This window comes from Acipenser ruthenus, chromosome 22 (assembly GCF_902713425.1).
Source record: "Acipenser ruthenus chromosome 22, fAciRut3.2 maternal haplotype, whole genome shotgun sequence".
Classification (NCBI taxonomy): Eukaryota; Metazoa; Chordata; class Actinopteri; order Acipenseriformes; family Acipenseridae; genus Acipenser; species Acipenser ruthenus.
The window spans coordinates 4732294-4843804 of NC_081210.1; the positions used below are offsets into that span (position 1 = coordinate 4732294).

At 41.8% G+C, this 111511-nt stretch overlaps 7 protein-coding genes across 8 annotated transcripts; 1 reads left to right on the forward strand and 6 right to left on the reverse strand.

Moving 5' to 3' along the window:
- Positions 1-13634: 13634 nt before the first annotated feature.
- On the reverse strand, positions 13635-17295 carry LOC117431386 (small ribosomal subunit protein uS8). The gene is made up of 5 exons (XM_034052256.3): positions 17201-17295; positions 15851-15988; positions 14999-15078; positions 14224-14309; positions 13635-13769 (listed from the first exon to the last, which is right to left on the reverse strand). The coding sequence occupies exons 2-5, from the start codon at positions 15981-15983 to the stop codon at positions 13676-13678; spliced, it is 393 nt and encodes a 130-aa protein (XP_033908147.1). The 5' UTR covers positions 15984-15988; positions 17201-17295; the 3' UTR covers positions 13635-13675.
- A 1877-nt stretch (positions 17296-19172) lies between these two features.
- On the reverse strand, positions 19173-24789 carry LOC117431196 (ADP-ribosylation factor-like protein 6-interacting protein 1). Its single transcript, XM_034051908.3, has 6 exons — positions 24602-24789; positions 23254-23387; positions 22463-22582; positions 21445-21562; positions 20720-20804; positions 19173-20250 (listed from the first exon to the last, which is right to left on the reverse strand). The coding sequence occupies exons 1-6, from the start codon at positions 24635-24637 to the stop codon at positions 20132-20134; spliced, it is 612 nt and encodes a 203-aa protein (XP_033907799.1). The 5' UTR covers positions 24638-24789; the 3' UTR covers positions 19173-20131.
- A 1200-nt stretch (positions 24790-25989) lies between these two features.
- Positions 25990-56531, reverse strand: LOC117431505 (serine/threonine-protein kinase SMG1-like). The gene is made up of 62 exons (XM_034052473.3): positions 56082-56531; positions 54485-54642; positions 52845-52997; positions 52482-52618; positions 52218-52276; positions 51587-51800; positions 50603-50728; positions 50442-50514; positions 50259-50356; positions 49843-50016; positions 49482-49706; positions 49279-49380; positions 48888-49157; positions 48589-48719; positions 48331-48492; positions 48100-48218; positions 47712-47799; positions 47414-47515; positions 47187-47327; positions 46881-47080; positions 46535-46731; positions 46134-46295; positions 44380-44534; positions 44140-44285; positions 43762-43963; positions 43133-43233; positions 42886-43027; positions 42431-42590; positions 41998-42118; positions 41648-41899; positions 41128-41397; positions 40777-40921; positions 40217-40355; positions 39694-39918; positions 39242-39422; positions 38983-39144; positions 38561-38769; positions 37869-38023; positions 37354-37576; positions 36140-36386; positions 35598-35827; positions 35149-35397; positions 34853-34991; positions 34653-34762; positions 34275-34493; positions 33894-34087; positions 33572-33744; positions 32972-33251; positions 32448-32720; positions 31884-32118; positions 31432-31658; positions 30985-31141; positions 30584-30773; positions 30009-30487; positions 29756-29893; positions 29235-29567; positions 28817-29044; positions 28519-28730; positions 28201-28304; positions 27838-28014; positions 27613-27719; positions 25990-27461 (listed from the first exon to the last, which is right to left on the reverse strand). The coding sequence occupies exons 1-62, from the start codon at positions 56156-56158 to the stop codon at positions 27384-27386; spliced, it is 10935 nt and encodes a 3644-aa protein (XP_033908364.3). The 5' UTR covers positions 56159-56531; the 3' UTR covers positions 25990-27383.
- Positions 56532-63947: 7416 nt separating this feature from the next.
- LOC117431074 (C-type lectin domain family 19 member A-like) lies at positions 63948-68863 on the forward strand. The gene is made up of 6 exons (XM_034051682.3): positions 63948-64180; positions 64282-64559; positions 66439-66616; positions 66919-67012; positions 67472-67604; positions 68044-68863. Exons 2-6 carry the CDS (start codon positions 64472-64474, stop codon positions 68118-68120), a joined length of 570 nt encoding a protein of 189 aa, XP_033907573.1. The 5' UTR covers positions 63948-64180; positions 64282-64471; the 3' UTR covers positions 68121-68863.
- A 29-nt stretch (positions 68864-68892) lies between these two features.
- LOC117431249 (synaptotagmin-17-like) lies at positions 68893-87468 on the reverse strand. 2 transcript variants are annotated; one of them, XM_034052006.3, is made up of 8 exons: positions 87297-87468; positions 84218-84235; positions 82632-82780; positions 80898-81061; positions 80067-80689; positions 78534-78654; positions 77758-77913; positions 68893-73387 (listed from the first exon to the last, which is right to left on the reverse strand). In XM_034052006.3, exons 1-8 carry the CDS (start codon positions 87309-87311, stop codon positions 73191-73193), a joined length of 1443 nt encoding a protein of 480 aa, XP_033907897.1. In that variant the 5' UTR covers positions 87312-87468; the 3' UTR covers positions 68893-73190. The 2 variants fall into 2 exon arrangements, with proteins under 2 accessions (XP_033907897.1, XP_058851829.1); XM_058995846.1 differs by having other exon boundaries at positions 84218-84240.
- A 2876-nt stretch (positions 87469-90344) lies between these two features.
- LOC117431106 (inositol 1,4,5-trisphosphate receptor-interacting protein-like 2) lies at positions 90345-96061 on the reverse strand. Its single transcript, XM_034051743.3, has one exon. The coding sequence runs from the start codon at positions 95683-95685 to the stop codon at positions 94189-94191; it is 1497 nt and encodes a 498-aa protein (XP_033907634.2). The 5' UTR covers positions 95686-96061; the 3' UTR covers positions 90345-94188.
- A 3777-nt stretch (positions 96062-99838) lies between these two features.
- LOC117431092 (carboxylesterase notum2-like) lies at positions 99839-107052 on the reverse strand. Its single transcript, XM_034051722.3, has 12 exons — positions 106919-107052; positions 106009-106318; positions 105759-105811; positions 105273-105368; positions 105011-105071; positions 104442-104512; positions 104102-104204; positions 103493-103681; positions 103144-103244; positions 102773-102920; positions 102516-102563; positions 99839-101925 (listed from the first exon to the last, which is right to left on the reverse strand). Exons 2-12 carry the CDS (start codon positions 106299-106301, stop codon positions 101619-101621), a joined length of 1470 nt encoding a protein of 489 aa, XP_033907613.3. The 5' UTR covers positions 106302-106318; positions 106919-107052; the 3' UTR covers positions 99839-101618.
- Positions 107053-111511: the final 4459 nt, after the last annotated feature.

The following is a 111511-nucleotide window of genomic DNA, read 5'->3' on the forward strand; positions in this document are numbered from 1 at the left end:
TTACTTCAATAGCCTTGTCAATTACTGGGAGCCGAGGAAGCCTGGGTCCGATCGATACAGCAAGCAGCGGGCCCACCTCTCCACAGCAGAGTCCTGCGCTCACCACCGGCACGCTGAACACAGCTACAAGCTTGTTACAGCTTGTTGAGAGGTAGCGATCGATGTTAACCTCTGTGATCATCTACCTCCGATAACTCTACCATGTTCTATATACTCCCTATGGCATGTCAAGATATACACACCTAAATAGAGCATCCTCTATACTTCTTCTATCTTCTAGAAGTATCCATCCATGTTCAATCACATCATTCAGCTACCTGGTGTGTGAACTCCTGAACACTAGTATTATTGGGATTTATTGAATTGACTGAAACCTGAAAGAAATATTTCAGAATATTCTGTCATTTTAATCAGAGAACTGACCATACTGAAGTTTGTAAAACATCTTTCCGTCTGTATTTTTGAGCTAACATAAACAGCCCTAAACCAGCATTATTAATATCAAAACAGCAGGAAATGGCTGCAGTTACCACTTAAACAGGAGTTGGAGTCCCCAGGCCCCTGCATGGGAGCTGGCAGGGTGAGGACCAGTCGTGGGCTGCCAGACTCCTGCTGTCAGCTCACTGCCACCAGCGGCACTGAAAAACAGCTCAGATTTTGATGTGATCCAGTCCTCGCACTGTGTGGAAATGTCACAGTGGATAAACTTCAGCGAGAGAGGCCAAACCAATGTAGAGGAGCCAGGCAAGGAGAGCGCCCAAGAGGATTGTGGTTGCTGTAGTTCTAGAATTCAGCAATTAACATAGCAGTGTGATTACCAGCAACCAAACTGATCAGCACATTCGACCACTGGGATTGCGTGTTGCTACGTAATCTGTTTTGATTAACCCTAGCCAGATAAATGGCTAGTTATCAACCTTTCGTTACTAGCACCCAGGGATGTTCCAGTCTCTCTTTTTCCGTCCACTGCATGCGTAATTCAGTGACTACCAAATCAATTTTCTAGTCTGGATAAAGTACAGCGCGTCACGTGGCGGTATTTCTACAATTGGACACTGCATTAAAAGAAGTTCAGTGGTTAGCGTGCTGGGCTGCAGTGTGGAAGGCAGTGGGTTTGAGTAGCTCAGTGGTTGGAATGCTGGGCTGCAGTGTGGAAGGCAGTGGGTTTGAGTAGCTCAGTGGTTGGATTGCTGGGCTGCAGTGTGGACGGCAGTGGGTTTGAGTAGCTCAGTGGCTGGAATGCTGGGCTGCAGTGTGGAAGGCAGTGGGTTTGAGTAGCACAGTGGTTAGAGAGCTGGACTGCAACGTGGAAGGTTTGAGCAGCGAGTGCTTATGTACTGTTAAGAGTCTTTAGACACTCGTTGTTATTCATGTATTCATTGGTTCATGAGTTGTCTTTCTTGATTCAAAGCAAAGTTTTCTCTCTTTGTGTCAGACAGTACTTTGTCTAAAGGAACAGCGGTTCTGCATGGTGTGTCGAATGACATTTTCCGGAGCGCTCTACCAGAATCTCTTTGTTCACATATTTCAGTCACTGTTTGCGTGTCAGCTGCTGTAAAGCTGTCATGTCAGTTTTTATTTATTTATTTATTTATTTTTTTAAATTTAGTCGTTGCCAATTAGTTTGTATTATTTTCTCCCCAATTTGAAATGCCCAATTATTTTTTAGGCTCAGCTCACCGCTACCACCCCTGCGCTGACTCGGGAGCGGCGAAGATGAACACACGATGTCCTCCGAAGCGTGTGCCGTCAGCCGCCCACTTCTTTACACACTGCAAACTCACCGTGCAGCCGCCTCACGCTACAGCGTCGGAGGACAACGCAGCTCTGGGCAGCTTACAGGCAAGCCCGCAGGCGCCCGGCCAGACTACAGGGGTCGCTGGTGCGCGGTGAGCCGAGGACACCCTGGCCGACCTAACCCTCCCTCCCCCCGGACGACGCTCGGCCAATTGAGCGCCGCCCCCTGAAAGCTCCCGTCCACGGTCGGCTGTGGAATAGCCTGGACTCGAACTCGCGACGTCCAGGGTATAGAGCGCATCCTGCACTCTAGCGAGTGCTTTTACTGGATGCGCCACTTGGGAGCCCTTAAAGCTGTCATGTCAGTTGAAAGTTTAAACAAGGCTACAGAGCAGCGCAGTGATCAATCCAGTAAAACACTCCTATAAAACCTGTGCTACAATATGTTACCCTCTGTATCAAAATAACGCCTGTTTAATTGATCTAAACACCAGTGGCATTTACATCATTAAAACAGGACTGTAATAATGCACCGTATCATTGATGTGATAAACTTACTTCCTAATCACCTTGTATATTATACAGTAAATCTTCATACAGTATCTCTACTAGTCAATCAAAATGTTCCACTCAAGGACATTCCAGTACTGTACATTTTATCATATCATAAGTGTCAGCTCATTACTTGTGTATTAGAAAAACCTCATCCTGCCTGTGATGTCATTAGAGACCTGAACAGCAAATACACTGCCCCCTGAAGGAGAGTGTGGAGGGTTTATTATGCTGTTCCTCCCCCTCCCCCTCCCCCTCCCTCTCCCTCTCCCTCTCCCTCTCCCTCTCCCTCTCCCTCTCCCTCTCCCTCTCTCACCCTGTGCCCCACAGCGAGATATAACGGATGGTTTTGAGGCTGCCACTGTCAGCGGGGCCTGTAGTAGCATAACCCTGTCAGGATGAATAAGTGCAGAGGCAGCCCCAGGCCAAGGGCTCCGTTGACGGGCTGGTGGTAATGCACAGCTCATTATGCAAATAGAGGCCAGCTCTAAAAACCTCACTCCGGTGATCAATAAAGGAGGAGAGCGGACAAGGTGACTGGCTCAGCTGAACACAGCCACACTCACACAGAGAGCACGAACACCACACCCCAAAACTCTCTATATTGTGAAGATGGTAAACGCTTACAGCAAGGTGAGCAATCTTTTACAAGTTCTTCTTGTGTAATTTGAGTTGTTTTTCTTCAGTTGGCAAATAAGTTTGGATTCCAAGTGGATACCTTTAGCCTTTATTTTAAGTCAGAGTTGGTTAAAATTGAAAAAATTGATTGAAAAATAAAAATGGCATGTATTTTGATTGTCCAAATTGTCCTTTTTTTGGATTTTGAATCCAGTTTGAACACACTGTTAAATATAGCCACCCTTATGTCCCGTAAAAAATATGCTTGGCTTAAGAATCACACAAAAAATATTAACAACATGTTTCCCCAGCGAGAGGCTAGAACAACACAATGTTCTGTGTAATATCCTGGGGAGTATAGATACAGAAAATGTGCATTTTGTGACATTTAAAATGCTCAATAAATACAGCAACTGTTCTTCATTCCAAGACTCAGAACCATGGCTTTAAACAATGGAGAGCTGCAGCACCTTCACAAGACTATATACTGTACTGTCCAAACACTAACCTGATTCAAACCAGCCAAGGATCCATGCTTATTCATTCTGTCCCCCGCAGAGAACCAAGATCATATAATCCTAGTTCTGCAACATATTTCAATCTCAGATGGACGTTGTTTCTACCAGAAAAAAAATATACAAGATCTTTACAGTATCAACCACGGGCCAACAGAGGGCCTTACACAGGGATGGGGTGTTTGGGGCAATACACAGCCCTGCTCCTGGAGTGCTGTACATATTAATAAGCAGGAGCAGTTTAGGTAAATAGCAGGGTTTTGTTTAGCAGAGATTAAGGCTTTGATTGTTCCAAACTGCTTGTTTTGTTTCCTTGATTTAGTCAGGCCCACATCCTCACACGTATTCATTAGAGAGCAGGGCTGTGAATAAAGCACAGTAAATTAGATTAACTGACATTCTGCTAATAAAGTCATCTCCCTCATGCCTGGCCAGGCTGTCACTGTGACATCTGGGTACATAAGGTCAGAAAACTGCCAGTTTTTTTTTAAAGTTTGTGTGTCATTACGCTGCACTATAAAAACATTGTAAATGGTATTTAAAATCATTTCAGTTTAACTAGAGGGTTATAGCATGCTTTTGTAGAAGTGGAATTCTCACTTCCTCAGCCAAATGCTCCAATTACAGCCAGACCATCGGAGTAAAATTGACCTACAGCACGGGACATGATTGTGGCACCAGAAACCTTTAACCTATAGCGTTGCATATGAAATACCTGCATATCCAGAATTACAAATAAAAAGCAAAGAACCAAAAAATTTCCTACATCACGAAAAGGAAGACTAGGGCAAAGTAAATGGATTCTACAGCCTGGGGGGGTGATTCTAAACGGCTTGCAGACGTGGTACAATGGAGTAATGCTTACTGCGGTTATTTTTGAAAGGCAATTTGATTTTGAATAGCTTGCATTCTCTTGTCTTGTCAAGTGTGCCGTGCCTTGTGATAATCTGAAGCAACGCCTAATATTTTGGGCTTCACTGCTTTGTGATTGAAGTTAATGAGCTTGAATATCGCAATTCTTCACAGCACAGTCTGCGTTCATTCTCTATACCTGTAAGTCCTACTTGAAATTACGGTGAGCAATCAGCAGCAACACCTGTCCTGAGTACTGTAATGTGATTGGTTAAAACTCAGACAGTGGGGTTACACTCTGCCCTTAGTTACACAATGGTTTACTGCTATGCTTTTACTATGATAACCATCTGCCATACATACTGGGAAGCTAGGAGAATATGAGGTCTTCTTAGACTGACACCATTGAGACTCAGGTTTAGCTAAAGGAAGGAGCATTTTAATTTCTAGCTGGATATGAAAATACATGACCACTGTCTGACCTCAAAAGGACAGACCAGGAAATGAACATATTTCTGAAACTGTACCATAGACAGACATATGCGAGGGGTTAATGCCATACATTACTGGAAGCTAGAATAGACCAACAAACAAAGAACTGGCATGGTAGAACCTTGAGAAAACCAAAGCACAGTCTGCACAGTAAAGATGATCGAAATAAATTGTTTATTCATTTCTTCATACTGTCATTTGTTATTGGCTGAAGTTGTACACTGTTGTGTATGGACGTGCACCTGTCTTGAGAATGACATTAAAACCATCTTAACAAATACACTTTCAAAACACATATTTGAAGATGGAACTGTGTATGAATATATTATCTGTTGGCAGTTTTGATTAGTTTCTGCAGTCAGCAGTTTGCTCAGATGATCTTGTTTACTTTGGGCTCTCTAGCTCTTTGCATTGTAAATAAAACCCATTCTCATTATTACAGTTTCATTAACTGCTGTTTTTAACTATACCAGGTGCTGTGTCTGTGTGTTTAATAAACATTCTTCTTACTTTGTCTCTTGTTTGTTTTCAGACCAATGATTAATAATTGATTTTCCATTCTTGCACTGACAGGATTCTCCAGAAAACAGAATGTTTTCCTACATTTTCTGGCAACGCTGAAATAAATGATAAATAACTAATATAAATAAAACATGCTAAAACTTTCTACAATGAAATACCAATATTCACAAACAAAATCCTTTATTTCATTTATATATTTATTAAAGCAGAGAGAGAGTATTTACTGAATCCCTTTTTAATGATCTTCTGGGGATACATTTATGCACTGAAAAGGAGCTGTTTTCTTACCTGCCTCTTTTGAAGGAGCAGAGCAGGTGGGAGGAAGTGATTAGGTTACCCAGTGTGTGAAATTTTAATGAAAAAAGTATGGAGCAGTCACAACATACAATGGATGTCAAGGAACTCAATTAGTGCTATTGTATAAAATATATATACATGACTATTCATTATATACAGTGAAACTTTCTGTGCTTTTTACTGCATTTGATATGGTGGCTAGCTTGTGGCAGCCCACTTTCTAAATTATATATATATAAATATATATATATATATATATATATATATATATATATATATATATATATATATATATATAATAACCGGGTGGTGTTGATGTCTGTGGTAGCCCTGCATCCCTGCCCTCCCTGGGCGTTTTTCTTTATGAAGACAGAAGAGCTGCCCTTGAAGAGACTGCTGTACACTCTAGAGAGGAGAGGAGGGAGATGGATGGTCCCACGCTTTATAAATTCTGTGCTTTTTAGAAAACATAGTTTATCACAGAGTGCTAATTCCCTCCCTGCCTGCTGAGGATAAGGGGAGGGTGGGGTGGTGCAGGAGATCAATCTGTATATAACACCCACCCCCCCCACACACAAATACACACAATCACATATTTACCTGTGTGTGTGGATCAGGTTATACTGTATCTGTATGACAGTCTTGCTCTAGGCATGCAATATAATGTAGCTCACTATAAGTAAATCTGTACTAAATTACTATAGCCAGTTAAAATGCAATGGACATTTAAAAAAGTTATTCTGGTGGCACTTTTCTTAACGACATGTAATCACACTGTGATCACACAGTAATTAGGCAGTTACAATGCAGTTACATGTTCAATTAGAACGTGCTTATTTAGGTGATGTCTTGACATTTCAATGCAAACACTAGGTCATAGAAAAGATTTTAGAGCTGCATGTATCAGCCAAGGGTTCTGCCTGGAGCCGTTCAAAAGCATACCTGCAAAACCAGAAACTCTCAGGTGGAAAGATAATTATGCGGCACTGCTGTACAGCCCCAGACTCCAGTTGATCTCATTTGATGTGTGATGAAGTGAAAAATAAAACCAAGGCTTCCATTCGTCTCTTTAAACAGCTCCAGAAGCATGAGAGATACAGGCTGTGAGGGGCTATGGAGGGAATGTTAGATATTGTGCTTTGGACTTACCAGATAGTGATCGATAACAGTAGGTGTTTTTTTCAATTAAAGAGCTGTCTACGGAAGGCATTCAGCCTCCCCAGCAGTATGGGTGAGAGACTCTGCAGCCCAGCCTCTCTGCTCAATAGGGGGTGGGGGGCTAGCAGGTTTGTTTCAAATCAAAGCTCACGCAGAGACGCCTCCATCATCTCTGTATTATTTCAGTAATCCCTAAACTGGATCCCTGCTGTCACTTCAATGCCTACCTGCAAAATCCTCCTGAGCTCAGATCTAATAAGGTGTAGCCCTGATCTTGCTGGCAAAGGACATTGCTGCCCCCTACCTGGGTACCTGGGTATTACACTAAAAATGGCATGACAAGTTAAAGAAAACAGACCACCTGCACCTAAATAAATGTATTATCCACCAAGATAAAGGGGGTGCATTTGTATGAGGGTAACAGGAATCTTTTGCAGAAAACTGGAATTATTAATTAAATAAAAGACATTTATAATGTATTAAAAAAGGCACTAAAAGAGGCATTACAGACTGGAGTACATAAATTCAATTCCATGCAAATTATGTTTTTAAGTTGTTTTTAACAATTGTCATTATTGGTCTTCTGTGAAAATATATAGTAACTTTCAGTATATACTACTCTCTAACCACTAAAGCACACTGCCTCACAGTCCCTCGGTTCTAACCTCTAGACCACACTGCCTTCCTCCCAGTCCCTCAACTCTAACCACTAGGCCACGATCTTCCTCCCACTCCCTCATCTCTAACCACTAAAGCACACTGCCTCACAGTCCCTCGATTCTAACCTCTAGACCACACTGCCTTCCTCCCTGTTCCTCAGCTCCTCCAGACAGCACTTCCTCAGTAAACAGCAGAAAGGACTTTCTGCCTGTGATGATGACACGTGTTATAAGGCAGTGGGCAGGTTAGGTGGCAGCGCTAATGGTAATGATCTCAGAGGCACTGATAGAGAGGAGACAGTTACCTGCACATTTAGTGCCATTCCACTAATTGAGTGATCTTCCCTGCTCCTGGCTTGGCTGAATTTTTAATTACGGCTAATCCTGTCAATACGGCTCTGATGGGCAGTGTGCAGAGCTTGGTTTTTAACAGTGTTTATGGTCCATTACTTTCCTCAGCCCCTAGCTGCAAACTCCCTGCATCTCTGTCTCTCTCCTGCAGAGCCCAGGCTAGACTGCATTGGGACAGAACTCACAGCTGAGCTACCTTGTGCTAGCATTTCATCTTAGTTTTGCACACATGCTAATAGCAGCTGACAAATCAGTTTGGCAAGACTCCCCCTCTTTGATTCCTGTAAGCAAGGACAAGGTGAATAAGCAAGTGCTTACACAGCACCAGCAACAGCGACAAATGTGATTGCTGTCTTTAGCAGCGAAATGAAGCTGACATTATGTTTTTGTAAAGTAATATGTTATTATAGTAAACCCTGAGGTTAAATGTTCAATATAATATTACCTGCTGTTTAGTTGTATTGCAGGCTCCAGAATTCATCACGCTTTTTTTTTTCAACTCCACCACTGTATTAAACTGTGTATCATACAGGTGGAGGAAAGCAGGTCATTTATTCATGTTTGTGAGTGGCATACATTGGGCTGAACTTGTTTTAAATTAATAGCCTGCACAAAGCTTGTGATCTGTAAACATTTGTACATATTATAATTATAAATGCATATGTTGTCACTTCCCAAATGCAAGCTTTTGCAGCGCCAAATATAAAATGCGGAATTATACAATGCAATACTGATCAAAAAATGACAGCAATTACAGTATATAAGCTGAAGTTTTGTTTAAAATACACTCAAAATGTCCCCCCACAGAACTGTTGAAATGTACTGTTTTTAAAGGCTGCAAAGATCTCATTTAAAACAACTGCATATACTTTTAATATGCATATTGTATACAATTTTTAGGTGTGGTAGGTTAGTGGTGGTTCAGCCTAGATAAGCATGGATATAATTATAGTTTTTTTTCTGGGTCAGCAAATTGCTTTTTTTCTGTATTATTAACAGGGTATGTGTGCTGTTTTCAGCAAACTAGGCAATTTACTAAATTCCTTGCTATTTACAGAATCCCCTCCCAGCAGTTTCTGGTCTCTAAATAACCCCCATTTCTGGGTAATGTTGAAGCCATTGTGTTTCTCCCAGGGCAGATGGCAACACGTCAGTGTAGGCAATATTGTAATTACAGCACAGCTGAGCTTAAACAGCAGCACCTCAAAGAGGTTCCATTGCTCTGTAAACTTTGCAGCTGCATTTCTGTGGGGGGGTGAATCTAATTTGCAAGTCTTGTTTAAATATGGTTCCTCTATCTCTCTCTCTCTCTCTCTCTATATATATATATATATATACTGGCATGATTCATCACTCGTTGCTGACACATTTGGTGTGATTATTCTTATGCCACTGTGTAGCACTCAGCAATCCCTTTCATGACAATCTCTCTGACCTTGTGCCGGAGAAGGAGAGAGCGCTAAACAAACAGGGATGGCTGGCTGTGTTATTGATTCAGTATTAATTCATGCAGTTTATTTGTAAACAGAAGGTCATTTCAGCAGCTGGCAAGCAGACAGCCAGCTACGGGCACAGGACGGAGGAAGAGATGCTCGCTCGCTCATATGACATATGGTGGTGGTTTGTGAACCCCCAGGGAGGGCCCCCTGTTGAAATAACTGTGCAATGCTCTCTGCTCATGTTCTTCCAACAGAAATACACTGCCATGTGACCAGCCATGCAAAATAGTGGGGAGAGTGCACATTAGTTAGGGGGCAACTGGGAGACAAAACAGGCCTGCACAGAAAATATAATAAAACGTTAAGAGTCCTGGGCTGCAGTGTGGAAGGCAGTGAGTTTTAGAGTAGCTCAGTGCATAGGGTGCTGGGCTGCAGTGTGAAAGCAGTGGGTTTGAGTCCTGCGCTGCAGTGTGGAGGGCACTGGGTTTGAGTGCTGGGCTACAGTGTGGAAGGTAGTTGGTTTCAGTGCTGGGCTGCAGTGTGGAGGGCAGTGGGTTTGAGGTATGCCTGTTTATCCAGATTGTCCTTAGTTCACCGCACACCAGCAACCCCCGTGGCTGGCCGACACTGTAAGTTACGGATACGGCTGCATGTCGGGCTTGCAGAGCGAAAAAAAAAGTGTACGGCTGACAGCACTCCTTTTGGAGGACGCAAGTTTGAATAATAATCCAAAATTCCAAAACTGGGAGATAATTAATAAAAATAATTCTTCCAAAAATAATAATAATAAAAAAATTAAAATGTTGATGTTGCAACACGCAACAGTACTCAGAGAAAGGGGCCAGCTGGTTCACAGGAACTACAAATAGCTACTAAATGATGGGGTTTGGGATCACTGACTCATTGTGTGACCCTGAGCAAGTCACTTAACCTCCTTGTGCTCCGTCTTTCGGGTGAGATGTAATTGTAAGTGACTGCAGCTGATGCATAGTTCACACACCCTAGTCTCTATAAGTCGCCTTGGATAAAGGCGTCTGCAAAGTAAACAAATTATTTATCACAAAAAAGTGTACAATAATGCAGAATTGTAGCAATATTCCAATGGAACCACTGCTGTATCTACAGAACCAATTTATAAAACATGAAATTCAACCGCAGCAGAATATACAAGAGATTAGAGATGGGAAATGATGATGATTTATTGAGCCCCTTGAGCCCGTATGAAAGTGGAAATAAATCCACTGATAGAACTACTACGATATGGATTTAGTAAAAATGGTACAAAAGCTATTGAAAGGTTTTTTAAAAGGCAACCGAAAACCCATTTTGCCTGTCCTTTTCCAGTCTGCGTCAGCGAGGTGCTCTAATCTAGTCCACACCTCTCTTTCCTTGCAGCACTCGTTTGGGGGTGCTTGGCCAACTTGTTTAATGCTTTAATTAAAAGCTGAATTTATACCAGCCATAAACATTAATAACGGAGTCACTTCATATTTATTTTCCTGTTAAAATGAAAAATCTTGTTCCTTGTGATGCTGGCAGCATCTGCGAGAAGCAGACACAATTATGCGCAGTTTATTTAGTGGTCTATATTTCAGGTTTATGTTTTGTTGAGAAGATGGATTTCTTAAAAGCATCACTGTATGTGAGCAGGCAAGTTACTACTCCTATGGAGAGCTCAAATCATAGTAAAGGAAAAAGGAGCACCTTTAACGTTCAAAAGATTTGAGCAATGGAAATCTTTTAACATTCTTGGGAGGTATAAACTATGCTATGTAATATTTGTAATTAAACACCCTACTGATAGTCTGAGCCTTTCAAATTGATAGGAATGCTTGTTGGAATGGGATGCTGGATTGGATTAATCTAGTGAGCAGAGAGAGGTTAATACAATGACTCAAGGAGTTGGTAGGATGACAAGGCAGTTCAGCTAAATGTTTTCTTGTAATCATTGACTTTTCATGGTGATTTACAGCAAGAAATAAATGCAGCACTTTATCCTCAGAAATTTGTACCTGGGGCCTGATCAAAGCAACTGGGCCAACCAGAACCCAGCAGGGCCTTGAAAAAAAAAAGTTTTAATGAAAACGGAAAATAAAAGGAACATCTGTAAATCAAAATCAATCGAGTAATGAAACAAATACAAGCACTGCAAGGCAGATGTATGTGTTAATTGCGTATGTGTTTGAGGAGGGTAGAGGCAGTTAACCTGGGTAATGAGTCTCACTATATAACACATTCCAGGGAAAACCAATGCAGGACTGGCAGCCAATTTACCAACGTGAAGAGTCACAGAATAAGAAACTGTGTTTACTTAATACACAGCTTCTTTAAAACTAAAACCTGTTAATAAAACTGTATGCCTATGTTTGTAGTTTTTGCATGTTTTATAGTAATTGCCACAGCTGGACTGAATTTATTACATCACCATAGCAAAAGCATTGGACCAAGAAAGTTAAATCATGTTACAAGCACAGCAAAGCACACTCAAGTAAAAACACAACACTTCTGTGCGAATGCAGTGCAAGATAACCAGGCAAATGTAGTACACCAGCAAATCCCAGAAGCAATAATGCGATTCTAATGTAATTGCTACTGTGGTTTCACATGAAGACACGAACCCGCAGGGATTCTTCAGCCTATAGATGTAAAATAAATGAGAAACTGATTTGTTCCAGTTTGGGACACCAGGATTTCTCTGTTCATTCTCCTCTTCTTCTAACTGGCCTGTAGGGTCAAACCTGAAGCAGGCTTTCTACACCACTAAAGCGAACCATTCAACTAAGTACATTCCAATTACATTTTATATTAAAGCCCCCCTGGGTCCCCCACATTCGTCAGTCCCAAGACCTTAACAGAATTTTGCTTGTAATTTCTGTAGGGGTGTGTGTAATATATATATATTGCAAGTGTGAACTGCAACTTTAATTATAAAGCAGCTGCACGACATAAGCTGTTCCCGGCCAACTTCCAGCACGTAATTATTACAGCGCTTGGGGCACCAGCACAGATGCTTTCATGAACTTGATTTTTCATTAATTTGAAATGCGTTGGCATTTATATTTTAACAACCCAAACTAAAACAAAATTATTCGTTACAAGGAAGCCTCAATCTAAAGTTTGCTGCTCCACCACTGCCTCCGATATGAAAGTCAACTCCTCCACCCACTCCCTAGAGGACAAAGTGCTGTTTATTCCACCTTGACCCTAAAGCCATATTTCTATTGCCCAAATCCTATTCTGGAAACCTGTTTGAAAGATCAAGCTGTTCCAAAGAATAACTGCTAAAGGCATATTTGTTGAGGGCTCAGCAAAGAGAAGGACTAGTACATTTAGGTAGAGAAAGCACGTTTGAACCTTAAACTTCTGGCCCATGAGGACCAATCACAATTTCTCCTTTTGAGCAAGGCTTTCTCTCAATAGACATCTTTGCTCTGACACGCCACCACACTTTTCTTTAAGGTATGTATATTTAGCAATGCAAAGTGTTAAAGTTGGTGAGGCTACTGAACTTACTGTATGGCTACACTATTAAAGCAAAGGGCACCGACGCAAAATCCCCATCCTTCTCACTGGTGGCTAGAACAAGAATTCCAAGCAGGAGTATATAGACCACCACCTAGTAAAGATTTAAGGAAGCAAGAACTAATTTTCAGAATTATCTTCTTAGAAAGCTGTTCAGAGTGCATGTCCAATCTATCAAAACTGGAAATGCCTTAGTACCCAGTGTATATAGGAGATTAGGATCTGCAAACAAATAGTACTGGATAACTAAAAATTAAGTACTTGTTAGCAAAATGCCAACCTAGTAAAATAAACATTTACTATAAGGTGGGGTAAACTCACACAAAAAGTTAAATTATTGATTGAAGCACAGAATCTTGACAGCATGCTCAAAAGGAAACAATTCTGTGTGCATCGGTGAAAGAATAACGACACCCAGTGGGCAAAGTGAAACATGCATCCAAGGGCTGAATTTCCTACATTTTTAGTTGGATGACTATCAGCCACTACCTGTGTCATTTGTTCAATCTGAACAGATGTTTGTGAAGTAAGCTGTGCAAATCAAAAGAATGACTTTGGGCAATTAGCAATCAAATCGTAATGATGCCCTCTCTACAAATCAAAACTCCACCACCAGGAGAAATGACAAGCAAGTCAGGTTAGACAATACTATAGGGCTGGCGCCTGTGGACAGCTGTTGCTCACGTTTCACCACCATGAAAAATAAATAAATAAATGACTGAGAAACTGTACTGCCGTCCTACCAGCAAATTATGGCATTACCACCAAGTAATAAGCAAGTATGGTAAAACCCAATTTCAATTCACCAGTGAAAGGATGTGCTATATGTTGGTTTATACACCAGATAGAACTGTCAGCACTCAAGTGATCTGCACCTCTGTATTACAAGCTTCGGCCAACATAGAAACACAGCACACATGCCCTCTGGAAAGCATTTTATTTGCAGGTGCCTTTACATGTTTTAGAAAAAGAATCCCAGGATTTTGCCTCCTGTGTGTTTTCGCCTGGCTTCTTCATGGTCCATGATGCCAGCTGAGGTGGTCAATACAATGTATCTGCAGGACGGAGGACAGAGGGGCAGGTTACACAGTTGCACATCTACAACAACCTTGCATCTACCAACAAGGCATTTTGTCCACACACATTACTGGGCGTTAAGCAGATCATTTTGTCCAGACATATCACTAGGCGTTTAGCAGATCATTTTGTCCTCACCCTACAACACAGAAAAAATACTCGCGAAAACTACACGTTTAAAAGCAAACAATGGAATCTGCTGTTATTTGATGGAGCAGTCCAACCACCCTCTGCCAGCACTATTATAGATATGAATCCCTGCTAAATGGGGCAGAGCCACACAGGAAATGGCACACCCACCAAGACAAGGATCCCATAGTTCTACCCAAAAAACTATGTAGCAGCCTATAGTGCCATAACAGTTCCCGTCCATATGTCCACAGGAAGTTTGCTGAGCAAGCAAGTGTCTGCATCTTGATTTTGGACACTCACCCAAACTGACGAGAAGGTAGCAGGTTGTTCTGCCACTTCTCCAGATCCTTGATTTGAACGTCGAATCGGGGGCTGATGACGCCACACTAGAAAAGACCAAACAAGATCAATTGGATATAATCCTCATCAAACAGCAAAAACCTGTTAACTCCCAACAGGAATCATTGTTTAGCAAATGTATTTGAGGAGTGATGTAATTGGTTTAATTTAGCTATGGTTACATGGGCCATAAGACTGAGCTCCTGCCTAGTCTACATCCCTGTATTCCAGTATCAAAGCCATTCAAGTCAATCAGGCCTCTCTTCAAAAGGACATTATAATTACAGGTTTGCTAAACTATAAAATGCATTACTTACTGTTGTGGATAAATGTAGCCAGCACTCAGTAGCATGATTTGCAGTTTCAGCTACAGATACAATAGGCTCACCTAAACATGACACAGCACCAGAGTGCATAGCATCATTTTTACATCAAAGTCCTTTTCACAAATATTCCACATCACTATACAATTAGGTATGGAAAACCCATGATCAGTGGTACTCAACACTGGTCCGAAAGGGCTGTTCATTTCATTCACTTTTTTTTGGTAAAGAACAAACACACAAAAAAAAGTTGAGTACCATTTTATTCCAGGAATTGTATATAAAATGCAATTACAATGGTCCATGAAGTTATTAAAATTAAACTGCACATGAAAACAGAAGATCCTTGCAGATTTCATTTTTAGCTGTGCTTTGCCCAACCCTTAAAAAAACAAATCAAAATAAATGCTTACCTTGTTTAGTCTGCCTGTGAGATTAACAACAATTTTCCCAGCTCTATGGTCGTCGATAATCTCGAACTCGCCAATATAGCCTGGAAGAAGCAAAGTAAGCGAGTTGGAATATAAAACAAAAAGGATATTCCCACAAGCAACAAGCACTATGAATACGCTGCACCACGAACGCACTTTGGAGATAGGCAACCAGTGGAGTGTTTGAAACCGAAAGCAAAAAGACCAGTCCTCTGCTTCCGAAAGTCTTTACCCAAGTTTGTTTTAACCAAGTCCTACTAGATTATGGCAGCGATCATCCAGGTTCACACATTATATATACTTCTCTCATTATGAGTGCGCTTTGCGCTGAAAAACAGTGCAGAGTTCTTTTTTTGGCTCTTGCTGAAACAAATTAGGTTGGAAACCATTTTGTCTTAAATATATAAATATCTACAAACATTACAAAAAACACCCTTATAAAATGCTCTCTGCTGTATAACTCATATGGAACATTTTTCTACTAAGCAAGTTTGAAATGCATGGAATCAGAAGGTAGTAAATGGTATATATTATGTTTAACTCATGCACATCATAATGCCTGCAAACCAGATAATGTTTAATTTCTACATGTCACTTAGTTCATTGGTTAATCTGTAGTGTGGAAAGCATTAGTGTGTAAATTGCAGCTATAGCCTTCTGGTAGCTGTGCTGTTGTGTATGTTAGGATTTATTTGTGCATACATGAAATTCCTTTGACCTTGCTGTGCAGCTAGCACAACATTTGATAGTAGTGGGTTATCAGGTCCAAGGACCGGGATTGAAACCACAGCAGTATAACACGATTGTCTCACCACATCTCTCCACTGCACTCACCGTGCTTCATCATGACAGTCAGGAAGCGCACGATGACTTTGGAGCAGGGTCGGATCAGAACCTGCCGTTTCCCACGTTTCTCTGCATTGTTGATGCTTTTCAGCGCATCGGCAAGAACGTTCATGCGCACCATGATGCCTGCAGACCAGTCAAATGAAAAAAGGTTACGTTAAAACACCATCACACAATAATGTAACACAGTTACCAGTTGAATACTCCATAGATCAGTGGTTGAAAATGAAGTCCCTGCCCATGTAGAGATCCTACAAAGTTCAATACTTTAACCATATAACCCATTCCCACACATTAGTAATCTGAGTTTTTGACCTAATGACATTAGGAGTGTGTATACATACATATACATACATACATACATACATATATATATATATATATATATATATATATATATATATATATATATATATATATATATATATGCATGCAACAAAAACAGATACAGCAGTAAAAAAAATGCTAGAAAGAACCTAAAGTGTTTGCAACATGCCCGTTTCATGAATGTTACTCTGGTTTTTCAGCCAATTTCAGTTGTATCGATCTATCATGCCTTAGACCCAATCTGAAAGCCATTTGAAAGCACCAGATTTGACCAGATTAAAATACAACAGACAGTGTCCTGACAGCCTGGGCCTATCCAACACTAACTTCAGTAACAACCACCACCTTGCAAACATCTTTTCAGTTCTACACATTTAGAACAGCATAGGCATATAAAACCTAACAGCAAATGTATTTAGAATTTACAAACGCTCACTTTAAACAGATCAAACACGGGGATTGTATCCCAGGTCTGTATTTCTCGACACTCCAGCGTTACAGAACCACCTACACTTAAACTACAGACGGGACACTACACCCCAAATTTAAATGACAGAGTCGGGAACCCAGGTAAGTGCGTCTTAGGTCTGAAAAAAGACCCCAAAACTAAACAAGATCACCATGTGAAAAACGTTAGACAAGGTCTAGCCAAAACAACGCACTGTTTCAAACGCATACGTTTTTGTTTTGTTTTTTTTAATCACATATTCCACTAGTATGACACAAACCACCACATTTGCTCTGTTTTTCTGTGCTTTTCACGGCCCAGGTATGAGACAGAACCACATGAGAAAATCACAGAGCGCTGGAACCAGAGTGAAGGACTGATACCCCGGCTCCGGGAAACATTTTATTTTTAAATCAAAGAACACTTTCTGACCAAACCAAAACTATAAAAAGAGAGGCCTCGTTTTCCGAGTTTACTCTGACAGTAAAAATAGCCCATTAGATGCCAGGATGACTCCGATATTAAAGGGATTGTGAAGGGATAACAGTATTTGTCAACCTTACCAGTTCTGCAATATGGCGGAAAGAGGAAGGAGAAAGGGTTCGCGGGGTGATTTGGGAAATTATGTAATCTCGCGCGATGAAAAAGTGAGAGACGCGCGAACACACGAGAGTTGGGGACTGTGCGGCGTCATCTGATGAAGGGCGGGGTTTGCTTTGTGTAAAATATTTAAAATAGTATCGTCTTTTGGGACAGATTGGTTGAAGTTATTGAATTAGGAGGGTCTGGTCGTATTTAATCGGATCTTTAAAGGGAAGTGCAGTCCTGACCAACATAAACAAGAATAATATAAATAGGCTGGGTTTTTTATTGAATCGGGAAAAGACACGGGTGTTATTTTATAAGTTAGTTGGTGTATTGTCTCTCCATATGCTTATTTTTCTATTTTATTTTTCCTTCTTATAAGAAACATTTTAAAATGTAATTTAGTATTTTGTTTAATTTCTGGAAGTCGCTTTGAATAAAAGCGTCTTCTAAATAATTAAAACAAAATAATTATATCGCAGGTCTGTACTTCTGTAATTTGCAGTTGTGGCCAATGAGATATACTTTTTTATATCTGGGGTTTCTGTAGTTAATAAACAGTTCAATTTAGATAAACGTTGGGAAATATAGTCTGTCTTCATTGTCTGTATTATTCCACCAGTTTTCTTACCAGCAGTATTTGTATTTGTAAACCAGTGTAAAATCTACTATAGGTCTGCCTATGCTAGGAATATCAGGTCTGTTATGATCTTTCCAAGGGTTGGACCCAGAGCATTTATTACATTGGGGACGTCCTCAGTTTCAGACTTACCAGCAGTTCTATAATACCATGCAACAATACTAACCTCTTTATTAACAGCTGTATAAAATCTGCAGCTGGCATTTACTTTTTAAAGGTAACGATGAACGAGAAATTCCCTTAAAAAATGCAGAGGTATAGGAAAATAAGACTGCTGAGTGTAATTAATTTTACTGTTACCGTAAATTACTGAAACAATATACATCCTTGTGATTATACTGCAGTTGCAATGCATTTGCAGCGTCTAGTTTCCCAGTATATAAAGTCTATCCAGTTTAATGTGTGTTCTGTATGATTCTCTGTTGTTTCTGCTTACATTTACCATTGGTTACTAACTATTCAACAGCAAAAATGGCTTTTAAAAAGATTTCTGAAGGGTGATTGGGAGGGAAAGGGAGCTGGGATGCATATTACCGTTCCACTGTAGGCCTTTTAATTCCACATATACAATGCAACTGAAATGCAGTAAATGTGTGATTTATTTAACAATTACGCTCCGCAGTTACTGTCCCAATTTAATGCACCTTAGACCTTTTTGTAGAACAAGTGTGTGTAGTCATTTTTAACTGGTCTCTGTCTCCAGTATTTCTCTGGGACAAGTTTGGGTGGGCTTCAGTTGCCAGCTGTCCCCAGACAGGCACTTTGTTCCTCTCAGCACTACTCTGATCACCACCTGGGCACCGCCAACACAGGGCCAGTGAAGTCCCACAGCCAGGAAGCTTTTGGGGCCAGTATGCTTTTAATAAATTATTGAGATTATTAATCAACTACTATTATTTAATACATCTGTCTAGTATTCAGATACAGATTCATATCAACATATTTATTTGTGACAGCTTTTAGTTCATCTGAATGTTTGACCAGCATGGTTTATCCATACTGCAAAGGCATTTTTTTTTTTTTTTTTTACAATTGTCCACCAGGTGGCACTGTTCACTCATGCCAATAGCAGGAAACATAGGCATTCTGTAGGAGTCCCAAACTTTCAGCCAAATACAAGAGTAATTACTCTTTTTACAGGCAATTTAACCTTAATTGGAGGTAGGGGTGTAGCAATACATGAATGTCACGATATGACACTTATCAAGATTTGCAAGATGTAGGAGTACTTTGTGTGGATTTTTCATTGGAATCAGCTTTTGAGTCCTCAGTTATACTATTGTATATATTTTTTTAAAATAAAATGTAACTTTCAAAGCAAGCATGTCTTTATATTTTAACTTCTACAGATGGACAAAATGTTTAAATTCTTTACAATATTTTATTTCTTCAGCAAGAAGCCAGGAAAAAAAAAAGAAAGTAGAGATTATAATATTGGCAGTCTACAACAAATATACAAAAATAATACCAGAGGCGTACAAGACAGACATTTACAAATCGAGAAAACCAAACTGAGGCCGAAGCACTCGAAACAGAGAAGGGGATCATGTAGATCAGGTCAGAGATAGATTAGCAGAGTCTAACAGGGTTCAGTAAAATACAGCACTATGTTTAAACACAAGTCAGTCATTCATAAAGTACCAGAGGATTATCTTTGTACTTATGTCCAGTTTCTTTAAAAGTTTCAGTGCAACACTTGGTAAAACAAAACAAATACAGAAATATTACACAAATCACACCATAAAACGGGACTAAGACTTATTTCTAACAGAACTGTTGCACCCCAGATCATAGCAACATAAACAGCGCTTTCAAAACAGTCAAGTTTGGAACAAACACATGGTTTTGCTGGAAAGAATCGGTCTGTGCATAATACAAACAGAAGCCTGGCTTTCTGTGCATTTAAATATTTAAAACAATGGCGCATTCCAGTTGAGAACAAGCATTTTGGTTAAAACAGTCAATTTTCTCCCTTGTTTTGGGGGTGGGGGGGTGGAGAGGCACAAATTAAATTGTATTTGTTTGGGGAAACAACTTAACTAATGAACTTTGACATATTAAAAGAGTAAAAAATAGTGGGAGTGGTATCTAACAAAGAGGTCTCCGTCTGCGTTTTCAAAAAGCTCAGTATGTCAAACTATGTGTGTGTGTGTGTGTGTGTGTGCCTCTCCACCCCACCCTGCCCAGTGAAAGGGTTTCTGATTGGAGGAGATTCCATCAAGGCAGAAGCACCTTGTACGGACGATGGTCGGGTTGTCTTTCCTCTCCATTACTCGTTCTTCTTCTCTTTCTGTTTAAGTAGTTTGTTGATCTCCCTCTTTGCCATCCCAAGGTACTTGCTGATAATGCCCTGCTGGTTCAGTCCAGGCAGCAGCAGCAGGAAGCTCACTGACATAGAGAAAGAGGGGGAGGGGGAGTCAACAAAGTGAATCCTCCTTCCAAGAACTAACCCCAGAACTGACCACTATGATTATTTTCATAGATAAATATCTACATAAATGTATTCTGGGGAAACAAGAAACTACTTGAGTGTATGAAGGAAACCCTGTAACTACCATTCTAAGTTGTTAATACTAGGACTACACAACCCTACAGATGTGTTTGCAGCTTTAGAACAGGAAAACAAAGTACACATTTACATTTATTTATTAATTTTTTTAACAAGGGAAACCCCATTTTTATTACACACTGCTTTTTATACAGATAATGGTTTTGCATGAAATGCAGATCTGATATTTTCACAACTCAAAAGGCACATTAATTGATCTTTTCAATCAACCCACATACTATGTTCCTACATTGCATGGTTCTCTGCAGCTTCAAATGCACGGGTTTGCAGCACAGGTAATCAACTTACCAATCAGGTACGTGAGGAAGAGGTTGTGGACCTGCTGTCCAATCCAGGCCATCGCTAACAGAGAGATGATCGCAGACATGAAGTACTGAGAGAGATACAAGGCAAATCCTGATTAACATCCATACACAGGTATTTGCTATGGTATAACTGATAAACTCCAATATTTTAAGTCAAAAGCCAATTTCTTGATTGCAATAATACTATACTAACGTTTCTCACAATATTTAAGTATTTGAAGCCTGTGGTACATGTGCAACAGACTCGAATCTGGCAACTTTCCTTTTAGCTATATTAAAACAATACAAATCACACCCGTCCACACCCAATCCATGTGCAATTCAGTTTTAAGTGCGTGACATACTTGATAAAGAATCCTATAAACCTATCACATTCTTTGCTGTCTCAATGCATTTTTTTTTTTTTTTTTTTTTTAACATGCAGTTACATGTGAACTAGTTGACAGAATGAAATGTAATAGTACCAATGGAGCCCCAGGGGACAGGTCAGGGTGGGGACCGTAAACTTGAGCAACTCAGTTGAACTTCTCACCAAGCTTATCAGCAGCATGGCAGCAGGCAGCACTACACTTTTCATTGCTGCAGCTACAGCAATATCAAGGGTTCACAGAGCACAGGAAGATCGCTAGAATAGGGAACGCGGGTGTTTTACAGCAGTTTAAGTAGCGAGTAGATGGGCAACAACTGCAAAAGCAGAATATCAAGTACCACTTTGGGTTTCTCTTCCTTCAGGGCGAAGATGCGCCTCCACCAGCCCACAACCCTGCGCTGCGTCTTCACCAGGTTCCCACAGATCTCGTGGAAACGCTGCTGCTGCTCAGTGGTCCTGATGGGAAGAGGAGAACATCTTCAATGAATGGCAGAAAGGGGTCATCTTACCTTTCAAAATAAATACCGCCGAAGCCAATAGGCTCCAAGTCAATTTCAATCTTAACCATGTTTAAACCTTGATGTATGTTTTACATGCTTACTGAAACTGATGTACACACACTATTTGGATTACTTCTATTGCACTATGGTAGTCTGCCATAGCCCAAAGGTTGCTTTGCACCTTCAAAATATGGCATGTATGGACAAACACAAGGTTTCAAGTATTTGTCCAAGTAATTCTGGAAACTAAGCGAAAGAGAAAAATAATTTGATCTGTACTGACTGGGGCCCAGGTTAGTGACAGCTGCTCAGTCGCTGCATGACAGGCAAAGCTACAAGATACCTTCAACATCAACTTCCTAGTGCTACACGATATCTTGGGATTTATATCCTACATGGGGGTGGATCATAATCCTGGAATCAAATCCTAAATGTCAAGTGTAGTCCCCCATAAGTAGCTAAATGCCATCGGATCAGTGAATTAAAAAAATATACAAATTAACAGTTGGACTCTGCCCATATGCATCCAACAGCCTTGTGTGTATTTCATTTCTGACCTTGCAGAGTATAAATGCTTTATTTAAATGGGGGAGGGGGGGGGGGGGGAGCAAACAAAGGCATTACAGTGGTGGTGGTTTATGTCTTAAGAAACATTTTTTCCTATGTATGGAAAAATCTGTACTTCTAACACCTCTTGATTCGTTTATCAAGAGACCTGTGTGAGTGCACAGCAGAGAAAGGATTCTCTGAGAATCCGCCGAGTGTATGCTGAACAGTATGTTTAGTTTTTATTTTTATTTTTTTAATTAAAACAACAAAATAGTGAGGAGACATTTCTTTTGGTTTTCCAGCTCACCATTTGTTGGAGCCGAAGATCCTGGGTGCGAGAGTGGGAACAAGGTAGTCAGCTAGGCAGAGGAGCATGACAGCACAAGAAACCCCGGTCAGCACAGACGGGTCCAGATAGTAAATCATCCTGTTAGAGAGGATAGAGATCAAACAGATCAGAAAGCGCCACAGGGATGTCCAACTCTAGCACACAGTAGAAACATCACAAACTGGGGACAGAACATTTGAAATGCATCATAGGTACACTGAGCAACTAGATCCTGGATATTTCCAGTTAGGAAACATGGGGGTGGGGGGTTGGCTTGTTTGTACCAGGTATAGTTCAAGGACATTGTGTAACAAATATGCAATAGATCTACACCTTTTCTTCCCACAGATCAGGGTTGTGTTTCTGGTACCAAGTCAAGTCTCTACTATGACTCATGATCTCCATGAGACAAAAGGTGACTCAGTCATTACCCTAGCAGGTGCAAGGTCACCTAGAATCTGGAGGGAAAGACCACTCCCTTTTAAAGTATTCAAAGCAAAAATATGATTAGTCAGTAGCTGAGATTCTAGTTGCGTGTGTAATGTACAAGTTTCCAAAATGTACAAGATATACATAGCTCTAACATGAACAAGGAAAGAGCACATTTTGATCATTCCATTAGGTAAGGCTATCGTCTACAGTCCACGGGTCTACAAATGTGGAAATGCAATTAGGTGGTAAATATTTAATATTCCACTAAAGCACAAGATGAATATTTTGAAATGTGTTCAACACTGGTTGGTAATCCCAACGCCTCCGCCCTCACTCACAGGAAGACTGCAGACACAACTCCCATCAAGGCAGCAGGAAACCAGGGCTTCACCCATCGCAGGACCCGATCCCCAGCCAGGATCACCTCTCCCCAGCCTTGCAGCTGCTCCTCCAGCTGAGCAGTCTCCTGTGCCTGGGAGGAAGAAACAGACATGGCAAAATCTGCTGATTTTCTGTTTTCTGCTCCCTTACTTGCATCAAAATGGGTCTTTACAACTAGGTAGAGGACTAAATATACATTACATCAACCTCACATCATTTAACATCCAGTATTTAACGACCTGAAATGGATGGCCCTATTCTATTCACACTAAAAAGTGATACCACTACACTGTAGATTAACTATATATTTTTATTATTTTTAATGTACAAGTGTGCATAATTAACGCGTTACTTAAACCGCCACTGGAGCAGCCGATTAATTCTGCTGGTACAGCAAAACAAAATCTCAACAAGACAAGGACTGTCAGCTCTACCGCAGGGCGGGTATTGAAAGTGCATTCAGCGTTCAGATATTCTGAGCATTTTTTCTCATATAAAATGACTAAGTTCTGCAATGTGTGTGTATCAACACAGGTTTATAGCTGCGTTCTAACGAATATGCAAACACAAAGGCTGCAAAGACTAAAGCAAAAAATGACAAAAAACCAACTACCCAGTTTTATTTCTTGTTTCAATAAAGCGCATTTTTTTTATCGTACATCTTAAGGAATGGTGTAAACGTACGTAATGGATAACCAACACAATACCGTGCATCATAGCATTTACATTGTTTGCAACACTAGAATGGATTACCTACGCCGTGTATTATCAAATCAGCCATTTGTACTGCGGTGTACTGCGTCCATACGCTATCCCTACCGCTGCCTAGTAGAAGTATAGTACACATCCACATATAAGCTACTTTAAATTTTAATTTCGATAAATCACAACCTCACAAGACACCATTTTACCCTCCTATCAATCAGGCGGTGTCGCGATCGTTTTTGCTGCAGCGCCCTGACCCATTTAAAGATGGAAGAACAGGATTTATACATACACACTCCCCGCAGAACTGCGGTACAGCCGTCAGAGTTGTCTACATTCAAACGTAAATAATTCAAAGGTATGATCAAGTATTAGTAATAACGTAAACACAATTTAAAACAAACACACACACCCAAAAAAAAATATTGACCTTGTGTCCTATTATTTTTTGTAAAGCCGCAAAATATCTCATACAAACCTAAATGTATCGCTGAAGGACTAAAAATTATACTAAGTACAAAAACAACTGGGATTACGGTACGCAATAAGCCGCAAACGAAAAAATAATAATAATTTAATGACTGAAATATCACCACTTACCAGAACGTTAGCACTTTTATTGTCTCCCTCTGCCATACCTAAACGTTAGATACGTTTTAAACTTATAATACAAATAAATATATTAACGTATTTCTAACACAACCGTGTTTGTCTCAGCAGTCTTCTCAACAAAAACACACCCTATTATCTCTCCCCAGCACCTGCTACGCGCAAAAAAACAGGCATATCAGTCCTTTATATAGACGCGGGGGGCGTACTTACGCCAAACACATGGCTCGCTGGGAAATGTAGTTCTCTTTCTCACGTACTACTGTCCTTTGCGGAGGTAAATCACGTACCGTAAAGACTACAGTTACCAATAATCCCGTTTTGCACCGCGGGGCGTGTCGGCAATTTTTTTTTTATATTGTTTTTTAGACAACACCAGTCAGTTGAATTTAGGTAGGCGTATGACTGTTTTTTTTTTTTTTCTTAAACTAGATTTTAACCAGTGTAACCAGTACTGGGATTTCCAACAAAATACCTGGCATGCCAAGAAATAAGACACTGAGAAAGGTTAGTTAGAGCACTGATTGCACAAACAGTACCTAACGATCAATCTCAAGGGGACAAACTGAAACAACTGCTTAAGTTGTAGCTGTGATAAATGGGCTACTGTCCATCTCACAATGAATAGGCACCTGGTGGAATCCACACCTAACATGTGACAGGTGTGGTCAGCCAATGTGTTTTCATTGGGGGTAGTTCATCTCCAGTAGGAATACTGCTGCTAGGAACTGTAACCAGACTATTTTCATAGTGTTTTTACACATTTAAGCCCGACTAAACCTAAGAGAGGGCCATGTTTGGAAAGAGGGGGCAGGAAAGCTTTTGAGTGAAGAACATTCCAACTAGACCAGCAATTTTCATAAACAGAAAACACATTCTTAAAACAGTTTTTGAAAGCTTGGAAATCAATGAGAATTTGCCTCATTTATGGAGAGTAAATGATCACATTGTGCAAATTAAGCTGCAGGATCCCAGTGGACAAGCAAGACAGCTTAGAATTGTAAGAAATTGGTCATTTGGCAAGTCTGTTTAAACAAGACTGCCAGTAAAGGCAGAGTGTACTCACAGTTTCTGCTGCGACAGTGTCTGTTACTTCAGCGAATGTGAGCTGGTTGCAGCTTCAGTACCCACCTCACCTCCCCTCCCCTCCCTGCGCAGGTACTCCTTTACCTTACTTAAAACCCAATAATTTCATGTCAATTATATTTCCAGGACCAAATACTCCGTATTAATTTGGATAGCTCTCAAATCCCCAAAATATAGTCTTGAAAATTTGCCGTTAGCTCACTAATCACCAGTACCAACAGCCGGACAACCTTGAAAGGATCAGGCAAAGCTGGAAGAGTGTAAAAAGGGTGTAAAAGTGAACACACCAGCTCTTAAAATCTTTGATTTATTTATGCATTAAACAAAATAATAAAATCTTTGACAAACAACAATTTGCACCTTCACCAAAACATCACTTTATTATTACATTTTCCACAAAGAACGGGATGGATGTAGATTAGTAAAACTAAAGCTAATGGGTTATTATATAGCAGTAATGGTGCATTGCTCCACTGGCACACAGTCGGATGGGTGTTGGAATCCACTTTTTCTACAACAGAATTTCAAAAAATAGGAGGGGAAGGAAAAATAAATATTAAAAAAGTCATAAGTGACTACAAGATACAAAATCAGGAGAAAGGGGCGGGGGGAAAAAAAGAGATTTATGAACTAGTCTTTAGTCCAAAAAATCTTTTAGAATAATCTTTTCAAATTAGCCCAATCTGTTTACAAATAATCCTGTATTTAATTATTTTCCATCTCTAAAAAAAAATAAATAAAAAGCTCCACTAAATTGATGTTCGAGACTTGGCACAGAGGCAAGTCCACAGTGAAATATTGATGTCACAAGTTAGTGGCACATTGTGGCAAATATTTTTTCTATTTAAATTATTACTACGACTACTACTATTACAATTATTAACCTAAAACATATTTTCACCCAAGCTTGGACTGTGAACAAACTAATGGTGTTTGTTTTATTATTATACATTTTTTTTGCCGTTTAAAAAGAAAAAGGTCTCTTCATTTCCAGTAGTGGTGAAAATAAACGAAATGGACGAATGGCATTTTTTTTCTAAAGAAGTCCTCTGTGACATCTGTCTGCAGTCTGCTTGAAGGCTCTCTCAAGCTTCCCAGTCTCCAACATCTCAGTTGGGCTCCAGGTGGCAACCAACCAGCTCTGTTACCAGGCAACGTAGATAATAAAAAAAAAAATCGCTGGACCAGAAGATGTGTAAAGAGGCTCCGAAGAGGTTTGGTTTTCATTTATTTAAATCATTTTTTGTTACAGTATCATTTTCCAGAAGCGTGCACAAGGTCCAATGGATGTTGGGTATCCATATTTCTGCTTTAAGGGTAGAAGGAAACAAAATTGGGGTCGAGAAATCCCCTTTCCTGCAAAATCCCTGCAGTGAATCATTTCTGCATGTTCTTGGAGTCCAGAAGAGATGTTTATTTTTTATTATTGGAGGGGGTGCTCAGGCTGGGCGCCCATCTCCACCCCCACTGTCACCCCCCACATCCTAAGGAGAGGAGTGCAGACCCATTCTTTATGTTAGCTGGATCGCCGGGTGCAGCTGTGCTACGGGATCCGGTGTGGGCCTCAGGGAGGATCACTTGCCCCCCTCCCCCTCCCCACACTGCTCGGCGGCTCATACGCCCCAGACCGAGTGGATTCTGGTAGATTTCTGCCCTGCTGGACCATAGAGATCTGCTGGCTTCACATTCACACCCATGCTGTCCACCCTTCATATAGCTGGGCGAGGTTATCCACATTTGTAGCTTCCTTGATCACATAATCCACCTGTAGGGCAGAGAGAACAGGAAGAAGAGTAAGGTCTAACAAAGAAAGATGCAGCTTGTCTCCCATCTGTAGTTTTACTCCTAGACCTAGAACCAGTGATGTGATTAAACAAAAAAAATAAATAAATAAAATAAATCGGCTAGATTTTTACCTGCTCTGCCACACTCATCCTCCTGTTGGGATCCACATCTCTTCCCTCCAGTTTTGCCTTCACTCGTTTCCACACACTCACAGCATACGAATTCCGCTCCTGCACAGCTACAGAACAGAACAGAACAGATACAGCAGGGAGGTCAGCGACAAGGCAAAAGGTGCTGCTTCTTGCACAAATACAGCAAGCAAAAGGCAGACATGCATTGACAACTGGTTTGCATACCTCTCCCCGTTTTGGGGTCACGCACAGCTCTCTTGGGACTGGGAGCCAGTCCTTTGCTGGTGAGTAGCAGGGTGCTAGGTGGGGTGTCTGCCGGGGTGTCCAGGTTTCTCAGAAGCGGTTTGCGAGCATTCTGAGACATGCTGTCTGGCTGAGTCTTCGGAGCGCTACAGCGCACAGCTGGAGACGGAAGGGTGTGGAGACAGCGTGTGAATTTATATAGACAGAGCACCTGCATCTCAGGGAAGCAGCACATGCTCCACTATATATAGTAGGGTTGACATTAGAAAATGGAAAGAATATTTATTAACTGATTAGTCAGCAGCAGGTCCAAATACCAATGAAGTCTGATTGAAAATGCCCTACCTGCAGCAAAGCTGGTCTGCATCCCAGAAGCCGTGGGGCTGGCACAGTCACTCGCTCGCTCAGTCACCAGAGGCGATGCAAAGCCTACCAGCCCGTTGTAGATCCTGCTTAAAAAAAGAGAAAGTGAGGTGAGCACTGTGAATGGTCCTGCTTCTGAAGAACAAAGTGGGTTTAATTCAGAAAATACGAGCAAGAAAGATCCAGTCAATTCTTAGAAATCTTAAACTTAAAACACAGGGAAACAATATATTTACTATGGCGTTTCCTGAAAAAGGTCTATAGTACATCAGGGTCTAAGACCCTTGTGTCTGTACCCACATCTGGCTCTGCGATTTGAGCTCCTTCAGAGTGGGTGGGATCTCCTGCAGCAGCTCCACCTGCTCCTGGCTGCGCAGCTGCCCTGTGGACTGCACCACAGTGAACAGCACAATCTGGACGTTGTCTTGCCACGCCTTGTACTCCGACAAGAACTGCCGCACACTGCCCTCGTATGTGATCTCTTCACCTTCTGCAAGAGCATTCTCTTCGTCCTGAAAGATGGAGAGCACCACTGTCAGACATCACCCAGTGTCAGAAAGGAGCGAGAGCCACATCAGTGTTTTTAGCGTGTCCTTACCTTGGCCATGGCCCTCAGCAGGTGCTTGACATCACCGAGCTGCCGGTTGTGGCTGGACAGGATGCTCTTGATGGCGTCGACCAGCCCCTGCAGGCTCTCCGAGACGCACTCTATGTGCTGCTCCCGCTCTGCCTGCATCGATCTCCGAGTGGACATCTCCTGGGTCAACTGTTTCTGGGCGCATGCCAGCCAATCAGGGGCACCAATCGGCAGGTCAAGTCCAGGACTCTGCACACCAAAAAAAAAAAAAATCACAAACATTACCTCCTGTGCTTAACAATATAGCAGTGCGGCTACTGAAGTTTACTAAACCTCCACTTGCTACCTTGAGACATTTTGAACAAATGTCTCTATTCAGCACTACTATTGCCAATTTAACTGATTTCATCACCTACTTATGGAGCAAGTTAAGACTTACCAGCCTATTAAGGAGGCGCAGCTCCAGCGGCGAGACAGAGCTGCTAAACTGCACTGCGAAGGAGCAGGTGGCCTGGCATCTCTTGAGCAGTTCGAAGAGCGCCGCGTCCATGCCGAGAGCCTCAGGAGTGCGCGTTCGCAGGCTCTCAAAGTTCAGGATGGTGCTGCACAGGAACGTCACCTGGTTGGTGCGCTGTCCCTCCTTCATGACCAGCGATCGCCGCTCACTAATGGTCGCCTCGAAATCCTGCAGCACGGGAGCCAGTGCAGGGTTTGCTCCCCCTGCCCACTTCAACCGTTGCTCGATACTGCCTTCTAGTGATGCCAACTTCTCCTGCGTCAGGAAAAAGAAATCCCAACTCAAATACTGACACCAAATACAATACAAAACAGTTTGTTTAAACACATTCTACAGTTCATAACAGACAAATGCATAAAAAAAAAAGAAAAAGGCTACAGTACACCAACACAGATCCTTCTCTTAATGTGCACTTTAACAATCAAGTACAGCTGGCTTCTTACCTGCACGTTGGCAATGGAAGCTTCAACCTGACTGAGCGCATGCAGCTTCTTCTTCATGTTGCCAAGGATGGCAGAGCGTGGTGGCGGGCTAACTGTCATTGCTTGGTTCCGAGTTCCTAGGATGTCTTCATGCTGCCACTGTGAATTTGAGAGCAGCAGTTAGTGAGGTACAGTTAACAGACCTAAATGCCCATGTTCCTGAATGGTGTACAGTTTTGCAGCTAGTATTGCATTCTGTGAATGCGTGATTTACCTGGAACATGGCGATGTGGAGCTGTGCTCTCTGCAGGATGACCTTACAGGCTTCGATGTTGGTCTCCAGGCGGCGCACCAGGTCCAGTTTCTTCCAGGCCGCATCGTAGGAGCTGGCCAGGACAGTGGCTCTGTTGAGGAGGAGCTGCGACAGCCGTCCGGCCTGCACTCCCTGCTCCACTGCCTTCTTACACAGGTCATCCAGTGACACCTTGCCCTCTGCCCCAAAATCCTTGGCCTCCACCTGGGCGATGAGGTCCATGCCCAGGGCGCTCAGTGCGCTGCACAGTGCCAGTCCCAGTGCCTGTGTGGGTAGCCCCATCAGCAGCTGTCTGACAAAGTCTGCTGTGAATGACTTGATGGGTCGTACCATCTGGTCCTCATTGACAACGGCAGTGTTGCGATACAGGGGCTTCACCTGGACCAACAACACTGGGCCATTCGGGGCGCCAGGCTCATCTGTAGGGGATGGGCACGCTCCTGAGAGAGGAAGGAAAGAAACATTGAATGTCCTTTTCCTCATTCATGATAGAGTAACTTTATACCGCGTAACCTCCAGAACAGTCTACCACTTACCAGATAGTGTCTGTGCGAAGGATCCGCAGAGCCGGAAGAACTCACGGATGGTCTGCAGCCTCTTCAGGAAGAAGATCTCCTCCAGGACCTGCCGGTGTCGAGCACTGTCGAAGAAGTTCACCTGTGCTGCCCGCGCCTCCCGTATCACATCGATCTTCTGCCAGGCAGGGGGTACTTCCATCTTGTTGAGCTGGGGGTGAAAAACAGGGCTATGGGACACAGCATTGCAACACTAGGACAGTGTTTGAGAGACCCTCAATATTACAAAACGCAGTATGCTAATGTATTAAGCTTTGAATCTACACATGCATCACCGGCATTATGAAAAGTTTCTATTTACAGACTGCCTTTAGTAGCCTGCCAAGTAGCAAATCAAGTCTGACATGCAAATGCAGCATTACCTTTTCAGTCAGGAGTCCAAAGGCTGTTTCCAGCTGAGCAAACATCCCATCAAAGGCCACCAGTAACATCTGGCCTGCACTCATCTTGGGTGTGTCCTGCACCGAGCCCCGCAGGTTGCGAGGCTGGATCAGCTCAGAGTACTGGGCTCGCAGCATCCTGAAACACAGGGCGGCAGTCGAGACTCTTTCCATACCAAAATGTTGCAGACAACTCAGGATGTCTGATCGTGGCAGTGTAAAAATCATTGGTTAGGAAAAAAGTGTTTGTTTGGTAAAGGACTTTGATTGCAATATATGTATTAATTCATATAGTAGCTGTAGTTCATTTAGGGGAACCGCTCATGCCAACAGTTATTAAACGTATGCAGACCTCTAATGGACTCATGGGCACAGCCATTGTGAAATCATTCCAATTCTATCATTTTATTCATATTGTCCACTGTTTACCTGGTGACATCAAGGTAGTGGGAGTCTGCCTCCTCCTCCAATCCCATGGTGGCATTGCGGAGGTGTGTCTGCAGCGCCTCGCCCAGCCCCTGAAGGGAGATCCCGTCTGCGTTCTGCTCAATCAGAGTGTCCAGCTCAGCCAGCATACTCTCCAGGGTGCTCTCTCCCTTCATCATGCAGCGCAGAGCCTCTGGGAAAATGATCTGTCGGAAATTGGTGTTCAGCTCCTGTGGAGAAAAAGAAAAAAAAAAAATTCAAAATCTGAAGCATTGCACCTTCAGCTTGCACCACTAGTATAGAAACCAATTGCTATGTTCTATTTTAGCATATGTACAGACTTGGCGGGGCAGTCTGTGAGCGCACAATCACATCCTTAACTGCACAACTTAGATAGTTCAATCACTAATTACATATTCCACCTGCAAACACCTACTGTCGAGGAAGGCAATTACCTGCAGACAGGTGTATACTCCATTGGCCAGGTAGACAGCCCGGGCGGTCTCAGAAGGGCTGGGAATGTCCAGGTCGTGTGGCAGGAGTTGGCACTGCTGCAGCAGCTGTACCAGACAGGCCACGTTCCCACTCATGCTGCACAGCTCCTCCAGAAACCAGGCTCCATCTCGGGATGTCAGCTCCACCAGCTGCTCCCCCGCACTTGCCGCTGCTCCTTCCATCACCAGGTTACGCCTTCAAGAGACATGTCATGACACCCTTAGAATCTCCCAAGGCAACTGGCTCCATTCAATTTGCTACTCTTATACTCTTACAGATTGGCTCCACCTTCGACAACTTCGTCTTTGCTGGATAAGTAATGCCAAAGTTAAAATGGGAAATAGGTAATCAACATTTATTTTAGTTACACGCAAGGTGCGTCTAAAATATTAAATAGTTTTCTTTAGAAAACATATACATTTCTCCAATTGTCCTTGTACAGTGTATTCCATAAGTATGTGAATGCAAATTACATAGAGTTTTCTATTGTACTAAATATGCTGTAGACTGAGACGATGGCTGACCTGGTGAGTGTGCAGAGTGCGGAGACGAGTATTCCAGCCAGGCTGAGGGAGCCCAGCTCTCCATTCTCATGCAGGAACACAGTGATGCAGCGCTCAATCTCCTGCAGCTGCTCCTCGCACACCAGTACACTGGCACCTTCTGCCTTCAAGCGCTCTGCTTGCCGCAGCAGCCGCGAGTTTGTGTCAGCCGTGTGGTGCTGCAGTGTCATTTCAGTGCTAGATAGGAACTGACAGGTGGAAGGAGGTGGCTGGGCTGTATACTGACTCTCATATCTGCAAGAACAGACACAGATACATTTTTTTTTTTATTACAGGAATGACAATTCAGATTTGCATCTCATTTTTTACACTAGTCCTGGAAAATGACAGCAGCTTCTAAATCATACTCTTACAATGAAGAGTAAAATGGCAAAATAAGCAATGACGATTAATAGAACAGTCACTAATAACACGTTAAAATTACAGTTAATCCTTACACAAAAACAAAGTATATCACCTGTCAAATCCCCTGCAAGCACACTTACTTGCAATAGATGGCCTGGCAGTGGTCTACAGTCATGTCACAGATCAGCTCCTCCATCCACTGCTTCCAGGCGTGAGCACGATGGCGGAGGAAGACAGCACAGGGGTACAGCAGGGCCACAGTGGCGTAGCTGTGCAGGTGCTCAAGGCAGCCACGCAGCAGGGAGCGTCTTTGCTGGAACAGCGCTCCCACCTCCCCTTCCAGCTGCTCACACTGGCCGATAAGGTGTGCCTGGCCAGCATTCTGGAGGAAGGCTGTGGCAGGAACATAACTGGGTGGGCCTGAGAAATAAAAAGACACACACACACAAACTCATTATAACATATTGATTTATGGAGTCAAAACCCCTATTCCAAACTGGGTATGTGGCTAGTTTCAAAATACCCCAATTCTAATTGTGGACTACCTTACCTAAGGTAACAATTGGCAGTTCAAGGTTAGTGCTTAGGGGTCTGTGAAACCAGAGGATTTTGTATTGCAGTACATTTTAGCAAGTGAATTAAGTTTAAACACCTCATCCCAAAACAAGTCACCAATATTACTTCATAGGCAACAGATGGTTCAGATCAGAATCCCAGTTGACACAGGATGGAGCCCTTACCCAGGTCGATGGGGCTGCTTATCTCCTGAAGAAGGCTGGCAAGCTGTGTTGCCTCCATACTAGCAAAGGCAGCCTGGTACTGGGAGATCCACAGATCGAAATCTGAAAGCTTCAATTGGATCGCCTCCTGGACCGCAAGCTCCCGCGACTGCAGTTGAGTGTGCTCAGAGTACCTGGGCAGGGAAACCAGACATTAGCAACACAACATATATCCACTGGATTACACTACTAACACGCCAAAGCACGCTCCGCAACATCCGCAGTTACTCACGAGAGATGGGAATCTGTGAAGATGGAGTTTATTTCAACAAAAATACTGTACCTATGCTCCAGTGTGTGAATGAGGTGGTCAGCCCTATTTTCTGCTCCCTCCAGGAACTCAATCTCCTCCAGAAGCTTGCCCTGCAGTTTCTCCACCTCAGTGAGCTGCTCTTGCAGACTCAGGTATTCTTCCACTCCGCTCTCCAACTGCGGCAGGGCTGACAGCATCTCTTCACGGTTCTTAAACCAGTTCACCTGCAAGGGGGGGGGGGGGGGGCACACCATCATTAAACACACACTCTGGGGTTTAAGGTTAGCACGTTTGCAACTATTAACTAACTGAAGCAGAGTCTCTTCTAAATTAAACTGATATTTGTACTAAAAAAATATGCCCACTGACTTGCTAGGATGGGTTACAGTACTCAAAAGTAGTGCATCTCACCTTGATTTCTGCCACACGGGAGGAGAAGAGACTGCGTGTGATGTCCCTCTCCATCTCCCGCTTGCTCTGTTTGTTCTCAGCCTGCTGGCCTCCCCCTCCGTACACTGCTCCAGCGAAGCCCACCTCACCCCCAGCGGTCCAGTCCACCAGGGGGTCATACACAAAGGCCTCCAGCAGCGTCAGCAGGGTCTCGCGCCCACGCCGCATCATCTGAATCACCTGGGGGGACAGAAGAAAGAGTTGTGCTATACTACATTGCAGTCAATGTGTGTTTGAAACATCTTCTTGTACAAATACATGCAATTGTGGGAGTGTACAGACAGACAAATGCATCACTGCTCATGTTTGTGTGGAGGCATGTGTAGCGCAATGACCCACCTGTTCACAGGACAATCTGAAGATGCCCTCGACCCCAGTGACCCCCAGAGCGGTCTCAATGTTGTGTGTCATGCGAAAGGGAACCTTCTCTGGCACCCGCAGACTCTTTCCTGGAAAACGACGGAGACAGAGATTAGCTTCACCCTCCTAAATCAGACATACGTGCATTGCCGACGGTTAATGGGGACTCTCATTCTCACCTTTCTCAAAGCAGACGTTGTAGTCGATATGAACCACCTCCCCGGTAGTCATGTCAATCAGCACGTTGTCCAGGTGCCGATCACCCAGCCCAATGATGTAACCCACCATAGACATCACTGCAGTGGACCTGGCATAGGACTGCATGGGGAACAAAGAAGACTTATACCAACCAGAGCCAAACTTTTCATTTGCATTTCAAATGTATTGTAAAATAAAGGATGCCTCACTCCCTTCCCTGTTCTTCCTCATCCACACACCCCCTCTCCCAGACCTGTGTCTCAATCCCATGTCTGACCTGAGTGACTCTCCACCACTCGCTGGGGGTGGTGCAGGAACACCACAGCTCTTTGGCCAGCAGGTTGGGTGGTGTGGCTTCCATTAGCTCTTTCAGGACGTCCCTCATGACACTCAGCGGCCAGTCTCGACGTGACACATCCAAACTAAGTCCCATAGCCTTCAGGGCAGGGCTTATCTTGCTGTAGTAGAGCTCACTTGGGCGAGGAACCATGGGCGGGTTCTGGGGCTGCTGGAATGAATCCTGGGCCTGGAATGCACAACAAGAATCATTTAGTCATGCAGAAAAAAAAAACAGTTAAATATGACACACGCCTTCTTTGACGTATGTGTATTTATGATATTATCTGTGTCTGCCGCCTTGGCCACGTCTAACAGAGATTTTAATCTGCATAGTACTTGCTCGATAAATACAGATTAAATAAAAAATGTATGCGAAAGCCAGCATACCTTTTGTGCCTGCAGTACAGCCTCACGCTGCTGCCAACGCTTGTAGAGCCCAAAGAGGGGCGTGGCCCCATCCACCCACTGAATGAGTCCGGATCGTGTCCCCAGGGGTGTGACAGAGTAGTGGCGAGCCTGGAAATGAGGGCTCTCCTGCTGGTTCACCTTAGTGAACATGGTGTTCACAATTGACAGGAACTGCATAATCCGCTCATCAAGGTGCAAGTCTTCCAGCCCTGAGAGAGAGAGAGAGAGAGAGAGAGAGAGAGACAGACACAGGTGTAAAGAGGGGAGCAGGAGGAAGAGAACAGCCACCAGAATGGAAAGTTAGAGAAGCTGCTTAAAAAATTATTACAAGCATAAAAGCCATTAAATATTCCTTATTTCTGTAATCTGGAAGTAAAATGCTAGAACTAAAAGTTTTATTTCATTAAAATAATTTTGCATTAAAAACGGTGTGTTTGCAATGAAAAGGTATGGGACATTTTTACATTCTTACCACTAGTTAACAGGTAGGGAATAGAGCCATAGTTATCAAGATAGTTTACCTTTAAACAGGTAGGGGTAGTTTCTGCCATCAGAGCCGAGGAAATAGAGTTTCTTGGGCTTGGTTTTGGTTGGCAGGATGGTTATGGTGTTGCCCACACTCTGAATGGTGACAGCGTCAGTGGCGGAGACCTGTCCGGGCAGAGCAATCTCCGTGCTCTCCATGGTGGCCAGGCGTGGGCTGATCTCATCCAGCCGCAGCAGGTAACTAGCACGCTTCTGCGCTCTCTGCTGCAAGCTCAGCATGATCTGTTATAAAGCATCACACACATTTAAAAACAGTATTACACATAAGACATGACACACACAATGAAGATCTAGTCTCTCCAGAGCTGTCATTTATACAGTATAAGACCAGGCTGTAAGGTTTTATATAAATTAATATTTTTATGTGCCCCTTTAAATGGTAAAGAATTGAGAAATCATTGAAACTTTCTCTGAACATTCTGTGATTTCCCTGTCTTTAATGTAAGCTCTTAATCAACACAGCTGGTTTACATCAGCAGTTTGCAATCACCAGCCTTGTCGTTCGACCTTGTGATGCGTGGGTATAGCGCTTTGCCATCTTTAAGAATTGAGCAAAAAACAACTCATATCCAGTTAATTACTTTTTGTTGTACTGCCTGGAACTGGAACCTTACAAGATTCAATAGGTCTGAGTCTCCTTAATATAGCAATTCATGATTAACGCTCAAGTGTAACTTCTTGTTATCTAGGTTTCTGCTGACCTTGGTGAAAAGAAGAAGAAAAAGCAGATGTTAACTGTTAATGTGCTTTGTCTCACACCATGCATCACGCTAGGGAAATGAGACTAAATTTGGTCATGGAAATTACGTCAGCTAGCTGTATATCTGAACTGTACAAAGTAATTTCTTGGCTCAGTCATACCATCTGTGTGTCATGAGGGTGCAGAAACACCATCTCTGTCACCATGGCAGCTAATACATCTGTACCAGTACCACCTGCCGAGATCTGTGAGTTTACTTGCAGTCAGCTCTGTTGCTCATATCCCATCTAATGAGACCTGTAAGTTTGTTTGCAGTACTGTTGAGATTGTGTCATGTATTACCTTTGGATATGATTTGTTCCTGAATAAAACTTTCGATTACTACTTACCTGAAGACTGGCAGATTATTTTTAAGAAAACAAACCTTACAAGACCATTCCCCAGTGCTCTATATTCTGTTCTAAGGCACGGCCCTCCTGGAGTACAGACCTGTTTGAATGGGACCCAGCTGCTGGCTGGGTTGGCTGGGTTCGAGGGGTTCCTCAGCCTCTCCAGGGAGTTGTCGATGGCATTTCCAAAGGTCTCCTGGAACCAGGTCTCATGTGGCGTCTCTGCAGGGGCTGCCGTGATGCTGCGGACGTGTTCTAGTGCAAAGACCACTGGCTTCATCAGCGCAGAGTGCTTCTCTCGCATGATTGCAATCTTCTCCTCCCTAAACAGCATGAGCAATTCAAAAACGACCGCTGATTATCAACCCTTAATTTAGTTATTATTATTAATAATATAGTGGATGCTTTTATCCAAAGCAGCAGAGACTTGGGGGTGAACTATGCATCACAACTGCTGCTGAAGTCACTTATAATAGGTCCTCAGTTTTACGTCTCATCTGAAGGTTAGTAAGGAAGAAACAGATCTTGGTAAAAACCAACACATTTAGAACACACAATGACTCAAATGTTTAAAACACATAAATGGAAAGCTCGCTGGAGAGTGGCAGCACCTACTTGCGCAGAGTGCTGTTGTTTTGCACTCTCTTGACCTCGTCCTCTAGCTGCTGGATTCTGCGCAAGACGTGCATATGCTGCTGCTGCAGGACCCCCAACCAGAGCTCGTCCCAGAGCAGGGTGATGCGCCGCAGCTCTCCTACCAACATCTGAACCTGCAGAGCAACACAGTATTTTGTCACACAGGTACAAAGATACAGATACAGTACTATGCACCGACACTACTGGGTGCATTTTAATGTCTATTTATATTTCTCCAGTTTTTAAAGTCTATTCTAAAAGATGCAATACATTTTATTTTCATTGTTTATCCCAAACAAGCTGCTGGTACAGTGTGCTTCACCTAATCATTAATCATTCAGCCAAGCGGTTTCTGGCAGAAGAACCTAGGAGGCTGTGTGGTCCAGTGGTTAAAGAAAAGGGCTTGTAACCAGGCGCTCCCGGGTTCAAATCTCACCTCAACCACTGACTCACTGTGTGACCCTGAGCAAGTCACTTAACCTCCTTGTGCGCCGTCTTTCGGGTGAGATGTAGTTGTAAGTGATTCTGCAGCTGATGCATAGTTCACACACCCTAGTCTCTGTAAGTAGCCTTGGATAAAGGCGTCTGCTAAATAAACTAATAATAATAATAAAAAAGAACCTAGCTCCTGTAGACACCCTGCAAAGAGGGAGATCAGTAGACTGCTGTACCTGGAGCACCATTGCGGGGTTGGCAGAGGACAGCTTGTCCACAATCTTGCTGTAGCAGTCCTGCATCATGGTCTGATCCTCGCTGGAACAAGGCACCAGCTCCTCCTCTTTGTTGCTCTCTTGGGAGGCAGGGGCACTTCCCCCCTCACTCTCCCCACCACACAGCCCTTCTCCCTGGATGTTACTCAGCAGGGTGGGCAGCTTGCTTCCTGCAAAACAGCAGCAAACAGAAATGAATACCCACAGTTTATCTTGCATTACTTTCCCCTACTTCCACAGATCTCTTAAAAATCTACTGTGACCAGTACATTTGTAAGTGCTTTAAAAGACGTGTCATATTTCCAACAGTTATTTTGCATTTATAGCTTTACAAAATGAAACCTCTAAAAGATAGCTGCTGTCCTTGATGTTGCTACCCATACCTGCAGCCTGCGCCTCTCCTCCCAAAGTGATAGACCCCACGATCGCTGGGTGTAAGATGAGATGGGGAGAGTCCTGAGCCACGCGACACAGCAGGCTGCAGATGCTCTGACGGATATAAACCTCTGGGTGGTTCAACCTGGAGAAAAGCTGGGGGATTATACCTGTCAGAAAAAAATGAATAAAAAAAGATCACAAGATAAATTGATTGAGGCTCTATACAGAATGTAACTTCTCACTTCGGCACCACCCCAGCATTACCTCTCCAGGGCGCGGTGGGTGTTGATGCCAGTCCCAGCTCCAGCTCCTCCCTGAGCTCCCCAGCATGCTTCACAAGCAGTCGCAGCAGCCGCAGGGTGGCCATGACAATCACATCATCATTGCTCTGCTTGCCGTCCTCATGACTCAGGAGCAGCTTGGGGTCTTCCTCGTTGATGGGGACCTACAGAACAGCAAGGATTAAAAACAAGCAGCTCCCTAACAGCAACCCACATTACCATCAAACAAATACACAAACCTATGTAGATTTAAAAATAAATAAAAAAATTACACACTACCTCCCAGTCCCTTTACTAAAACAAACTAGGAAATGCCTCTCAAATACTTAAGGACCACACTGTCTTTCAGTTCCTACGTTCTAACCTCAAGGTCACACTGCACCTCAGTTCAAGTCATGCTGCATCCCAGTCTCTAGTATCTCTGAATGTGCTCACCTGGCCAGCATTAAGTTTGAGGAATGTGAAGTAGGCTCGGCAAGAGACCCGGTACAGGCCAAAGATGCGGTCGACCACTCTGCGCCAGACTCTGATGAGCCCCTCGGAGATGCTCTCCTCCACCTCAGACAGCCACGGGCAGGAGCTCAGGAGCTGCCTCCAGATCACATCCACCATGTCATCCTCCTCATCCTCCTCCTCGTTCTGCAGAGCCAGGTCTTCATCCTGAACAAGGGGACGTTTTCATATAACTCTATACCATGTTTACCATTTACTTTTGAAAATTAAGTAAAGACAGTATTTTGGCGTGCACAACCCCTTCACTTGACAAGAGCATTACTTCCCAATCATAATTTTACTGGTACTAAAAGGCGCGTGTGTGTGTGTGTGGGGGGGGGATTCCTATCACATTAGGCAAAAACTTTCAATGTAAGGATGCAGTAGTCTTAAAGATTGTTCTGGACCCAAATAGCTGTGGTTTTGCCTCAAACATTCCTGAGGAGTTATACACTAGAAGACTTGCCTGTATGCCTGCAGGCCGACACATGGCCTGTCCTAGAATGCTGTAGATGGTCTCTTTGTGGTCCTCAGAGGTGCCGCTTGGCAGCAGCTCCTCCACCTCCTCCTTCTCACCAGGCAGTAGGGGGACCCCCTCTCCTTGGCTGAGGGAACAGGGAAAGAACATTTTATTAAACACAGAAATCTCATCCCAGCCAAATTAGATCACACCATTAGAGGCTATCACGGTCAATTAAAAGAATCTGTGCAAACGTCATGACAAAATGGCTCTGCAGCACCTCACAGTTCAATGACATTCCTACAATTGATAATATAGACGTATTATATGCAAACGTCATGAGAAAATGGCTCTGCAGCACCTCACAGTTCAATGACATTCCTACAATTGATAATATAGACGTATTATAAAGAAGCGTTTACAAAAATAAATTACAAAGTGATTTTCAGGTTACATTTTATATTGTAAAAATATTAACGATTACACTTTACTCCTCATACTAATTTACTCTCTCTACACCTATCTTTTCTGCACTGCACACAAATAGAATAGCAAGAGATGCCTACCTGGCGCTGTCTACAACCTTCCGGCCCCACCTGTAAGCCCAGCTGGCCAGAGCTGCCCAAGTCTTGGCGACTTCGGGTGCCTGTGCTGCTGACAGCTGGTAGAGTTGCCCCAGGACAAAATCTGGCTCGCCCACTCCCACACTCACTGCCAGGGAAACAAAGCAACAGCAACTTTTGAATGAGGAATGGAAAAAATGCCTATTTCAATACTACACATATAGCCATAACTTTTTGGATTTAATAAATCTAAAATTACATTAAGAATATGCACCTAGCCAAGATTTCGTAATTATATGTAACCTGGACAGTAAGGGCTGGCTACCACATACAATAAAAGTCATTGTCACGTACCTGTAGCCTCAGCAGTGATGCATGGCAGAGCCTGGTCCTCAGGTTCTAGCTCCAGCAGGGCGCCGATGTTTCTGCTGAGGGGTGGTAGCCCAGTGAAGGAGGGAGGTTTCTTCACCACCTGCTTCAGCTGCCCAGTCAGGTCTTTCCACTCTGCCAGCAGCCACTTACACAGTGTGAGGATGGAGCGGGATGCTGCATGCTCGCACCGCCCTGAGCGGCAGTACAAGAGTGCACAGGAACTCAGCATCTCCATGGCGGAGCCTGACTGACCTGCACACAGGAAGAGGAGGAGGGTTAGACCCAACTACATTCCTTGGTAAACTTGATTCCGCTATCTCGCTACCAGAATTCATGTTTGATCCTTTACATGTTAGGGGCAGCGAAAGCAGACAACACTCATGAAGTGATTTGGGGGACCTCTGCCATTTAGGTTTCATCTATAGTACCAGCTAATGTTGTTCATTGGGGAAAACACAGAGCTTCTCTACCAAGAGAAGTACTCGTGCAACACTGCACTAACCTGCTGTATACAGCAGCTTTGCTTTCTCAATGTCCAGCTCAGGGCCCCACTTCTCCCCTACAGTGCCTTGCAACGACAGACATTTGAAGAGATTCACCAGGTCCTGTCCAGTGGCAGCACCCCCAAGTGGCACCTCACTACTACACTGTGTCAGAAGCCTGGTTGCCAGGGCAATGTTGCCTTGTTTCCGGGCAAACTTCACAGCGGTCAGGCAGAGCTCCATCAGGTGGGAGCCAATGGGAACAGCAGAACCTGAAGGAAGTAAAAAGGAAATGTAAAAAACTGAGAAAACAAGTCCAAGGTTCCGAAGTCCAAGGTATCAAATGAGTGCAACCCTATAGCAAGGTTACCTTTGAGCTTGGCAGAGAGTTGCCTCTGGAAGACTGTGTATCTGAGTGCATGCAGCCAGGGCTGGACATCCTGCTGCTTACATGAGCACAGGGCCTGGCTGTAGAGAGGGATCAGACAGTCCTGCAAAAGAGGGAAAACATGCATTTTGTGGCAGATGACTTACAAAGCTATGACAAGAAAAGTTACAGTGGGCAATACACAATTTGTATGAAAGAACAGAGCGATTAACAATGATGATCGAGTGGAGAGCCACGTTATATCAGTGGCTGAATTTGAACAGGGGGCATAGTAGTCGGGAATCTACTGAATAGCAGGCTCATAACAATCACATCTGCAATATATCAAAGGAATGGCTACTGAGAGGCTGTGTGTGGAATAGAGTGAATGAGGAGAGGATCCTGTCCTGTAGAGGGTGTCAGTCACGTGTCTTACCTCTGAAGCCAGGCGGCTTGTGAGCGTGCTCTCCAGGGTTGTGGCACACTGGAGCTGCAGGGTACTGAGGGTGGGCAGGGATCCTGACAGAGTCAGAGTAGAGAGCCTCAGAGGGCCTAGGGAGATGCGTGCTGTCTGCTTCAGGTACTTAACCAGGTTTCTGTAATAAAAAATTCCCATTAAATAATTTTACATTTCACTGACATTCACCAGTTCCAACAAAGGCACTGTTTGTCTACTTCATGGGGGTCAAAGCTGGCCCTTCCAGTCCTGGTCTTTGAACCAATTTATTACAGGGTAGGAACAACTAAACCTCCATCCAGACCCTGTAAAATAATGAACTCCATCCAGGAGTTCATTATTTTACATGTTAACGTAGAGTGGAATGGTGCTCCAGTACCGTTCCTTTACCTTATCTCTTTAGTATTTAAGCTACGGAATGGTCTGCGACTCACTCTGAAATGGGTTTCTGGTCTTGCTCATTGTGATTGACAATGGAGACCACTCCGACAGCACTTCTCAGCAGCTGCACCTCAATGGCTTTCTGCAGCTCGGTGGGGTCTGGACTGAGTACACATGGCAGCAGCTTCTTTAGGTCTGAGAACAAGCAAGACAAAACCAAATGAGTCACCTTAACAAACAGCCTACTGGAGTGGGCCTTGGTAACCCCAATTTTAGAATCACCCCGCCCTAAACGCTTACCTAGCTTATCCCTGGAAGAAGAACCAATATCCTCTCCAGGCAGAAGCTCTAGCTGTTCACGACACGCAGCAAAATCTCCAGCCTCAAAACTGCTCAGAGCCCTGAAACACATTGAGCAAGTTGTTGGTATGGGAGGACATGTACTTTATTAAACTATACTTTCTTTATTTAAATTATTTAAAACACACATCTTTACAATGCCACGCCATATGATTTCTATACATTTTTTTTTAGGAATAATATATATTTTTTTTTAGGAATAATACTAGTGTGCTTGTCACCCAATATTCAGACTCCTTTTTCATAAACCATTATAATTTGTTTATTTAGCAGACGCCTTTATCCATGGCGACTTACAGAGACTCGGGTGTGTGAACTATGCATCAGCTGCAGAGTCACTTACAATTACGTCTCACCCGAAAGACGGAGCACAAGGAGGTTAAGTGACTTACTCAGGGTCACACAATGAGTCAGTGGCTGAGGTGGGATTTGAACCGGGGACCTCCTGGTTACAAGCCCTTTTCTTTAACCACTGGACCACACAGCCTCCACCCATTACTGAAACACAAATCAACCACCAACCCCCCCGCCATTGTCCACTCCACAGAGATACGGATGCCGCCTCTCACCTGACATAGTTGAAGTCGGTTTTCAGCTGGATGGCAGAACCGCTGGAGCTTTTCTTCATGGTCAGGACGCTGTTCTGCCACTCCTGCACCGATGACCAATCAGAGAGGGCCAAGTAGCATTCGCAAGCCTTGTTGGCCAGGAAGTTCACCACTTCAGGGGAGCAGTCGCTGGGTTTCAGCAGAACCGTTTTCCTGCAGTCTCCTGGCATACACAAAAAAAAAAAACACATTCATTTGACACCATTATGGGAGCACAAGAGTATTAAACACTTGAATATGTGGCCCACTTCACATATCATAAAAGATACAAGCCAGGAATCGCTTCACAGAAGGATGGGCAAGCCATTTCATACTTGGAAATTAGATTTGACAACTCACCATTATTGGTGTGCTTGGGGCTAGCACCATTGCCACTGTTGGCATTAGCCACTTTAAGCAGGGTCCTGTCAAAGCCTTTGATTGAGCAGTCAACCCCTGTGATGGCACACAGCTGTTCCTGGTACTCCACCGCAGCCTTCTCAAACCTGACAACAACATAATGCAGTGTGTTTAGTCCATCTTATTGCCTTGTTGTCCCTTATTGATCAATATTGGTTCTGTTGCAGAAAACACACTTACCTTCCCTCAGCCTGCAAAGCCACAGAGCTGATCCAGGACAAGCTCTTCCCTGCAGTGGCAGAGCTCCAGGCTGCCAGCCCCTGGATAGCCTCAGGGCAGTGCAGCTCACACAGAGCCTCAACCAGCATCATGATGGGAACCTCCATCTCGGGGCCCTGAAGAGAAATAAGGGCGGAGGATTGTGTCAGAAATCCCATAACAAATACACAGCAGATATTGATGCCTTAGTTTCTATTTAAACACGTTATTGGCTTCATTGGGTAACATTTCTACATCGTCAATTCTTAGACCAAGTAATCTGAACTGCTTTCTTTTGGTATTTAATTCTCACAACAGTCACCCTCTTAACCAAAAATGCAGGCAGAAGAGCAGTAGAACAGTAGCCACATTATGGGGGACAACAGTTAGAGAGTAAGTGAGTGAAGAAAGAGAAATAATACTCCCATTATATTCCTGGTTTTACTTTTCAGTTTAACAAGACACACCTGAGCTTGTTATCTATACACTGTGGGTAATCGAGCTTGTAGTAAAAACTGGAATGGGTGAAACTGCTATGGAATAGGAGTCTCAGGGGTGTGCAATTCATAAACATCAAAGCAAAAACATATACAGAGTACACAAATACACATATCCTTTTATTGATGTTGTATACGCATCTTAAGTGCCTGATTAAAAGTGTAGCACGGTGTCTAAATATGCATGTTCTAACTCCAATGTGTTCAAATGTAAATGAAAAGTTTCTAAATTAAATACATAGCATGACAGTAAACAGAGGGAATATAAACTTAACTGCATATCCACCGTGACATCTTTGAGAGGCGTGCCGTAGGTACATTTCTTACTGTTGCCAAACAGGTTTTTTTTAAGCCCAAATAAAAGACCTTTGACAGGTTCGGTTTCTTCTGCCAATTTCCTGTGCCTGAACACTTACTGGTGGCCGCATTGCTATTTTTTCCTAAAAATACTTAGTTTAACATATGAAAAATAAAGAAAATACACTTCAATTTTTCATGTATTTCTATAATAAAGTCAAACTGTTTCTCATTTTAAAACATATAGCAGCTCCTCTCAGCTTCCCAAGCCTTTATATAATAAACTGGAGACAAAAATCTGGTGTTTTGCAAGACTAAAAAAAAAAAAAAGCTCTGGACACCAGGTCAAACGTAATAGGTTAATCAATCATATAACTTAATACAATACCTAAGCTAAAGTACATTGCTAATGTATTTAACTTAAAACGAATACAAAAACTACTTTCACTTTCATGTTCCAATCACATGCTGCACAATTCCCAGCTAAATCTAGCAAAATTAAAGCAATTTCCAATACTATTTATCCTAAAACTATATGTAAAACTGTAATATTCCAGAATAGCTTGTGAAGGCTTTATTTTGCTCCAATGAATTAACTACAAAGCAGAGCAGAGGATGTTAACTTAAATTATACACTTTTTCATGTGTATTTCAGGTAGAAACAGCACAAAAGTAGACATCGCTTTTTTCTTTTTTTTTTTTATCCTAAAAACTGTATCAGTGGTAGCCACATGGTATATACGGAAACCGAAACCTAAGATACTGAAATGCTGGACCTCAATAAAAGGTATCTCTATTGGCCTGGTGCGTGAAGTCTGACGTAGTTTGAATCCTAAAAGTTATAGTCTATTTGTGTGTGTGTTTTGTGGGACAGCTGAGGGAGCAAGTAGATTTTTCTATCATTTTGTCCCTTGGACAAGAATTATTATTTTGCCTGCTTACCTGAGCGTTGCTGTTCTTCATCTCGGTAAGCAAGTCAAACCCGTGCCGCACAGTTACCGCAGGCTGTCCGGAGAGTAGCCCCACTCGCATCAGAGCCATGCGGATCCGGGTCAGCCAGTCCTGGCATGTCTGCCGGTTTGTGTAGAAGAAGGTGCGGATGCCCTGCAAGGCAGAAACAAGTAAATCAGTGCCAACACCAAAGGAGCTTATGTCACTTTCAAACTTTAACAGGGACCTGCTGTTATTGTTCACTAACCAGTACTATAAAAATCACATTTCATACACCAGTTTAAATACTTTAGGTAATGTTGTCTGTGTGAGCGTGACCATGCATCTGTCACGCATTACTGTCTAAGGTGCACTTATCTGAGCGACTGCATCTGGGTAAAAGGAGGACTGACCTTAGGTGGCGCTGTGAGTGCATTTGCACAGCCCTCATAGGCGTTGTACATGAGCTTCTCCAGATTCTCGAGGAACTGCAGCAACAGCGCAAGCCGCAGCTGGTTACCATGGTGACCCTCGTCGCTCTCCCCACCGCTCCACTGGCTCAGGTCTTGCTCAGGGTTCAAACTGTGAGCGGCCAGGCTGCGAATCATCCCTGAAATTCAAGTCAACTCTTTAGGTTTGTACCATGAAAATAACCAAGTGACAGAAAATGTCAACTGCTGTGCTCAGTGCTGCCCCTTGCTACAACAACAACGATTCATAAATAAAATGGCATTTTATATGCTACTCGGCTCCGCTTACCCTCGATTGTCTGGAAAGTGTCTTGCGCTCGTCCCAATGGGGTGCGCAGTTTGGACAAGACAGTAAACTGTGCCGCTTCCCAGACTGCCCACTGCCAGAGCACTGCCTCAGTCTTCAGCAGGGCACGGGGGATGGGTGTTGCATCCCTCTTCTCTAGTCGCTGACAGCTGTGGTACAGCTTTTCCAACCAGGGCTCTTTCCTGAAAGGAAACACAGAAAGAGAGCAAGAACTAAATTACAGGACTGTACAACAACAGTGTGAAAAATATGAATCTCAGGCACATAGTTTCAAGCGGCCATACTTACCCGCCACGGTGAATTGTCCCATACAGAATGAAGCTGATGAGGTCAGAGAAGTCTTGAGGGTGGAAGGTGTTGCTGGGAGCCTTAATCATGTGACCTCGGATGGCCAGTGAGATACTCTGAATCTCTGTGTGTCCACTGTTACTGTGAATTAAACATTACCATCATTTCAGTCAGTGACACTTCTGCACATCATCGGTCTCAAGGAGATGTTTAATAAGACGCCTCACCTCAGTGTCACATCCAGGGGGATTGTCTTCAGCAGCTTCCCGAAAGCCTGTCTAACCCGCACAGCGGAGTGCACCAACTGGACTCGACACACATCCACACACCTGCAAACACAACCCATCTGTATTACCGATCCAATCAAGTCTATTTTATTTTAAAAGCTTTTTTTAGGAACAGTTTTATACTATCTCACAATAGCATTTTGGGTAATAGGTAGGCAAGTTTGAAGAGACGGGGTCAAAGAAAAGCTATGGGAAGAGATGGAGACTCAGTTCATGTTCATTCTGTTTCATATATTACTTTTGCAGCAGCTCAGCAGAGAGGGAGGGTGAGAGGACCTGGAGACTGCTGCAGGTTTGGAGGCAAAGTGAAGGATCTTCATTCAGGGCTGCAACAAAAAATACATCATCACGCAAACCAAAATATATATAACCCCAGCATGTAATTGCTCAAACAGAAGCTGGAATATTTCAACAGGCACAGGTTCTTTAAAACTTCTTTTACTTTGATAGATTAGTGCTAGTTGAGCAGGTCTATATTGCCTCCCCCTTTAAATCTTATATTAACTACATTAGTAATGTGGCAAGAGTTCTCTCTTCCTCTCATAGCAACATTAGAAACATATGCACACAAAATCCACATTTTGCTTGGCCACAAGCACAACAAAAGGTGATCTTTCTGTTCTTACCATTGGCCAGCAGTCCTTTGCAGAACTTGTGGAAGGAGGGAAGGGAGAAGAGGGGAGCGTAAGTCTCAGATTTCTTCATCTCCAAAGACACTTCCAATGCCCACGTCAGGAGCAGCTTCCTGGGATGGGGAAGAAGGAACCACATCAAAGCACATTACAAAAGTAATCCACCGCTCAACTTTTAATAAAATAATCCAGTGCAGCAAGCCAGGTAAGCATGTTGTTGTGTACCTGGTCTCAGGGTACAGATGCTCCTTGTTCAGCAGAACCCCCAGCAGATTAAGAAGGGTGCTGAAGTGTTTCTTTGTCGCCGTAGTGACTGTGCTGATCACAGCTCCGTCAAAAAGAGAAGGAGAGGACGAGCTCAGACTGCTGGAGATGAAGTGGTCGTGCCTGCACAGGGAACAAACACCAAGAATGAATCGAATGACATGGGTTGACGTGTGTATTCCATCCAGAACCTTCAAACAGCATGTTTAAATCTCCTACCTGGTACAATGTGAGTATAGGGTGTAGAGCACTGCGTACTGAACAGCAGGGTGATGCACTGCCAGCGCCCCATTAACAATCGTCAAATTCTGACTTAGCAGAGCGAAGACTGTGGGGGACAGTGCCCACATCTGAAAAACACAAAATAACCCTTAGAAAAAGACCACTGAACTGGACATGCTAACATATTAAATACACGTCTAGGATTGACGGAATTGTCTATTAACAAGCTCAAAAGGGGGTCTGTCAGGTGAAATATTTTATTAAATATAAAAAGTAAGCCAGATTGGACTACCGACCCCAATAAGAGAGTTCTTGATGTTGCCGATGGTAGTGAGGGTGCGGAGGTTGAAGATGAGAATGAACTCTGCCCTCTCCTGGTCAAACTTGGTACCACTGAAGGCTGCATGCTGGATGTTGGGGCAGGCTGGGGGTAGACCCAGGGGTCTCAGCAGGCTGTTTAATGCACAGCCCATCTCTCCCAGCACCAGTTTGTATGCTGCCTCCAGGACCGGGATGTTCTTCAGGCTCAGGACTGCCTGGTATACGTTGTGTGCTGCAGAGATCACCTGTCAGACAAGCACAAGGTTAGAACTGAAGCAAGTTAAACAGACCCAGGGATCCTAAACCCATTAGTGGGAAAATCTATTGCAGTGCAAAAACAAACAGCAGAGGAAATCTAAAGCTTACCTCCTTCTCCCGGTGGAACCGCAGCTCAAGCAATTGTGAATCTGGCGCCAACAGCTTCTCAATGAATGAGGATGGTAGCTTGGTGTTTATCTGATCTACAATCTAGACAGACAGACAAAATGAATTTAGACAGATATTATTGTTCCCCAAACCCCTTTGTCTTAAGCGAAAGACCAGCTATGTCCCCTCCCTTCCTCACTCACCAGCGTCAGCAGGTTGAGAACGGAGATGCTGTATTCCGGTCCACACGCTTGGCAGCTCTCCAGCTGGTTGAAGCCGTACAATATCACCGCATCGGTGAGCTTGCTCACCCCCGTGTCCACGCTCACCAGCAGCACACACACGCACTCATTGGCTGCAGTCAAGACCACCTCTGAAAAGAACACTTGCTTGGCTGTGGTGACGCAGGTCAATACTCGATTCAGCACCTGAAACACAACAAAGGTGGGGTCAGACACACTACGAATCCAAGCACTCAAGCACAAATTTATCTTGCCTTGCTATCTTCAAATCTGTGTATATTTAAAGGTATTAATAAAATATTCGATAGAGGATGAACCTTACATCAGTTACATATGGCTCTGTGATGGGAGGGCCGCGGACCGGGCTGAATCTCTCCCCGATGCAGCGCACCACAGTGCTGAAGACGCGGAGCAGTGCTGCCAGCTTGGGCAGTGACACCGAGGGCGGGGGAATGTCTTCATCCACAGACTCTTCAGACTCCACATGGCTTAGGTCCTGCAACACAACAAGAAAACAGATTTATACATACAGGGACTTGCATCAAGGCTTCCTACAGCATATGTTTTAATTGGTTCAGGGGGAAATAAATTGCAAGAACACAGGTTGAACAACTGGGCAGGGACTGGTACATAATATTGTAGTGATCTCATACAAGTGAGCTTGTTAATAAATTTGAGCAAAGGCTTAACTTCATTTTGAGTAAATTTATAAGCAAACATCACTTAACAGCTCCGTACCTCGGCATATGCCTCCATGTCTTCTAGGAACTGCCCCAGCAGGGTAGTGGAGAAGGCAAGATCTGCCACCCAGAACTGCTCCAGACTTTGTAGCCAGCCTATGGATCCAGACAGAGACACAATCAATGTTTATGGACATCTGATTCTCTAAAACTAAACATTAGAATCCAGGTCATCACTTACCCGACACCTGCATTGTTAGTGAAGGCTTCTGTGTGTGATCAATATGCCACCCAACCAGGATATCCACAGTGTCCTGCACGAGCAGCAATTGGAGTAGGTAAGCATACATGGTATACATAGCGATTTGAGAACCACAGTATTGGGACAGCTACTGAGCTTACCCTAAAGTTGGTGCTGAAGATGTGCGGGTAGCAACGAGCCACCAGCAGAATGCATTTCACACTCTGACAGAGCAGCTCTGGGGTATCCAGGTTCTCAAGGATAGACTGCAGGCTGCTCATCACAAGCTGTGGAGGAGGAACAGGACAATCACTGACCACGCTCATGTAATCAACAAAATAGCTGGGGCGATAGATGTGCAAGCTTTTCCCTCACTGCTCTGACACGGTTCAAACCAATCTGTGCCAACTGTGATTGTGGTTTTATTATTATTATTATTATTTATTTCTTAGCTGACGCCCTTACCCAGGGCGACTTACAATTGTTACAAGATATCACATTATTTTTACATACAATTACCCATTTATACAGTTGGGTTTTTACTGGAGCAATCTAGGTAAAGTACCTTGCTCAAGGGTACAACAGCAGTGTCCCTACCGGGGATTGAACCCAAGACCCTCCGGTCAAGAGTCCAGAGCCCTAACCACTACTCCACACTGCTGCCCTACTCCAACCACATAGAGGATTCTGTCAATCCACGCCACTGTTTGTGAAAACCCCATTCTAGCAATGTTTGGAAGAACAATTGATTATCACTGTATTAAATCTAAAACCTTTTAAATTATCACTGAAAATCATGTTTGACATCTAAAGCCAAGTAGGATAAGCAGTGATGCCATCGACATTTTTATTTTCATCCTTTCCTTTATACAACCTATGTATTTGTAAGTGATAAGAAAGCACTACTTTTATTCAGTTTCCCTTCTAAGTGGTCTTATTTTTCAAAAAAGGCCTCTGCACAAAAAGCAAAGAGGAAGTGATAAATGTGCAAGAGAAAGTGCTAACAAGTGAGAAGTAATTAACGCAAGAAGAACATGGTGATCATTTTTAGCCAATAATCAAAACTGAAAATTTCATCATCATCATCCAATCCTAACTCCAGCCCGCATTTGAAGCCAGTGTCTGATGCTGCTGCTGCCTCTCACCTGCATGACTGGTGAAAACGCCTTCTTCTCCCCTGCAGTCTCCAGTGCTTTGTAGGCAGCCACCAGGTACAGCAGCTTCACTTCGTCCTTTGTAGAGGAGCTGAACTTTGCAAAAATCCACTTGAAGATCCTCTCTGCTTCATAGCTGAGGGAGGTGCAGAGCAGGCCCAGGCAGCATGCGCTCTCCTGTCGCAGCTCCTGGAGAAGCTTACTGCTGCAGGAACCACACAAGGGATGAGACTCGTTAGCAAGGCAAGTATGGCGAGACAAACAGTATGCATATCTCATACAATACACAAGTGAAGAGAAACGACTATACTCAGACTTCTTTCTATAGTGTCTACATCAAAACTACTAAAAAGATAATTAAATCTTGAGGCCAGGCCCAGCGATAAGAAGCTGTGAAAATATGACAAACTCCCATTATTTTCTATTAACCCAATAGCTAAGTCAATTCAGGACACAGAAAATCATTCAATAATAAAAATCACTATTATTCTTCTTTTGTTACTCCTGATTCTTTCATTTTCAGCAGCATAAAATCAAAAGGTACTGGTATAAGTGTGCATGTCCAGAGACAGAACTTCTAGCCAAACAGCACCTCTTGGCTCCAGACTTGTCTTGCTCTTACCTTTCATTTAAAACATCATGTATTGCAGTCAGGATACTGTCTAACTGCTTCACTAAGACCTGGGGGGGGGATGAACAAAAAAATATGTTTTTAAAAACAGCAAATCTTTATTTCCAAACCACACACTAGCTGTGAATCTTTTAGCTTTGCAAAAACACATTTCGAAAACAAGCGGCAGTAGAAACAATAATGTGGAAATAGCACACTTAATATCCTGAAACACTTGAAGACGCACATATCACCATTTACCAAACTCGCACTCACCACTTTGTTTTCAGAATGCTGAATTAACTCTTTCAGCTGCTTCATGGTGGCCAGTCTGCGGTCCCTGTCATCTTCCCGGGACACCCTCCGCAGTAGGTTGGTCAGCCGAGACTCGTCAGAGTAAGGCAATGATCGATCTGAGAAGAGCAGCATGGAGTTGTCAGAATTGCAACATACCAATACATTAACAGTATACAGCTACACAAACTTTGGTCACTGGTTCACCTTGTCATACAATCTCTAGGAATTCAAGTCCAGCAAGAACATAACAAGGATGCTACAATTTATACTTCACCAAGATCATAAGCGACAAGTACAAACTCAATACTCTACCATAAGTAGATGGTTAAAAGCTGCACCTACCCTGTGATTTCCTCATGTCCTTTGTAGCTAAAGCACGGGTTCCATGCTGAAAACTGGTTAAATCCGTCGTCACATTGTTAACCCTCAACTTTTGCCCCAGCGACTTCCGACCAAAAGCATTTTCAACAGGACCTCCATCGACTTCATATCCACCTAGCAGGAGAAAAGGAAGAGGAGGTAAGACAGGGATCCAACAAGCTGCCCAGGACAGACCTTCAGAACAAGAACCAGACTGGGAGTGTGCACTGTGCACACTGCTTCCCAGTCCCTTAGCAACCGCTCTCTACAGTCACTCATCTCTGACACAAGGGTATACACCCTCCCTGTATCCACTGAGCTTCATCTGCCAAGATAATAAAGGGCTACTTTAAGTATTTGTATTTTGTCTGACAAACTCCCCTACCAATCAGAATAGTCTAGATGGAATCCTTAGCAACAAACATGCATCATTCATGGGGCAAAACAGCTAAATTAGCAGAGAAAATTAACTACTGCTGCGTTGAAATAAAGAACTAGCCAGGCTAACCGCTGCACAGTAAAGGGTGAATTACCAATATTACATTTGATTAAAAAAAAACAAAATAATACCTAAAACTACCACAGAAATAATTTCAGTAAATCCACATGAGGCACAATGCACTCTTACCACAAGTAACAGAATCCCAATTGAGTTAGCACCAGCTGCCGACAGCAATTTAACATTACAGAGAAACCCACCAAAAACCTAAAACACCCAAGACACCCGTCAGCCCCACACGAACCACCAGATACAAACAGGAGCGTGCAAATTAAACACCTGGCACTCGAATCTAATAAATACATTTGAAGTATAATTACTATATTTGACTGTGTTGTGTTGTTATCAAAAGTAACAACCAAAATAGCAAAAAGGAAATGTAGGAGTTATTAAAAACTTAAATACTGACCAGCAACATTTCATGCTCCAGGTATAGGTCATCTTATTTTGGTACTTGAGATTTTTAAATTCAATTGATTAGAGAAAGAGATCAGTCTCCATGAAAATGACATGCTCCAATAGGTCACACATTGCAGAATAAATCATTCCGCACTTCTTCAAAAGATTGACTGATTGGTTCTATATTTTCTTTCACTCAGTAAGATGGGGTATAATTATCTGGTAGGTATTTTTCTTAACTGGTCACAGATCTCCAAAGAAAGAAAGAGATTCTGCAATATATCAGAATTGCTTCCTGCATGAATGTGTTGCGGTTAGGGATTTTTTACATTAAAATGTTTGGGGAACTCCATTATTTTATCACCATGATTAGGGTACAAGAAATGCCATGTGTGTCACTGCAGTTGACAGGAATTCAGTAAAACCCCACCCTAATCATAACTCTGTGGTTCACAGCAGTGCCCATTAAGGATAATACTTCTGATTGCAATTTTAGAATTACAGAATAAAAATTCACTAAATGCATGATGGTTTTCTTCAAAGTTTCAACTTCTGTTGTGAAATCAGAACAGAAACAGAAACCTTTTGAAGAGTCCCCTTTTTATTTAACTCAGAGAGCTGTAACAACTAGTGCATAACGTGTGAGCCGGACCCTGGGTGCATTTACAGAGAAGGCTTGCAGCTCCGAATCTCATTTCATTTTGTAAGTAAAGTCCACACCTACCCCCGTCTTCATGACCCTCCGAGACTCTGACAGCTTCATTATGCTGTGGAGGGACGACGGGTGGGTTGGATAGCTGAGTGCTAGAAGATGATGATGGGCTGTGATCTCTCGACACACTGAGCTTTACACCGTCCTGGCTGGCTGATGCACTGTCGCCTCTGAAATACACAAGTTTTGACTACATATAAAAAGGAGAAAAGAAAAATACCAATATCAACAGATTGTACTGTCGATCCCAACTTAAAAGGACTTTGGGTGGAGTATGCAAAGTGCATGTTTGATATAGCAGAATGCTTTGCTTTTTACCTGGTCCAAGTCCATTGGTATCTGTCCTTTACATCAGAAATAATTGTTCTTCCATTCTACAGCAACACTGCCATTGTTTGATAAAACAAGAGAAATATTTTCTAAAACCAACCGAAGACATAATGGGTTCAAAACTGTGACATTGCAGGACGATGGTGTATGTAATTGAATGAATTAAGCAAACTTGTATTATGCTCGATTTTTTTTTTTTTTTTTGCATAGCAACCATTCCTACACAGTTCAGCACGGCATAGCAACTGCACACTGATTAACAGTGAAGTGCATCCCATGAAAACCCTTTCCTATTGTGTAAAAATATAACCAGAATGTAGATCAAATGGTATGTATATATTAAATTAAGTAGGGGTGTGTGTGTGTGTGCGCAAAAGTAGAAGAGAGATTTTTCGCATACAAAAAGCATACATATACTGTGTCTACTAGCTACTAGTACTATTGTAAATGCATCTGTAGCGAGAATACGGTTGCCTCAAATGATACTGCCAATAGAACAAGCTCTAAAGACTGCTGCCAGCAGCAGGGCTGAAGAAATACATTGTATTGATTTTAAGTTTCGTTTAGAGAAAGCAACATGGGTATGAAGAATGTGTTTTGTGTATCTACTGGCAGCACAAGAATCAGCTGCCTTAGTCCCAGTAAAAACCTTACTGTTACAGTAACATCTGCCAACACAAAAAATACAAAAGCGAGACCGAGAAGAGAGTTTGCTGATCTGCCAGCAGTGACTTGCACTCAGTGCCTCTACCCGGTCCAACAAACGACGGTCGGCTGCATGGTTACTGTACGACTACTTTTTAAGTACTGGTATAGTTAGCCTTTAGATGCATATACTGTTGATACAGATTATACCGTTTCAAAAGCAAAATACTAAACATGGTTCCCTCCCCTCTTCACAAAAAAACAAAACGTGTTTATTTTACAACACGCGGGCTTGCAGCTTCACAAAAATGCAAGAGACACACACAATGAGATGTTTGCAATAAAACAACATGTTTAAAGGTGACATGTTTTATTTAAGATGCCAGAAAGCTTGCCCCGAAAAGAAATGTTTATTTTAAAAGCTTCCTCCGGTTAATATTCAAACATTAGTACAACAGCCGAACCGCTTGTACTCAAATACATTATATAGACTAGTTCAACAAAATCTTATCAGCTTTCCACTGCTATGGCTACTGCCTTAATACATTTCTCCTCAAAAATGTGTGGAATTGGGTAGGCCGTGCGAAGCCCCGATCTATCTATGTCTGACTGACTGAGTAGCGCGATTACTAACCTGGGCTGCCAGTCATTCCAGCTCCACTGCAGTTTGTGGGCGCTGCTCAGCCGAGACCCGAGGGATCTGCGGCTCATTACCTTTGAGAGAACAGCATGGCCCAGGTTAGACGGGGACGATTCTGCGTACAACTGTATATTTTGCGTTTTTATTTAATGCCAATGAATGAAACACAAAGCATCTAACTCGGTTACAGTCACTGCAAATGTGGCCCTCAGTTCCGGTCGTCCTTCATTCAGTCCTTCCTTCCTTCTTTCTTTCTTTCTTTTTTTTCTTTCCTTCCTTTCTTTCTTTCTTTCTTTATTTCTCCATCTCCTCTGTTGCTTGCTGCTCGGAGAGGTTTCGTTTGCGAAAGCAGCGCCACCTGCAGGCTACCTCTGTGGTGCGAGGTATCCTGTCATTTTTCAAAACAAAAGCAAACAGCTCCCGGTGACCCTTCCTTGGACATGGTGGGTTTTGCGCGGGCCGCGGGTCTTAAAAATACATGAAGGTGAAGTTAGACATTCGGCCAACACTTTTGATTTTTTTTTTAATTATTGATGACATTTCCTGCTAACATTGTCAGCTCACTGATCCTTTAGTCGCACGTCTAAAACGATAACAGAATTGGGTGACATTTTGTTGGTGGGTATTTAGCAAGACCAACCTGTGCGTCGGGAAGTGTGAGAGGATCCTATGGCAAGCCAAATTATCATTTAGAGATATCTCAAATTGCACTTTAAGATACCTTGAAATATTTAGAGAGATGCCTGTAAATCAGCTGTAGATATCTTTAAATTAACATGAGACATCTGTAAATAAGCCATTTTGAAGATGTCTTAATTTCATTTTGAGATAGAGTGCGTTGTTAAATTCACCCCTGCATGCATCGATGTAAAGCGGATTCACCAAACCGTTGTTAAATTCACCAGGATTTGCTCAACTAACTGTTGTTAAATTCACCGGTGCGTCGCCGTGAAGCAGCGGATACACCGGGGTTGAGAGTCGGTGAACTGCAGCAAAACCGAAATGGCCGCTACCACTGTGGAAGTTTTGTCTTGTACGGAGATACTGTTATCAATGTAACTGTAGATTCAGAGACACCAAATCTTTTGAAAATGGATATGGAGTTGTGTATTTTTAATAAAAATATAATAACGCTAATAAACATATTGATAAACAATATCACATGTGCCAACTTCTCCAGAGTAGCCGACTGAGCTGGTGACGTACAATAATTCGATATGAGAGAGAGAACAGGTTATTATTATTATTATTATTATTATTATTATTATTATTATTATTATTATTATTTATCGTGTATGTTATTTGTCCTTTTATACTGCAAACAAATATGTTACAAAGTTGCGAAAAGTGGGCGAACTGTATTTGAAAGTGTATCCATTAATATGTTTATATTTATAAATATTTACAGCAGCAGGCTAGCTGCTTTCTACATTTTAATGTAACAACAAGCTAGCTCCTAATTAGTCGGATTAAGACATCCTTCGTCCCAACAAGCTTTCAGCTCACACCTTTCTATCATTATTATCAGCTATGTTGATTTACCAAACTTGTTAAATGTCACTTCAGACTCAGCGATGCAGAGCCACCGATCAATTTAACAACACACCCATATCTAAAAAATGAAACAAAGATATCGCCAAATGACTTCCTGTGAAAATGCTCTTTGTTCTGAATGGACTTCATGTCTATTTAGAGATACCGGTATCTCAAAATGAACAGGAAGTTATTTCGAGATATCGCTAAATGAACGGACGCTATTTCGAGATATCTTAAAATGATTTAGATATATCTTAAAATATTTAGAGGTATCTTAAAATTCTTTAGAGATATCTTAAAATATTTAGAGATATCTATAAATTAATTTGAGTTATCTCCAAATGATCATTTGGCTTGCCATAAGGATCCCAGGGAAGCCAGATCGTTAGCACAATATTAACCCTGATCTGAATCTTCGAGAAATTATGTCCAACAATATCACCCCACGGGCTGACTTCTTCACACATCTGCTATTTAAATAATAATACAACAATTAAGCAGCAACGCTGTCAAGTCTCTTTTATTTTGTCGTTTTATTTTAAAATCTCTGTTTTCAAAAGGTATAACAGTAATTAAACACAAATAACAAAAAGGAAATTAATTCATAAATCTTATTTAAAATGCTGTGCTGTTCTAGTGGTATTAAATTCACTAGTTTCATATGACATAGATAGAGGCTTTGCCCCCGGCCCCTATGAATTATGGGAAACACATTATCACACAGCTCAAAGAAGACTGGAAGACCCTTTAAACAGAAAGGGAAATTACTGATAATTAGAAATTATCAAGTATCTGTTTATCTCTCCTTCTCAATCTGTTTCAAACCTCATCCCTGGCTTTCTCTCTGGTTTCTCAGTAGTTCAGTTACCTAGCAACCAGATGTGCAGAGTAGGAGAGGGCAGACTGTGTATCAGGTCTGTTTGATTACATAGAGAGAAGATGTGAGGTATAAGGGCGACCAGCAAGCCCTGCCAGCACTAGGGACTGCATTAAGGATTGGAAGCTTACACACCCACATTGAAAATATCAGCAGCCGTGCAGGCATTTCCTGAGCCATTCTAAAGCTTGAATACGCCATTTAAAAATGCACTGTGGAGCATTGCAGCTTGAATCATTAAAATCGTCTTTAAACCAAGCACATTCTACAGGTACCCTTCCCTCTACCTGTAATACCATGTCTGCTATTTGCTGAGATGCTGCAACTCATGGAAATACTTCACTTAACTGCCCTATGCAGTACAGCAACATTTGAATGTGTTGTATACTTCCAGCTAGTATCACAAACGAATAATGTCCCAGTGTACCTCTTAACCCTCTCAATCAGTGATTACTGTAAATGACATAAACAAGGCCAGCAACTCATTCCTCAGACCAAGTATAAAAAGCAGCCACAGGCTTTCAATCAGAACTGCTTCTGCAAGTGCCCCTTTTTTGTCTAAACAAAGACTGAACAAAGCTCTGTCCGACAGATGGGTCTGAATTAACAGTCCCAGTGTGGACAGGTTTAGTAAGAAGAATGCCTCAATACCTCCACCAGAGGGCAGAAGAGAACTGGAGACAGTGAGTTTGGTTGGCAGAGGGAAGTATTTTGAAACAGTGCTTCCTATCTACCACACAGCCTGATCTTCTGGCTGTCAGCGATTCCCACTTCTGCTATTTGAAGCTCCTTATCTTTCTGAGCCGGGCTATTCTGAGCTGTTTTCTGAGGCTTGCATTTGATTAGTCAACAAGACCACATTTTCTGTATTGCTGTGTACTTTTCCTAACTTAGGTTGTAGAATGCTATAAAAAAATAGTAAAGTACCATCCACAAACAATATAGTTTCCAATAATATACCATAGTATGTACCACAGTTTATGGTATTGTAGTATTTTTTTGTAATGTATGGACTATAAGAACTAGAAGAAACTAAAGCAGACCCTCAAGTAAAATCTACAAGCAACAGTACTAAAAATTATAATTATTATACCCTTCTCTCTCTTATACTCAAAGCACAGATAAGGTTGATTCCAGATAAGCAGAGGCAACTGTAAATATTGCTCACATCTCAATCTGGCAAGGTTTGAGCTTAGACTCAGGCAAAAATGATAAGATGTTAAAGGCAAAAGGGTTTAAATGCAGCTCGTCCTTCTACTTGAAAAAAAAAAAAACCTAATGAATTCCCAGGAAAGCCTTGCAGATTGTTTCCAAAATGACCCTTGATTGACCAGAGGATGCAGCAATGCAGAAATGTCATTAAATACACCAGGGACCAAAACAGACACACTCAGACACTGAGCACACAGACAAACACACACACACACACACATGTGCAATATGCTATTAATTACTGCGGTCCCTCACATACACCCACATTACTGTTGTTTTTGTTGTAGTCTGACTGCCTCCCTCCATATAGTAGTACATCAGTGCTGTCATTAACACTGCTTCTAATGCATTCGATTACTACAGTCAGGAAATAAACGGCTTTCCCATTACCTCAGTGGCAAGGCCATCGATCTGTATTTACATCATACTCGCTGCCTGTGAGGCCTGCCTGGCCTTTGCTCCTGCTCGCCTACTCACAACTGCTCAACTGCAGCCCGGCACTATGACATCACCGCCATCGCTTGGCAACGCTCAGCCACAATAAACAAAAGAGCAGGCAAGTGCTTCTCAGACAGGCTAGGGATGTCGTTGGTTCAAGATGACTTTAGAGCCAATGCTCCTTCTATCTTTACACACAAAGCATTTTGTAATGGAAAAAAAGACAAAAATCATTGTTCAGTCAAAACCTAATAAATGCAAATAAATGCTGTAATGTTCTTTCTTAGGACTGACAAAGAAGAACTGACAAGAAAGAGAATGCGTTATGAATACAGCAACATTCATATTTGGTGCGTCAAACTGTTGCAGAGAAAGGCAGAGCAAGGCTTGGGTTTTAATTAAGAGGGATTGATTGGGGGCATGAGCTGGGAGTAATTAACAGATCATTCAAGTTGCTGTTATGAAAAGGTTTGGAAAGTCAAAGGAACACCAATTAGCATTAATTAAAAAACAAACAATTCAGTTATTACGTACCGTAATTCTACCTTTTCAAGGAAATTCTCATCAAATGCTAATTGGTACGCATCACTTGACATTAAACCCACAATAACAACAGTGCATGCCGCTGTTTAATTAGCACAGTGCAATAGCATGGATGTGCATTCAGTAACAAGCCTTGTCTACAGAACCTCATGATTACAGGACCACATAAAGCAGGACCACTACACTGTAAACTGCATTTTCAGATCATTATACAAAAGTTACCTGCGGTAATACACAAAGTTCTGATCCCTGTCAGAAGTTACAGTATTCAGTCCCCCGGTGACATTGAGTGCAGTGCAAAAATTTTAAAATGTGTTCCAAGTGAGTTCAGGCCAGCACTCACCGCCATCGCCAACGCCCATTGAGAGCATGTCTACTGCTTGGGGCGTCAGCTTTATATTTAGACTGGGAGATATGAGTTATCTTGTCTACTTGACAGATGTTTGTTGACATACCACAGCATGGAATACAAAGGCTATTCACTCATTTAGTGACGTGTAATACAATCGTGATACATTGCAACAATGTGGTTTAACCACAAATCAAGGATTCTATTTGAATCATGTTGCACACAACTTTAAACCAGGTTTTATATCTAATCCTTGTTTAAAATGAATCCAAGGTTAAACATTTCTTAATCCAAGATTAAAACACAATCCCAGATGAATTAATCCTAGTTAAGCACTAAACAGAGTTTGTTTTTAAATACAGCCTGGTTCAACCAACTCTCAGTGTTTTACCCTGAAGAAAACCACTAGCAGACCACAGCATCACCAAAACCATTGCCCAAGCATTGCCATTGAAGAATATTGGATAACAGCACAGATAATGTCAGGAGTGTATTTTCCTCTGCTGCCTGCACCGAAATTGTTTGCCAAAGGATATAAGCAATGGCCCCAATCTCAAACTTATCTTCCCATATGAAGCATAGTATTAAATCATTGTTATTATAACTACCTTCAGTGTAGCAAGCAGGGGGCACATGGACTCCCTGCAAAGTGTGATTGCAGGAGCCAGTGTCAGAGGTCTCTTTGCCCTCTCCTACAGGACCAGTCCAATGCTGTAACTCGCTAAACTGCTCAAACGCCAGCAAATTCATTACCTCCGGTCCACTGAACGCCCTTTACTGTCATTAAATACCACCCCCCAGGGCCCATTGCCATTTATGGCTTGATTTTACTAGCGGTTGCTTTCATCAATAGTACCCACCCTGCTCTGGGCCACAAGACATGTGAACCATAGGCACAGTGCATAACAGGCGCTCCAACATCTGGCCAACATCTGGGACCTGGTGAGCTCATGGCTCCCCTCAGGCTGCTCCGTGGAGCCAGCATGTTGATAGAAAGCCTCCACCCTGTACTGGAAGTCAGTCCAGCAGCACAGACCCCTCACTGGCTGGGGCTGCATGCACACAGAGGGAGCTGTTGCAGCTCTGAGGCACTTTACGGGTTAATACCTCACTGATGCACATTCACTGTCTGTCACTCAGCACCAAAGTGCCAATTCCCTCGCCTGTGTTGTTTGTTCTCCAGGTGTTTTTGCTACGGCTGTTCGTGGTCCACAGTCATTGGTCCTGACTGTTTTTTCCAAGTCCATGTTTGCTTCTGTCTTTAAAACTAAGCCTCCTTCTATGTGTAGCTGTGGCAAAGTGGTTTGCAGTGAGCAGGTGTAGGGGTGATGCAGTGCTCAAGACAATGACAAACAACAAAGTACTGGTGAAATTATGATTTATTTATAATCCAAAGTCTGATGACAAAAGTAAAGAATAATGAGCACCAGCAATACACAACGATGTGTATTGCTCAGTTAAATCCATGGGTTCAGTCCCGAAACAATAAACACGGTATTTAAACACACACAGTTAACACAAACACGGTCACAAGTCCAAAGTGAGTGCTGTAGTGCTTGTGGTGAAAATACAATTTATCGTGAACAAGTGCAGTGTTGTCCGGTTTGATGCTGGCCTTTAGCGACAGCTCCGGATCGTGTTAGCAATCTAATAACAACAAACAAGTAGATTTTAGACAAGACAAGACAAAACAAACAAAACACTCACGATAACACTTACGTTCTCCTTCCGGTTCAAAGGAACAGATCACCTTGCTACGTCCCCTTATGTACCGTCAGTCACGCCCCCTTGGTTAACGATTGCAATCCACGGCTGCCATATCGTTTCCCTTCCGAGTTAATGACTTGGTGTACCATAGCTCCGCCCCCTTTCTAGATGGCCGACTTCCACCTAACCCTGGGAATGAATTGTCTGGCCATCCAGTCCAGGGCACTCTGTTCCTTTTACACAGCGCTCTCAAAGGCCAGGAGGGAGATTTATCACCAAGAATCATTCTGTCTCTGTCACAGTAGCCTACACCCCAGAACTCTGGCGATGCCATTTGTAAATTATGCACACTGACAGACAGAGCAGCTCTGTGGATAATTACAAGACAGTTATGTCATTTCAGCAACAGTCCATTAATAATGGAAATTGGCATCTTGGTCTCTGTTGTAAAAGTCTGTCCAGCAGCTTGAAAAAAATAAACAGAGAAGAGAGACAGTGAGAAGGCAGTGAGACAGAGGCTATGATCACTGAAGAACTGAGCCTACCATCACTCACTGCTGGTACAGTTTAAACATACTTTTTAAGACTTCAATGGTGAAAAAGGATCTGGAATGGGTTGCAGCTCTGCTGCCTTCCTCCTAAGAGGCGGCTTGGAGTTTATTGTGTTGCTTGGGAGCGTGAGGAAAGACAGCTTAGCAGGCTCCCATTCTTCAGAACAAGAGGCAGTGTGGCATAATGGTTAGAGCAGAGGGACTGGGAGGCAATGTGCTCTAGTGGTTACAGCAGGGGGACTGGGAGGCAGTGTGGCATAGTGGTTACAGCAGAGGGACTGGGAGGCAGTGTGGCATAGTGGTTAGAGCTGAAGGACTGGGATGCAGTGTAGCAGTTGTTTCAACCAATTTACTGCAGGGAAACAGCTGCCAGTGGGATTGATGCTGGGGGTGCTGTGACAGTATTGTGCCACAGAGGGCACCAAAGATCCTAACTCCTAGGTTTCTTCAAACTGTGTATACTTCTCTCTAATTAGATATTGGCAGCTTCGCAGGCATGGTTTGAATTAATGACGATGACATCACCCGACTCTGGCGTGCTCTGCTTGTTTATGTAGGTCCCTGGGGTCCCAGCGCACCTCAACAGAAAGGAGAGTTTCCGGAATATAAAACTTTGTTGAAGTGTGTTATTTGGAGATTATCTTTCAGGCAGTGCTGGCTTGGTGGCTGGGTACAGGGTGGTTGAAAAAGTCACTTGACCTTGACACAGTGGAATGGAACCACATCTCTTCAGTCTACTGCTTTTCTCTACAGCGCACCCCTCACACATTAGAAGCACCTCGCTACAGTCAGCTTGAAAAGCAGGTTATAATATCTGCTTGGATCATTGGATCGGGTGAGGGTCCCTCAACATCAAAATCCCACTGAGGTCTGAGAGCAGGTAAAACAGTGACACCTCCAACCCACATACCTGCCTCAATCCCTCTCCACCTCTTTCCTTCTTTAACTCCCCCTTCTCTCCCTCCTTTCCTCCCCCTCCAGTGATGCTGCAGGGTGGGTGTGTGGGTAGCTGGCTGTGGAGATCGAATCCCTGAGTTGACCGGGAGGGACGAGTTGAGAACTAGCCTGCAGTGGAGCAGAGAGAAGAAACGGAGCAGACTGATACACACTCACTCAGAAGCTGTGTTCACTGGCTCACAGTCCATCTACAGCACAACACCCCATTCTCACCATGCTAGGCTGGGACATCTGGGCAATTCTTTCCTTTACTGCTGTTCTCTCTGAGGCATTCCCTCTGACCAACATCAAGATCACACAAGGTGAGTGAGCAATTCAGACCTTGAAAGTAAGTGCTATAGTTATCTATAATTATATATTTCTTTACCTTATGGTCATTTAGCTGCTAGATATATTTTATCAAATTCCTGTGTCACTTTAATATGTTTTTTTTTTGAGTTGGAAAATTACATACTAAGTTCCTAACAGTAACAAGTAGGCCATTTATTATCAGTTATACAGGAGAGAATTAGTAATCAAGCAGAAACCATGTAACTGCATGAGCTGGCAAATGAAAGCCGTTGACAAAGATGCATTGGAGTTAAACACAAAATTGTGCATCAATTTAAAAGGTTAATACAGAGAAAATAGTCCATGAGGCAATTTCATTGTGTAATTACCTCATTAAAAATAATTCAAAGGAACCTGGAAAAAGGCCAGACAATGACTTCAATACATGTCCAAAACTTGCATCTTCCAAGTACAGAAGCCAGATTTATTCAGAGCCAGGGACTCCATCTGTATTACAGTGATAGAACAGGACTGACAGTGCCCAAAGCTACGGATAAATACAACATTTAAATGTTTTACAATTGAATTACAAAGCTTTCCAGTCATAATTATTGACCATTGGGGTTTGCGACATTTCCGAGGTGTTCATAAAGGGTTTAGAGAGGGCGGTTTCAGCATTATCTCTGCAGTTCCAGTGTGGCTGCACTGTCACTGTCAGTCCCTCGGCTGTGTAACACTGCACATAGATCTAGGATGCCACTTGTACAGACTGTTAGTGCTGTCTGCATGAGATACACAGACTTGTAGAAACAGATTTATAGTATGTGCTTATTTCTTAGCAAGGTGTCCCCTAGGACTGTGTGGTCTGGTGGTTAAAGAAAAGGTCTTGTAACCAGGAGGTCTCCAGTTTAAATCTTGGCTCACTCACAGACTCACTGTGTGACCCTGAGCAAGTCACTTATCCTTGTGCTCTGTCTTTCGAGTGAGAAGTTGTTATAAGTGAGGCTGATGCATAGTTCACACACCCTAGTCTCTGTAAGTAGCCTTGGATAAAGGCATCTGCCGAATAAACAAATAATAATAGGACAGAATGGATTTTGCTGTCCATAGTATACTGCCACCATCTCTCTACTAAAATAAGCACACCTTAAAATATACAGTACACTATGGTTAATGGTTTTCCACTGGTAATTACCAAAAGCATGCTTAGTTTTACTAAAGAACAGAGACAGTTTGTGATGAAATACAAATTAAATGTTTATCACTGCAAGCTTGTTACAGTTCTATGCATTGGCTGGTCTGTTACTGCTTTGAGAACACTGTGGTCCATTCCTAGTGAAAGGACCTACCAGTACTGCAGAACCTAATGCTACCATTTAGCAATGTGAACTCTGCCACAGCTACAGTAATTCTGTAGTTTGCCTTGGTTAAACGATGAATAGACTGTGCTTCATCGTATTTTTAACAGTGCTCTGTGATTTATGTATGCTTTCACTACCATATGCTGTTACAATGTCTACACTTTGTTATGCTTTTACACTGCATTAACTGGACTGGATTCACCATGGCCACAGTGAACAGCTATTAGCACAGTATAGAGATAGATATTACAGAGCCAGAGGCTTTAGGTGACCCCCAGCTTATACCCCACTGACCTTGAAGTCCGATTACTATTTTTTCTGATACTCTGATCGTAGTATTAATCCCTTTCTAAAATCTTTCTTCCACTTTTAGTTTTAAATTTGATTGTTTAGTCATTTAGTAACGTGTAGACAGAACTGAAAATGAAGGTACAGGGTGACAGTGCTGGAGAGCTGTGATTGGAGTGGTTTATTTTCATGTTTTACTAGCCAGCTACATACTAATTAAAGTGTCTAGCCACGCCAGTAACCCTAGCCCCTCCACCTTCAGCTCTGCCACTGCAGCTGGCGGACTCTAGCCAGCCAGCCCTCTGCCCTCTCTTCTGGACGGAGTTTGAAGGTCATTGTTACCGTTTCTTCCCGCTGAACCGAACCTGGGCTGAGGCTGACCTCTACTGCGCTGAGTTCTCCAACGGCCACAAGTCAGCCAAGCTCCCATCCATACACAGGTAGCATGGATATTTTATTCATATACAGCTACACACACCGTACACATGTTTCTGTAATTGTCATGAGGAAACTCCAAGCATTAATACCATGTATTTAACAGCTAGGACCATTGAGATACCTGCATTGTTGGAATGTGTATAGATCATTTTCTGTTTTAAAACAACAAGTTAAATGTGTCTGCCAAAATAGCTATACGTGTTGCTATTATTACCTGTGATGTCGTTTCCTGTTGAGTTGGTTCCTGTGCAGAGAGCTAGGTGGGTGATGCTACTGACATGCTTTATCCCCCTCTCTCTCTTAGCTGGGAAGAGAATGTTTTTGTCTATGATCTGGTGAACAGTCGCATCCCTGGCATCCCCACAGACATCTGGATCGGACTCCATGACCGGAGACAGGTGGTTATTTCATTAGTATAAGTCACATCCCAATATAGAACCTATTAGCAGCAAGTACACTTATAATGTGTAGATCTCACAGTCATAATGTCACTGACAATACATTTGAAACATTTAAACAAACAGATTCCCTGTGTGTAATCTGTTTTTTATTTAGAGTTAATGACTTATATGTATATACATCGGTGGCTACCTCCATATGAGAGTATATTTTCTCTTGCACGCTTTATATGACAGACACAGTAAAGAGTCAGCAAGAAATACACGTTCAACCTGATTAGAGGTAGCTGCCGAACACTTAGTAACATACATTGTAGAGATTATCCAGAAAGGATTAAGCAGTGCCTTCCCCACTGCAACTGGAACCAAGTCCTCTTCTTTAAAGAAAGTAGCACAATGAAGATAAGGATGATGAATAAAGCCTGACCCTATTGTCGTCCCTCTCCTTTCGCCTCCCAGGAAGGCACTCTGGAGTGGACGGATGGCTCCCCCTATGAGTACAGTTACTGGGATGGGAACCAGCCGGACGATGGCATCCATCGCATCCCAGAGGAGGAGGACTGTGTGGAGATCTGGTACCGACAGAGCAGTGGTGAGTGACCATAGAGTTCTGGTACATGCCGTGCAGAGTAATCCAGAACTGATGAGTAGTAACCATAGAGATACAGAACTACTGAGAGATATATAATTATCCTCAGTGCAGCTTTGAACTGTGAAGATCAATGTCAATGACAAAGCATTCTAAATGTTAAACCACAACAGGTTCTATATAAATAGATGAAGTATGTTAATATCAGGGTTTTTATTTAGATTTAATGACTTCTAATCAAGGTGAAAGTGTACTTTCTCTTGCACTGTCTGTATAACAGACCCTGACACAGCAAGGAGGGCAAGAGAAATACACTCTCAACTTGATTAGAGGTAGGGACCGAACATTTGCTAAACATATATTAGAAACAGGTCATAGCATAGTAAAAGCAGTTGTAGAAGTTAAACTAACTGAAGCTGAAATGCGGTTACCATTCTGACAGCTCTGAGATCCTGGAATGATAACAGCTGTGACAAAGCCTTTCCCTTCGTCTGTAAAATCCCCACACTGGAGAATTAGCCCCCCCCCCCCCAGCTTGTGTCCGTTCCTGAAGAGAACTCCTTCCCTTGGCCCCCCACACCTCCACCTCTCCAGCACTGGCATCCAGTTCTGACCCTGTGAGACATTGCTTGCAATCGGCCAGTGAAACCCAGCCAGGCCCTTACACTCTCTGGAGCCTGCACACATCTGATCCTCGTTTGAAGCACAACAATTTATTGCTTGTACTCAGGTCTCTGAAGGGACTCTAATTGTTTATGATTTTATTTGGAAAGGTTTATGACTTTTAATAAACATGCAGCTGTTCTCATGGTCAGAATGTTGCTCAGTTGGGTGTGCCTGGAGTGAAGGGCAGGGGGTCATTGATAGAGATGTCATTCCTCATACACTTTCTAAATGCACATAAGACTGCAAAGAATATTCTGGGATACCATTCCTTAAGAGCCCAAAGAGGTTTCCTGCCTGCCTGGGATACACAAACTTAATAATTCAAAATGTCACTTTGTCTTCTCTTAGCATCACTGTTTCTAAATCAGTATTACTGTAATATAAAATGTAAAGGAAATTTGTTACCAGACAATTATATTTATAAGACGCAGCATGTGTTTTTGCAATCTGCTGCACTTTCTTTTTAATTGAAACATAATTAAGAAACCTGTTACTGTTAAATGAGTATTTTTTTTTCTATCTATCTTCTCACATTCCTGTCCATTTACTATAGTGGGTGGAGCTATGTAATGCTAATAAAACTGTTTACTACCCTGTATTTATCGTAATCATTTTCATACCCCTAGTGTATATAATACTAGTTGTTATTTTTTGAATGCCTCTGTAAGTCTGCACAGAGATTCAGAAACAACAAAAGCCATGCTAGGGACTTTTACTGAAAAGGAGTTATATACTGTGTATTAAAATAATCCCATAAACCATATGATTGTGCACTTTCAGTTGCTATGCAAAGTCTCACATGTGCAGGTTTATTTTCCGTTTGTATGCCTTACGTTCAGGTATTCTGTTATACTTGTTTCCTAGGTCACCTGAAATTCTTTCTCCACTACTTCAATGCCTAATTTCCAGTCAATAAGCACCCAGCTGCCTCCCCTAATGACTGACATGCTTTGCAACTTAGTGACATGCTTTGACCCCGAAGGCAATTGCTGAGATGAATTGACCTGAGAATCACAAGTAACAGAAGCACAATTTTATTTAGTTTGTTTTAATTAAGAACCGCGAGAAACGAGACCAAGAAGACAAACATGTTGGCTAATGTCTTCTTCAGTGTAACGACACAGGTTAAAAGTAATTGAAAGCTAATAGAGTATAAGGCACTACATTTATTTAGCTCTTCCTCAGGGAGATAAACAGGCTTGCTCACTCCAGCTTTCAATACTTCCTGTTCACTACAGGGGGCTAAGGGCGTGGGGGGAGCAGAAGAGTAGCATCTGGGGGGCTCACATGCTCTCATTCAGTCCCAGCTTCAAAGGGGCAGGGGTTCAGTCCTCGACCTGTCCATTCATTTTAAGGGACAGGCTTGGTTTTGGAGCTATTTTAACATCAATTACACAAATTATCATTACTTACTTATGAAAACACTTTCTTAGAAAAATGTTTTGGTATATAAAGTGTGAGCTTCATGTCTAATATGGCGGGTGAAAGAGGCGATTCATCCTATTGGATCCACAGCTGAAAGAAGGCAAGACTTCAGACAAAGAGACAAGACTGCTGTGCTTGTCCTCAGCAGAGCGGTATGCATGGAACCAATATATAATCTTTATTATCAATAAATATACACTTTATACCAGACAATATGCTGTGAGAACGTACAGAAGCTTCTGACCTAGAGACACAGAAGACAGTAAACTAGCCTGCTTGCCTGAATAAGGAGAACGAGCTGGAGGGCAGCAGGGAATTGTCCTGATTCGATACTTTTAGACCCAGGGCCAGGCCCCGGCACTCACACCACTGTGGCTTCAAAGCCCATCAATCACGAGGCAACTGTCAGACAGCTCCTTCTGACAACTTGCTATTCAACTGCTCCTAGGTAACTTTCTTAAGCAATTTTCACTAAGTAGCTCAAATAAGGACTGTTCCGATATTGTGAGTTGACTGAAAGTTGTCTCGTATTTCAATGGCTTTAGACACTGGGTTGATTTCACAGCAACCAGTTGCTTACAATAGCTTGATTGTGAGGCTCTAATCCCAGTAACTAGTTTAAACCCTAGGGGTCTGCAGTATCCAAAACAGCCACACTTCGCAGAGATCAGCACCTCTTGGCTACCCAATCAACAGCCAAGGTGCACTCAGGCAAATGGCTGATTTGAGATACACCACCAGTGGCCTGCAACCCATTGAAAGTAATTAACTGCTGTGAAGTCACCATGGGTAAAGAGGCCTTTCAGTATTATTCTGTATCCTATCACCGTGGAAACACGAAACAAAGGTTCTGACAGCACGTTTTCTCAATTCAGTAGCGATGGTCACACAGACACCAGGTAACAGTTCAAAAGGTCATAGTTTGGCAAAACTGGAATAACAGCCTCTTACAACAGTATGATAGAAAGTTATGACACACAATAACAATATTGATACTAATAGTATCACAGGGTCAAATCTATCAAGTCAAGCATCATAGGGTGCTAGGTGGTGGGTTAGAGCACCTTTTTGACAAAATGTCCTAATTGCACCTGAAGTAAAAATGTGATGGCTTTGGGGTCCCAGTTTGAACATACAGCCTTCCCTATGATGCGAAAATGTTGATAACCCCTGTATATTACTGGATTTTGAAAGGGGGTTCAGAGAAAACAATGAAGCTAGTGTTCAGCACCCCATTCCAATTAAACATTCTCTGCTGTTTTACTGGTAGGAAAAGCTTCTTTTTTCACTTAACTATGTTACTGTGATTGAGAAGTGATATAACATGAAGATACATAAATACAATCTCATTGTGGCTAAAGACATGGGAGTACTCAGGACCAAGGTCACACTGTATTAGACTCAAACAGGCATACTGTGACAGCCATGGTGTGCTGTACATTAAAACAAACAACAGTGAGAAATCCCTGTACACCAGTAGAGGGACACAGCACACTGGCTCCCTGACTTCCTTTAAACCCTAGTGGGATCTTTTGGAATCTCTTCCACTCCTGCTGTGCAACTGCAGTGAAAGTACACGCTGTGAATAGATTGCATTATCCTGTTGCAGCATTTAGTAGGGAGCTGAGGACAGTCAAACCCAAAGACGAGAACATCTGCAAAAGGAAGGAGGAGGACACACTGACACTGAAGCAGCGCTTGAGAGATTTCATCGCTATTCCTTTGACGGGAAGAAGCTCAGCCATCTCTGACCTGTATTGCTATGAGAAAGCCTCAAGTGCACACCTTGTTTAGGTAAGCCAAGCTAGAGCCACAAGACATGTTTTGCGAGTGTAAAACGTTAATCTCTTTAACATATTCTGCTGGAAGAAAAACATGACCTATTGCCATAGCATGGTTATAGGTGACCACGACAGTCCTCAATAGGACACAAGAGAGAATGATGACACAAACCATTAACCAGATAATCAATGACAGGGTTAGAACCTGTACATGGTAAAGCATGTCACCTTTCAAGCCTAATGAAAATTACACTGTGGATACATTTTTTAAAGGGATTCTCCTTCCTCTGCCACCTTTGAAGGCAACAAACTTTCTCCACTGCAGAAAGGCACTGTGGAAGCTGTAGTTTTTTTTCTAAATTAAACTACATTTCCCACCATCCTCCATTTAAGGTGATCACAAAAGATAAAATACAAGCACATTATTTACAGGACAAAAATGAGGTTGAGCAGTAGCAGCATGTGAGAACTGTTAAGGAGTTGATGGTCTTATTGAAGGTTTCTTACTGTTTCTATGTCTATGTACCTGGGCTGCTCTGTGTCTTAGTGAGTGAGTCTTCGTGATAAAATGTGTGTGTGTGTGTGCGCAGTTTGGTGTATATGCTAACAAGTGTATATATATATGTTTGTGGATATGTGTGTGTTTATGTAGCAGGGCGGTGTGGGGGTTTGGGGTTGTGATGAAATCTCGGTGTGAACAAAACACAGTATAGAAACACACATCCACGCTACATACAAACTCTGTACATCACTAACAACGTTTCAGTCGCACACCAACACTGATTTCTACCCGGCGACAGGCTTGTCCCGCGGGTTCTGATTGGTGTTTGTTTTTTAATCCCATTGAGTTTACATGGAGAGAAGGATCTGCCACACAGACAGACGCACAGACACATGACATGCACAAGGCTGTCCAGTGAGGTATGCAGGTATGCAGCTTGTTTTATTGAGCGGGTGGGGGAGAGATGGGAGGTGGGGTTGTAGCTGCAGTTACAGTCTCACTCTCTCTCCCTATTTCACTCTCTCACACTCTTCCACTCCACACGTTCATTCTCTCTGGGTTGAATTCACTAAGCTTTGGCTCCAGATAGATATGAGCTGACCTGATATTAACAGTATGCTAGTGCAGATCATTTCACTCTCATCTGTGTGAGGCTCTTTAAATCTGCATAGCTTACCTCCCATCCATCCAGAACTAACCATGCTGGTCAACAGGTTAAACTTGTGAAGCAGGTGGAGCCATCAATGGACAACAATAGTCTACATATCATGGAGTGTGATGTAGCTGATGTCTGTTTTTAAATTAACTGCTTAACATTCGTCTTAAGGAGAGAAAATTAAAAACAGACTCTCACAGTACTGTCATGACGGGTAGCTGGTTAAGCTTTGATGTTGTGATTCCGCAACAGCATTTCAAAATGGCCAACTGACTTCACCCTGCACAGTATATCCACCAACTCCACCTGCTGGACATTTAATGAATTACACCTTACTGAAATGAATGAAAAAAACACCCAAAGAGAATGCAGATTTAGCACAATAGATAATTTTGTCTATCCAAGGGTAGCTCACATAGGTGAGCACATCTCTATCTCCAACTGTAGAACAGTGGCAGACCATACACCCCACTCTCTCTCTCTCTCTCTCTCTCTCTCTCTCTCTCTCTCTCTCTCTCTCTCTCTCTCTCTCTCTCCCTCTCCCTGGAGCCCCCCAGTGATCACGTGACCTCAAGCGAAGCCGGGGACACGCGGTCACACTCTGCCCGGGACCGCAGACTGTGCCACTGCTCCACGGGAGTGCGGTGTGATGTCAGCAGGTGGCGCCAGTGGCTGGACTCAGGGGGGCCCGTCGAGTACTGGCCAATCACAATGCGCCCCACAAAGTCATTGCTGCTCTTCATGTTGTGGCCGTAAACTGTGAAGAGTGAAGATAAAAAAAAAACATTATGGCTATGTAATCATTTTACTATTCCCTTGGGTATTTCAGTTCAGTTTTCCCTCTCCATGTAACTGCTTAGTTCCTTGCTTTACTCCAATCCAATTTAGTTAATGCAGTATAAGATAAGCATGGGGCTCGGCTAATTCCATCAGACTGTCTGTAAATAAGATCAATGGCTATGTACAGGAGAGCCAAACTTCCCATTCCGTTATTGGCTCCAGAATCAGTCCAGCGAAATGGCACACAGGGACCGAGCACTGGGATTCAAAAGAAGGAAATAATTTTCCAGACTGGATATTCCAGCTTGATCTGCGCAAGTAAGCTGAACTGCATCACCATGTCGGAAACTGTTCTGATTACCAGCACAGAGAGCATAGACTCGTAGTATAAATTGGGTTAAAGTGAGGCAGACTGAGGGCTCAAACTGTACCTACATTCAACTTTACCCTTGTAAAAGCATAGCAAAATGTATTGAAGCATAATGAAAGCATGAGAGAGTATAGATAAACATTGTAAAGAATAGTGAGGTATGGTAAAGCTTATTAATAAACATGGCAAGCCAGGGTAAACTATGGTAAATGCTTAATATAACCATAGGAAAAGCATGGGTAGACTGCATAAATACTGTGCAAAAGTACCACTTTTATAAGGGTAGATAACAGCTTTAAGGAAATGTCTTGAAAGACAGTAACAGAATACACCTGTATGGACCTTCAGGTGCTTCGGAGGTGAATGTCATTCAAGGAATTAAAGGTCAATAGTCATACATTTGTACATGTATAACTTTGGATCGATACAACATATTAATTCTAGTTATGAATTAAAAACAAATACAAAAAATGTGTTTTGATACCCTTATTTTATTTCTAATGGAGACAGCAATTCTTTCAAGGCACTCCCCAATGTCTGATTAAAATGAAAAGCCACCTACCCACTGTACTGAGGCCAAGAAGGAGACATTGAAACAGATTGGTCACTAATAGTGCTTACTTATACACCTCACTCATTCTCTCTCCCCTCTACCTGTCAGCTTCTCCAAATGTAGCTCTCTTTCTCTGTGCCTCTCCCTTCTTGTTAATATTTAATGTAATTTAATGTCAGATTTGGATAGTCAGGGGGAGTGAAAGAATGTTAACAGATGTGCAGATTGCTCATATGTTGAATGCGGGGTATCATTTATCCTAGTTGTGAAAAAACATGACAAACTACGGTGAATGCATTCTACAAGAGACAGAAAAGAGAACATAAATGGGCAAGTCACATCACAGCTATAAACATCACCTCTGGCCTGCAGCGCATACAGACTGTTCAATAAAGTGAACACTGATGACATCACACACTGGTGCATTCTGCCATTACTAACCAGTACAGTGGAATAGCCTTCATTCTGGGATAAGGCTTTTTTGAACAAAAAGAGTAAAAAATAATATGGTATGGTATGAAAGAAGATGTAGAGAAAATGGAGGCTGCACAGTAGAGAACACATGTAATTAAGAGGTAGCATCATAAATAATGAATGCCTCGAAACAATTACAATGTTTACATACAGGATGTGAGATCAATAATGGTAACTCAACATTTCACGTTTCCTTTATAATAAAGCTGTTTCTGGGAAGGGGGTAAATGCTTTCCTCCCATCTCTCAGCCCCCTGACCCCCCGGCGGTCCTGTGGAGCTGTCTGCTTGGTGCCTGAGCTGCAGCGTCTTTAAGATGATGGAACATGACAGGTACAAGGACTCCCGCCACGCTTCATTAGTCAACCACTCCCTGCAGACAGCCAGAGACCCAGACAGCTTAGACATAGGGGCTGGACAAAAAACTAGAAACACCTGCCATAACGCTGTCAATACAGTGCAGGTTCCCCACGGCCGGACAGGATGCTGCTGATTCAACACAACGAGTTTGTATTAAATGTGATTTAATATTGTTGCGAAGGGATTCGTGACCATTCCTCAGTGGTTACTCTCTCTAATTCATTCTTCAGAATGGCCCATATATAGAGCTACTCCTGTTGTGGTTGTTTGAGACTGAATCTGTGGGTCTTGGGGGATATTTTAAAATAGAGATTATTCTCAAAATCTTTTCCATTTTATTTTTGCAGCGTCGTCTTCTACACAAAAAGGATGCTGAGGAATTCATTACGGCCGCTGTTTACTGAACCAGAGAGAAAAGGAGAAATCCTGTCGGTGAAATAGAGAGCAGGAGAGGGGTGGGTTTTAATAGGCATTTCATTCCAGATCCACACGACCTCAGCCTCTCTGAACAGTCCAGCTGTGCTGATAGAGAGCAGGGGCCTCTCAGCATCAGGAGACGGGCTTAATCAGCCCCCAGAAGAGCCAGGCTCGGGGAAGGACAGCACAGCCAAGCAGGGTTTAATTATAGTGCATTTGTATCTGGCAGATAAGAGGGAACGCAAGGCACCATTTCCATTACTGATCGCCGGCACTTTTGTCAGAAGACGCTAACGATCGCTGGCTGGGTTCGGAGCTGCCTGGCTGATAACATTTCACTGTACAGACCATAGCAAAGCACATAAAATCAGCCCTAACTCCAACTGAGAGAATGGGCTGCGTGCCATCCTCTCTGTACTGGCCTGCTCACAGACACATACTTTCAAACAAGAGCCACGTGTACAGTATCAGACTGCACTGAGAATATTTACCAAGACAAATCTATATGGTCCATACTGGTTTGTGATAGGGCAGAGGCCCTGCACAAGCAAAGTGTGTGTTTTGTGGCTATATATGGACAGCCACAGGTGAATGTAATTGTTTAATTGTATACTAGTTTTATTAGTTAATAAGAAGTGTGGAATGTGGCCAGGTGGCAATTGAATGATTTAAGTAAATTTCCCTTGGCCACACCCAATAAAAAGACAAGGAAATGTTTGCTTGAGGGAGAGCATATGGAGAGAGCAGGGCTGAGAGCTGAGAGCAGGACTGAGAGCTGAGAGCAGGGCTGAGAACAGGGTTGAGAGCTGAGAGCAGGGCTGAGAGCTGAGAGCAGGGCTGAGAGCTGAGAGCAGGGCTGAGAGCAGGACTGAGAGCTGAGAGCAAGGCTGAGAGCTGAGAGCAGGGTTGAGGGCAGGGCTGAGGGCTGAGAACAGGGCTGAGGGCTGAGAGCAGGGCTGAGTTGAGGGCAGGACTGAGAGCTGAGAGCAGGTCTGAGAGCAGGACTGAGAGCTGAGAGCAGGACTGAGAGCAGGGCTGAGGGCTGAGAGCAGGGCTGAGAGCAGGACTGAGAGCTGAGAGCAGGGCTGAGCTGAGGGCAGGACTGAGAGCTGAGAGCAGGTCTGAGAGCAGGACTGAGAGCTGAGAGCAGGGCTGAGGGCTGAGAGCAGGGCTAAGAGCAGGACTGAGAGCTGAGAGCAGGGCTGAGAGCAGCAGGTTGTGCTTTCTGACCTGCACCGGGATAGCTGTAACTTGGGCGCTGTTGTGTTTTGATAGAGTTTGTTTAATGTAAGAGTTTGTTTAATGTAAGAGTTTTGTTTAAACCTTTCATTTGTTGCTTTGTTTTGTGTATATAATAGAAGTGCACCAAAGCGTTTTAAACTGAAGTTCTGTGTTTGGGGTTTGCTATTTCTGCTACTGACCAACCTTGACCGCCCGCCACTACGCCACATGGTTCTAAAACAGAACCTGACACCTGACAAAGCATCACTTCCTACGTCGATGTCAGCTTGTACATTTGTAATCAATGTTAACAGTATGTGTACCATTAAATAATTTGACATTTCTATGGGTTCATTGAGTGTGACAAAAGCACCAGTGCATTTTTGCTGGGAGATCAAGGAAACACACTGAATATATAATAAGCATGCCACTTCTGTTCTGACTAAGTGAGACTTATATACCATTGCTCCTTTGAGATCTCCATTTGTATATGCCACTGACATATTCAAATATTTTACATTAGTGTATAATAGCATTAGACTAGTATATTATATCGAGGTTCTCTCCTCTGGGACCCATAGCAGCATATATTTTAATTTCTTTAAAAGTAAATGATTAAATGAAGTACTGTAGCCTGACTTGCACAGAATAATTACTGCTGGGAGCTTAACTGTGTTAGGAGCCCTCGCAATAGAAAGGCACTGAAAGCGTTTCTAACATTCAGCCCTGTGACTTATGCTCAGCCTAGCTCAGTAATTTTGCAGTGGCCTATGTTGTCTTTACTATGCATTTACTTACACTTAACTATGATTTACTACTCTTTGCTATGCTTTTACTAGGGTATTACTGGGCTAGTTTAAACTAGTAAGTTCAAATGTTACATTTTACTTCACAACTAATCAACACATTATAAAGGTGCATGTAAAAGCTCCTTCCCATCGCAGCGAGAGGTACCTGTAAAGACCAGGCTGGCATCCTGCAGGTCATCCTGTGTGACCCGGAAGCTGAAGGACTCATTGAAGAAGGGGTCGATGGTGCCCCGCATGCATGAGGTCTTCTTGGTCTTCACCAGCTTGAGCCCCGTCACCAGCTGGATCTTCACAAAGGGGTCTGCCAGGGCGGGAGCTCACATTATTAACAGAGATCACAGAGGTCATTCATGCGTGCCATTGCTAAATTAACCTATGGAACGTGCATTCTATTTCTGCTTTAAGTTTCACTTGAAAACGAATGACCCTTCTGGAGACACACCATAAACACAGGCTCATTAACTATGCTTAATTACACTGCATTTACCCTGTACTAATATTTAATGCATGCACTCAGCACACGATGATGTGATTGTGAGCATGAAATTCCACACATCACGAAAATTATTTTTTCATTTATAATTTCCAGAACATGTCCATTTGGTTTGAGTACATTAAATAATGTAACACAAGTGCAGTACAGTGCAGTTAATGTACCTGCATTTAGAAGTGTACCCATTCTCTTTTTCATTGTGTGCAAAACCTATATATTCCTAAAAAATGCATATGTACAGAGATTCTTTTTTTATGGCAGCTACCTGTAACGCCAGGGACGGGAAGCAAATACCTGCAATTACCACTGGGAGTGCTAAAGATCCATTTTACTTTGCATTCTCCAGGCTTGGGGAATAATCTACCAATCTGTGTATCTCAGTCATTGGTTGCTGCTGTTATTCTAGTCCTTGAAGTCCCTCTAGTTACCTGATCCCTGGCTCATGTCGGTCTGCAGCAGCTGCTTGGCTCGGATGATGTCCACGTTGAGCCTCCCAGCGCTGGGCAGGTAGTTGAGAGACAGCAACAACTCCCCCAGCTCCACCTCATTCTGGGAAAATAACCAGAAGGTCTGGGTTAGACCTTTCTGTGCAACTTCCACAGTTTCTCCATTTTACAGGTTGACTACGTGGTACAATAAAAGCTCAGCAACAAGTATAATAATAAAAAATAAAAAAACACACATGATAAAACCAACAGTAAACCATGGAAATGCATGGCAAATGCATCGGACAGCATAGAAAAAAAGTGGTTTGCTTTTGCTTTGATAAAAGAATGCAAAAATGTAAATGCAGTTAAATGTTTCAGTAGCCTGATTAGAAGAGTTAGAGTCAACTGTATGTACTTAATGCTTTCACTATGCTTTATTACACTTTGCTAAGCTTTTACTATGGGAAACTTTTATAAGGGTTCACTCTGAAGAAAAGCTTAATAAATCTGCTCCGGGCAGTTAATAGGCCAGTTCTTTTTTTAAGGAGCCTCTGGGCTCTTGTCTTACTCATTGCATAGTTCTAATTTTACAGTATTACTCATGCTTTAGTTTTTTCGCCCAAAGTGATGTCAATTTCACACAAGCTGAAAATGTGTTCTGTGTGGGACCAGCCCTCAGTCAACAGCAGGCAGGGGCAAAGGTCTCTCAGTATCCTCATGTGCCAGCTTTTCAAACTCATATTTCTAATTCAAATCAATGGCTTCTTCTGCGGGGTGTGCTATTTGGGGTCTTTAAGAGGGATCAATGCACCAAATAGATTGAAATCATTTTAAAATATAAGAGCTGGAGGTACTGCCTGTAAAATGCTATCAACGTAACAACGAATATAAAATCATTTGCTTCCTCAGCTATTGCTGGAACAGAAAACCTAAATTACTTTAAACCACATGCTAATTTTGAGATCAGTAACATAAATGGTTGATTATTATGCACAATTGTATATGCATACAACTATACAGCGATACAACTGCTTCCCGTATAACAAAGAACCCTGTAAGAATCCTGAGGATATGTAGTAAACAGGCCATATAAAGAAGCACAGTAAACTGAAACTGAAAAAGACTGAAGGACATTGCAGCCTTGCTAGGTTATTTGAGCTTTATAAGGCTAGAGTGATGTTGTGTTTTCTTATATGACAATGAAAAACAATGTAACGTGACAGTGAAATCATATTCCACTCTGTGAGTCTGTCTCCTGTGACTCCAAGGTCACTCTCCTGCCGGATAAACCTTTCGAAAACAAATAAATAGTCAAAGCTGCAGAAGATTTTAGCATTGTGCTGAAAATCTCCCCTTTGAGATAATACCTTCAATTCCAATCTGATTTTACTGGATTTTACTTTCTTTCCATCAGCGTTTCCTACGGTGTAACACCTGTCGTACATTCCTCATATCTAGCAATAAACTGATGTTTTTTTTTCACAATCGGTTTTAAAAAAAATAAACAATCAAATATTAGTTCTATTGTCGTACTTGTGAACTGGGAACCAGTGCCTTCCACCAGTGCCCTCCTCTGACCAGGTCAACGTCGCACAGGGACATGGCCACCTTGCCGATGACGCAGTGTCGGGAGAACTTGTCGAAGTCGACGACGGAGAACAGCAGGGTGCGCCGCTGGGCCTCCAGGAAGGGGATGTCGAAGGTGTAGCGCTCCTCGAAGACGGGGTTCTGCGTCTTGCGCTTGACACCGGTCTGCCGGGAGTTCTTCTGGTCGGGCAGCAGGCTCATCTTGACATAGGGGTTGGAGTGGGCCATGTCCTGGCGTGAGCTGTCGCAGGCCAGGGGTGGGGGCAGGTCGCGGGCCTCGATGACGCGCACCGTCAGGTGGTTGTGCAGGAGGTCATACTGCGTGCTGAAGTGCAGCATGCCCAGCTGGTAGCGTGACAGGATCTCCTCGTCGGTTAGGGAGTCCACGTCGTCGCTGCTCGAGTCCACCGAGTACAGCCGCGGCTCGAACTTGTGGAAGTAATCGTCCGCTGGCACGTAGGGCTTGCGCAGCACTGCGGGCTGGACTGCCTCTTTCTTGGAGCCCATGGCCCAGAACTCAATGGGCTTGATGTCAATCAGGGGGGAGCTTGGCCTCCGAGACTCCAGACCTGGGAGGGAGTAAGAGAGAGAATGTCACACCACAGGGAACAGATCTGGGACTGGGAGGCAGTGTGGCATTGTAGTTAGAAAAGAGGGACTGGGATGTAGTGTGGCAGTGGCTGGAGCAAAGGGACTGGGATGTAGTGTGGCACAGTGACTGGAGCAGAGGGCCGGGGTGTAGTGTGGCCTGTCGGTGCTCTAGAGGTCTGTACTTACTAGAGACTCTGCGTGTGAGGCTGTAGGTGGAGCGGGAGGTGTCAGAGCTGGATCTCCGGCAGTCCGGTGAGGCATCCTGGGGTGTCATTGGTGGATCAGTTGCTGTGTTGTTGTCCCCATCCTTATCTGAGTCCCCATCCTTATCTTCATTCTTGTCATTGACTCTGAGTGGGAAAGATGTTTTAAAGAGAAGTCTAGTTTCATTTTCTTGATTCATTTCATTTACAGTATCTTCATTGCTACAGTTTTCCTAGGTAGCTGTCACGGTAAAAGGGAAATCTGTAACATGTGGCTTTGGGAGTCTGAAGAAGAGTTTCAGTTTTGTAAACAGTTGGATGGGAATGCTAAGAAACTGACAGTGCCAAAGTCTGGACAGGAACCAATATTTCCAGTGCCAGGATCACAACAAAAACATCTGTGGTGTGATGGGGAGAGATTTACAACCCAGCTGGAATATGAGGTGGAAAGGGTGGCATTTCTAAATGCTTACAGATAAATAATACAGGATCGAAATGCCTAGGCTAGGACTAATTTGACTTACTTTTTCAAGCTGAGAGACTGAGACGCAGAGCGGCCCTAGTGGTTAGATCTAAAGGACTGGGGGGCAGTGTGGCCTCATGTATAGTGCTGTGCGACTAGGAAGCAGTGTGGCCTAGTTCTGAGCCAGACCCTAGAAGATTTGTCAATGTTATTTTAACATAATTCTGACAGGGAATAATTGCTTCCAGCCTTGGTTTGTGATGTTATCAAACATTAGAAGCTACACAAAGTCAGGCTTGGTGAATATGTGGATGGATGACCGCTGGAGAACCCAGTTTCTGTAGTGTATGAATACCACAGTACTGTCCAAAAACATACCATACCGTAGTATACTATAGGAAACAGTTATGCTTTTAAACAGTGTTATTTTATTTTTTTATATGGGAAAAACAATACTTGACAAGCTTGCAGAAGTGTTAATTGACAAGTTCCAGATAAAAATACTGGACTTCTATCTTCTCTGCTTCATCCTATGCATTACTTTCCATAAATAGCCATCTGGAGCATGGAGACTATTGGAATACAAAAACATTAAAAAAGTGGAAAAGACATTGATTTAAAAAAAAGGATGGCATTAATATTTGAGTAGGAGGAACAGAAAATTTACAGAGCAACATTTACAGAAATTAATTTTTAAAAGTAATCTGCAGATAATGGACAGTATTTCAAATAGGTAATTCTGTATTTTATTAGTACAGTAATAAAATGTTGGTTTGTTTGTTTGTTTGTTTGCTTGTTATTAAAATCCTAAATTCTCATTTAGACAAGTCATTTTGTTTATGGGAGTAGTTAGATGATCTTTTAATCTCTACTGGTAAAAAGTTCAATTTAAAAAGCATTATTTCAATACCAGTATAAGTGCAAAGCCAGCCCACACAAGCCCACCCCTCCCCCCTCCACACATCCACAAGGACACTGCAAACAGAATTGCCTTTTCAACCCCTCTCATTAGGAGTTTAAACATCCTTCCTATCCTCTCCCTGTCTTTAAACACAGCCCACATGGACTAATGAATAATAGCAGCCTGCAGGCAGTGTGAATTACGCATGATTCTCTCGCTCCGGGCTTGGAATATTTTTACCCTTTGCTTGCCATGGAGCTATTCAACAAGTGGCAATGCAGTGGCAGGTGGTGGTAGCACCAGAGCAGCTACAATGCAATGAGTTTTGCACTCTGAGGTTCTCAGGTACTCACAGCCAGGTGGGGGTCTGTGCAGGGAAGGGTCCCAGGATCTCCACCTCCTCGTCGCTGGGCTGGCAGCAGCTGCACTCCCAGCATGACTGGCAGCAGGCTTGGCACGTCCAGCGACACAGCAGGAAGTTGGACAGCTTGGACAGGAGCCCCTGGACACGAGGACAGAAAGAGAACAGGAATGAGTCCTGCTCTGTCTACCTTGTCCTCATCAGCTCCTATTACTCACTAGTGAGGCGACAGGCTTACTGTACGTGTGAAAAATAAGCCTGTAATACCAGCCTCCAGACCTGCTCATTCTCGATGAGACGCAATGTGTCGTATTCATAAGGGATTGATTGAACTTCTGTGTGCTCGCCAGCACGATATCCTTTGTGAAAAACAACCTGTTATTTGCTGTTACACCAACAGTACCAGTCTGAGGCAAATCACATAAAATCTCAAAAGAATCTGATACTATGCGCTGTGCATGTGTCCATTTAGAACATCCAATTTCTAATTGCAAACAATGCAAGGATTATTCGAAGGGTCATCACACAGGGTTTCATTATGATGTACAATAAAGCTGTTTAATAAAAGCAGAACAACCCTAGCAGCATTTATGCATGTCTCTATGTGTGTATATGTTTGAGTGTGTGGGATCATGGATGTATACGTGTGTCGTGAGTGTATGTACCTGTGTATATATGTACAACTCCCTCCATTTATTTATCTAATATAAAAAAAAATCTGATAACTCACCAAATAAGAGTCCTCCTCCACCCTGTGTGATGTACCTATCCCAGCTCTCTCGGTCTCAGTGAGAGAGGATGTATATGAGTGTGTGTGAGGTGATATATCCTGCTATCTGGGAGCTCCCTCTCTATTTGCTTGGTCTGTGTACAAACTCTCTTCTAGCTCCCATTAGTTTACAAATCATAGACTTATACTAGATCTGAACACTATGAAATGTGGCAGCAAAAAGAATTTGCTAAATTGCCAAGTTTATGCAAAAATATATAGTAATTTATTTTATACAAAAGTACAGGTGCTAAAAAGTCAAAACGTTTCAAGAGCATCCTTAGTGCTGACAGGTGAACTCTTTCTGAATGTTATACAGCAGCTCCTGAACACCCAGGCAGCATGTTTGATTAGTATAAAACTAAGAGCAAACGGCTCTCCTGAGTCATTAAAGGAACCTTCTGAGTTACATTCTAATACCCATGTATTAAAGCAACATCACAGAGAATGTTTTCATCATACTTGAAGGGGATGGGATAAAGGACCCAGTCTAATCAACTGACAACAGCAGGTGACGGTATTTTTTTTTTTTTAATCAAATCATGTCTACATTTGAAGCAATATAGATAATGCATTGTGTGTGCCTTTTAAATATTTATCTGTTTGTAAATGTGTTCCTGCATCGCCTTGTGCAATTCCCTCGGCCACAAACTACAAAATGAGATGAGTCAGAAGCATTCCTCGTGAAAAGAAAACTAGGAACAAATTGCTTGCTCTTATTTTTTTTAAACACAAGCACTGATTGGTTTTTCAAATTTAATAAAAAGAAGAAACAAAAAAACAACACTGTAAAGAAGAGCTCAACTCACCTCATTGATGGGTTCCAACTGTCCTTTTTGAGAGCCGCAGGGAAGCAGAGGAAGGGAGGAGAAATGAGGAAAACAGTTTAGTGATAATCGGGCTAACGAGTAGAGAAAAACCTCCCACATTCTGACTGGTTCACAAAAGAGCTATTTCACAAACATCACTGATAACTGGGAAATACAACTGGGTAAGGTACCTTAACATCTGCAACTCCAGAGCAACAACAAACTCTTCTATGAAAAAAGATGTTTTAACTTTTTAATAGGGTGGACTGACACAGGTATATTCTCCATATGCTTTCTGCTACTCAGTTTGGGTAGGCTCTGTCTCTAATCAAGCTGGTTGACAGGGCTGTTACAGTATGGTAGCTATGTGTTCTTACAGTATATACAGGACTTGTTTTTGAAGCAGGTTCTTACAAGTTGATTTTAATGGAAACAGAGTAACTTGTTGATGTTCTGTACACAAGGGGTTTTGTTTTAGCGGTTAGAGTGTGTAAAATGACACTTAAATTGGTATGTAGTGGCTTTTGCTAATTGCAAATTGCCAGTTGAAATGATTCCCTAAACTAAATTGTTGTTGTAGCTGGTAGCAATCTCCTAAAAATAAAAAATACAAAGAATCAGTGACTTGCACTAAGGTTAATGTTCCTGCTGTTATTGTACACAAAGCTTGTAGTTATAGATACTACTACTACTACTACTACTACTACTACTACTATTATTATTATTATTATTATTATTATTATTATTATTATTATTATTATTATTATTATTACTAATAATAATAATAATAATAATAATAATAATAATAATAATAATAATAATAATAATAATAATCATAATAATAATAATAATAATCATAATAATAATGTATCCTTAGTTCTAATGTGTAATGTGTTCTCTGGGTTGAGTGCTACAGTACCCTGTGCTGTTCTAGGATTGAGTGTGTGAGTGTGTGTGTGTGTTTCTGATGATTTGTGAGGCTCTGCATGTCATCTCTACAAACACCTGCAGGCACTGATGGGGTCTCACAAGCTCTGTGCCTGATCTCTGATATCTACTCACAGTTAGCCACGCGACACAGAAACAGACCAAATGTAAACAAACAAAAAACATTTTTATTTGTGCACTTTTTTTAAAGCAGAGACCTTTTCCATTTGTTTTTTCTTCAGTCAGGAAAACTCATGCGATAGAGATCTAGACCACAAGTACTACTTTATACATATTTCCATTACATCTTTGGCCTTTGGCCTCGCCCTTTGAGTACCCCTGCCCATAATGGATTGAGATACGATATAAAGCCATTTCTCGCTGATCATTGGACGGGTTGTTTATCGAATGACGAATGAGATGCTAGCCATTTGAGTGACAAATGATCTGGTATATTGAGGGCACCTAATATGCTTGATGTTTACGATTTTAATCTAGCTTAAAAGTGAGTTCTCTGCCTGAAGCAGCACTTTGCTAAATGGACATGTGGTTTATCCCCTTTTCCTGCCACCTACTTGCCACCATTATGTCAGCTTGTTCCCGATACTACCTATCAACACTGTAGGGGAGTGTGTGTGTGTGTATATATATATATATATATATATATATATATATATATATATATATATATATATATATATATATGAATGATGCAATTTACTAAGGTGCCCTAGATACATACACTCAGATATTTAAAAAATAAATAAATTAAAAGAAATAATGTAATTGTATGTAAAAATAATGTGATATCTTGTAACAATTGTAAGTCGCCCTGGATAAGGGTGTCTGCTAAGAATAAAAATAATAATAATATATAATATTACCGTTATCCTCTACATGCACAAGCGAGGGAGGATATATGCATGCTGTAGGATTGTAATAGTAAAAGCAGTATGATAGCATGTCAGATAAAGCATACATTGCTTTTCATATGGGTCTCCACCCCCCTCCCCACTCACAGCTGCTACCCTCTGCATCAGGAGCTCAGTGTTGTCTTTGTAATTAGCTGTAGCTGTAACCATGGCAACACAGGCTAGAACACAGAACCCCCCCCCCGTCCCCGTCCCCGTCCTCCTTCTACTACACTTCAAGGATTATAAAAACAAGAGTCAACCCCCCCCTCCACACACACACACACACACACACACACACACACACACACACAACAGAAAACATAACAACTATAAAAAAAAGATAAATAATAATACACAGAGCCAAGAAAACAGCACACAACTGACCTTTCACCACAAGCAAGGATAGGCAGGTACAGAGACAGATTGACAGCAGATAACATGTACATTGAAATACAATATAACCAGTGCATCTCTCTCTCTCTCTCTCTCTCTCTCTCTCTCTCTCTCTCTCTCTCTCTCTCTCTCTCTCTCTCTCTTTCTCTCTCTCTCTCCCTCTCTCTCTCTCTCACACACACACACACAGACACATATTTTATCAAAATAACAGGTAGAAATTCGACCAGCAAATGGCTTTGATGCCCAGATTCGGTACTGTCTCTAAACCTTGCAACCTGTTGGTTGTTACTCACATTTTCATTTCCATTAAAATTAAACTGCTATTGCAACATTCGTTCCCTTAATGAGAGAGTTTTTGTAACCATTGTTTTAGATAGAAAATTCGAGATATGAGGGTAGACAAGTGATTGATCAAAAACACCCCCCTCCACCCACCCACCCACCCCCCCCAAAAAAACAAGCAAACGTATTCTTAAGCCACTTGTTAATGAATTTTATAATGGCAGGCTATTCTTTTTCATTACTTGAAATTATTCAAATTCAATTCTAATGAAATAAAGGTGAAATATTTGCATGAGTTAAGGAGCATTAAGAAGTGTGTTCATTTTTGTATATATATATATCAAAAAATAATCCTAACTTTATATAGATATTATCCATAAAATAAAAAGAAATAATAATATTGATTGAATCAAATAGAACCATTTTGACAGCATTTGGGGTTGATGGATAGATGAGAAAGAGGTGTAGGATGACAAGAGAGACAACATATCCTCTGATGTCTCTGTCTGAAATGAATGATGCCAGGTAATTGTGAAATATAAAGAGTAGCCCAAACCTACCTGTATATACGCCATCCTGACTTCAGTCTCTCCCTAGTTCTTCACAGCAGAGCCAGGACAGCATGGCGTCTTCAGTTCCACTTTGCCCTTAAAACCATCAGACGTGACTTGGGTGAGTGATTTACCACTGACCAGCCCCGGCATACTTCTCCATCCTTAGGCAAACCATTCCAAGAACAACAAACCCCCAGCCCCACCCATCTACCCAGCCTCCCAGACCCCTCCCCCCCCCCCCCTCTCTCTCTCTCTCTCTCTCTCTCTCTCTCTCTCTCTCTCTCTCTCTCTCTCCCTCCCTCTATCTCTCTCCCTCTCTCTCTCTCTCTCTCTCTCTCTCTCTCTCTCTCTCTCTGTCTCCTTAGTCTCCGCTCTCTCACAAACACACGCACGCACACATAATAAACTCAGTTTCTCTTTCCTAGTTTCTCTATGCCCCCACTCCTCTGTCCAAATACCCAGAAACAATTAAGTGAGACCTTCTCCCAAAGCTGCTGCAGTTTTTAACAAAAGACAAGAGAGGGAGAGGGCAGGAGCAAGCCTGCTGCCACAGTGACACATCACAGGCAGGACCTGAGTGCTGGCTGTCTGTCTCAGGCAATAGCAGTCTGCACTGGGGAGTGATTGTGCATGCATGTGCCTGTGTACCACCCTTGTGTCTGCAACCTGACCAGGCTGTTTAATCCATGTAGTTTTACAAAAAGTAAAAGTGCATATTCACAGGAACCATGGTTACTGCTCCCAAAGCCCTATCTCATGCTGCTGCTGTTGCTCTGTTAGCCTCCTTTCTCTCTCCTGATGAAAATGGTATTACCGGCTCTGCATCCACAATCTCCATATCTCCACTGTAGAACGTCACTTTCTCTCAATGTGATTTGAAATACATTCTAATTTTATTTATGTTATTTGTTCATGTCAGTTTTACAATACAATGTTCAAGAGGAGGTGGTCTTCTGCTTTATATTATTCTGCTGTATATGATATATACACAGTGTCTGCATACACTGTATAGTATTTACAGTAAGGGGATATGTATGTATTGCATGTATTAAAAGCGTCACTCACCTGTTGCAAATCACATTTGTCAGGATATTATAAAGAGCTGACAGCAGGTGTTCAGTTGACAGGTGTTTTCGTATCCAAGACTCAACACATTAAGGAACAGTTTTAAAGTGATCACTCAGTGAGCCATTCTGCAGAATGGTCACGCATCTCTCTAGAATAATTCAAACTGTGTCTCTTTATTATAAGCATTATCTCTGTCTCTACCTATATGACTTGGAAAAGAAAAATACTATCAATGAGGTGTAGTGTTACCGTGGGAAAATAAACAACAAATATTGAATCAGCTATGACATGTCCGATACGATGGACCAGAGCCAGAAGAAGACCTCCAGCTAACACATAAAAAACATGATTCACCAAAAAAAAAATGAATAGAATATTGGTTAGTTTAATTGATATTTGTCTTTTAGAAAATATCAAAACACATGACTACAGAATATGGTGTGCTGAAATTAGATTAAGTATTCACACATAATCACTGTAGACAAATAAGTGCATCAAAATGTAATTATCTACTTATTAAAACCCTTGTAATAAGATTCTGTAACAAGCCACTTTCCTGTTCCTTTAGAATAGACCAACAGGTTGCAAGAGGCTTCCTGTCCTTGGAAGGTTCACAGCGCCCTCTCCTTGGGGAATCACATTTCTGCAGGACAATTCTCTGCTTACCAGTGAAAACATTGAAGATGCCCAGAATCCAATGGCCATTGCAATTATGTTTTTTTATTTGCAATAAAAAAATTCTCAACTCCCTGTTAATCAATCTATATCTTTAATGTAAAGATATTTGGGAATAATGTGGCTTATAAATAACCAAAAAAATGGTTTTAAAGAACTCAAAATCTATTAAATCGGAAATGTTTTATTGAACCAGCTTTTAAACCATCAAGCTCAGAAAACAAGAGTTGCTGGGCCTGTATTCAAAGCCTTAATAACAGGAAATCAATTAACAGTTATATTGATTTCCTGTCCTTATTGCATGTCATTGTGACCTCAGACAACGTTATATTTCAGCAACCCATAGTAACCACCCAGTACCAGGATCAAGAATGAGACCCATTGTGCTGTCTTCAGGGAAATGGGGCCTTTGACAGAATCCCAGAACTGCAGCCCCCTCCTCCCCCTCACAACCCTCTCAGTTCTTCAGTAGCCATCGTCCATAAGGGCTGTGGACAGGAAGTGGTGAGTATCTTAGTGTGGCAGAAGCAGCCCCTGGGGGGAAGTGAAAGAAGAAGCAGTGACTTGATGAGCTCACTGGCCAGGAATTTCAGCCAATCAGAAAGAAGCCATTCAACAAGTCAGCAAACCACACAGCCCCTGCAAGAGACTGCTAAAAGTAGTTAAAGCCTGCCAGGTGTGTTTGGATAAAAATAAATAAATAAATAAATAAATAAATAATAATAATAAATAATAATAAATAAAATATGTTTTCTGGATTTTAAAGCTTTATTCTGAATAACTAAATTAAAATGCATTCTATTGCATCAGGTCCATACTAATATAAAATGCTGATCAATGCACATGCTATAATGCTTGAATATCTGGCACTACAGCTCAAATTGCTCTAAAAAAGTTATAAAAAGTATAATAAAGGTTGGGGCCCTGGGGTATTGGATCTGGGGGCCCCTCCTTCACTTCTTCCCTCCCAGCCACAGGCTGCTCACACTGGAGGGTCCCACTCAGAGACAGAAGGAGACTTTTCAGCACCAATGAGATCTGTGTCTGTTCAGTTAGGAGATGAAAATACACATTCGACTCAAATTTCAAAGCAGCCACATCATAGATTATCACTGAATCAAAAAGCAGCCACTAGCCTCCTGATCAATTAATCAAGTTTCCTTCGACACAGTGAAGAAATACCAGAAGCGTGGATTAGAACATTTTGGAGGAAACCTTTCAAAGACAAAAATGCATTCTAAACACTGCTGATTCTGTCTGTACATTGAGATACAGTACTTTACCTTCTGCAGGCACAGAAAACAGAACAAATAAAGGAATGCAAGCATTTTTTATTGAAAATAAAAAGTGCACAATGGTCCTGTACAACGGATCTTTACAACAACAACAACAACAACAACAACAACACAAGTGCAAACAGTTTACAATAATTCTAATAAATATAGAATGAATGCATATCCAAGTGCATAACGGTAATAAAAAGAGCAACAGTACTGTCTAGACAATTACTGCAGCCCAGAGAACTGCAGCTGACTGGTCCCATATCAAACACACTGCAGTGAAAGTACTGGTCTTGTAAACTTGTATAAACAGAAAAGGGAGTTAGATTGCTGTTTAGCAGCACTATAACTATATTGCAATTCCAATTTAAAATTCATATAACGCTACTGTAATAGTAAAAAAACTGGCATTATTTGGCCCGATTTGGAGTTGATCAAACTATACTTGCCAGGATTAGATACAGGTGAGTTGTTTTAGATAATAACTACTGGGAATGAATCACCAAACCATTGTTAACATGATGCAGTCCAAGTGGATTCCTTAATCCACATGTATTCTTTTTTTGTAAGTTCTAAGTGATTCTCTATTCAGATGACCAAATTCTGTAAATGTTTGAACAACTTGTTTTGCCATAAGGTGAAATGCAGTGTAATTGCACTTCAATGCTGTAGTTTGAACTGCTCTTTCACTTCACTTTAACTGCATTTACTTCTCTTTTTTTTTTACAGTGAGGAGATGAAAAAATTTGTTTTTTGTTGAGATCACAAGATAATGATCTCAGGATCTCTACATTTCGTTTTCTTCAATCACCCATTATGTATTTTCTAACCAGTAATATACATGCTTGAAAAACAAGTATTATAATACAATGTTGTGCTTCTTTTGCATTAGACATTTTCCACAGTAAATTAGCTGTCTTTGGTAATATGTTACCTACTGAGATTGCCCCTGATTCTTTATACTGTACTTATTGCACTGTGGAGCCATCCCGCACATATGTTCCTTATTGAAAATAAATAATTAAATAAATAAAAGACCTTGTGTCTGTGTGTCAGAACTACTGACTCACTCTCACTTAGAGAGAGACAGTCACTTAAAGTACAGTACCCTCTAAAAGAGTTAGGAAATGTGTCAGAACTCCACATGTCTATTTTAATAGGGAGTTTAGCTTGCAAATTTCTTTATAAACTCAAATACACTAATATTAAGTAGCTACTCGTTTTTATCAACAGCAGCAGTTATACTTCATGTACCCCTGGATTATAGGACAAAAACACATTGCAATTTTTGCAAAGGGATGGATTAATCCCACTGCTGTTTATAAAACCCCAAGAAGGGCTCTTAAACTCCCACAGCTCCTTGTGTACTTCAATAGGTAATCTCTCACTTTCCTGTACTAAGGAGATTCCAATGAGGTCTTATCCCATCTATCTTATCCCTGTATAGAGCAGTTCCTCTTTTCCCTTTACATTTCAATAGGCACATTATCCCATTATGCTTTGGTAAGGTTAAACAAATCACAAGAAGCAAGGTTGTTATGGCTAAACCATTTGAACTGTCTACATTTCCAAGGTTTAAGTGAAATATTGTCATGGGCATTAAACTACCATTCTGTATAAGGCAGAAAACTATTACTGGTATTATTTTAATAGTCATTTAAAGACTGCACAATAACAATCTCATGTCTGGAAGTCCCAATTTGGCAGTGAAACAGTTAATGTAATTCCCTCAGAGCTGCTCCCTTACAATTTGTATCAGATATTCCAATGCAGCCACACTTCATAACCAACACAATGGGCTGCTTCAAGCTGCAAGCAGGAAACTGCTCCGTCCAAAAGGAAAAAGTGAATGCTTGTCTACAAACCCTTTTCTGTTGGGAGCTGGAAACGTTCAAATCCAATACACTTTTAAATATAATTCTGCCATTAAAATAATGTTAGCACAGTTAATGTGTCCTTCATGTTTCTTTTGTGTGTGTGTGTGTGTGTGTATGTTTTATTTAGGTGCAATGCTTTTGGATCAGCATTATCCTGGCCAGCTCAACTTGTTTCCCTAACCCTCTTTAGTCAAATAGCTACAAAAAATAGAATATTGAACTTTTAACCTGCATTTTTAACAGAACTGTAATATTAGTATTTTTAACTGACTAGTATTACAGACGGAGTTGATTTCTATTTTGGTTGAAATGCTTTGAATGTATAAATATAGTGTAATTTTGTAACATGCTGAGATCAACTCAGAGAAAAGACTAGACCTAATATCAGTAGAGCTGATCTCCACTGTCCTTCAGTTAGAATTATACTTCAGTTTTACTCCCAATCGAGAGACATGCATCTTGAAATCTGACTGTTATTTATATTTTTTAATACTAGCATACCGATAACAGTGCTGTTCTTTTTTGTATTTGTTTGGGTGTTGGTTGACTGACATGGTGATCAATTTGTCATCCAATTTAAAAAGGAGACTGTGAACTCAGATGGCCGGCACTGTCTCCATGGTAACTGAATTTGAAGATTCCATCCCTGCAGGCCGGTTTACATGGAAGGTGATGCTCTATGACAAGACATGGTGGAGTGCTGTGTTGACTGAAGCAGAATCGCGAAGACTGCTCTTGTATCACCAAAAGTGATGATGCAGCGAGGGGCATAATAATATCATACTTCAGCAGAGTTGAGAAGGGTTTTTTTTATAACAAGGTTTGTTTTTAAAACTGCTCTGGCCTGTGGACAGGAAACAGTGCTCTATTTCTAGCCTTCGCAGTGTGTTCGTGACCTGTGCTGGAGAGCTTGTAAACGGTCAGGTCACAACTTATTGTTGTTCACTAAATGTTTTAGGGAAACGTTACCTCACTTGTCTTTCGGCTGAGGCCCGATCTATGCTGTGTTGTTTATTGTAGCTATACTATGCTGAGTTTGTATTGCTGTTTAACAAACTGCCCTTGTGTTTCATCAGGTAAACATCAAAAGAGGAAGTGATGTTCCTCTTTCTCATACACACTCATATCATAGGCTTAATTTGAAGACAGGATTTTACTCATATACTCATATTCTTATATTGCAGAAGCAGGCTGGTACAGAGAGCTTTGGCCATAGTCTAAACTCTTAAACTCGTAGAATGCTGTCACTATGCGTTGCTATACTTTCCTATGCTTACCTAGGTATACTGCATTAACCCTTTTTATTTACTTTCACCTAGAAAATATTTTCCCACCTACTGGAGTTCTAATTGTATTCTGAAATGAAACCATCTAGTAGGCTTTTTACATAAAAGCATATAAACTGAAAATGATCATCCAAATTTGGCATGGTGTGTTTTTATATGGGGTGCTACCAGTGGTGATGTATGCCCTTTTAGTGCTGTGCTAAAGTTGAGACACACCAACTCACTACTAGTACTCAGGGACTGATATTTGGCTGAAGCAATTGACATGATTTTTCTAAAGTGATACCAGATAATATCTAAAGTGTCTTTGCCCCTTTAGTTCTGTTTTCCTAACACTGAGCTGTATCACTAGCTGATTCACAGAGGTACACTCAGGATGTTCCTCCAAAAAATGCAAATCAGTCACCTATAAAATATCCTGTTTTCATCCCCTCCCTCCCCACAAATTATAATATCTTTCATAAAAAGTGAATACAATTTCAGTTATACTGCCATTCTGGGCATGGAGTCCTAATTTTTTGCAGGTGATCGGGCCATCAAATATCGTACCAGGAGCTTAGCCTACAAACAACTCAATTAAGAAACACGTAACACTTTACCAGACTTTTGTGCAGGACGGGGGAAAAAAAATGCTTTCCAAAAACAAACTGTCCAATCTGACCTGATCAAAAGAGGGTACCACTTCTTTTGCAAGAGATGGAAGGTTGAACAGTTATTTGGACTCCAGATGTTTACACCTCACCCCCCTCCCTACACTATCCCGTTGTGACCTTCCCAGCCTGATAAGCCTATGCAGGTGGGTCCAGGAGTAGGCGAGCCGGGCAGAGACAAGGTCCAAAGAAGATGGGTCGAAACCTGCCATCAGGTTAGAAGGAGGGGCGTCCTTAAGGGGCTTAGGCAGGGATAGGAAATCAGGTAACAGGCCGGGATGCCCTCCCAGGAAGAGGTGGCCGAGCTGTCGGCTGTGCAGGGCGTCACGTAGGCAGCGTAGCAGGTCCTCCATTCTCTCCACAAGGTGGCGTTCTTCCCAGGATTCTGGCGCAGAGGTAAGCAGGAGCCGGAGCCAAGCTGTCTTGATGGCGTAGGAGGAGAGCACTGCCCTCCACTCGGCTGCACCTTTACTGTCCAACACCTGGCCACTCAGCTCCCTCATCGCCTTCAGGATCTGCAGGCATTTGAGGTGGCACGAGTTGACTGGCAATCTGCCCTTGAGCCAGCCCAGGAGCTTTTGTTCCTGCTTGGGGAAGTAGACTGCCCACAAGGCCCCCTGCTTCCCCCCTGCTGCTTCTGTTTTGGGGTGGGCGACCAGGTAGGCTCTGTCTCCGAGGTGGAAGGCTGGGATGAGGCGGATGCCCATGGAGATGTGGCAGCAGACGTAGTCAGAGCGTGGGTTAAGGCGCAGGAGCACGCGATCCTCGGTGAGAGACAGAGTGATGTAGCAGCGCTGCTCGAAGGGGTAGCGGATGGCACCCAGGCAGCGTTGCACTGTGGGGTAAAACCAGCGCAGGACGGGTGCTGGGGACAGCCAGTAAGCATCTCCTCTCCCCTCCTCGCTTAGGAAGCTTTCCACGAAGGTCTGGTGTTGCCGTGCCCACTCTGATTTTCTGGGGGTCTCCAGACTGCAGAGTGGGGGCCCCCCACCTAGTTCCCCCTCTCCCATTGGGCTGCACCGTGAATCCAGTTTGAGGCCCCGAGGTAAACGCAGTGGCACTAGAATATCGAAACAGTCAGGGCTGCTCACTTTGTGTTCCTCATAGGCACTTCCGATCTGAACGAAGTCTCCCCGGAAAGCCAGTGTGGATTCCGGAGGTATCTCAGCCCTCCCGGCCCTCACTAGCTCACTCACCAGCTTGGCCACGTGGGCTTTGCTGTGGCCCAAAACATGGGGAGACAGTCGAACCTGCCTCTCGTAGTAGCTCTCCAGCAGCTCTCTCCTGGTTGGGCCCTGTCTGTGGGGAATCTCTGGGAGCTCCCTCTCCCTTCCTCTCCCCCTCCCCTGAGGGGACGAGCAGTACTTGATAAGGAAGTAGCAGAGGAGAATAGGCAGGACGAATTTGAGAAGGGAGAGGGTTCCAGTGCCCTTTTCAGAGCACCCGTCTGGGTCCGATTCCTGGCCCTTGAGTATAGTCTGGTGGAAGAAAAGCATGGCAGTGCAGAGGCAGGTGACAAGAGGCCAGAAGACCCGGAGGTTTAGGATGTACACTGTCATCCTGGATGATGTCGTCTGCTGCTGATCCACTATTTCAGGCTAGACCAACAGGCAATGCAAGACTAGCCCATTCTCAGACAGCATCACAAAAGACTAAGGAAGAGAGAGACTCACAGATCTTTCCCAACAAAATCCCTTTGCCGAATACTCCCTTAGGATCCTGCTTCATAAAAAAAAAAGTTTCTGTAAAGCTTCTTTTCTTCTTCCTCAAGATACAGTTCTATAATGCTTGCCAAAGTTTTATCCTCCACCTTTGCTTTTTTTATTTTGAGAGTTTGAAATGTCCTCATCTGTACGGAAAATGCAGGGCCCGGATTCGTGCTACTTTCTGAGTGAGCTCAGAGGAAATACCAGACTCTATCAGAAGAATTTCAGTTTAAAAAAAAGAAGCTATGAGCCTCCACTGTCAAACTCCTCCCTATCGCCCGGCTTAAAGAGACAGACCCCTTTTTTCCCAAACTTGAAAGTTGGGGGCAGTTTCTGATCAGTCTTTTACAATATACCTGCAGCTCTAATGCAATTAATCTGTTGATCAATACATTTATTTATACCAGTTTGCAAAACTTTTACTAAAGTTAAACTGCAGTTGATATGGGCTGACTCGCCCTGCCTTCTCTGTTGCCTCTGCATGTCTCTATCTCTTTCTCTCATGCACATTCTGGGACCCATCCTAAGGCACTTTTGCACATTCTTCAGATGGCACATCCTTCTTCAACACCTCACCGCAACATTTGGTGGTAGAGTCTGACTGGCTTTCTGTCTAGATTTTGGTATACTCTTTCTTAAAGGTTTTTTTTTTTTTTTAATCCACAGCCTCAGTGGTTTCAAGTCCAGTCACGTTTTGCAGAGGATATACACTACAGTGAGCAAGAGATAAGAGATAGAGAAAAAAAAGGGTTGGAGAGAAAAAGAGAAAGAGGGGAATAAGAGGGGAATAAGGAATGAGGGAAGAGGAAGAGTTCTGTTAGAAGAGGCAGTTCGGCCTATCAAGGCTAGTCCCTTCACAGCCCACCTCCCTACTAAGGTGGTATTTTTTACTAGGACAGAAACATTTTAACTGCAGACAAGAGAACCCAAACAGACACCAGCATTAGTGACAACTATTAACACATTAAATATAGATTCACAATTAAAGCTATGGAAACACAACAATAGGAGGCTGTGTGCTCCAGTGGTTAAAGAAAAGGGCTTGTAACCAGGAGGTTCCCGGTTCAAATCCCACCTCAGCCACTGACTCACTGTGTGATCCTGAGCAAGTCACTTAACCTCCTTGTGCTCCATCTTGCGGGAGAGACGTAGTTGTAAGTGACTCTGCAGCTGATGCATAGTTCACACACCCTAGTCTCTGTAAGTCGCCTTGGATAAAGGCGTCTGCTAAATAAACAAATAATAATAATAAAAGTGAAAATATATAAAGCTTGGGAGATTTGGTTATAAGTGTCCTGGAAGGAAATGTTATTTGTGTCTATCCAATAACAGGAAATGAGCAATGCAATGACAGGAACTCGGCAAATAATACAGTAAACTGTAGGGCAGCAGTGTGGAGTAGGGCTCTGGACTCTTGACCGCAGGGTCATGGGTTCAATCCCAGGTGAGGGACGCTGCTGTAGCCTTGAGCAAGGTACTTTACCTAGATTGCTCAAGTAAAATACCAACTGTAAAAATAATGTGTGAAAAAATAATGTAATTGTATGTAACAATTGTAAGTCACCCTGGATAAGGGCATCTGCTAAGAACTAAATAATAATAATAAACTATAGCACTTGGACACGCTTTTAAACTATGCAAGGGTTATTTAATTGAACCAGACAGTCTATGAGACAGTCAGACTTTTTTATTTTTCTTATTTGTTGTATGTACAGTAAATCAGAATGTGACTGTGATCCTGTTACATTTGTTAAGATCCCATATTTATTTTTACATAATGAAACTACCAAAAAAAATGAAACAGGAGCAAATAACAATTCATAGTATTCTGATTTAGAATTGATAAAGGATGGTAAAGTATTCTCAGTAAAGAGTTCTAAGAGAGTTTGCTGGCTGGACTCATGCTTCAGGGCCAGCAGGGTGAAGTAGCTGGTCACTGTTATGTGTCAGTCCTGAAGGGATGCAGCCACGCTGGGACAGCCCAGGAGGGTGATGTCAGGCAGAAGGGAGTGACAGGCTGGGAGAGGGCTTAACTGGATCAGTCTTCCAGCCAACCAAAACCAAATCATCACACTGGAGAGTCAAGGATTACCACTCAACAGTAAGATAATTGGCACAGTGTTATCAGAAAACACAAAATAGGGGGATGGATGAGAGGTGGAGAGACTGTGTAGATTCCAGTCATTGATCTAATCTATGTTCTGGGATTGCAGATAATTTGAGGGCTGTAAACAGAAAGTAATAATGAAGATTGTACAGATTTGCCACACATAAACTGTATTTTGCTGAACTTTAGCCATGGGTTATCAATGTATTTTTTGGATAAACCCACTTCACTATGTGATGTCAGGTAGGTTCAGATTGATTCATGTATCTTTATATGAAGATAGGTTCGAACGATTTATCTCAATTAGGAAAATAGTCAACGACTGCCTGTTGAAGTGAACTGACCTTGTGTAAATAATGCAAAATACATATACAGGGCCTACATAACGCATTACACTTTAATAGCATTGCTGTGATTGCCTAGGAAAGCGTCAGCAGGAAAGCCAGATGAAATGGTCCCACACGGGCTCCCGCTCCCTGCTAACCGTTTCCTAGGATCACAGCAACTTTAGGTCATGGGAAAATGTATTCGTGAAGCAGCAGTCTGGACAGAGAACGTGAGCTCCAGGGTCCTAGAGCCTTCCTGGTCCCCTTCCCCCACCACAGCCCAATTCCCCTTTTTCACTGGCACACCCGAGCTGTGTGGGGTGCTTTTTCCCTGCCTATTTGTCGAGCCAACTGACAGGAAGACGCATCTTGTGTCAGTTCAGTCCCACAGCCTTATTTCACACTGCGTTTTATTGCCTTCATTCCCTCTGTTTGGGATAGTCAATGATTTACGTCTTTCATTCCAAACTTTATCTCACAGAAAAGTTGGTTTGACACAAAGAAAATTGAAATGTCTGCCATCTGTAGCACAGGTTTGCTTAAATGGGCTGTCCTTCGCATGACTGATTAATTTGTAATTCAAATCCCTGTAATGTATTTGGTTATACAGTAAAAGCTGCATCTCCCTGTTGCAAATCAGTTTTAGTCACAACGGGAAGAAACACTTAATTGAAAGACTTGGATACATGAATACATGTAGCTATTTTCCCTTTTAAAAGTTCCCCATAGTAAAAGCATAGCAAAGTGTAATAAACCATAATGAGAGCATAATAAAGCATAGGTAAACATTGCAAAGCCGAGTCCGTGTCATAGATGCAGTGCATTCTGTCAAATTTGTGTATACAAATGTGAGTCCGTGTCATAGATGCAGTGCATTCTGTCAAATTTGTGTATACAAATGTGACATACCGGTATTCAGTTTTCAGCATTTTACATACGGCAGTACCCTCTTGTGGAAGAATTAGGAAGTGCAGCGAATATATAATGAACGTTTGATTCGAAAACTGAGGGAAATGTTACTTGCAAGTAAGCATTTTAGCGAAAAAGTAAGCAGGTTAACCAAGCTAAATGTGGAAGACGAGCAAATTGCTGAGGATGCATAAGATAAGATGAACTGTACAATTACGCTGACGAGCTATATATTCAAACTGGTAGCGCGAGTGCATATAACGACCACAGCAGTATGTGTTTTTAGTTTCACTGCTTGATGAAGTCGGTGAGTTATAGCATTTCTTACATGTTTACCACGGTAAGTGTACACGGTAACTTTCCCCGTGGTTATACTATGCATTTAAGATAGTTTACCACTTTTTTTTGTAAATGTTTTAAATATGTTTTACCATAACTACCTGGGCTTTACAATGTTTACCTTTGATTTATCAAGCTTTCATTATGCTTTATTACACTTTGATATACTTTTACTATTGATTGTTAAATTTTATAAGGGAACATAGCTACATTTATTACAAACTTTTTTTTCGTTTTTTTGCATTATCCAAATTAAAAAGGGGATAAATACTGATGGGAAAAAAAAAACCATATTTCAACTTCAAGAAAGTATATGAATACACAATTGAATTCCAACCTTTATATTTATTGTATATTTTTACATTTCATTACTGTTATACAATTTATGAATACAAATATCATTCCACAAGACAGCTGATATAAATGGATAAGCATGTGAAAATAGATAAGACCAATAAATGCCCACCAACTAACAATAAAATGTGGTCCAGAGCCAGTACTTGTATTCTGTTCTGCTTAACACTGATTGGAGGCTGAATGTGTTCACGTTTTCCATTATTGTATTAGGGAAAAAAAAAAAAACCTCAGCTTTGTCTCTTAATCTACCCATAACAACTGTAGAAAAATTCTTCAATCTCAATTTACCATGCGTATATATTTACCTTTGCCAGTGACTTGCAGAAAACTGCTCGTCAGTAAACATAATTTGTTTATTATAAAGATTTTTTGTGTATTTAAAAGAAAAATAATCAGATTTTAATTATTTACAATAAAAACATGTCAGAAAAGACCAGAATGCCCCCTTGTCCCTTATAACTATTCAGAAATCAATACTTAAGGTAGTGCTAATTTATGTGAAACCAGTTGAAAACTACATTTGATTTCCAGATATGTTAAATCTGCCATAATCATCCGGGACGTGCTTATAACATTTCAGTATTTCACAACTAGTCAGATGATTCCGATTCTAAAAAAAGAGTGTTATACTGCACTGTTATCATTACAGAACAATAGTAGTACAGTTATCATTATATTATAGCAGCAGGAGCAGCAGTTAATTCAACAAAGAGTTTTTAACTATGTCAGTTTGACAACAGATGTCATGGCAGGATGCTTACAGCAACAGACAATGGTACATTTATCCTTTCAGTGAACATTATAAGGTTATTAATTAGTATATACTGTACTCTTATGAAGCAGCTAGTGTAAATTAACAAACACTATAATAGCGTTATTATAAATATAAAAACTAATAACAATTAAGATAAGTTAACATACTGTTATAATAGAAGAATATATTCATAGGTTATAGCTATTATTCTACAACATCTGTCCGTGTGAGATGCTGTCAGGTTTTAATACAGCACACTTGGTGTCATCTGATTCACATTTATTTGTCTTGTGTACTGTAACATCCCAACACAGGGCAGACAGCCTATTGATTGAGGCAATTTGGTTATGTAGCTTTATTCATTTTTTACTTTCTCTTGGTAGTCCTGTCATAAAAAAAAGTTAACCAGTGTACAGAAACTTGTATTCCTTCATATTCCCATAGTGAAGACCTTCTAGTTTGATATTTCTGGCACACTGAAACCCAAAGTGACAATGGCAAACTCATTGTCCATGTTTCAGACATACAGCTATGGGTTTCTTGCAGTGGTCCACAGATGTGCCCCAGCTATTCTCAGTGAAAGTGGTCAACATTTCTGAAAGTAGGCTCTCCGAAGCAATGGAGGCATGTTCACTTGATATAAATAAATGTAAGCATCAGTAGCAGCGCAGTGAGTAAGTTCAATTTAAAGGTGACGTGGAACGATGGCAACAGCCCGCCCACTTTAGAAAACTATAACAGGATCTATGCACAGCAATATAATGACATTCTTTTTATTGAGCTGTAAATCCCTTATAGTCTTACAATGAGGGCAGAATGTCAATGAGAGAGGAACTAGGAACGGAAGAAATTGTCTTATATAGCTGTAAATGTTTTAAGTGCCTTGCTAATTCAGTCCCCAAAGGTCACCCCACCTAACCTACAGTTTAGATAATTTACGTTCCACTACAATAACATTGAATTTTGCAGTGCTTCATATTTCAACAGCTCTTTCTTAGCCCCCGTTACTGATCATACCCAGCAGGTGACTAACTTCTATCTTCAGCTCCTGTGCTACCTTCTGTAGATCAAAACCCATCCCCATTAGGACTTGTAGCAGGCTGACCTCCTGCCCCGTGGTGTGGTCAAGCAGGGCAGGGCAGGTGGGGTTACACTGGGGCCACTGGCAGTTATCAATGAGGTGGAAGGGGCAGCCCTTGACTGATGCCTTGCTGTTCTTGCTGGTGTCTTGAAGGCTTTTGTCCCAACACTGCAATGCTCTGGAGAGAGAAGTCCCCTTCACCTGAAACTCCAACCAATTACTGAAAAGGAAAGCATTTGGAAAACACAATTTATAGTTGGATAAATGGCTAAATCCTGTTTGAGAAAACAACCACAGTCTCTGCATGAAAACCTTTGATAAAAACAATTGGAAAGATAGTATCACCACTGACAATGGGCTCTATTCAATTTATTTTAACATTGGCTAATCTAAATACAATGACCATTAAAGTTATTAAAATAAATAGCACCCTCATCGACGTTGTACACATTTTACACACGGGAATATATCAAGGAGACTCACATACACTGTTTAATTGTATAACCTTGGTACACAATGGGCCCTGTTTTAATGATCTAAACAGTAGATTGAATAGTATCTAATTTAAAACTTTACTTTCTAACAGTCTGTGTAATGTGATTAAAATGATCAAAAGTGAAGTTTATAGAACAGGAAAACTTGGTAGTGCCTGAAAAATATTTAGAGTGTATCACATACATGTTTTGACAGACAGAATGTTGTAAGACAAATGGCTGCACTGAAACAGTTACATGACCTCACACTGAAAAGATGAAGAGCCTTTCATTAATCATCCATGGCTGTAAAGCAGAGAAGTCTGGGGGGCCTTACCTTTTAGTAATCAATGTGTGTGACAGACACGCTGGAGCAAAGACTGCCCTGAAAAACACAAACACGCCTCCATCAGCTACAGAACCACTGCTGAAAAGATATTCTATACCAATAATGTAACATATATAAACTGAAAAAGAAGTAGATTTTGTATTTTCTATAAACTGTGCCTAGATTGCTGAACCTCTGCACCACAAGTTTCTACCACACAGTGTTCTTTGCTTTAATAGCAGTGAGGTGCAGAATTAAGTACTTACGGCACATCTTGGAAGGAGATTTTCAGTTCCCTGCCTAGATTCTGGATATAGGTCCACTGATGTTCAGTTAGGGAATGGCTTCCAAGCTGAATGTTTTCAACTCTCAATTGCTCCTCATCAAAAAGCCACTGAACAACAAACACAGGGGCTGTAGGCAGAAGCAAACTTAAATCAACTCAAATCAGCTCTTTCATAACTTCACGTGGTCTGGTACACAAACATTACATGCAGACCTCGTTGCATTAGCATATTCATTTATGGCATTGAGTGATTATTTTCATATATAACTTAACTTCATTTTGCATTGTTGCTTTGTGCACAGGTGTGATTGGGCAACACCGTTATCAGATTCATGGTAGCTTAAAACTTACATTTTAAAGATGAATACAGTTTGTGTCCAAAAAAACACTGCCACTCTTCCCCTCGTTTGAATTGCTGTCGGCACTTCTCTGGGATTACACCATTCCATAATCTGAAAGGTTAACCAAATTACTGAGAGTGGAATGATCTGAAGAAACTGGTTCTAGATTGTTGGTGTGCTGAAAAAGCAATTGTTCATGCCTAAATCCCAGTCAGCAGATTTCACCAACATTAGGTAAAAATGGTACATTCTGTATAAATTTGATCCAAAAAACTTGCTAATATCTAGTTTTATCCAAAGTCAATACAATAAATTAAATACTACAAAACACTGATATCAATACAGCAGTTTGTCTTTACCTGAGCCCCTTTTTAATGGCATCTGTAGGAGTGCAAGAGGCAGTATCAGAGCATTCAGTGCTTCGTTGCTGTTTACTCTCTAAGAACCATCCAGAATCCACCAATCCCCGGACCTGTGCATCTGCCCCAAGCTGCTCCATGAGACCGGAAACTTTCTCAATGTTCAGCAGAACTCCTGTACCTCCGGCACTGTGAGAAAGACTTGTATGTGTCAGTCAGTGTACCACAGCTAGCAGAAATAGTGTGCAGTTCTAATTCTGCAGCTGATTGTCATCTATTGGGTTGTATTAAGATTCTGACTTTTCTATTTAAACTATTTTAGTTTCTAACCAAGTTTTAATTCTTATGATTAAAAGTATAAAGCATCCCTCAATTACATTTGTAATGGGAAGCTGTACACCAGTTTGACAATAATGTGCATGTTCAGCCTATAGTGTAGATTGTGAGCTGTTTTGGCAGCCCAACAATAGTATACCAAAAACAATATAAAACAATGTTGTTGCTAGGATTAGTTTAGTATTGTGTTAGGGACAGAGCAATTGCCAAGGCTTACCCACATATAGCATTACATCATTGCTGTGTCTAGCTCTTCCTGATTCGGACGCTTACCTTGCTCCAGACAGCATGACCACCTTGGCTTGTTTAATACCCTTGGGAACTAGATCTTTAATCACCTCCCGGATGATCAGGGATCCCATAAAGGCATATTCAGCTAAAAACATATAAAGAGGATCAAATTAGATATTACTTTAGAAAACTATTAATTGAACCATTTAGAGAAAGAACCATATATGTGCACCATATTCATTTCTTGTTTAAAAATGCATTATCCATTCTTTATACTGTATACAGTCTTGTAGTACAGTGCTAAAAAGAAATGTAAGAATAATAAAATGTAATAACACTAAATACGTGCACTGCCATGGTTTAGTAAATGATAAGAGCCTACCTGTTTCCTTTCCTTGGCGAGACTTAGACGAAGTTCCACTCCACACATCGCTCGAGCAGTATGGAATAAATCTGAAATGTAAACAATTTTGCATGGGGACGTTTAGGATTGTAATATTAGCACACCCCTCACGCGTTCCTTGACTAATTCTTTTCATAATATGTATACCTTTTTTATATAGTTTACACAAAAATACAATGCTGTACAATGAAGGACAGTTCACATTTTTTAGCAGACACCCTTATCCAGGGTGACTTACAGTTGTTACAAAGTATCACATTACAGATATAGCAGTTATAAAATACAATCAAATCAGTAGTAAGTAATAGCAAATTCAAATGAGATATAAAAAAAAACCCCAGTAAATAATTACGTTTCAGAGCGATTACGAGTTGGAGCAGTTCAACTTAAATAATTGGTTAGAAGACATACTTTAGACTGCTGGCAATCTGTTCACTCATCAAGGTATATTTTATAATTACAGGCTTGTTTGTACTCATAGAGGTACCAGTACAAACCTAGCGTGATAGAGGGGTATTAAGCATGCCATGTTGTAGATGAGTTCTTACACTGTGTTGGCATTCCACCAATGAGGGTTTTCTTCAGACTGCGCTGAAAGAATTCCACTTCCTGCAGAATCAAAACAAATCTTAGAGGAAAAGCTGGGATATTAATGTTTGTACAAGACAGCCCACTGAGATCTAAGTGTACCATGTTGGCAGTGAGTGGCTGGCAGTAGGGTTATGATAGAAGACAACTATTTATTTTGTTTACATTTTTTTGTGTTATGGGTAGTTGCCCGACAGAAGACCATATAAAACACGGCTGTACCTTTCCGAGTTTGTGGCCATTCTGATGAACTCATGAGACGCCGGATATTTTTGTATCTGGAATCGCAGGTCTCCTTGTTATAGCAGCACCAACCACCTAAAAATAAAACATACTAATATTAACCCTCGATTACTACCCATGGGGAGGTCCAATTAGCCCCATACCCAAGCCCTCCAAGTATGTGGTAATATTATTTGTGGTATGCAGACTACAGCACTGGTCTCTTGGTACAAGTTCCACCTTAGTGCCTCAGTAGTATTTTCTCCAAGGATAAAGATTACTTTATAGAAAAGTTTCTGTTTTAAAATGCTTGGAAAGTTTTAGGCTTTGTCAAGCACTGGTTGCAAAAGAAGCTACTCATGGCTAATATCCCCAGAAGGGATGTTACAATAAGTTGTAATGTCACGAGGATAACAACAACACACTAATGGGGATAGAGTCATTATATCAAGGAACATCAATGAACTACTTAATGATGAATGGTACCTTCTAAAAATATCTGCCATCGTCTGCTCCCTTTGTGCTCCCTGAGATAAAACCTGGTGATAAGAAAGACATTAATGTAGCTGGAGGGGAATTATAAATTATGTGGTACAGAAAAAAAGGATAATTTTACCATAACAACCCTCTACCTAACAGTAACAGAAATAAGGACAGGTGATGCTGGCTCAGGATTAGTGCTTCATGTTGTTTTTCAAATTAGATCTTTTTGTGTGAGATGCTTCTGCTCTCTTACCCGGCTGTTGTTCCGTCGTTGCAGGTTACTTGAGTATTCTTCAGGTAATAGAGTTTCATGTCGTCATTCGAATTTGTTAACTGGTAGACTGTGGTGTCCTTACTGTCTTCCACTGATGAGGATTCAACAGGGAAGGTGTCATCGTTGGATGCCGCAGGTCCAGGCTCACCAGCAGGGTTCAGTGTCTTCTTGCCCTGATTTGGTACCTTGCTGTTGGATTTTGAATTGCGCCTGTTCTGGGAAACTGCTTCCCCCAGCAGAAGCAGGATGACCACATGACCCAAGATGTTCATTGCAAATAACACTTTGTCTGTCAAGAAAAATCAAATTAAATGAAATATTTAGTGAAAATATTGACACAGGCCTATTCAAATGAGTAGTTTGCTGCAATTTAATACATTGTTGGGAGTGTGCTGGTTATAATGAAATCCAACCATAGAATTGTAAAACATAAATATCAACAACAAAATAATATATAAAAAAGTTATTTTACCTGTTTTTTTATTGAAGTAAAAAGCAGTAAATAATTTTGGAAAGCATAATTTAAAGCATGACCATTTCATATTTTAACAAAATTAAAGTCAGAAATAAAAATTTGGTAAACATTACAAATATTTTATTATACAGTAATACTATATTATGTAAAAACATATTTATGGGGTAATAACACTTACAATATTCCATGTAATTAAGCATCTAATTAATTAATACTGTGTAATAAAACCAAAGTGAACCATTTTGTTTTGTGGGATTAAGTGAAAAAAATATATCTTTAAATTAAGAATAGATTACATTTTATTTAAAGAAAATGCATACTTTTTAAAATGTATAACCTTTTAATTAAAGCACAATAAATGCCTTCTCAGAAAGACATGCAAAAAATATGCATTTTAATTGAAGAATAACATACCCTTCAGCTTGGTCCTCTAGAAAGATGGCTATCCTGTTTCTGATCTTTAATGTCTGTCGACTCGCTACTTCTTCTCTAAGGAATGGTGTGTGTGCTGTAGGTGTTGGAAGATCAGGGATGATTTTAGTGGTAGCTCGGGTTTGAGGTGGACTTTATAGTGTCACCATATGGATCACATTTCTCTACTTTCTCTTTGAACTAACGCCAAAGGTGGGTGTATGACACATGGTCTGGATGGATAGCGGCGAGGAGAAAGGATAACACACGCTCTTCTGAAAGCTTTTCAAACCTTACTCCTGTAACTTTGTTTGATTTAAACACCTACATGACTGAGATGACTTTTCTGTGGTATTCATCCCTGTTACAAGTGTGGATTGTAGGTCTGAAACCCATCCTGGCAAAGAAAATAAGAAATAACTCACTCTATTAAATTACTAGATCATGAGATCTGGCTGTAGTGGCTCTAGGATTGAATATATTTCAGTTACCTGTAAAATTGAATGCTTTTAGAAAGGCTTTCAGGGTCCCAGCAGAGAATTCTCAATAATAATACCAGTCTGTGGGAGTGCTGGAGCTGTGGACTGCAAAGGATGAAAGCCATTGGGAAGGATGTGTTTAAAAACAGGAGTGATAAAGCAATAGGCTGCATTGATCTAAACAGTGGCAGATCTAAACAGTTTATTATCTCTTTTTAAATACAAATAGAATAATTACCACATTATGAACATAAAGTCTAAATTAATTATAATGGTACCAAAGCTAATGGATATTGAAATACAAATATTAGTTACTGTTTGTTGTTAAAATACCCAGTCATCATTTTGTTGCAGTTTGCTTTGTGTTTCATAAATACATAGCTCATTGTTTGCGGCATATTATGTTTTTGTCAGTAGTATATTGATTGCCGTATACTGTAGAGTGGTATAATCCAGACAATTTTTTTTAACATTACAATTCAAATAAAATAAACCCACATAAACATTAGAAGGTTTTTTTGTTTTGTTTTTAAATATTCTAAACACCATAGTTAAGGGGTTAAAACATATGCATGCAATTTCTAGGTGTCAGTAATCAGTCACTTGGTTAGTTTGAAAAAGTCAAGCATATTGCTTACATTTACCTTCAGCCTGGGTGGTAAAAGCCCAATTCCCAAGGGAGCCAGGAGGGTATTGTGATTCCTGGTCTGAATATGAACATTGTGGATGCAAAGGCAAGCTATTTGAAACTGGCTTGCATATCTTTGGGATAGCTGTAGGGTGACGCAACGATCAGTAAAGGAGATCACGAGCCCAGGCTTTAAAACTCTCATCAATGAAATGCACACCATCCAGCCATGTCCATCAAGTGCATCAATTAGCCCTGGATTGAGATGGCTAGCAATCACCACAGCAAGCAGTGTTCTGGAGAATGGTATGTACAGTCCGTCGGGGCTCCCAGGTCTCCATGTGACAGGATCATCCCTACTCTACTTTTCACTCTTCACATGTCCACCATCTGCTTTCTACATATTTATATTGATTCTGTTCATCTGTATAGGTAGTGAACACAGTCTACACTATATACAGTTTTTTTTTGTATTTATTCAACTGTAAAAAGTTTTGGTACACAATATCACAAATTAAAAATGACTGTCTGTGGAAAATGGGCTACAGGTACAGAAAGGTTATATATTAAATTAACCTGAGACTTAAAGGTATCATACAACACCCTTAGAAGTATGTTTTAAGGGATATAGGCTATTGATGTCTTTATAGCCACATACTGGGCAGCCATTATATTGCACCTGCATTTTGTATTCCATTTGCTGGGAATAAAACAATTACTTCTGCATTGTTCATTAGCTTTATCCACCTGGTTGTCAATAAAGATTACATTATTGCAGGATGAGAGGAAGTCACTTTCCTTTTCACTCCTGGCATTCCTTTGGGGCACAGCTATGTGATTACTGTAATCAAATTACAGCTTGGCGAGTTCCGTTCTTGCCTCTTTGTGTAAAAATTAAACTTTTCAATGTAAATATAGTCTTCAAATTGATGATAATGGAGCGACCTGAGTGATCATTATTGTTATTTGATCATTTAAAATTATACAAGAAAAAAAAAATACATTATCTGTAAAAGACCACAGCTGCAGTCAACTTGGCAAATCATGTTTTTTGTTGTCTGCAAACATGGGCTTGTAGAGTGGAGAGATGGAGAATGCAACCTTATAGACACTGATAATATATTCTATTACAACTCTATGAGCAGTTTCATAATCACAGCTATACTTGACTGTACGTAGTTCACTATTCACTTATACCCACTTAGCCAATCGGAGGACAGGATTTCTCTCCATTGTCATTGAATTTTGATTTCAAGAGAATGTGACACACAATTAAAACTAGATTCTTAAAAAGATTCTCAGAGTATCACAAACGTTTTCACATTATGTGTACACCCTTTTGTTGATTGTTCCAGGATCAATATTCTATTTTTATGTAATGAGTAATGCTTAATTCAGGCATTTTCTTTTTAACATTAACAATGTGGATCTCTAAGAATGGAGGATATCAAGGAATAATATTAACAGAGTGTTAAATAGAATATTTTAACTCCACTTGCAGTCTGATTTCAACAGCAAAAATTACTTGTCCCAGGTACAGAAAGCAATTTATAAACAGTTCCACTATTTGGGGTTCTATATTATGTTCTCAACATTCAAATAGTTTGTTCTTCCCCTTTTGGCTGTGGAATTATCAAACTTAGATTATATGTTTGTACACCTCTGTAGATTATTAAAAAGCACTGTACCTAATGTAGAATTATCCTGGTACTTGTAACGATACACTAATCTCACAATACGATGCGTACTGTATCGCGATATGCAGGATGATACGCGTGATTGTCTTCATTGGCTATGATGCATAATAAGATCTAATGGTCATTTAATGATGGACCATTTTGTTAAAAGACAAAAATGTAATGAAATAGGGAGAGTATGGATCCGTACCAACTATAAAACACACATATTCATCCAAGAACCATTTGGTGACCTGCAGTGGGCTTTGTTGTGTTTTTGGTCTTGTATCACTATACAAACAATACATACACTTCTATTACTATACGATATGTCATGTAAAGAAAGTATCATGATTCATCGATACACGATGAATCGCTACACCCCGAATTTTGGGTGTAAACAATTGAATTATATGTTTTCTTCACATTTAAATTTCAGCTGAAACAATTATTGTTTTACATATCAGTTCATTAGCTTCTTTTAAGTACTGCTAGAAAGACAATTTCCTGTATTTTAAATGACTTTGTTGAAAATGTATTTTTTTAACAAAAACAACAAAAAAAATCCAAGCAGATTACCACGTTTGATCTACTGAGCTAAAAAAAACATTACACAATGAAACATTTTGATAAATCAGATATTTCTTCACTTCTTTTCTATTTAGTGGCATGCAAAAATCCCATCCGTCTTCCCAGAAACCTACTCAACAATCTGCGAAGCAGATACTTCACATATCTGAAAAATGAAGAAATTGCTGTAAATCTGTCACTGTTTTTTCAAAACTAGCCAACAGGTTTTAAGCAAACACACGATAGGGTTGTGTTTCTTTGATATCAATCTCGATAGATGATATTTTTTCAAAAATTTAGGATTGCTATATATGCTTTGAAAGCCAACAGTAAAAAAAAAAAAAAAAAAAAAAGAATCAGTGTTCTTGACTCCCTGTGGCTTTGCCCTCTCTACTCTGAATATCGAGAAACTGAACTCATATTACTTATTTCTCTGTACTACTGAAATCCTATGACTTATTGTATAGTTCAGCAAGTAAAGTGATTGCACTCATCTTCTGTAAAAATCCATTATACCATTGTATTCATTTGTTTTACCAGAGCAAGTGGTGTTTGACTCCATGTTTTTAACCAGCCCACAAAGGTCAGGTCTTCACTCTGAGGAGTCCAGGGTGGTCTTGCTGGCTGGACGCTATAAAGTTAATCCCTAATGTTCCCTGCTGTGCATGTGTGTCATTACTACCTTATGGTCACGGGCAAAAGCATTCCTCTTATGAGCAAAGCTAATAGCCTTAATACACACAGGTTATGGTGAGCTCTGTGGACTTTATACGAAACATGCAAAAAACAGATTAAGTGTCACTCCTGGTTAACAAAAGCAAAATGAGGATGAAATGAGTGATGGGCGAGCACATTCCTGCAAAGTGGGTGTCCGGAGAATCCCACCTGAATATAAACCAGGAGCATCAGGCATGCTTTAGACAAGAATCATTTTTAACAATAATAATTGGAGCAGGGTGTTAAGAAAGCCACAGTAATCTTATGACTCTCCCAAATAACAGGGCTGTGCATGCCAAGCCATCTGTAAACAGCATCGTTGATGAATGGGACTGACACCTTGGGCAGTGAAGGGATTTGTATGTGATGTAGACCAAACATAAAAAGAGTGCTATGACTTCAGCCTATAGGCATTGCAGGGAGAAGAGCGAAGCGTGCATTTTCTATATTCCCATAGAAGTGCCTGGGACGCCTTTCCTGTGAGAACCAGAAACTCCATGCGAGCATGTGCTGTAATTTGCCCCTG

Bases quoted from the DNA above. Each gene is read 5' to 3' on its own strand.
- LOC117431505 (XM_034052473.3), bottom strand. From the start codon at position 56,158: ATGAGCCGCAGATCCCTCGGGTCTCGGCTGAGCAGCGCCCACAAACTG. The intron at 52,277-52,481 runs GTGAGTGCGAGT...TCCCCCCCCCAG, and splicing joins AGCATTCTGAAAACAAAGTG to GTCTTAGTGAAGCAGTTAGA. The intron at 42,591-42,885 runs GTGAGTCGCAGA...TTTTTATTACAG, and splicing joins GACCAGAAACCCATTTCAGA to AAACCTGGTTAAGTACCTGA.
- LOC117431249 (XM_034052006.3), bottom strand. The intron at 80,690-80,897 runs GTAAGTACAGAC...ACTCCCTCCCAG, and splicing joins CCTCACACGCAGAGTCTCTA to GTCTGGAGTCTCGGAGGCCA. The intron at 73,388-77,757 runs GTACCTCTCGCT...CACTCTTCACAG, and splicing joins TGCCAGCCTGGTCTTTACAG to TTTACGGCCACAACATGAAG.
- LOC117431196 (XM_034051908.3), bottom strand. From the start codon at position 24,637: ATGGCAGAGGGAGACAATAAAAGTGCTAACGTTCTG. The intron at 22,583-23,253 runs GTGAGTGAGGGC...CCTCTCTAACAG, and splicing joins GTTGTGTCTGCAGTCTTCCT to GATGATTTACTATCTGGACC. The intron at 20,251-20,719 runs GTAAGTTGATTA...TCTCTATGTCAG, and splicing joins CTTCCTCACGTACCTGATTG to TGAGCTTCCTGCTGCTGCTG.
- LOC117431092 (XM_034051722.3), bottom strand. From the start codon at position 106,301: ATGAACATCTTGGGTCATGTGGTCATCCTGCTTCTGCTGGGGGAAGCA. The intron at 103,245-103,492 runs GTAAAGACAAAC...TTAACCTTTCAG, and splicing joins GCCATTAAAAAGGGGCTCAG to ATTATGGAATGGTGTAATCC. The intron at 101,926-102,515 runs GTAAGGCCCCCC...TTTCCTTTTCAG, and splicing joins CACACATTGATTACTAAAAG to TAATTGGTTGGAGTTTCAGG.
- LOC117431074 (XM_034051682.3), top strand. From the start codon at position 64,472: ATGCTAGGCTGGGACATCTGGGCAATTCTTTCCTTTACTGCTGTTCTC. The intron at 64,560-66,438 runs GTGAGTGAGCAA...CTCCACCTTCAG, and splicing joins CAACATCAAGATCACACAAG to CTCTGCCACTGCAGCTGGCG. The intron at 66,617-66,918 runs GTAGCATGGATA...TCTCTCTCTTAG, and splicing joins AAGCTCCCATCCATACACAG to CTGGGAAGAGAATGTTTTTG.
- LOC117431386 (XM_034052256.3), bottom strand. From the start codon at position 15,983: ATGGTGCGCATGAACGTTCTTGCCGATGCGCTGAAAAGCATCAACAAT. The intron at 14,310-14,998 runs GTAAGCATTTAT...GGTCTTTTCTAG, and splicing joins TCACAGGCAGACTAAACAAG to TGTGGCGTCATCAGCCCCCG. The intron at 13,770-14,223 runs GTGAGTGTCCAA...TCCGTCCTGCAG, and splicing joins CTACCTTCTCGTCAGTTTGG to ATACATTGTATTGACCACCT.
- LOC117431106 (XM_034051743.3), bottom strand. From the start codon at position 95,685: ATGACAGTGTACATCCTAAACCTCCGGGTCTTCTGGCCTCTTGTCACC.